Genomic DNA, 144,179 nt, shown 5'->3' on the forward strand with positions numbered 1-144,179 from the left:
CTTTTTTTAGCATTCCTGGGTAGATGTTGCAACATCTCCCATTTGTGTGTGTGTTTTTCCCCATAATTTTTGAGTGCTGCTCCCCAGGTGATCAGCACAAGGCGGGAAAACTGCAATGCATGTCTCTCCCCCCCACCCCACCTCCGTTTCAATGACTTGTAATGGGTGATTTTACCTTGGAAACGGCACCAATTGTTCTTTGCTTGCATTCTTAGGAATCTTGTTTATTCCTTCTATTTGAAAACTACACAGTGATAAATGTGCGGTCACACTACCTCTTTACAGCATAGATGGAGAACAAGAAATCGATTTTTTTTTTCAAAAACACAAAGAGGAAAATATGAGGTCCTCTTGAAAGGCCTAACTACTGAGTGCTGGTGAGCATTAAAGAGACAGTACCAAGGCACAAACTTTTATTTACAAAACCAAGGGCTCTTGCCTCTAGGGAGTGCAATTGTAGAAGACTCAATATTTTGACTAGCATGACTACCATACAGGATGGTTTATACCAACATATTATCTGTCCCACGGTCTTTTGTAGTCTGCAGTTGATGGACCAGTTTGCTGGAACTCTTCAGTTGCTATTTTTAAATTTTCATTTTGAAGTTTAAATCTCTAGACTGGATGTGATCTTTCTATATGATTTTGGATTGGATAGCCACACTATCTCACGCTGCTGACACTAACCGATCCTGTTACCAATTAAAGTCAAAACACATCTATCCTGCAGATGAACTATGCTGGGAAGTGGGCATATTAGAATAGGCTGCTAGTATAGATCAGAGAACTAATGTGAATGCTTTCTGAACTTTAAAGTGATGAGTAACATGTGTGCTTGAGGTCTGGAGAATATAGATTGTGTTAAGAAATAACTTCCAGTTTTGATGGAACCTTTCAAATTTCTCAAACGCAAGGGCTTGGGTGCATCTTATTTTGAAAAGCTGGGACGTTAAAGAAATGGTTCTAATATCCAAACTTGCTATGGGAATTTTTTTGTTCTTCTCAATGAGGCTATACTGGGGGAGGGGGGAGATTGGTTCATATGATAGTGTCGGCTGACTGCTGCTCTAGGGGTTTCATTGATATGCTGAAATAACTGTCATTTTGGTGAAGAATATTTGCATTTTATCTTGTGTCCCCCTCTAAAATTAGAGAATATTTAATAAAAGTATAATATATTATAAGAGAACTGTTTTGTAGCCTAACACCTAATGAGTGACTTTGTAGTAAGTGGCTGTGTGAAAAGTAAACATATGCAATACATATACATATGCAAGATCTTAGCTATAAACACCTGTATAATGTTGCCAGGAAGTCTGCTTATTAATCTGGGCACAATAAACTTCCAAGAGGAAGTAAATGTTCAAAGGGTTACATCAGTTGGAAACCTGCCCATGGATGTCCCATCACGTCATGACTTGGGTACTATTTGGGTATCTTAAGTTAGAAACTAGCTTTGTTCTAAGTAAATTAGAAACCAAGTAAGAAACTAACTTAGTTCCGGTATGTATCCAACTGATTTCTACATCCTTTTTTGGCCCACTGTTTCCACATTTTATACCTGATGAAATCTGCCTAGGCAGTCGCAACTGAGTCTATTTTAAAATGTCTATGGTAGCAACATTTCATAGAAGACTTGGGATAAAAATATTTAAATAATGGTGTCAGCAAGCCATCACATGTCGATTTTGAAAATATACGGGGGAGGAAGGGAAAGAACCGGTGTTGCTTGCTTCTCTCAGAAGTCCGCTATGTCATTCAAGTGTATTAAGGAGGCAATAAACACTATACCTTCACGACCTCCACAGTAGGAGTTAAAGTGTGAGTGTGTGAGAGAGGGAGGGAGGAAGAGAGGGAGGCTGGGCAAAGACCGGATATTTGGCTGTTGGGAGAGGCAGGATCAAACTTTGGAAACAAAACCTCATATGGATGGGGGGTTATCCTACAGCAGTTGCCTACATTAAGCTTTTGGTATTTTCCTTTTAGAGATGAAACAAAAAGGAGTTTAGGGATGCTTTAAAGACTTAACAGAGAGCCAATGTGGTAAAGGGCATGGACCCTCAACCTTACTAAACTTGGGGTTGAACCTGTTAGCTGGTGCCAAGCCCAGCAGCCACCTATAAGGGAAGCAGTTGTTTCTATTGGGTGCTCCCTGTATACCCAGAGGTGATGCCCCTGGGCTCCTCTGAAGTACCTCCTATTTCAGGGAAGCAAAGGAAAGCCCCAAGATATTGAGATACCTGGGGGAAGAAGAAAGTGGGCAATAGGAAATACCATGGCACCCATGGGCACCACACTGGGAGATTAAAAGGTTAGAGTGTTAGATAAGGATGTAGAAAATATGGCCTAAATCCCCACTCTGCTATAAAGCCTGTTGGGTGACTTTAGGCTAGACGCTCTCTGAGCCAAACCTACCTCACAGGGTTGCTGTGAGGGGAGAACCCTGTACAGTGAGTTCCTTGGAAGAAGGGTGATGATGTACCATTAGATTTTGTGAAGCTCACTTTATGCTGATGACATAATTTGTTGGTCTTTAAGATACCCCCAAACTCCCCTTTACTGTAATAACTAACAAAAGCTTCCACAGGGGTTGAGCAAAATACGAACAGCTGCACAGTTTTCCCTAAACAAGATATAGCAGTCACAAGTCTAGATCCCTTCGTTGCACTGTGTTGCAGGGGTTTTGAGCGTCGAATTAGAACTGGGGTCTCCAGGTTCGAATAACCCACTCTGCTATGGAAGCCTGCTGGGTAACCTTGGGCCAGTCACACTCCCAGCCTAATCTCGCAGGGTTGTTGTCAGGATAAAATGGAGGAGAGGAGAACCATGGAAGCCTCTTCGGGTCACCACTCCCGAGCAAAACAGGCTACTACATGTGAAGCAAAGAAGACAAGAGTCACTGGAAAAAGAGAGTCATGCTAGGAAAAGCTGAGGGCAGCAGAAGAGGAAGACCCAACAAGAGATGGATGGACTCAATAAAGGAAGCCACGGCCCTCAAGTTTCTCTCACTCACACACTCACGACGACACAGCTCTACAAGAGGGGGGGCTCAATCAAACTCTTGAGATTCTTGTAGGTTATCCGGGCTGTGTGACCGTGGTCTTGGTATTTTCTTTCCTGACGTTTCGCCCGCAGCTGTGGCAGGCATCTTCAGAGGAGTAACACTGAAGGACAGCTTTAGGGGCTGGGAAAACTGTAGTGGGTTCCTAGCTCATTATTAATTCAAAGGTGCAGATGCTGCCCAAATAAGGCACCTGGATTTGGACAGAAGTGTACCCCAAATAAGCTTTGCCCCTCCAATTATATGTTCATGCCCCTGAGATACTGTTTCTTATACCTTACTAGTGTGGCCTTACCAAAGTATCATTTAGAGACAAAGAGCTGTCACACAATGAAGGCCCCAGAGATTGCACTGATTCACCTTATATAAGATGCCCAGGTAGGGTACACTCCAAAACTTTGTGTTGATATAAAGTACTTCCAAACAGAACTCTAAGAGACACTGTCCTTCAGTGTTACTCCGCTGAAGATGCCTGCCACAGCTGCTGGTGAAACGTCAGGAAAGAAAATACCAAGACCACGGTTACACAGCCCTGTTAACCTACAAGAACCAATGAACTCTGACCATGAAAGCCTTCGACAAACTCTTGAGAGTTACCGCATTATGTGTTCCCAGCGATGTAGTAAGAGTTTGAAAATGTTATACAAAATACTGTTCGCACTTTGTTTGGCCCCTTTAGCTGTGAAGATGTCTTCCAACCATTTTTTTAACCATTTTTGGATACCACGACTAATAAATGGTCGGAAGACGTCTTCACAGCAAAAGGGGCCAATTGTGCAAACAGTATTTTTTATAACGTTTTCAAACTCTTAATACATCGCTGGGAATACATAGAAAGTGCGGACAGTATTTTTTATAACGTTTTTCAAATTATACATCGCTGGGAATACAAAACCCTTTCAAAGCGATTTTTTTATAACTCTTAATACATCTCTGGGGAGACGTAATGCGGTAACCCCCTCTATCTCGCCGTTCTCCAAAGTGCGTTCCAGAATAAAACGTAGTAGAAAAGGGCAAGAGTCCAGTAGCACCTTAAAGACTAACAAAAATATTTTCTGGCAGGGTAGGAGCTTTCATGAGCCTCAGCTCACTTCTTCAGATAGTAGAAAAGAGCAAGAGTCCAGTTGCACCTTCAAGACTAACAAAAATATTTTCTGATAGGGTACGAGCTTTCGTGAGCCACAGCTCACTTCTTCAGATACAGCTAGAATGTGAATCCATCTGTCTTGTAGAGGAGAGTGAATTCAGACAAGCATTAGTGTGGGGTACGTGGCCTATAGGTCGGCTGGCACACCACCACCTAGCCACATGGCTTTGCTCCTAACGAGCTGGCAGACCACCGTCTGGGCATTGCCATAGCATACCCCAGAGCTCACTCCCGACGGGTTGGCATAGCACCGTACCACACAAGGCCTTGGGCTAGTCAGGCGTACTGCGTCAGTTAGGCTGCCCCTCAGCAGAGGGGTTTAGAACAATAGACAAAGGCTTCTAGTTCCTGCTATCTCTGCCGCTGCCATGGTTACTTACAACAGTTGCAAGTTACAAGCAGATTATTTACTTCTTCCTATAAATAAAACGCAGCTCTGTGACCAGAGGTCTGTTTTCCTTGACACCGAGTCTTTGTCTTCATTCTCCCAATTCCCACATCTGGTGACCTCCGACGTGATTCACTGGATCCCGCCCGCTTACCACGACTGGAAAAGGTTTACGAGTACTCTCAGCTCTTTGGCTCCCTCAGCTCATTGGCTCCCACAGCTTCGGCTCCCATTGGTAAGTATGGGTGAAACATTATCTTCAGAGCAGGTAAAGCATGCTGAAGAACTTTATCAATTGGTGAGACATAGCGGGGACTCAGTGTCGACAGCAGACCTTAAGGATCTCCTTCGGGAGATTGATTGTCAGTGTCCCTGGTATCCCCAGGAAGGCACTTTCAAATCAGGAGACTGGGAAAAGATAGGAAGGGAATTGAAGGGTGAGCCCCGTGCACCAGTGCAATATATTCTTGCCTGGCAAAAGGTTTCTGGAGCTGTCTGCACTGGGACGCCAGCGGACAACATGCTCTTGAAACCTGCTATGGAGGTGACACCGCCCCCCTATCCAGCTCTCCTCCCTGCAGCCTCGTCTTTGGCTCCCTTATCTCCTTCTCCCGCTTGTCCACCGCCTCGATCAAAAGTGGCGTTGGCAGTCCAGGCAGCCCGCTGTAATGGGGACCTGGATCTTTCCGAAGAGTGGGAGGGAGATCCACCTGCGTAAATCTTTCTCTGCCTTGAAACAAAGTCCCAATGAGTCATATGCAAGTTTTGTAAATCGGCTTAAAAATGCCATCTCACTGTTTTCACTGCCAAAAGCCCAATCACTTTAGGAGTAAGTGCCGAGCCCCCGGTGGGGGAGCCTACCGAGGGAGTGGTGCTAACACTCCTAACTCTATGTTGCACAAGCACTTCAACAAACCCTCCCTGGTGAGGTTGCCCTTGTTTCCATGCGTGCTGAGGCTCCTCCTGGCACATACCTGGCCTTACCTACCTGTGCAGCCCAGCAACAGGGGATCAATGTGCAACCGGACAAGGTTGTGGTCCAGGACAATTGTATTTGTTGTTTTGCAGTGTTGGAGCGCTCTTCCTTTGAATTTAAAGGAAGGTGCTTCCTGTGCACACCTTGTGCCGCTCCCGCCCTCGGGAGTGGACAAAGGGGATTTTTCTTCTGATTCCTTACAGATTGCCTTGGTCACCGAGAACATCTGGCACCAGAAGCCAATTCGTGAGTATAAGGTACAAGGTAAAAAATTAAGAGGTCTTCTCGATACTGGTGCTAATGTTTCTGTGATCACCCCTCAGGATTGGGACCCCTCCTGGCCTCTAGAACGGTCAGCTGCTGTCTGGGGGGTGGGGGGTTCCACGCCGGCACAGCAAAGTGCTCGGCCTCTCCTTGTCACTACCACAACTGACCAGCAGGTGGGGTACGTGACTCCAATTGTCGTCCCACTTAAAGTCAATCTTTGGGGGCGAGACCTTTTCTCTCAATAGGAGGCTACTTTAGTCACTAATGACTAAGCCTCGTGCCCTTGCCTTATCATGGCTTTCTACAGACTATGTGTGGATCGACCAATGGCTACTGCCTGGTGAAAAATTGGAAGCTTTGCAACGCCTAGTTGCAGGGTCATTTGGTTCCTTCCACTAGTCCCTATAATACTCCAGTGTTTGTCATCAACAAAAAAATCTGGCAAATGGCGTTCAAAGCATGATTTGCGCGCCATCAATAAAATTATCAAACCTATGGGTGCCTTACAGTGTGGCTTACCCAACCCGAACATGATCCCTCGTAATATGGCTATCATTGACCTTACAGCCTCAGGATCAAAAATATTTTGCCTTTAAACTCAACAGTCACATGTCTATAAGTCCATTTTTGTGCATAAATTAGGTCACCTCACACTCCCAAAATATCCATAAGTGTCTGCAACGGCAATAGCATGCACCAGATGCTCAAAAATCACATCTCCAGGCCATTCCGGGAGAATCTCCAGGCCATTCCGGGAGATTCTCCAGGCCATTCCGGGAGACACCCCCATGTCCATATTCTGGTGGAAGTTATGAAGGTTATAATATGTACAAATAGTGTAGAGAAAATAATGAATTTACAATGTAGTTCTTCAAAGGAAGGTGGGAACATGAGACTGCAGCTCATGGTACACGTGGTAAGATGGAATCTTAATAACAAAGTCAGTGAAAGAAATGGATTGTATAAATAATGTGAATGATTCTACAGTGGTAACTATGTTTAATTAGACTACATCTGCATCGAAGCAAATAACTGCAGAAGTTTCCCACCAGCCATTAAAATGTATATATTTGAATGTTTATGCTGTCTTTGTGGGTGTGACACCCAGGGCACTTTGGCCTCTGGATCTGCATGCCATAAACCTTTCCCCCTCTTTTTCTCTCCTGCTCTCTGTTTCTCTGCTACACACTTCACTCAGTGTGCCTAAACAGCACACAAACACGTTCACATTCTTAAAGTTGCAACAATTCTATGCCAGCCAGCTCGCTGTACTCCCCTCCCGTTGCTACGGCAAAGACCTTCAGTAGCATCTCCTGACCAAAGAATTAGTTGTTTAAAAGGTTCTATTGTTCCTTGGAAATAACTTTCTGTGCTCAAGTCAACTGCAGTTCTAACACTTTTTGTCCTTTTAGGGTCCCTTTGTATGGGCCCATTTTATTTTTGCGTTTTGCAGTTCTATACTAAAATTAATGGAAATTATAAAAAATCTCCACATTTTTTTCTTTTGCTTAGTCCTTTTTTTTTACTTTTTCAAATACTTCTGAAAATTAGTTTCATGTTTGTCACATTGGTCTTTTTCCTCATGATGCAGTCAATCTCATCTCCGATAGTTTGTATGTGTGTAATGTCATTTCTCAGGTGGAAGGAAGCTACGTGTCTCCTTCCTGTGATGACAATCTCCTGAGTCTGTTCATTGCTTTGCGCAATCAATTGGCAAAGTGCACTGGATTGCTGTTTGTTGCTCATATTCGCAGTCGTCAGCCCTTTCCTGGCATCATCTCTGAAGGAAATGCCCGGGCTGACTCCGTTGTTTCCTATGCAGCTCTCTCCCCCATTGAGAGTCATGCCATGCATCACCAAAACGCCAAGGCCTTGGCGAAACAATTTCACTTGCCCCTTGCAGAAGCCTCTGCCATCATTCAGCAATGTCCTCAGTGTGCTGGACAGGCTTCCTTTCCTTCCACTGGTGTCAACCCTCGAGGTTTTGGAGCCAATCAATTGTGGCAAATGGATGTTACTCAGTTTTCTTCATTTGCTCCCTGGAAATGTCTCCATGTGGTTGTGGACACCTACTCTGGTTACCTGTTTGCTACTCCCCAAAAGGGTGAGAAAGTTAAGCACGTTTGCACCCATTTAATTCGTGCCTTTTCAGTTATGGGTGTTCCCTCTGCTCTGAAAACAGGACAATGGCCCTGCCTATTGTTCCTCCGCCTTTGCTGCCTTTTGTGATCGGTGGCAAGTGCGCCATACCTTTGGCATCCCATATAATTCCACGGGCCAAGCCATCGTGGAACGTGCCAATGGCACTCTCAAAAGAATGCTTGAAAAATTGAAAAAACAAGGGGGAGTTGGCCTCTCCCTCTTGGACAGAGAGGGCCTACTAGCTCAGGCTCTCTTTACCCTCAACCATCTTAACCTTCTCTCTTTTAATTCACAATTTGTTACTAGGACTCAGCGGCACTTCCAAATTGACGTGCCGCTGCCACAGCCCCTGGTGCGCTACCGCCGCCTCCCCGACCCCCGCTGGCACGGGCCGGTGCCTCTCATCACGTGGGGCCGGGGCTACGCTGCAGTCCAAACATCTACTGGACCGTTGTGGGTGCCTGCACGGTGTGTTCGCCCTGATCTCCATGGCGTGGCATCAGAGTCTCCCCAACCCGAGTCCTCAAGCCAACCCGATTCCTCACTTCCGCCTTCAGTTGGCGGACCCTGAGCCTATGGCTGAGAGGCGTCGTGGTCGTCGCAGATCGAGCCCTCCAGTAACTTGGGGGGCCCTCAAAGGCTTGTCTGAGCAAGCCCAACAGGAGTTGGCTAAGCAGCACCTGCCTATGACCCCAGAGAACTTTCTGGCTGCTGTTTTTGCTCAGCTGACTGTGAACTCAGTTATGATCGTCTTGTGTTTTTGCCTCCTGAGCTCTGGGGTGCAGGGGGTTAAGCATGAGTCCTCTGCTCCGAACTTATGGGTTCGTCATGCTTCTTACATGTTTGCTTTTCATGGCAAGAACGTTTCTCTGATTTATGAGCCTCCTCTCTCTGCCTCTGCTATGTCCTTTTTGCCTACTCCCTTTAACTCTCCTGAACTGGTTCTGTCTGAACTACAACATTTGAACCACTCCATGCTGTTTGCCTCCACCACTGACCCTCACTGGAACAGTACTCCTTTCCAAAGGTTTCGCTTTCATCGCTACCTACCTGGGTTGTGCTTCTGTTGTTATGCTAGCAATCCTCTGTTTTCCCACTGGACTTATAAGACTGCTGCTGATCAGATGTGGGAAATAATGCAGCCAATTATACTGCTTGTTCTGACCGCTTTTACCTATGGGGTACCTTTAACTCTTCTTTCCAACCCAATCTCCATCTCATGAACACTACCACACAACAGTTGTATCACCGTTTACCGATGTTTTCCCCAAATGCTTCCCTGCTCACATCCGGAAGCATTTGTGGCAATTGGCTCATCCGAGACCCCAACCTTTGGTTCTTTTGGGGGTCAGGGTGGGCTACCAACTATCATCCTGGAAAATATCAGTGTGCAGCTCTTGGGTATCTTACCTTGCCAGTCCAAGTCCTGGATGCTTCTGGGACACCTTTAGCCAATCACAAAGTGAGGCGTGCCGCAGCGGCCCCCCTTGGCCCCGGGTGTTCCGATGAGGTTATTGTGGACACCCAACTCAGTGGGGGAAGCGACTGGGGTCGCGCCATAGGGGCTGGTCTTACTGGGATTTTGACTCTGGAGAGCTACCCAGGGATCATTGCCCAGGAGAACCGCCGTTCCATCTTAGGCCTCACTTGTAGGTTAGAAATGACTGTTAATGCTACAAGCCGCTTAATTCAAGATTTACAGCAAGAGATTTCTGAATTGCATCAAATCACCTTACAGCATCGCTTTGCCTTAGATTTTCTCCTGGCTCGACAAGGTGGGTTTTGTAAAATTGTTGGTCAGGCAGGTTGCAAGGTCACATTCCATGACCTCAACAAAACCATTGAGGACGAGCTGGAGAAATTGCGTCATATGCTCACTAACAATGTTATTACTTCCGGAGCTCCTGGTCTTTTTGATTGGTTGACCAGCTGGCTACCTGACTTTGGGTGGCTGCGAGCAACTTTTTTGGCTTTACATGGAATCATTGCTGGTTTTATTGCATTGGGGTGCTTTGTCCAATGTCTTCCTGGTCTTTACAATATGTGTGCTTTCTCTAAGGAGCATGTTCAACGCCGTGTTATGTACTACGCATATCATCAGCTTAAAACGAAAAAGGGGGAGCTGTGGGGTACGTGGCCTATAGGTCGGCTGGCACACCACCACCTAGCCACATGGCTTTGCTCCTAACGAGCTGGCAGACCACCGTCTGGGCATTGCCATAGCATACCCCAGAGCTCACTCCCGACGGGTTGGCATAGCACCGTACCACACAAGGCCTTGGGCTAGTCAGGCGTACTGCGTCAGTTAGGCTGCCCCTCAGCAGAGGGGTTTAGAACAATAGACAAAGGCTTCTAGTTCCTGCTATCTCTGCCGCTGCCATGGTTACTTACAACAGTTGCAAGTTACAAGCAGATTATTTACTTCTTCCTATAAATAAAACGCAGCTCTGTGACCAGAGGTCTGTTTTCCTTGACACCGAGTCTTTGTCTTCATTCTCCCAATTCCCACACATTAGTATGTAAATGTTATCAGTATGTCAATGTGAATAGCAGGCGTGATGGGATTAGGTGTGGCATGCAGAAGAGGCTGTGATGTCCAGGGGAGAGATGGGTGTGGAGAAATCAGCATTGGTAATGGGCCATGAATGAGGAATGAGGTTGACAATGAGGAAATTGAAATTGTTCAAGACTTTCTATTCCTTGGCTCCACCATCAACCAAAAGGGAGACTGCAGCCAAGAAATCAGAAGGAGACTGAGACTGGGAAGGGCAGCCATGAAGGAGCTAGAACAGATTCTGAAGTGTAAGGATGTGTCACTGGCCACCAAGACTAGATTAATTCATGCCATCATATTCCCTATTATTATGGATGGGTGTGAAAGCTGGACAATGAAGAAAGCTGATAGGAAGAAAATAGATTCCTTTGAAATGTGGTGTTGGAGGAGAGTGTTATGGATTCTGTGGACTGCCAAAAAAACAAACTAACCAGTGGGTTATAGATCAAATCAGGCCTGAACTGACCCTAGAAGCTAAAATGACTAAACTGAGGCTGTCGTATTTTGGTCACGTCATGAGAAGACAAGAGTCACTGGAAAAGACGGTCATGCTAGGAAAAGTTGAGGGCAACAGGAAAAGAGGAAGACCCAGCAAGAGGTGGATGGACTCAATCAAGGAAGCCACAGCCTTCAGTTTGCAAGATCTGAGCAAGGCTGTCAAAGATAGGACATTTTGGAGGACTTTCATACACAGGGTCGCCATGAGTCGGAAGCGACTTGACGGCACTTAACACACACACACACACATGAATGCAAGGTCTTTATTCAGCCCAGGGAAATGCATTGACTTTCGTTTGAATATCAACTGTAATTCAGCCGTTTCTCTTTCCAACCTCCCTTTGAAATTCCTTTGTAAGAGAACGTGTTGCCAAGGGACAGCCTGAAGCGCCGCCCACTCGTTGCTACAGCCGGCTTGGCCGAAGGAAACATTCTATCCGCGCGCACAGCGCTTTAAAACGACAACAACCCGTGGCGCCTGACGCCATGACGCTCGCCGAGACGTCACCTCCGCCCCAAGCGCTGTTTTTCGCCCCGCTCGATTCACGTCCCCCTTCGCTCCGGAATCGGAGGCGCTGTAGACGCATGCGCAACAGGCGGGGCGTCGCGTTGCTAGGGAGGGAAAGGCCCTTGGTTACGGCCTCTGCTGCTCGGCTGGCGGGGCCGCGGGAAGATGGTCGCGACTCCTCAGGTAAAGCGATTTCTTCAGGACCTTCCCTGGGTGGCTTTTGCCTCCAAGGGGAAGGACGTTTGTTCTTGAGGGGCTCCCTGAGCCAGCTTCCAGCCAGTAGCCGCTTTCCCCACTTCACGTTAGAGTCCTTTCATCGCCCTAGTTACAATTGTTATCCCCCCCCCCGTCAACGCCTTTAACGGTTGTGACAGGCAGAAATCCGACAGGGGCAAGACTTTTAATTGCTAAAACCCGGAAGCAAGTAAATAAATCTTCAGTCAGAGACTGGAGAGAGAAATTATGGATGTATATGCGAATGGCTAAATTAACAGATTCTTTACACGGTAGATGTGGAAGGTTTTAAAAGATCTTGGTCAAAAGCCGTCGTATATTGGGACAAACTGGCGAAAATGAATTTTATTAAAATAGTTAGTGATAGAGATATTGTTATTTCTTTTTTTATATAGTCTATTATTAACAATCAATAATTTTAATACTGTTCAAACACTTCTCCGGAAGTCAAATACTGGTGGTGGGTATTAAGAGTACTTGAAATTACTGTAATTTTATTGTAACAAATATTCAAAATATTTAAAATAATGGTATGTACTCTTGCATTTTGGATTTTTGTTATTTTTATTTTTGTATTTTTTTCTATTGTTGTTTCTTTTGTTTTATATTATAAAAATTAATAAAAATTAAAAAAAAGAAAGAAATCTGACAGGGGAAGCTCCAACCTGCCTATGCATTCCTCTGTACTTCGCCTAGGTTCCTTTCCCAAATGCCCAGTCCCAAACGGACTGGTAACATGCTTAGGGTTTCCTCCTCTCTCCTCAACGTTTATGAAAGATCTACATGGAAAGATCTGTATTTTTGGCCCACTCTTTCAGGGTGGTGCTGTTGCCCTCTGGGTTGCCCTCACAGCAACCTTGCGAGGGAGGCAATGACTGTCCCAGGGTCACCCAGTGAGTTTCATGGTGAGTGGGGAATTTGGACCTGTGCCTCCCCAGGTCTAATGCGACACTACAAACCACAACACCATGCTTACTTTCTTTATATAAGTTTAATTTTAATGGGTTTCCCTTAAGTATAAGGGTACTGTAAAGATCTTTCTCAGTACTATAATTTCCAGGGTTCTCTGGGAAGAGGAAATCACTGTTAAACCAGTTTTAAGTCTGTAGTGTCAATAGACGCTCTGCTGCAACATGGTTTATCTCTGCCAGGGCAGATGAAGAATTTCAGAACTGTAACGTCTCTTGCCTTGAAAACCCAACGGTGTTGCCTTAAGCTGGCTGCAACTTGATGGCCCTTTCCACCACCACCAGTTTTACCAAATCAATTCTACAAAGTTCCATGCCATTCTGGGACTTTAATTGGGATTTTAAGTTTTTAATTATAGGGTTTACTGATAAATGTTACTGTTTTAATGTTATTGATGTTGTGATTGGTCAGTTGACCGTGTTAATAAATTTGATTTGATTTGAATGTTATTGATATATAATTTTAAATGATGTTACCCGCCCTGAGCCCAGGGAGGGCGGCCTAGAAATCACAAAATAAATAAATAAACAAATGGGTGCTATGATTCTGTTCTGCCTGCTCTGTGAAGATGAGTTTTCCAAGGAAAGATTTCCATTATGTTCTGCTAAAAGTTATACTTCCTGGTTTGCGGCCAATTATTTTTGTGACCTTTGAGTGTCTGTCACTGAGAAAATGATTAAATCATATAGTGATAGGGTTCTCCCCTTGCTCTAGTCAAAAAGTCCTACAGTACAATCATTTGACAATAGAAGTGCCTCTCTAATAGAAACCCCAGTACAAGAATTTTGATTGTCTGAACTCACAACATGCCCCAGATAATCCTAGTTCAAATGTACCATTGTGTCTCATTGGTAGCACTTTGGCCCCCCAAATTATAAAGATTAAATGCCATTGATATCAGTGGAAGTTTTAGCTCATACAACTGGGGACTGTATTTCAGTATGTATTTATTTTAAAACATTGCATTCCACAGTCTGCTTCATACAAAGTGACGGTCAACACTAGAATAGAATATGAGCATAAAATCAAAATTAAAAGCCATCCACGATGAAATACATCAGTCACACACCATTCAAAAAAACTACCCTCATCTAAAACAAAAAACAAAACAAAAATGGATTGAGGGGGCAATCCTAAGCAGATCAGCAACGGATGCGTCAATGCAGCTTACTCCAAGCAAAGTGTTCTGTAACAGTGCCATCCTAAGCAGATAATTCACAGTGGGTAGCCGTGTTAGTCTGTTTGCAGTAGTCAAAAAGGGCAAGAGTCCAGTAGCACCTTAAAGACTAACAAAAATATTTTCTGGTAGGGTATGAGCTTTCGTGAGCCACAGCTCACTTCTTCAGATACAGCTAGAATGTGAATCCATCGGTCTTTAAGTAGAGGAACAGTATGTAAATGTGAATAGCAGGCTCGATGGGATTAGGTGTGATATGCAGAAGACTCTGTGATGTCCAGGGGAGAGATGGGTGTGGAGAAATCAGCATTGGTAATGGGCCATGAATGCAAGGTCTTTATTCAGCCCAGGTAAATGCATTGACTTTAGTTTGAATATCAACTGTAATTCAGAAACGGAATTTTTAAGGGGACTATATATAATTTATTATTGTCTAAACATATAGTTATTCTAAATAGTCACTTCAAATTGGCAGCAAAACTCTCAACCAGAAAAAGAACTTAAGCTGAGCTTGCTATTTTGGTGTCATGACCTGTTAGCTAGAATAAATTTTTATCTGATTTTATTAGTACAGATATAAAGTGTTTTCCTGGTGTATTTCATAGTGAGTATAGATACCATTTTCTTAAAAAAGAAAAATATAGAATTAAAATTTTGTTTTGAATTCCTTTGATATCCCGTTTGGTTGTTTCCTTGTCTATACGATTCTGTTCTTCCTCAAGGTAACTATGGAGGGAGATCTTCGGAATATATTCGTCTTCAACGCTTCCAAAAAAGAGATTTTTACTATCAATAATGGCTATAGGATTCTACAGAAAAGGCTTCGTAGTAACTGGAAAATGCAGAGGTGAGTTGAGTTGTGTTTATCTTTTCTTATTTCTGTCTGTTATATAGGATTGTGCACTGTTACATGGAGTGTGAATATGAGGCATGACCATGAGCAAGTCATCTCCTGTTTCTAAATCAGGTTTGAAGTTCAAGGAAGGTATTAAACATGTATGGGAGTATTGAAGACCCTCTGTAGCCTCTTGCCTCACTCATGTCATGAACGAACAAAATTATCTACATCTTTTTGACAGCCAGTGTGATGTTGTGGTTGGAGTGTTGGACTAAGACCTGGGCAACCCAGGTTTGAATCCCCATTCTGCCTTGGAAGCTGGCTGGCTGACCTTAGGCCAGTTGAACACTCTGAGCATAATGTCTCTCACAAGGTTGTTGTAAGGATAAAGTGGAAGATGTTGAAAGCCACTTTAGGTCCCCATTAGGGAGAAAAGCGGAGTACAAATGAAGTCAGTAAATAAAGCATTAAACAAGCCAAAGATGGAGCTGCTTATTTCAGGGTTTTTCTCCTACTAATGAAGTGACTAAACTTGGGTAGTCATGTATATAACTCAGCTCAATAATTAATTCATTAGTTGGAAAGTCACTATTTTCTCAGCATCAATCCCTTAACTACAATATGGGGATAACTGGTCAAGTGAAGTGAGACTTACGTGTCCTACACAGGGGCAGGCAATGGCAAACCACCTCAGAATGACTCTTGCCTTGAAAACCCTATGGGGTTGCACAAATCGGCTGCGACTTGACAGCACTTTATACACACTCCGATTTCAGCATTAGTTTTTTTAAATGATTTGTCATATAACTTCCTTGAACATTACATTTGTCATGAGAGTTTAGGACACAGACCTGCATTTCAAGGTCAAATACCAGCTTGACTACTGCAGCCATTTCCAAAGTGAAAAAGAAAAAGCAAACTATTGTAAAGAGATATCTGCTTTAAGTATTGAAATATTTAATGGAAGGTGATGTGCTTATTCAGGACCACAATTCTGTAATTCGGGTTCTTCCCTGCATTCCCTGCATTCATTTTCAAATGGGTGTGGTACAAAAGATGCAAAATGTATTGAAGTGTGACATCTGCCTTGAAGAGTGAAAAATTGGAAAGAAAGTTGGTGTGCATGTTCAGGTCGCAATTCTGCATTTCAGGTTTGAACCCCATCTCGACCCCAGTACCTATTTTCAAGGGGGCCAGAAAAGATGTTAAAAAACACTGTAATGCGATATATTTCTTGAGCACTGAGAATTCACAGTGAAACTTGGTATGTACGTTTACAACATATTCAACATCCATCCCTTATATAGGGGGAAACAAACAACATAAAAGACAAAATATAGTATTTCTATTGAATATTGGAAATAAAGTTTGTGTGAAAGTTCAGAGTGGAGTTTTATGATACCAACAATTGTTGATAAAATGTGGGAAGCTGCAAAACACCTCATAATTCAATCTCTGAAACAAGGTATTGCAAATGCTGTGATATTGTTCAACCTTACATGCCCATTGTAAGAATTAATGGAATAATATGTCAAGCCATTTGAACACTTGAAATATGTTATATAAATGCCCAGCATTATTATTAATACTATAATGTGGAAATTGGTGAGAAAGAGACTAGATTGCAAAACATACTGTCTTACTCCTGCCCTCTTTCCAAGTTGGAAAGGCCATGGCTCTCTCTGCTACCTCTTTAAAAACAGAAGACCAAGCAGAGATGTTGCTTTTTCCAGTCACGGGGGTTGGGGGAGGGGGCAGGTTGCTTTTTGTCCACCTAGGGTTTCCAGCATTTCAAATGATTCCTGTACCTATCAGAAATTTGATAAATAGACATTAGCAGGAGAGAGCACATATCTCCGTGTTATAAATGTTTTACTTGCTAGACTGTTCTGTGCATGTAGTGCTGTCCCCACCACTGTTCAATCTTAGCCGTCACTTGTGTAGTGAGGAGAAGGGCGTGTTGGAAAGGACAGACTTTCCTCCCTGGTACATGGCTTGCATCTTACAGAGGATCGCAGCCTAGCTGTCCCCCAGTCCTTCAGGCTTCAGCTGTTTCAAGGTGCGAACTGCGTGGCATCCACAAGCCTTACTGGGTAATTGGCTGTGTCCACTTTCCTGGAATTTTGGTTGAGCCACATTGGGGAGCAGTGCTTAAAAAGCCACACGTGGTTCCCCAGCCACTGAGGGAGTATACAGTGTGTTATAGCAATAGCTGTAATCTAATAGAGTTTGGGAGACGCTGTATTGATTGCGGGAAGAATTTGGTACTGGATGCAGTGTTTTATAAAACATGCATTTGTTTTATAAACATACTAAGATTTGCCCATCATATTGCTTCAGTTCTTTTTCCTATACAGTGCCTGTTTAAACAGACTGTGAACACACAGCCTATGGATTACTCAGTAAAAATGGGTGGTAATTCTAGACATCCCTATTTCAGTAATTAGGATGGAAAGTAAGAACACTTTCTAAGATGTTTGGTTTTGTAATGATAATTGCAGTAGCACAACCCAATGCTGAAAACTGAATTCCTCAAATAACTATGACAAAATTGATTCATGTTGATTCAGTGCTTTTAATTTTTTTTAAATCACTTGTACAACTTGAAGTTTAAGATATCTAGATGACTTGCCTTTGTGAATGTAGGGTAACATGTTCTCATTTATTTGTCCCTAGTCAGAAAGATGAAATCACTTCAGAAAAGTTGGCTGGGGTAAAACTATGGATTACAGCAGGACCCAGAGAAAAGTTTACAGCTGCCGAAGTACGTTGCAATCATAAGTATCTAAAAAAAATTGCTTAAAGATTTACTTATCTTCTTGGTTTATTTATTTAAAATATTTATATACTTGCCTTTCTCTCAGCCATCCTGGGACCCAAGGCATTTTTGTAGTGGTTTGATTCCATTAATCTTTTTACTCATGTAACAGCTGCTTGGATTCAAGTATTGCTTTGTATTTTTGCCTCTTGTATTCATAGGAGAAGAGCAGGCTAGTAGTGCAAATGTCTGTTGGGCATTCCAAGCACAACAGTAGCATTGTTGACTGGTAAATGCCTCAAAGTCATGTTATATGCCAGGTGTAGGTAAAAAGTAGATAGTAATTTTCAAGCAGACTCCAACAAATTATTGGTGGGCTACCTGCTGGTTGCCAGGATATTTTGGGGGTGGGGGGAACAGATTTTTTTCCCCTGATCCTGCAAGGCTCAATTTACATTGTTAAGCAAGAATACATACTCAAACTCATTTAACCCAGATAAACATTGCTGTTTACATCGGCTTAGTATGCATTGTAGCATCCTCAGTTTAAAATGCATGAGGATTTATTCTGGTGGGAAAAAAGGCTGTGCAAGATGGAAGTCAGCCCATTTTTTTTGTACTCCAGACAGATCATATGTTAAATGCAACAGCATAAGTCCTTGTTTGTGCTGCTAAAGATAAAGACAGTCTTCAAGATTAATTTGCCAGTCATCTTTTGAGAAAAATAGACTGGGGTTTCTTAATCAAAGAGATGTTGGGACTTGTATACTGCGTAGATGCTTGCAAACCTGAGTATCTTAATTTTGAAGGGTAAATCTTTCTTTTTGGGGCTGCTGGATTAGCTCTTCTGATTATGAGCTTTTCCCCTTCTCAGTTTGAGGTTCTGAAGAAGTATTTAGAAAGTGGTGGAGATATCTTGGTGATGCTGGGAGAAGGTGGCGAATCCCGATATGACACTAACATCAACTTCTTATTGGAAGAATATGGGATCATGGTCAATAATGGTAATACTTTACTTGAGACTTTCTTATTGCCAGTCTTGAGAACGTTTGTAGATCGAAACTAGAGCAAGTGACCAATTGATTTAAGCATGCTTTGTTATTTTACTATCCAGGACTAATAGACCAAAGGAGTACTAGTTTGATTGTGGCTTTGCCAGGTGTCTCTCTTTTTCATGTCTGCTAACTTTGAAGGCAAAGTTAATACTAGTTTGAATTGCATCCTTCGGTATGCAGTATTTTAGTCTGGCTGCACTCCATACAAGTGGAGAGGAATGCAGAAAATGAGCTGTCTTTCAGGCACTGGCTAATCATCCATTAGCACACCACCTCCATGCTGGTCGGGCCTTGCCAGTTGCACTGCAATCTTCCAGGCCTTTTGCTTTAAACTAAAGTCCTTCCATCCAATAGTCCACTCCTCCCTTAGGCTGCTCTTGGCAGGAACAGAACAGTGTGTGAGGTCCTGAGCGAGAGCAGTTTGCTGGGTGTCCTTAGTCAGTTTAGCACTTTCCAGACCCGCCTGGACCTTTAAACTCCGGGATTTACAGAGCTGCAGGCCTGTGACGGGACATTGGTCCCTCAGTAGTCTGCACTGGCTTGTGGTGAAGAGCCCCCGTTTCTGCAAAAGCTCTGACCTGCTTTTTCTTTCTCTCGCTGCTTGGTCTAGCCATCGCATACCCCTTGTCCAGTGTTTCTTACCTGCATGTGTGGCATTGAACTGTCTCCCTCCCACACAAAAGAGGAGCTTACTCAGGGAGAGCAAGTTCCATGCAGCAAACGTTGAAGGTCTAACTGGTGGTGGTGGGCAGTGTTTGTGGTAGTCAGGAGCGGAGAGAAGACAAGGAAGAGTTTTCTTGGGGTGAGGGGGCTCTGGGCTGTAAAGCGTATGCATGGAGAATTGGAGAACCAATGGGTGAGGGTCACGAGGTTGCAATCACTCAGGTTGGTTCAGAAGAGAAGGCAAAGGGGAATTGTTGCAGGGAATGGTGTTAGTCTCTGAACTTACTTGTGCTGCAGAGGAATCATCTCCATCAGTGAATTACCTTGCCTTGTCATCCTGCTGCTCTTCTCAGCATGTATACGAAGAGGGGCAGGAAACATGGCATTCTTGTACTCCACTCATGCATATTAGCAACAGGTTCTTCCAAAAAGCAGCAAAAAAAGAAAAAAGAAAAAAGGAGGCCTCTAGAACATCAATACTCAGCTGGTGGGGTTCTGCAGTCCACTTGAGAGTCCTGATCCTTGGCTTGCTGTTTTGATTGAGGTACAGAAGAGCTTTAGTTTAAAGAGGACAACCTGCCAAGTCGCAGCTGTTTTGGGTAAACAGGGGCACAGCTACTTTTCACTCTGCTCTCTCTCTCTGCAAGATTGCATCCTGTATTTTTATTTCACAGTGCGTAGCCGTGTTAGTCTGTTTGCAGTAGTCAAAAAGGGCAAGAGTCCAGTAGCACCTTAAAGACTAACAAAAATATTTTCTGGTAGGGTATGAGCTTTCGTGAGCCACAGCTCACTTCTTCAGTGATAGTTTTACTTGTACCTTCGTTATGGGTTATATGCACGCTTCTTATTCTTGATATGTAGCAAATAAAATCGCTTCACCTAATGCATTTGATTCATATCTTACAATTTTCAGCATGATGCTTTAGTAGAATTTCCCCCCCCTTTTTATTCCCTTTATTTAGATGCTGTGGTGAGGAATGTGTATTATAAATACTTCCATCCTAAAGAAGCCTTGGTCTCCAATGGAGTTCTAAATCGGTAGGTCTTTGATGGTGAAGAATATGTGATTGCTCTATGTATAAGTGCAAATTTTAATTTGTATAACAGTTATAGAATAGCTTCAAAAATCTTACTTTCTGTGTTTCCACCAAAAAAGTGAAATCAGCAGAGCTGCAGGAAAAACTGTGTCTGGAATAATAGATGAAGATAACAGTGGAAATGATTCTCAGTAAGTATCTGATTTTGCCCCAACTTCTTTACAATTGCCATGAATCCTTAATATTTTCTGAAGAAGTCAATATGTGGAAGGAAATGTTCTTAATGTTTTTAGAGTTCTATAGAGTGTTTCAGAGCTTATTGCATGAAAATCCAGAGAATTTAACAGCTTTGTATGCATTTGTAGAATATTTGCTTTCTATTTATTGTAATAGAGATGCACATTTTTTGTGTGTGCACTCTCCACATAAAGAGTTGGATACAGCCAGCACTGTGCAGAAAGGAAGCAAAACAGGATTTTAATACATTGTAAAGTATGATTCTGTAATTATTCTAGAGTGCCTACAGAGATTAAATGACAAGGAGATAAGCAGGATGAGTTCAGACTGCTGGTTCTTACCTCTAAAACCCTGTATGGCTTGGGGACATGGTACTTCAAAGGCCTGTCTCCTCCCATATGATATATATAAAGAGACTGGAAAACTTTGGGTGTAACACATTGATAAATCTAAAATCCATTCTAGCAACACAGTATTACAGGGATGTGTTTAAGAAATAGGCCCTTTTAATGAAATGTTCACAATGTTTATGACAGCCATGTATATTTTTGCAGGGCTCTTACTTTTGTATACCCATTTGGTGCCACGCTGAACGTGATGAAACCAGCAGTTGCTGTTCTGTCCACGGGATCTGTCTGTTTTCCTCTTAATAGACCTATCTTGGCTTTTTATCACTATAAGGTACATTATTGCATGAACAACCAAAAAGTGCTTCATTGCATTGCATAACTTCATATATAATTCTGGTTTTTTGTATTTCTGTGCAACTTTATCAGAAAAGCATCACATGTTAGCTACTTGTGGACAAAGACTGAGTATGTGACCTTTGAACAGAGTTAAGGCCTATGATATTTTTAGCAAATGATTTACATTGGGCAGTTACTCCAGTTTTCTAGATTTTTGTGTGCCAATCATAATTATAATATATATGATTTTTAAATTCCTTTCAAGACTAAACATGGTGTAATAAATTGATAGACCCTACCCTAAGCTTACAATCTAACTCTTTACTTTCTTTTAAGGATGTTTCTTTTAGGCATATGAAATGAATGGACTTAGATTTGGATTCTGTAATGATAATTTTATTTTTTTAAGAGTAGGGTAATTTTGGTATCTTGAGGCCAGGCATTTGATGTTAGTTAAAATTTTAGCATATCCCAAAAATTTGGAAAGAGCAACAATGTGGTAATGTAGAAAAATTCAATTCAAATGTGCTTTAATAAGCATAACTTGACAAATGCACATATATTGGTTCTTGTAGGTTATCCGGGCTGTGTAACCGTGGTCTTGGAATTTTCTTTCCTGACGTTTCGCCAGCAACTGTGGCAGGCATCTTCAGAGTAGTAACACTGAAGGACAGTGTCTCTCAGTGTCAAGGGTGTAGGAAGAGTAATATATAGTCAGAAAGGGGTTGGGTTTGAGCTGAGTATTGTCCTGCAAAAGTATTGTCCTGTAAGTATCAAGATAATGTGCTAATGAGGGTATGGTATGTTAATATGGAACCATTGTATTCTGAAGTGATCTGTTAATGTGTGTAATCCAAAACTAATCTGTATGGCTATTGTTGAATGTTGTCTTTGTCTGGAGGTTTTTCAGGGCAGGAAGCCAAGCCTTATTCATTCTTAAACTCTCCTCTTTTCTGTTAAAGTTGTGCTGATGTTTATGAATTTCAATGGCTTCTCTGTGCAATCTGACAAAATAGTTGGTAGAATTGTCCAGTCTTTCAGTGTCTTGGAATAAGACCCTGTGTCCTGTTTGTGTCAGTCCATGTTCAGCCACTGCTGATTTCTCAGGTTGGCCAAGTCTGCAGTATCTTTCATGTTCTTTTATCCTTGTTTGTATGCTGCGTTTTGTGGTCCCGATGTAAACTTCTCCACAGCTGCAAGGTATACGATATACTCCTGCAGAGGTGAGGGGGTCTCTTTTGTCTTTTGCTGATCGTAGCATTTGTTGTATTTTCTTGGTGGGTTTAAACACTGTTTGTAGGTTATGTTTTTTCAAAAGTTTCTCCATCCTATCAGTGACTCCTTTAATAAATGGCAAGAATACCTTTCCTATGGGAGGCTGTTTTTTTTGAGTTTTCTGATTTTTGTTTGGTTCAATGGCCCTTCTGATTTCATTCTTGGAGTAGCCGTTTGCTAGCAGTGCGTGATTTAGATGGTTAGTTTCTTCCTTGAGAAACTGTGGTTCACAGATCCGTCTTGCACGGTCCATTAATGTTTTGATTATTCCTCTTTTCTGTCGGGGGTGGTGGTTGGAGTTTTTGTGTAAGTAGCGATCTGTGTGAGTTGGTTTCCGGTAGACCTTGTGACCTAACTGAAGGTTTGATTTACGGATGACAAGGGTATCAAGAAATGGGAGTTTACCCTCAATTTCCTTTTCCATGGTAAACTGAATGTTTGGATGGATATTATTAAGATGGTTTAGAAAGTCCATTAATTTTTCTTCACCATGGCTCCAAATGGTAAATGTATCATCTACGAACCTGAACCAGACTGTAGGTTTGTAAGGTGCTGATTCTAATGCTGTCTTTTCAAAATATTCCATGTAAAAGTTTGCTATTACTGGACTGAGTGGACTTCCCATAGCTACTCCATCAATCTGTTCATAAAATTCTTGATCCCATAGGAAATAACTTGTTGTCAAACAATGGTGAAATAAGGCTGTTATATCTTCTGGAAAAATCTGGTTAATCAATGAGATTGTGTCTTTAACTGGAACCTTGGTAAAGAGGGATACAACATCAAAACTGATTAATATATCCTTTGGATTGAGTCTTAACGGACTGATTTTGTTGATGAAGTGAGTTGAATCTTTGATGTAAGAAGTGGTTTTTCCAATGTGGTCCTGTAGGAGGGTGGTCAAATATTTAGCTAATTCATATGTTGGGGAACCAATGGCACTCACGATGGGTCGGAGTGGAACGGAATCCTTATGAATTTTAGGTAGTCCATATAATCGTGGTGGTTGTGCTTCAGTCTTGCATAGTTTTCTGTGTGTGTCGGGATGAAGAGTGGAATTCTTGATCAGAATGCTAGTTTTCCTGGTAATTTTGCAAGTTGGATCTCGTTTTAGTTTTTTGTATGTGGCAGGGTCCAGAAGTTCCTCTATCTTCTTTTTGTATTCTTCTGTTTTCATGATCACTGTGGCATTGCCTTTGTCAGCTGGTAGAATAATGATTTCTGGATCTGCATTGAGGGTCTTGATGGCGTTTCTCTCCTTGCGTGTTATATTGCTAGCAGGGGGCTTTGCTTTTCGTAGAATTCTTGCTGTCTCTCCTCTTATTTCCTCAGCATCTTCTTCAGGTAGATTACGAATGGCAGATTCTACATTTGCAATGATGTCTTCCACTGGAATTTGGGTGGGAGTGACTGCAAAGTTTCCTCCCTTAGCTAAGATGGACGTTTCTTCAGGTGATTTCTTGATACCCTTGTCATCCGTAAATCAAACCTTCAGTTAGGTCACAAGGTCTACCGGAAACCAACTCACACAGATCGCTACTTACACAAAAACTCCAACCACCACCCCCGACAGAAAAGAGGAATAATCAAAACATTAATGGACCGTGCAAAACGGATCTGTGAACCACAGTTTCTCAAGGAAGAAACTAACCATCTAAATCACGCACTGCTAGCAAACGGCTACTCCAAGAATGAAATCAGAAGGGCCATTGAACCAAACAAAAATCAGAAAACTCAAGAAAAACAGCCTCCCATAGGAAAGGTATTCTTGCCATTTATTAAAGGAGTCACTGATAGGATGGAGAAACTTTTGAAAAAACATAACCTACAAACAGTGTTTAAACCCACCAAGAAAATACAACAAATGCTACGATCAGCAAAAGACAAAAGAGACCCCCTCACCTCTGCAGGAGTATATCGTATACCTTGCAGCTGTGGAGAAGTTTACATCGGGACCACAAAACGCAGCATACAAACAAGGATAAAAGAACATGAAAGATACTGCAGACTTGGCCAACCTGAGAAATCAGCAGTGGCTGAACATGGACTGACACAAACAGGACACAGGGTCTTATTCCAAGACACTGAAAGACTGGACAATTCTACCAACTATTTTGTCAGATTGCACAGAGAAGCCATTGAAATTCATAAACATCAGCACAACTTTAACAGAAAAGAGGAGAGTTTAAGAATGAATAAGGCTTGGCTTCCTGCCCTGAAAAACCTCCAGACAAAGACAACATTCAACAATAGCCATACAGATTAGTTTTGGATTACACACATTAACAGATCACTTCAGAATACAATGGTTCCATATTAACATACCATACCCTCATTAGCACATTATCTTGATACTTACAGGACAATACTTTTGCAGGACAATACTCAGCTCAAACCCAACCCCTTTCTGACTATATATTACTCTTCCTACACCCTTGACACTGAGAGACACTGTCCTTCAGTGTTACTACTCTGAAGATGCCTGCCACAGTTGCTGGCGAAACGTCAGGAAAGAAAATTCCAAGACCACGGTTACACAGCCCGGATAACCTACAAGAACCAATGAACTCTGACCGTGAAAGCCTTCGACAAATGCACATATAGCTTATCCCCAAAGCCATTCCAGGGGAAAATGCCATGCAGCGTTTTCTTTCCTCCCACAAGTAATTCTGCATGTATCCTTGGGAACCACCCTTTCCTAGCAGCCTTTCCTAGCAATAGTAATGGAAGAATATCCAGAGCAAGAGCTCAGATCTCTAGGCAGAACAACATTTTTTTGTGATGGCACCACTAATGTCATGTACAGATTTAATGTAGTATTTATTTTTTAAAATATACCTGGTAATAGAACACACTGATTCATGCTAGGAGCAATATTGCAGATTTCCCCCAGAATGTTACCCATGAAAAATTTCCTATTAATTTTTTTGTTTGACAGAATCAAGGTGGAAAGTTAGCTGTTCTAGGATCTTGCCATATGTTCAGTGACCAATATTTGGAAAAAGAAGAGAACAGCAAAATAATGGTGAGTCTTCGTTGCAAATACGTTTTAACTTATTTTTAGTCTTCTTAATATCATGTGCTCTCATGTTCACTTAATCAACTTTTTTCAAATCTTAGAAACCAGAATTGTCATAAAACTGATTTGTGTAAGCTTTGTTTAAATTAATGTTATTTGCAAGGCTTCGGAAAACATTTGCTCAGACTATATTATATGTAGAGGTTTTTTGTTTTGTTTTTTAAATAAGCTGGCCCTTTGGAACATAAGTATTAGGCCAACCAAATGTCATGCTGGAGTCTGTTGCTGTAACTGTCACAAGCCCACCTCTTTTTGGTTGAGATTTCTAGGAGCTCACATTTTAGGAGTAAATTTTATTTTCTTATTTTTCTCTGGAAGTTTTCACCATGTTGCTTGCTTATTCTCTATATTCTGCCAAGTAATGTGGGATTCATGCAAATGGCAAGGCTTTCTAAGTTGACGAAAGCACCGAACAACTAAAAAACCCCCGTTGAATAAATGATTTACTAAAGAAAACAGCAGATTCAGACATACTAAGAGAAACATACTCTGGCTTAGCAATAGAAGGTAAACACTAGGGGTGTGCTCTGAAAAAAAGTTCATTATAATTTTAGATCCAGGATTCAAGGGGGGAGGGTTACTGTGAAAGCTGATTTTCAGGTAAGACACTACCAGCTCATGATTCATGTCCTTCAGGTTTTTCAGGTTCTGGAGTTTCAAGACAATTAGTTTAGTGAAGAACCAATTTGAGGGTCTGGGGCAGCTTCCCCCCCCCCCAAGATAATGGCACCAAATTTGCACAGAACATAGTCCTTCTTCTATTCTAAATCCTCCCTAAATTTCAAGCAGGTTGAACAAAGGGGTTCAGTGTTACAGACCCCCAAAGTAGGTGCCTCTTGGTGCAGGTGATCTTCTCTCCACTGATTCCTATCAGGGAAAATGGCATCAGCCACCAGCATTTAAAGAAAATGCTGTCTGTATTCTTTTCATTTTCCTACTCTTACAGTTACTGACTGACAATAATTTCTTTGTGTCAGGCCTTTGCTGGTAGCAGGAGTAAAGGCTCTTGACATGAGTAGGCCAGTTTCTGGCTACACTTCAAGTCCTTGGTTCTCATGCCTGTAAACTCTGTGTACAGTTTCGCTCATCCTGATTTCCACAGCTGTGCTCTGATGTTTAGTCTTCCTTCCTGGAAATTGCTTATCTCGGGGTTGCTTAGCCATGTTTACCTTCACAGCCTGTAGTGCTTTTAAACATGTAACCTGCCTATGTTTCGCCATTACCAGCCTCACCTGCCTGTAGGCAGTCAGTCCTTTAATCTGTCTTTTTGCTCCTAATAAAGTATTACTGCTTCAGAGTTACCTGCCTGGATGAGTTTGCTTAAGGGATGCTAGGGACTGTCAGGCTGCTATCTCGGTTTCGTTATTGCCTCTGTCTCTGTGCTGTATTGTCTGCCCCCCAAGGTCGCATGCCTAAGCCTAAGCCTGGGAACTCAGCTCCTGGGAAACTGTATTCCTGCGTGTAATCTCCCGCCTTTCCTGCCTTATAATATCTCCCAGCTAGTGAGCCTTTCATAGCTGTCATTTTATTCGTTTGCACTGTATGCCTATTTGATCAGTAAAATCCACCTGTTTGGACTCTATACGACTTTGTGGTGATTTCTGGTTCTGTGGGCCAAGGGCTGACATTATGACAGCTATCTCACATCTTCACCGTTCTCCTAGCCAGGCTGGAGCCCAGGGGGGTTCGCCTGCCACTTGGATGGGAGCTGTGCAGCTCTCCAGGTGATCTACTACCCTGGAGCCCTTCTCAGAGGACCCTACTCTGTTACAGGACTTAATTGCTGAACTTTTCCGGACGAACCGAGAGGTTTGCCGCTTGAGGGGACTGGTACACGCGCAGTGGCAATCTCTTACAGGACGTCTCTGGATGTTAACATCGGAGGATACTGATGCTCGTTTAGATCTTCAGGACTTGGATCAATTACTGGACGATGCCCGATTGGCGACTGAGGATTTACAAATATTAACTGGACTTCTGGATAATCTTATTTCTCGACAAACTCTTTCTACCATGGCGGGAGCCCCACCGGAGGGTTTTTCCCTGATCCCGGATGCGGCCAGCTGCCAGGCTGAGGCCAAGCGAGTCGCTATTAGCACCGCTCTTCTCCTTGTGGAATGTACAAAGGACACCCCGGTAGCCACCTTGGCTCAAGTTTTGACCCCGACGTTTGGAGCCGAGGCATCCGCACTGGCGGTTCGAGTACAACCTCTGCTGGGCGGGGAACCTGACCCCATACTCTTGCTCCTCGAGACAGAACTTTTGCCGCGCATTACGGCAGAGGCTGCCCTAAGACTTGAGAACGCCAAAGTTCTTGCGGATCAGCAAGCCGCCGAAGCGGCTAGGGTCGCAAGAGAGAGAGAGGCGGCGGAAGCAGCCAGGGCGGCTGCAGCAAGGAATCAGGCGAACGTGGACACGCGCCCCAAGGACTATGTACTGGGACTATCAGGTCTCACCTTTTCCCCGGCGTTTGTCCCGTCGCGTACGACCCAACGCGCACGCCGTTTGGCTGACCGACGTCGAGACTCAGATGAGTCTGAAGACGAGGATTTATATGGGGATAGCTCTCAATGGGCCACGAGCTTCCGAACCAGTAAGCCTCATCTTACTGGGGGCCCAAGTGAGGAGGTTCATCTTTTACGAGCCCAGAATCGGGAGCTCTCCGACCGTGTGGATCAACTCCAAGAAGTAATGGAACTTATGCTTCACGAGAACAGGCAATTACAACAAACCCTGATAGCTCAGAGACAGCCCGTTCCGATACCGGGTCAGGCGGTACCCGTACAACCACCCGCTAATGTGCCTGCTCCACCCTTACCTCCTGGAGCTCCTGTTGCTCCTCCGCTCCGACCACCCGTGCAACCACCTGCTAATGTGCCTGCTCCACCCTTGCCTCCTGGAGCTCCTGTTGCTCCTCCGCCCGGACCACCCGTGCAACCGGGTCAGCCCGCGCCCGGCCCTTGGAAGCAACTCAAATTGAGGACTACGTATGACGGATCTCTTGAGACTTTGCCTTGTTTCTTGCATCAAGTGGACAGTTATATGCGAGAACAAGGTCAACCCCCACGGAAGATAGCCGGGTGCGGTACGTAGCTTCCCTCCTGACAGGCAAAGCGGCTGACTGGATGGTCCTCCAGTTTGACACCCGCTCTCGTGCGATTCGTTCCCTCAACAACTTCATGACTGCCCTGAGAAGGAGGTTTGAGGACCCCTTCCTGGGAGAAAGAGCCAAAACGGAACTTTTACAATTAAAACAAGGCTCTGCTACAGTTCGGGAATTTGCCGATGAATTTCAGCGACTGGCAAGTAAAATTGTAGGTTGGCCCGAGACCACCCTAATCCATCATTTCAGGGAAGCCTTGCATCCTGACATTCTGAACTGGTCTTACATGCGGGGCGATCCCGATACCCTCGAAGGCTGGATCCTATTAGCCGAGGAAGTGGAAAGCCGCCGCCGCTTTATTTCTCTCGTCCGTCAAAAGCACAAGGAGAAGGGCACCCAAAAGCCTCAACCCAAGGCACCACTGCTCGTCCCACGAAATCCCCCACGTCCGCTCCAGGAACGTGAAGTCCGATTTCAGAGGGGTGCCTGTCTTACATGCGGAGAAATGGGCCACTTTGCAGCCGTTTGCCCACGCCGCCAGGAATTATTTCGTCCCAGCACGACAACCCGCGCCCGAGGTCGTCCACCACGCAGAGGCACCGCGGCCACCCGCAGCGCAGCTCCGGGAAGGCCCACACCCTCTGCACTCCATGCCGGGGACCCAGCCTCCCTGCCTGCTTCCAACGACCCCGCCGGGTCTCGGATTACAAGTGCCCCATTGGGGGACAGCTTTCCCTCTTCGGATGAGGAAAACCCTTGGATTTCTCCAGCCTTAAACCTGGAATCTCCCCTCGACTTGTCAAAAAACGGCTCCGGTCTGTGGTGAATGGAGCATCTCCACAGACCTCTCAGGATCTTCCTATCAAACCGAATGCTCCTACCAAAATCAAAGAAGTGGACTCCACCGTCTACGTAGATGCAGTTTTACAACAACTTAACGGAGGTCCACAAATCCCCGTCAAAGCACTAATTGACTCCGGTTGCTGTCGCACTCTCATAAGCGAAGCCACGTTTGCTGCCCTCAGAGCCGACTCAGAGGCTTTACCCGCCCCCGTCCAATTTGCTCAAATGGACGGGAGCCAATTCCAGGGGGGTCCAGTTGATCATCGCACCATAGGGGTAGCAATGGGAATTGGTTCCCACTGGGAACAAATAGACTTCACTATAGCCCCTATCCGATTTGAAGTGGTCTTGGGAATTAACTGGATTAAAGGACATAGTCCCAGTATTGATTGGGAAACAGACACTATTTCTTTCGCTAGTCCCACCTGCGACCAGCATCGGCAAAACTTTGCTCTGCCATTTCCGCCCGTTCCAGCGTTAACCTCTACTGCCCCAGTACCACCGGCTCTACCCGCTGTATACCGGGACTTTGAAGATGTCTTCGACCTTAAGGAATGTGATGCCTTACCCCCCCACCGGGCCTCAGACTGTGCGATTGAAGTAGTAAAGGACTGCACATTAACCAAAAGTAAGATTTACCCTATGAGCGCTTCCGAGCGCACTGTCCTCCGGGACTTTTTGGACAAAAACCTCGCCAGAGGGTTCATTCGCCCTTCGAATGCCCCAAACTCGGCCCCCGCGTTTTTCGTCCGGAAAAAAGAGGGCGACCTTCGCCTGTGCATTGACTTCAGAAAGCTCAATGCGGTTACCCAGACCAACGCCTATCCTATCCCATTAATATCGGATATTTTGGGACAATTACAGGAAGGCCGTGTGTTCTCTAAATTAGACTTGGTGGAAGCCTACTACCGAGTCCGTATCCGCGAAGGAGATGAACACCTCACTGCCTTCTCTAGCTGTTTCGGAATGTATGAATTCCTTGTAATGCCGTTCGGATTAAAAGGGGCCCCGGGGGTCTTCATGCAACTCATCAATGAAATCCTACATGACCTTCTATATCGTGGGGTGGTGGTCTACTTAGATGACATTCTCATTTATTCGAAAACTATGGACGAGCATGTGACTCTGGTCAGAGAAGTTCTACAACGCCTGCGTAACCATCAACTGTTCGCTAAACTAGCTAAGTGTGAATTTCACCAAAGCAAACTCACGTTTTTGGGATACATCATCTCCCACCAAGGTCTTCGCATGGACCCCGCCAAAGTCCAAGCCGTCCTCGATTGGACTCCCCCCACCAACCGTAAGCAAGTACAGCAATTTCTGGGATTTGCAAACTTCTATCGGGGATTCATCCCTAACTTCGCCCAAGTGGCTCTACCCATTACGGACCTGCTGAAAACTAAAGGAAAAGTGAGCTCGGCTGCCTTGCCCTCCGCAAAGATCCTATGGACTGAGCAGTGCCAAGCCGCCTTTCTGGCCCTCAAACGCCTCTTCACTTCGGAGCCGGTGCTACGGCACCCAGACCCAAATCAAATGTTCATTGTGCAAGTCGATGCTTCCGATGTAGCCATGGGAGGGGCTCTCCTCCAGCAAGGACCGGACGGTCTTCTTCACCCTTGCGCTTACTTTTCAAAAAAATTTGCGCACGCTCAATTAAACTGGCCCATCTGGGAGAAAGAGGCCTCTGCAGTTCATCATGCACTGACTTTATGGCGGCAATTCTTGGAAGGGTCTAAAATACCCTTTGAAGTTTGGACCGATCACAAAAATCTAGCTGCCCTCACGGGGTCCCATAAGCTATCGGCGAAACAACAACGGTGGGCGGAGTTCTTTGCTCAGTTCCGTTTCACCCTGAAGCACGTCCCTGGGAAGCAGAACGTTCTCGCGGATGCCCTCTCCCGTTTACCACAATATCCGGTAAAACTCGAAAGACCCACCAACTCTCTGTTCACCCCTATGCAACGTGGGGCCCTACCTATGCTGGCTGTGCAAACCCGATCCCAGCATCAACACACCTCGCAAGCTCCGCCAGCCCAACCGGCTGCCCAGCCGCCACCGCAACAGACCGGAGTTCCCGCCCCTCCTACCCCTCCGACCGCTCAGCCGCCTGCAGTCTGCGCGCCGCCACACGTAAGCACTAGCCCTATAACTATTTCTCAGATCTCCAGAACCGACGGGGGGGCTCCCTCCAAACTCCCCATCTCCGAATCCTTTTTAACTGTCCTTCGGGACCAGTGCCTTTTCGAACGTTCCGCTCATACCCTACCTCCTGGTGTTTTGGAACAAGGGGGGTCCTGGTACAAAGACTCAAAATTGTATGTACCCAAAGCTCTCCGGAAGGACGTTTTACATTTAGCTCATGGAGCCAAAACAGCTGGGCACTTTGGGTTTCTGAAGACCCTTCACTTATTGCGCAGACAGTTCTGGTGGGGGGGAATGCGTTCCGACATTGACTCCTTCATCCGCAGCTGTCCCGTTTGTGCCGCTGCGAAACGATCGCAGGGCAAACCCCCGGGACTGCTACAACCTCTTGAAACGCCCAGCAAACCTTGGGAAGTGATCGCTATGGACTTCATGACTGATCTCCCTCTCAGTGGGGGTAAAACTGTGTTGTGGGTTGTTACTGATTTGTTTTCTAAGCAAATACATTTGATTCCATGTGCAGGGATCCCCTCTGCTCAGAAACTGGCCCGCCTCTTCGTGACGCATATATTTCGTTTACATTCGTTTCCGCGTAAAATAATTTGTGACCGCGGAAGTGGTTTCGTTTCTAAGTTTTGGAAAGCTTTCCTCAAGTTGGTGGGGGTGGAACAGGGATTGTCTAGTGCATACCATCCTCAAACTGATGGTCAAACTGAACGTGTCAATGCTGTACTCGAATGTTATTTGCGTTGTTATGTTAACTACCACCAGGATAACTGGGTGGAACTGCTACCTTTAGCAGAATATGCCTACAATAATGCCATGCATCAATCCACAGGTTTTAGCCCGTTTTTTGCTGTGTATGGACAAGATTTCAGTCCCATCGTTCCTACAGATGATGTAGAGGGGGAGGGGAACCCCGACATTGCCTCCTGGGCACACGCCCTCCGTACCACGTGGCCCTGGCTCGTTAGCAACCTCGACCGGGCCAAACGTAAATACAAAGCGCAAGCTGACAAACATCGCTCCCCCGGGGGTGATCTGCAAGTGGGTGCTTTGGTTTACCTTTCCACCAAAAACCTCCGATCCACCCAACCGTGCCATAAACTCAGCGCCAAATTCATTGGCCCTTTCCCCATTACTCGGGTCATAAACCCTGTCACAGTGGAACTGGCTCTCCCCAAATCTTTGAGGCGTGTGCATCCTGTTTTCCACATAAGCCTCCTCAAACCCCATGTTGCTTCTCCACGGTGGCATCCGGACCCACCGCCTGCGCAACCCATCATGGTGGGGGGGGAAGAACACTTCGAAGTCTCCAAGATCCTTGACTCCCGTATTCACCATGGTACTCTCCAGTATCTAGTTCGTTGGAAACATTTCCCCCCTGCCTATGACGAATGGGTGCGCGCACGGGATGTCTCCGCCCCCGACCTCATTGACACCTTTCACATTGCTTACCCGAACAGGCCAGCCCCCTTGCGAACTGGGAGGGGGCCTTGAGGGGAGCAGAATGTCAGGCTGCTATCTCGGTTTCGTTATTGCCTCTGTCTCTGTGCTGTATTGTCTGCCCCCCAAGGTCGCATGCCTAAGCCTAAGCCTGGGAACTCAGCTCCTGGGAAACTGTATTCCTGCGTGTAATCTCCCGCCTTTCCTGCCTTATAATATCTCCCAGCTAGTGAGCCTTTCATAGCTGTCATTTTATTCGTTTGCACTGTATGCCTATTTGATCAGTAAAATCCACCTGTTTGGACTCTATACGACTTTGTGGTGATTTCTGGTTCTGTGGGCCAAGGGCTGACAGGGACGGACACCTGATTCTGACACTTTGTACCTTTCTGCTGAACCCTCTGCTTTTGCCATCCTTGTTGTGGTCTGTTATGTGTTTCTTTTTCACAAAGTGAAGAATGAGGAAGGGAAGGACAATGGCAGTTCTGCTATTATTGTCTACAGAAGACTTCTCAACGGAGCTGGAATGGCTGTTTTTCAAACAAATGACACCAAAATTGCAGGGGAGCTAGTGCTGCCCGTCCACTAAAGCCCACCCAAGTTTCAAGCAAATTGAAACAAAGTGTCCAATTCAACATGCCTGATTCTTTAGCTGGAGTTGCTAGGGATTGAACCTGGGACCTTTTACTTGCCAGTGGAGAGCCACTGCGATTCTGAATAGACAGTACCGACTGTGATGGACCAGTGGTCTTATTCAAAATAAGGCAGCTTCATGTCTGTTCCAGAGGAAAAGCAATAACTGATAATTTCAAAGGTCCCTATAGAGATTTTGTCCCTATAGAAATTTGAGAACCAATATTATTTTTTTGAAACATTTCTACCCTGCCTTTCTACAGAAAGTGCAGTCAATAAGCAATTTAATTAACAATCAAGATACAAAAGAATGTGCACAATTCCTCTTCCCTGCACTGAAGACACTACATCAATAGAATAAAATTATAATGGAGAATATAGGTGCAGACATGCTGTATATATTAGTACAGGCATTTTTTTTATCATACCAGTTTATTTTAATTGATTAGTGAAACTCCTGTCCTTTGCTCAGCATGATCAGTACTCCTAGTCATGCATCATTTAACTTTTAAATTGATGCCCAGCCAGGAATCGTTTACTGTAAATATCTTTTGCTCTGGTGTCCATTTACATACATGCCTTCCTTCACACTAAGTTACATTAGCTGTGTATTTTGAGGAACTTGAACTATTCTCTTGAAGTTTTAATGTAAATCATCCTGATAATACCACAAACTTAGCAGAACTCTGTGGTTTTTTAGGAGGTACTTTTCCAGTGGCTTACAACAAGTGACATCCATTTAAATCAGATTGATGCAGAAGATCCAGAGGTAAGAGAATCTAGTCTAATTTTTTAAACTTTTCTCTTGTCTCTAGTATGCTTACTGAATGTTTTGTTTATTTCTTATATCCCTACCTACCAAGGAAACTTTGGTAATCTTGAATAAAAGAAATTTCACTGCTAATTCTGGTGTTTGCAAAATTTCCTCAGCTCTGTGTCTATTAAATTTCTTCTCCACTTTACAATGTGGAGAATCTACAACAGGTGAAACAAGTGTTGCCCATGGAGTTTAACTGAGTGATCAGTTTTGCCATGACAAACAAAACACTATCAAAATAAATGTAAATCTTGAAGAATATAATGAAGTTGGATTAGATCCAATCAGCATTTTTGCTCAATCTCACCCCATTCCCTTGTCCCACATGGCTTTTATCCATACAGGTCACATTCCCAGCATTTTTACCAGCAACCCTTTAAGTATATTTTAACTAAATAAGTACAAAATCTTGTTTTCTGAATCAAGCAATATACATGTTTGCAAAAAATGCTGATGGAATTAATGGCTTTCTATGAGAACAGTCAAGCTGCAAAGTATTACTTCTTTGAGGAATGGTCTATTTATTTTGTCAGGTGGTTCCCTATCTTACTGGGAACACTGTGTTATTAGTTCCAGCAAACTCTGCATGCTCTGTGGTTTTTTTTTCTTTCAGATATCTGATTATACAATGCTTCCAGATATAGCCAAGCTATCAGAGCGGCTGCGAGTCTGCCTGCAGGAGGGAGATGAGAGCCCACGAGACTTCACAACACTTTTTGATATGTCCACTTACCAGCTGGATACTACAGCACTTCCCAAAATAATCAAGTTGGTTTCATCATCTAATATCATCATCTGCATTAGTTTTTCAATTAAAACTGTTTGTTTGCTTGCAGAAGTTGTATATTGCCCTTCTGCCATTCCAGGGGCCACCAAGGTGGCTAAATAATGGCATCATTCTCACATAACAACAAACTAGGATTTGTTATGGAATGAACCTTGGAAATCCCGTCCCCTTCACACACAGCTTGGAAATTATTCATTTTCACTTTCTTGGAAAACTAGTTTTATGTGGACAAGCCAGAACAAACTATGGTTTGTTTTCTTCTTTCCAAACTGTGGTTTAATCCTGGTTTGGAGGATAGAAAACAGACCACAGTTGTATGTGTGTGGATCTTTGTACAGGCCTCCTGGTAGTTCTGTTCCAGAAATATTAATTATGTAGTTCATTAGAAAATTGTGAGTTTGTATTAAGTGCCATCAAGTCACTTCCAACTTATGGTGACTCTGTGAATTTATGACGTCCGAAACATCCTATCATTTAACAGTCTTGCTCAGGTCCTGCTAACTGAGGGCCATGGCTTCCTTTACTGAATAATCCAATTATTGGGTCTTCTTTTCCTGCTGCCTTCAACTTTTTCTAGCATTATTGTCTTTTCCAGTGATTCTCGTCTTCTCATAATGTGACCAAAGTATAATAGTCTCAGTTTGGTCATTTTAGCATCTAGGGAAAGTTCAGGCTTGATTTGATCTAGAACTCACTTATTTGTCTTTTTGGCGGTCCACGGTATCCATAAAATTCTCCTCCAACACTGTGTTTCAAAGGAATCTGATTTCTTCCTGACAGTTTTCTTCATTGTCCAGCTTTCACACCTATACATAGTAAGGGAGAATACCACAGTATAAATTGTACAATAATTGAGAATCAGCGTGGTGTAGTAGTTAAGAGTAGCACACTCTTATCTGGAGAACCGGTTTTGATTCCCCACTCCTCTGCATGAAGCCTGCTGGGTGACCTTGGGCCAGTCACAGTTCTCTCAGAACTCTCTCAGCCCACTCAGAGGCAGTTAATGGCAAACCACCTCTGATCTCTGTAATCACCTCTGACTCCTACAGGGTAACCCTAAGTCATCTGCAACTTGACGGCACTTTCCACCACCACCACAATAATAGAAATAATCATTTTACTATATTGGGGAGTGGATTGCTTCAGTAACAAGTTAGCTTATTGTGAACAGTTTTTATGTTGGATAAAACCGTATACACATTTATTAATGGCATGGGTCTACAGGATGATATTGTGTGAAATGCCTGTAGTTAGACATAAGCATGTTATCAACCATCTTTTTTTCTTTTGCTAATGTGATTTAATTGTAGGTCTTATGAACAGTTGAATGTGAAATATGAACCGCTTCAGCTAATTCAGCCTCGTTTCGAAACTCCACTACCTGCACTACAGCCAGCAGTGAGTAATATTGCTATTTGTTGCTGTTTCCCCACTCAGAGAGTATGTGAAGAGAGCAAATGTATTTATACTTTAGGCTTTGGACAAGACAGGAACAAATAAAGTTTTTGAAGCCTTAAGTCTGCAAGGTGAACTTGGTATAGTATCAAGCTGGCAGTGTGTGAAGGGGCATTAAAATGATTTTTAACAAGAGGACAAGCAACAGGATATAAGTGTTTGGGAAGAAAACTGAAAGCTTATTGGATAAAAAAGGGAGGGTGTAAGCAGGACATTTGGGTAGTTGGGATACAAGTTTAGGTTTTAGGCACAGGGCAAGAAGAAATAAGAGCTGAGATGTAAGACAAAGCAGAGCTATGAAGGGCCTTGTAGTTAACAACTTTCGTTTTTCAGGGGAACTAAAAATGAGGAACAGTCGACATAGACAATGACTTTTTATGCACTGATTGTTTCCGTTGCCATCAAGGCCTGAGTACTTCAGGGCTTTGGTTTCATTATTCATGTATTTTCCGACCTTTAGAAGTCGCCTCACTCTCCCCTTGCGTTTTCCCTGCATTTTGTGGATGCTGTTTTACCCCAAGTTTAATGTCTACCTTGATCCCAAATCAAAAGCTGGTCCTGTGCATACTTGTCAATTCGGGGTTTTCTCCCCATGCCCATTCTCGCTTCTCCCTTCCACTTGTCTGTCCCCCTCATCCAACCCCTCCCCTCAAAGCTGGAATATTATGAGGCTGCTTATTGGTTAGTTTCACAGCAAATGAGGGTCAGTTTCAGACCTCAGCCTGATTGAAAAGTTTTTTTTATTTGTGACTAACAAGAACGCTGAACCTATGCAGCTGCCTATTTGGTCAGTTTCTCAGTGAGCGTTGGTCAGTTTCAGACCCCTGTGCAGAGTGATTTGAGAATTCGACTGCAAATACTGTGCATCAAGAGAGCAGTATATCCATTGGAAATAACCCATGCATAAAATGCCATTGTGTTCTGTCCTCATTCCTCAAGTCACAAGTGTGTTCACTGGGGCCTTTGCTCAGGGGTAGAGCAAAGGTCCCAGGTTCAGAAGGTCCCAGGTTCAACTCATGGCATCTCTAGTTAAATGGAACAGGTAGTAGGTATTATGAAAGACCTTTGTCTGAAACCCTGGAGAGCTTCTACTAGTCAGCGTAGATAACACTGACCAAGGTAGAACAAGGCAGCTTCATCTGTTTCTGTGTGTTCAGTACTGCCAGCCTAAATCTGTTCTATATGTCAAATCCCCACAATTAAATTGGGTCATTGATTAAGCATTCCCTTCCTAGGCATGCCAGTGATTGAAATCCTATAATTAGGAAACAAAGAAAATAATTCAAAAACCATTTCTTCCTTCCACCCTAACACATTATTTCATTGCTTTTCTAGGAATTGGTGGGCTTTGGCAGATAGTATTGGTACAGGCTGCACTTCAACTGTTTGCTTTGTACAAGCAAGGACATTATTAGACTTGACAGTTCATACTCTTCTTTTACTAGGTTTTCCCACCTACCTTCAGAGAACTACCTCCTCCCAGTCTGGACCTCTTTGATTTGGATGAAACTTTCTCTTCTGAGAAAGCTCGTCTTGCCCAAATAACAAACAAATGTAAGTAGGACAAACATTTGAGTATGTTAAGCTAATACTAATTTGCAACAAAATGAAATAAACTCCTTCCAGTGTAATATGGTGAAAAATCTATAAAGTGGGTTTTTTCAGAATTAATTAAAAATGTTTGCCCTCTAGGTACGCCACAGTTCTGCTTAGCTGAGCTGTAGTTTCAAACTAGAGTGGGTAAAAATTAATCCCATAACCTTCTACATTGCTTCGATATACATAATTGATAGACATTTTCTATCCTATTCATTTTTACACAGAAATAAGTCGCACTGTATTCAATGGAGGAAGATGTGCATAAGGATTGCAGTGCTATATTCTAAGGCTGTGTCTCAATGCTAGCTTTCTTGTTGGCTGAGCTCATTGAAATCAATAGGGTTAGACTGGAATAAGTTTACAAAGTATTCCCCTATGCATGCTGTAAACTGCTTTTTCATAAAATTATAGATTTTATTAAACAACCTTTCATTACCGGAAGAATGAAGTACTACCTAGAGGCAGTGGGGAAGAGGGAGGGGTTGTGTAGCCATTTCAATGACCCTTATCTAGTATTTATATAATAAAAAACAGGGGACTCACAAAGACTTGCAGGGGGCATCTTATTTTCCTCTCTCCCTTTGCCTTTCTTGAAAGCCCCATAGCCTCTTTCCTTTTCTTGCTTCTTTCTCTCCTTCCCACCCACCAGCCTGTGTCTTCAGATTTCCCTCCTTCCCTTTCACTGGCAGTCTCTACCTGTGCAGTACTGACTGCTGGTCCAGGCCCAGTTGCACAGTGGAGAACCCATAAGGATTTGTGGGGGGCACCTCATTTCCCCCTCGCCACATGATTCCTCTTTCCCTCATCCCGGCAACCCCATAATCTCACCTTTCCTTGCTTGCTTCTCTTCTTCCCACTTATCTGCCCTTTTATCTGTCCTAAATCTTCAGCTATAATTATCATTCATTCATTCATTTATACCCCGCCTTTCTGTCCAGTGAGTACCCAGAGCAGCCTACGTCATGCTCCTCTCTTCCATTTTATCCTCACAACAACCCTGTGAGTAGGTTAGCAGCACTCCAAACCTCTTGCCCTGAAATAGAATCAGGCTGCAGCCAAGCCTGCTTTTTATCCTCCTTGCCTATTGTCAGAAAGCTGTGGAATTTGAGAGAATAGTTGTGATTGGACTGATAGAACTTTCCGTTATGTGTGATCCCATTTGTCTGGGAGAGCTACCTCTTGTTCCCCCCTCCCTTCTGTTGCCCAGGAGACCTGTAAAATGGGGGCAGAAAGCAGGCCTGGAATCTTCAAAATGCCAGCCCTGGATATTCCCAAATATTTCTAGAAATATTCAGGACCCAGATACCACTATTGCCAAGAATCCTGAATATTATGTGGATACCCCAAAAATAGCAATAAGGTATTTTTGGGTATATATTCAGAACGGATATGTCCAAGCCCATACCCATACTTGAGAGGCTTAATTCTTACGGAAACTGCATTGTAACTTCAAACCGTTATTTCATTTGTGTGGTGGTGTTAGGCACTGAAGATGACCTGGAATTCTATGTCAGAAAATGTGGTGATATTCTAGGAGTAACAAATAAACTCCCAAAGGAGCAGCAAGATGCCAAACATATACTGGAGCACATTTTCTTCCAAGTAGTGGAGTTCAAGAAGCTAAATCAGGTAAGCTGTTATCAATTTTCTTGTATACATATATATGTGATGATTCAAGGAAAGACATATGGTCAGGTTTCTGGGAAAGCCCATTCTTTGACTTCAGTGAGCTTCTATGAAGGCACAGCATGAATATTAAATGGAAACTAGGATTTAACAATGTGTTTAATTTGCTGTTAAAACCAGTTGACTACTCTGGTTCTTGTAGGTTATTCGGGCTGTGTAACCGTGGTCTTGGAATTTTCTTTCCTGACGTTTCGCCAGCAACTGTGGCAGGCATCTTCAGAGTAGTAACACTGAAGGACAGTGTCTCTCAGTGTCAAGGGTGTAGAAAGAGTAATATATAGTCAGAAAGGGGTTGGGTTTGAGCTGAGTATTGTCCTGCAAAAGTATTGTCCTGTAAGTATCAAGATAATGTGCTAATGAGGGTATGGTATGTTAATATGGAACCATTGTATCCTGAAGTGATCTGTTAATGTGTGTAATCCAAAACTAATCTGTATGGCTATTGTTGAATGTTGTCTTTGTCTGGAGGTGTTTCAGGGCAGGAAGCCAAGCCTTATTCATTCTTAAACTCTCCTCTTTTCTGTTAAAGTTGTGCTGATGTTTGTGAATTTCAATGGCTTCTCTGTGCAATCTGACAAAATAGTTGGTAGAATTGTCCAGTCTTTCAGTGTCTTGGAATAAGACCCTGTGTCCTGTTTGTGTCAGTCCATGTTCAGCCACTGCTGATTTCTCAGGTTGGCCAAGTCTGCAGTATCTTTCATGTTCTTTTATCCTTGTTTGTATGCTGCGTTTTGTGGTCCCGATGTAAACTTCTCCACAGCTGCAAGGTATACGATATACTCCTGCAGAGGTGAGGGGGTCTCTTTTGTCTTTTGCTGATCGTAGCAAAAGAGACCCCCTCACCTCTGCAGGAGTATATCGTATACCTTGCAGCTGTGGAGAAGTTTACATCGGGACCACAAAACGCAGCATACAAACAAGGATAAAAGAACATGAAAGATACTGCAGACTTGGCCAACCTGAGAAATCAGCAGTGGCTGAACATGGACTGACACAAACAGGACACAGGGTCTTATTCCAAGACACTGAAAGACTGGACAATTCTACCAACTATTTTGTCAGATTGCACAGAGAAGCCATTGAAATTCACAAACATCAGCACAACTTTAACAGAAAAGAGGAGAGTTTAAGAATGAATAAGGCTTGGCTTCCTGCCCTGAAACACCTCCAGACAAAGACAACATTCAACAATAGCCATACAGATTAGTTTTGGATTACACACATTAACAGATCACTTCAGGATACAATGGTTCCATATTAACATACCATACCCTCATTAGCACATTATCTTGATACTTACAGGACAATACTTTTGCAGGACAATACTCAGCTCAAACCCAACCCCTTTCTGACTATATATTACTCTTTCTACACCCTTGACACTGAGAGACACTGTCCTTCAGTGTTACTACTCTGAAGATGCCTGCCACAGTTGCTGGCGAAACGTCAGGAAAGAAAATTCCAAGACCACGGTTACACAGCCCGAATAACCTACAAGAACCAATGAACTCTGACCGTGAAAGCCTTCGACAGTTGACTACTCTGTTTCAACAAGCTCTACGCTTTCTCCAATTCAGAATTCTCACAACTTCTTTGATTCTGCAGTGCCTCTTATGCAAATCAGTAATTACAAATATTTTGCGGTCATATTCATTAATAGTTGTGGTGTACCCATAATGTTTCCAATCTTCTAACCATGGTTAAGAGAAGGGGAGCACCCTGCAGGAATGGATGCTTTTTCCTCCTTCTCTCTCATTCATTTACTTCATTTATGCAGCTTATATTGTTTTCCTCTCCTCCATTTTATTCTCACAGCAACCTTGTGAGGTAAGGTGGACTGGTTGTGTGTAACTGGCCCAACATTATCCAGCAAGCTTCTTTGGCAGAGTGGAGATTTGAACCTGGATCTCTCAGATCCTAGTCGTATACTCTAACCACTGCACCACTCTGGCTGTCACATCTAAATCCTCCTGTACCCCCAATCCTTCCCTTTTGGAAATTACTCTGATGCAGTATTATGTCTGCCCCAGTGGTAATTCTAATATTGGCTCTGTTAAACCAGAACCATGTATATTTCTTGTAATTAGCTGTGAAACCAGGATTCCACTCACAGTCACTCAAATCCTGGTCTGCGACAATAAATGCTGTCTTAATTTCCTTCACTCTGTAGGCCTAGGAGAGCATTGTCAATGAACAAGCCAAGATGTATGAATTCCAGAGTCCCACCAAACCATAGTAAAGATTTAATAGTGCTTTCCTAAGCAGAATTATACTCTTCCAAGCCCAATGACTACAGAATGGTGTAACTCTGCTTAGGATGGCAATGTGTCATTCATAAACCAAATTTGGATCATTCCTTGATGGACCCTAACCAACCACAATGAGTAGAGTGGTCTGCATCAGTCTGACTGTAGTTTAATGAAACCATGGTTTCTTGTGACGTCCAAACTGAGCTTGAAGTTAGCTGAAAACAGTTTTTGAAACCCACTCTAACCATGGTTGCAAACTCTAGTTTGAAGCTGGTAATAGTTTAGTATTAATGTTAGTCGAGAAAGGGAAAGGGAAAAGAATAAAAAGCCCTCTGGCAGCTCCTGGTTTCCTAACAGCGGTATTAGGAGTTTGGGAGTTGAAATGATACACAAATTAGGCACTTGAAGAATTTCAGAGGTGATCTAATTTGGCTTCTTAAGAGTTACACACATTAAGAACTGTTTCCAATCCTTTGAGGCATGTATTTCCTTGAGTCCTTCAGGCAACATTCTGTTGGTCTTCTCCCATGAGAAAATTATGTTGATACCTCCTCCTCCTCCTTTATAGGATGCCTGTAAGCAGCACATGCTCCCCTTTGGAGGTGTGGAAAAAATGTCTTGTGTTTAATATGCAACATTTTCAACTAAAAGAAACACACACAATGAAGTGTAACAGGAGTATAAGGGGACCCATCCAAAGTTAAACAGTGATTGAATGAGCTGCATTCAGCTGTGGTAGGGCCCTAAAAATTCTTTATTTTGCAAAGAACGCTAAAGGTTTGATCATTAATGTATCATTAAATACTGAACTGTAAAAAGGTCTACACTATTTAAAATATCTTTGCATTTAAAATGTGCAAATGCATAGAAGTAAAGGTAGCTTCTCATGTGACTTGACTTTGATATCTTTCTGTCTTCTTAAAGGAACATGATGTTGATACAAGTGAAGTCGCATTCCAGAGTGGTTTCTGAACCCTATCATTTTCTTGACTGAAGTGTAAGACTCTGGTGAGGGGTGTCATAGCCCACTTTCTTCCATTGTATGTTTGCTCAAAAGACTGGTGGACTATTTCCTGCCATTTTTTGTGCCCAGTAATATCTTGTATGTATGTAGTAGTCTAAACATGCAATGCCAAATGAGTGATTGCTATTTAGGGAGCAATAATTTTGATAAGTTTTTATGTATGAAGCATTCCATATTTGACCAGTTTCTATTTTTTTTAAGTAAAGATATCATTTTGTACATCTTGAAGTCCGTTCCTCTGGCTGTTTTTGTCTAAGTTTTTTTTTCTTACAACGTTTCTGGATGCGATTGTCATGTATGATGCTACTCTGCTGGTCATATAACAAAGGAAATTATTGCAAACCTGCATACCTGAAGGAGTTTGACCACCCTCCTCTTATACCAGATCTCATAAGTTCTAACTAAAACATCCTTCTCTAGGGTTTACTAGAATTTACTGCCACCAAATCCTTTCGTCTATTTTTCATCTTAAGCTATTACATGAGAGTAGTGTATGTTTTAAGGGCAGATCTGTGGCTTGCCCCCTACTCTGTGCAGGTCTTCCCAATCACACCTAGTAATGACATTCAGGTATTTTCTATTGAGCCATTGCCTGTCTCTGCATAGTGACTTGGACTTCCTTGGTGGCTCCCATCCAACCAGGGCTGATCCCCACTTAAGAAGAAGAAGAAGAAAAGTTGGTTTTTATATGCCGACTTTCTCTACCACTTAAGGAAGAATCAAACTGGCTTACAATCACCTTCCCCTCCCCTCTCCACAATAGACATCTTGTGATGTAGGTGGGGCTGAGAGTTCAGAGAACTGTGACTAGCCCAAGGTCACCCAGCTGGCTTCATGTGTAGGAGGGGGGAAACTAACCTGGTTCACCCAATTAGAGTCCGCTGCTTGTGTGGAGGAGTGGGGAATCAAACCCGGTTCTCCAGATTAGAGTCCACCGCTCTTAACCACTATACCTTCTTCCTCTTCATCCTCACTTAGCTTCTGAGTCAGACAGGACTCTCATTTTCAAAAGAATACTTTGGAGATAGAACTTGGCTTTAGGATTCTTGGCTAGTCAGACATTTTATTTCTGGTTATGGAGGTAAGGCTGAGGATATATCCCAGAAAACCCTAGAAAGGAAACACAAATGTTTTTAACTGCCCATGTCTGCAACTATAGTCTTAAACACATTTTAGAATATGTGTTATTAAAATCAAGATCTTCTTAACGGAACAGGGAGAATAACAAGCTGAAGAGAATTTAACTAGAGGCCATAACCTCAGTCACCAGGAGGACTTGGGAAACCAATTAGGAAACAAAGTACATTTTCTTCGTCCAGTTGGAAATGCTCACTGAAGATCCTTTCACTGTCCTTGGGGCTATACTAAGTAAGGGTTTAGATTCAACACAGTGTTTCTGTGGACAGAAGGACCTCTGCCTCTGGAGCCTGACTTCCTCACCTTCCCACTCCCACTGCAACTCAGAATGCTGTACTACTTCAGACAGCACTTCAGGCTGCAGGTCAAAAGAAAGTTGCATTCAACAGGTGGAAATTCTTCCAAGCCAATATATTTAGAGATTGTATTTTTTGCATAAGGCTTTCATAGTCCTTAGCTCAACTCTTCTTAACCTGCTCCAGCCGACACTTAAGAACAGAAGAGTCCTGATAGATCATAGAGGGCTGCCTAGTCCACAGTCCTGTTTCACATAGCCAACCAGTTGCAGTAGAAAACCAGCAAACGCAGCACAGAGGACAAGGGCTTCCCCCTGACATTTCTTCCTAGGCACTGTTATTCAGAGGCTTACTGCCTCTGAACAAGGTGGTTGATTTTGGCCACAATAGCTGGTAGCCATAGATGGAGCTGTCCCCCAGGAATCTGTCTAATCCCCTTTTAAAGGCATCTGTTCTTGAGTCCATCATTACAACTGCTGGCAGTGAACTCCATGATTTAATTAATCATCCATTAATTTGTTTCATGTATTGTTACAAATATAATAGGAGCATCCTTGCTTTAATGCATGGCTCCAACAGGCTGCTTCAGTGTAACTCATGCAGACCTAGGGGAAACTCACAAAAATATGTTCTAAGCTTCCCTCCCCACAACAGCTTTCCCCCCCCCACCCCCTGGGCTGTTTAGCCAACAGCTTCGTTTATGCTGCTGTTCCTAATCCATGTTCTGTTTCTAGGATAAACTAAAGCTTGGTAATATGGGGGGGTAAGTAATTCAAAATATGTTTCATTACTCAGAGAAGTAACTCATTAAGTAAAAGTTTGGCAACCTTTGCCATAAGACAACAAAGGCCAGTTTCTGCAGTAGCTGGCATAATCTCAGAAGATTAAACAGAGCCTTGAGGAACCCATTATGTATTATTTCTAAGTGATTACAATCAAAACCTAGCAGTTCTACCCTGTATAGCGTGTAAGTGATGATCTTACCCCTATAATGTTACCTGTGGGAACCACTAGGTAATTCATTTATTTGCTGCCTGTACCTACTAAAAAATAGAATGGTAAGGCATACATGCTCTATAACAGTTCTGGAATGGCCCTGAAATGCTGTTCCTGGGGACCCCCAAACATCCCCCAGAACAGCATTTGTAGGGAGCATTTTGGATTGTAGCAAGGGTAGAGACAAGAAAGTCACTCCACAGGCAGAAGTCCTTCCACCCATGGAAAAATTCCAGTGAATCCAAGTCAGACAGTCCATTCCTGAAGGGGGGCGCACAGAGCCACATAGGAACTGGCACCGTTTGCACAGTTTGCACCGTGCAAACTGGCACAGATGCTGGCATAGGGCGACTTGTGCCAGATGTGTGGACACCAGTGGCAGTGTGGCACTTGGGCACCGGTGTTTTCCCAGCGTTATCTCCCCGCACTGGCATCCACTGGGGCATTCCCAGGGGTGGAGCTACCTTTAGGCAGCTTCCTAAGCCCTCCTGGGCCAGGAACATGTCATTTTGCAGGCATTCAGTTATGCCTGCAAAATCATGGCAAAGCCCTGTGGCACTCTATGGGGAGTTCCACGGGTTGTTTTTAAATAGCACTTTTTTCTTTTTTTGGCTTGCTGCTCCACCTCCGGGAGCCACCTAACCACCACCACCCCTTCAGGAATGGGCTGTACGTGTCTTGTCAGGTCTTGTCTTGTGGAACAGTGGGCTTTCAGAATGAGTATTTGGTGCAACAGGCACACACACCAAGATCTCATTTAAAGGATCATTTCGAAAATGGAATTTCACATGGGTCAGAGTGCTCTATGCAGAGTGGTAAGCTGCAGTACTGCAGTCCAAGCTCTGCTCACAACCTGAGTTTGATCCCAACGGAAGTTGATTTCAGGTAGCCAGCTCAAGGTTGACTCAGCCTTCCATTCGAGGTCGGTAAAATGAGTACCCAGCTTGCTGGGGGTAAAGGGAAGATGACTGGGGAAGGCACTGGCAAACCACCCTGTAAACATAGTCTGCCTAGTAAACGTCGAGATGTGACATCACCCCATAGGTCAGGAATGACTCGGTGCTTGCACCTTTACCTTTTACAGAGTGCTCTGCCATGTTCCAAAATTCATTATTTGGAAAAGAGCTCTAGCGCATGAAGAGGACCTTCACAGAAAAATAATGTGTTTTCAGCCATGTGTATTATTAAACGTATGACCCATTTGAAATATGCCTAAGGCAAAGTTGACTTACTTGGATGTTGTGTTGCCAAGACCGATAACACCTCCATTTTGTTGGCATCACTCCCTACCATTTCGGTTAGCACCTCGCCAGACTGCCTTTGCCAGATCTTGAATGATCTGCCAGATTTTACGGAATCTCTATGCAAAAACAGGTGGGCTGGTAGAAGAGCATGCATTTGGAATAAACTACTCAGCATGAAGCCACCTTAGCCAGTTGCTGATCCTACACCTTGGTATCCCCCCCAGCAGTTATTTGAAGCTGATCTTTCTACTCTAGAGTTGGCAGTAGTGTAAACAAGAGAACTGACTGGTACCCAACACCCAAGCCCTTTTGTGAGCAGGCTAATGATAACTCCATTCAAGAGAGTTACTTTATTTTCATTATTAGAGAATCAAGGTATAAATTGAGCCTAACAATCAATCACATTAGCCAGCCATTAAAAAAAGCTACTTTCCTGTACCCTCATTACACATACATATTGCTGCCTATTGACTGGAGTTTCAATTGAGTCTTTTTACATGGCTTGTATTATAAGATCTGAGCACACAAAAAAGTAGTAAAGAGCATCCACAACTTGAACCTGGCAACAAACAAAAGGTGCTCCAAGCAACATTATCTTTTAAAAAACCAGGATTTAACAGAATATTTTTCAACGTCGAGGTAGAGGGTACAATTAGAACTACAGCAAGCCACCCGTGGGCCTCTGGGGTCACTCTCAACGAAAAGGATGGTTATGTTCGTTGGACAGTTCTGCAGTGCCCATCGTTTCAGACAAGTTGAAAGCCAACCCCACCAACATAATTCAGTGCTTTGCCCCCAGTTCCTTATTAGTACTTTCGGTTCACGCCAGCAGGCGAGGCTACTGCAAGAAAAAAAAAGTCAAGCACCTTGATGGTCCACACCCATCTTGAGATTCTTTGGATCACAGAGGAAGAACTGGGGGCTTTGCAGTACCTACACCGCTATTAGCTAGAGGCATAGCTGCACAGGACACCCCCAGAGATGGTGTATCAGGTTTCACAGCAGCCAGGGATCCAAGTTCTTCCAAGCTTGCTTCTGAATAAACAGTTTTGTCCAGAGTGGTTTGTATTCCAGAGATCTCCCAGAACTGTGGTGACGGTGGCTTCTTGAAGACAGAGAGATCGTTCATTTCGGAACTCTTTAACACATTCTCAGCTAGTTTAGAGAGTTTCTCTTCTTTGCATGGAGTAGAAGACTTGGTGTCACAGAATGCATCCACCATAGAATTCGCTGTACTGCTATTTGCAGAGCTCATGTTAAACAAGTCAAAGGTACATGGTTGGACAGGAGCTTTGCTGCAAGATGCAACACCATCACACGAAACCTGCAAGACACACTTCCCGTGGTTCAAAGAAGATTCCATAGTCTTTAGAACCACCAAACTGCTATTCACATTCTGCACAGTGCTTGAACTGTCGGATTTAGCGATGCTGTTCATTTCCAGGAAACAGCTGTTACTTGGAGAGTAGCTGCAAGAACTCATCAGAAACCCATTTTCCATGATGTCATCTACTGACAGAAGGATGGAATAGCTTTTCTGAGCGGAAGACATCTTCTGGTTTCCAAGCACAGAGATCAGTTTTTGGAATCCTGGTAAGGGAGAGAGAAAGTTTAATCTCCTGCTCCTCCCCCCCCTCCAACAAAACTTTGATAAAGAGTTTTTCAAACCAAGCCCATCTTCTATTATTTACTTCATTTATACCCCGTCGTTCTCTCTAATGGAGATCCAAAGCAGTTTCAATCATTCTTCCCTCCTCCATTTTATCCTCACAAGAACCCTGCGAGGTAGGTTAGACCAAAAAACTGCCCCAAGGTCACCCAGCAAACTTCCATGGCAGAGTGGAGATTTGAACCAGAGTCTTCTTGCTCCAGCCAACCTGAATCACCACTCTTCAGATAACCAAGGGCAGGAATAAGGTGTGTGCTGGTCCAGGAATCACTCACCCACCTATGCTTTCTGGGTGCTAGCCGCATACCAATTTCCTGCTTTCATTTCAAAACTATGCAACTCAATTCTAGACACGTTTACTCTCGAGCAGGGATGGGCAGGTGGTCACCCTGGAGCCTCACCTCTAGTGCTTGCTTTTCCTTTTCTTTAAAGCTATCACAACAGCTTCCCTCCTAATTTGTGAGGAACATACATAGGCACAATTCAGCTGTGGGGGGGAAAGAGACATTTTTCAGTCAGAAAGATGGCACAGGGTGGGGGAGGAGGAAAATTTATCTTCCTTCCTTCCTTGGCCCTGATCCGTTTTAATTTCCCATGCAGCTTTAAGACCCAGTTACACACTCAGAGAGAGACAGCGTAGTGTAGTGGTTAAGAGCAGCGGACTCTAATCCGGAGAACCAGGTTTGATTCCCCACTCCTCCACATGAAGCCTGCTGGGTGACAGTTCTTTCAGAACTCCCTCAGCCCATGCAGAGGCAGTCAATGGCAAACCACCTTTGAATGTCTCTTGCCCTGAAAACCCTACAGGGTCGTCAACACGCACACATACAGAGTTCCCAGCAGAAACTTCAGCATCGTATGTTATTCACACAGGTTATTTGCCCGAAGTTTGATGCTGTGGGGAAGCTGATGATGAAGTTGGGATGCTGCTTCCCCATTACATCATGGTGTACTTGTGTACCTCCTGGGTTTTTTTTTTATGGCTTGTCACCAATATTTTCCAAACCTAATCTACCACAAAGTTTTGGGAACTACTGCGGCAAAGCTGGAATGGCTGCTGTGGAACAACTGAATATTATAAAAATCGTTTTATCAGGTTTTCTAAATCCCCAGCTTTTGTTTTTAAAAGGTCTCCAGGGCCTTTCATTGTGAATTCAGTGATCCCAATACCCAGGTTGTTATAACAACAGTAAAGTGCCTATTTAAAAAATCAGCTGAAAAAGGTCCAGTAGCAAGGGGGAGGAAAATATGCAGGGAAACCTGCCACATGGAAGCCCCATGGCCACTGTACTGTATCGAAAGCCACAAACAGGAAATCCAAAGAAGCTTGTCCCTGATGTAGGGAAAACATGATAGTTAGGATATGTCTCTGCAATTCACCTCAATTTCCAGTCAATTCTAAGCTTTGCAGAGTAGGCAGTAATACAGAATCCCTAATTATTTTAGGCAAGAAAATGTTCATTCCAATACTCAGAACTGCTACATTAATTCTTTTCTTCCTTTATCTACTTTTCGAACATGTACTCCCACTAGGGTTGCCAGGTCCCTCTTCACCACGGGCGGGAGGTTTTTGGGGCGGAGCCTGAGGAGGGTGGGGTTTGGGGAGGGACTTCAATGCCATAGAGTCCAACGGCCAAAGCGGCCATTTTCTCCAGGTGAACAGATCTCTACCGGCTGGAGATCAGTTGTAATAGCAGGAGATCTCCAGCCACCACCTGGAAGTTGGCAACCCTAACTCCCACAGCTAGTTGCAATTCCAAATTGGGTATGGGGAAAGCAGCTCATCTCTAGGTCTTGATATTTTGCGTTGTTTTTCGTTTCTCTCTCCTAGAGGCTAAAGTAGCGTTCAGGAGATGTAAGCTGGCTGAAGTCGTACCTTAGCTATATGAATGTACCAGAGAGAGGAAAGGAAAGTAGGAGAACAGTCCAGGCTCCCAAGAAAACAGGACCTGCCTGCTTATACCTTCAGGGGAACAACCTATTTCTTTGGTGGTTGCCATCATCCTCTGCCACAGTTCATTTTGATTAGGAAGGAAAGTAATTACTGTCCATATATACAGCAGCAATTCCTACAAAATGCTCTCTACCAGTTTATTAAATTTAAAATACAGATTACCACGTTGGGGTGGGATGGGGGGTTGAAGAGAAAGAAAAGAGGTAAGAACTCCAGCTCTTTAAGATGACAGTAGAAGTGGGAAGATTTTAATGATATCCCAATAGCTTTCTCTCTTTAGAGTGAAACAGCCCTTTCCATGATTTGCACAATCAGCATACAGTCTCCAAAGCTGTTCTCACATGCAAGCGCCTCATTGCCAATTATACAATAAAGTGTCAGATGTTTAGGCCTAGAATAATGTTACTTTCTAACACCCTCAAGATTATAAGCAAACACACAGAAAGGAAAAGGCAGGCTTTGTCAGAAAAAAAGCTTCCTCAAACCTCTCACAAAACCAGCTATTACTCACCTTTTGTTACTTGGTTCTCTATTAACAGCAATAAAAACCCATCTTACCGTTCTCTTATAAATCTCTGTCATAGACTTTGAAGCGCTTTCCTAATTGCCCAATTAATCTTGTTTGGAAGGACAGCAGGATTCTGAAGAGACACCACCTGAACCCGATTATCAGGAAATCTGCTCTAAAAACACTGCGAAAGGATTTGCAGCTGGTATCATTAAACTTGCCAGGCCAAAAACGATGAACGTGAAGTTTCTGCTGTATCAGTGTTTCTGATCTCATGCACCTTCAAAATATTCCCGCTTCCTTTTATTTATTTAATGCTATGTTCACCTGGATAGCCCAGGCTAGCCTGATCTCGTCAGATCTCAGGAGCTAAGCAAGGTCTGCCAGCCCTGGTTAGTACTTGGATGGGAAACCACGAGGGGAATGCAGATGAAGGCAATGGCAAACCACCTCTGATAGTCTCTTGCCTTGAAAACCCTAAGTTGCCATAAGTTGGCTGTGACTTGATGGCACTTAACACACACTTTAACCTATGTATTGTGTCAATAAGAATTTTTTTTTTGCCAACAAGTCACAGTTGACTTATGGCGACCCCATAGGGTTTTCAAGGCAAGAGACGTTCAGAGGTGCTTTTGCCACTGCCTGCCTCTGCGTCACAACCCTGGTATTCCTTGGAGGTCCCCCATCCGAACACTAGCCAGGGTCAGGGCTGAAAGTGTGTGACTGGCCCATGGTCACCCAGCAAGTTTCCATGGCACGAGCGGAGATTTGAACCTGGGTTTCTCAGGTCCCAGTCTGACACCTTAACCACTACACCGTGCTGGCTATCACCAATAAGAATAGCACTGATTAATTAAATAGCATTGACTGATTAATTAAATAGCATCTTTAAACTTAAGAAAGAACAGCCCCAATCAAGGAGTAACTTTAAGGTTTTGCTGCATATAGCTTTACTTCCATTGCATCAGTGAAATCAATAGGTTTATACAAAAATGTGTTTTAGGGATCATTTCCCCCACCCCCATTTTTGGGAACCACCTTTAACTATATATCTTCACATGGAGGGAAAAATCCATCAGTTGCAAGGCTACTTAGTATGTTTTCACTGTTTACTTAGTTTTCATTTGTCAGAGATGTAGCGAACGGGATATTCATGTTGTAGTCCTTGCCACTAGCAAAGTCCTGGAGACTAATAACTTATGGAAGCCAGAAGTGTAACCTGATTATTTATTTATTTAGTACATTTTGAGCCCAGCCTTCCTCCAAGGAGCTCAAGGCACTGTAAATCCTCCCTCCCTCCAGCATGGTGTAGTGGTTAAGAGTGGTGGTTTGGAATGGTGGACTCTGATCTGGAGAACCGGGTTTGATTCCCCATTCCTCCACATGAGCGGTGGACGCTAATCTGGTGAACTGGGTTGGTTTCCCTGCTCCTACACACGAAGCCAGCTGGGTGACCTTGGGCTAGTCACAGCTCTCTTCGAGCTCTCTCGGCCCCACTTACCTCACAGGCTGTCTGTTGTGTGTGGGGGGTGGGGGAAGGGAAGGTGATGGTAAGCCGGTTTGATTCTCCCTTAACTGGTAGAGAAAGTCAGCATATAAAAACCAACTTTTCTTCTTTAATCATCACCACAGCCCTGTGAGGTAGATTGGACTATGAGTGTGTGACTGGCTCAAGGTCACCCAGCAAGCTTCCATGGCAGAGCGTGGATTCAGATCTTGGTCTGCCAGATCCTAGTCTGACACCCTAACTGCTATGTCACTCTGGCCCTCTGTTTATAGCCTACTTGAATCAGCACTCTTCTGAGGACCAAGGAGTGGAATAAAGTATGTGCTAAAGTCCATAAATCACTCACATGAACACATGAAGCTGCCTTATACTGAATCAGACCCTTGGTCCATCAAAGTCAGTATTGTCTACTCAGACAGGCAGCAGCTCTCCAGGGTCTCAGACAGAGGTCTTTCACATCACCTACTTGCCTGGTTCCTTTAACTGGAGATGCCGGGGATTGAACCTGGGACCTTCTGCATGCCAAGCAGATGCTCTACCACAGAGACACAGCCCCTCTCATGTAACTATGCTTTCTGGGAACTGCCTGCATGCCTATTCCTTGCTCTCATTTCAAAGCTGTGCAACCAGGAGCCGTGGGAAGTGAAAACAGTCCTGCAGTATGTCAAGCTACGTGACCCCTGTGGTTCGGGTTGCCAGCTCTGGGTCGGGAAACACCTGGAGAATTTGGGGGTCGGGCCTGGGGAGGGGAGGGACCTCAGCAATGTATAACGCCATAGAGTCCACCCTCCAGCGCAAACATTTTCTCTAGAACTGATCTTGGTCATCTGGCAATCAACTGCATTAGCTGGAGATCTCCAGGCACCACCTGGAGGGTGGCAACCCTACCTGTGGTGCTACGAGCCAGCCCTACAATGGGCATTAGCTCACTCATCATCCCCAAATGATGCAGGGCAGAAAAAGGCAATTGTACAGCTACCACCAGCTGCCATTGCTGAGGAGGGACCTGAGCCAAGCAGTCCCCTGAGGGTGAGGCAGAGTTGCTGGGGGTTAGCTCTGTTTTCCCCTGGCCCCCAGCAGCCCTCTAAGGCAGTGGCCCACTTGGAGATTTCCCTGTAAGTTAAATGGCCAGTCGGCCCTTGTAAGCAACCCAATTCTAGACATGTTTATTCAAAATAAGTCCCACTGAGTCTACTGCTTTAGGTTGCAATCTCCAGTGTCCCATGAAATTCCTTGAGGCTGGTCTGAATTATGAGAAATATCCCAGGAAAAGACAAGCAATTCTTATTCTGACACTTAATCAGCCGCATGCATTGCCCAGTCTATACTGGTTTATGCTGCATTTTCTGTGCATTCTGGAGTGGGGGGAGTCCTCTAAAGTTAACTGTTTCTATGACTGGTCCCTTTCTAAGCTGCTAGGAAAATATTCTTCAATTCCACATTAAATGAAACAGATTTCTGCCGATCAGAAAATGCGAGTTTCTGAAGAGCAACAGTGCCATCTATTGGCATTGACACACGAACACATGAAGCAGCCTTATACTGAACCAGACCATCAAGGTCCGTCCAAATCAGTATGGTCCACTCAGACTGGCAGCGGCTCTGCCTAGTCCCTTAAACTGGAGATGCCTGGGATTGAACCCTGGGACCTTCTGCATACCAAGCAGAGGCTCTACAACTGAGCCACAGCCCCTCCCCAAGCTGTTTTCCCCATACCGGGAGTCAAACCCGGGCCAATCTAATCTCGGAAATATGAACTAATCTTGGAACTAATCAGACTAATCTCGGAAATATGAATTTATAACATAGATAAATGGTTACTCTCCTAACTTTGCCCATGTCGTGCTGTGAGGAAGTCCAGTCACAGATGTGGGGGCAGGGTGTGTGTGTTAAGTGCCGTCAAGTCGCTTCCGACTCATGGCGACCCTATGAATCAATGTCCTCAAAATGTCCTATCTTTAGCAGCCTTGTTCAGGTCTTGCAAATTGAGGGCAGTGGTTTCCTTTATAGAGTCAATCCATCTCTTGTTGGGTCTTCCTCTTTTCCTGCTGCCTTCAACTTTTCCCAGCATGATTGTCTTTTCTAGTGACTCTTGTCTTCTCATAACGTGACCAAAGTACAACAGCCTCAGTTTAGTCATTTTAGCTTCTAGGTCAGTTCAGGCATGATTTGATCTATAACCCACTGGTTTGTTTTTTGGGCAGTCCACGGTAACCGTAACACTCTCCTCCAACACCACATTTCAAAGGAATCCGCATTCTTCTTATCAGCTTTCCTATCAGAGGGGGCAGGGAGGGCAGTTTTATTGATGAAAGCACAAGAGAAATATGTTAAACCCCACTCTCTGCCCCAACACTGTAGCCCCAAATTTTCTTGGGGGAAAAAACAAACAAAAACAAATGCTTGGAAGATCCTTTTCCTGGATTTCCTAGAGTCGTGTTGGGTTTGGAGCAAGACCTGGTTCACAGGTACAGACCCCCCCCCCCCCAAGTGTTTGGTGGCTGGAATGGATCCAGCTACAAACCAGAACATATTCTCCAAGCACAACCTATGGCACAGAGGAACCTTCCTGATTGGCTAGTGCTCTAATAGCTTTATGACGGTATTAATGAATTAAGACGGCAACCCCAATATCTCAGTAATATCCAGGGGGCTATTAATGGGCGGACAAGGCTTAAATCCTCCAGTCTCCATTGGTTGGAAAGCAAACAGGGCGAAAACGCAGGGGAGGTTCTGCCTTGGATTTGCCGCTCATCTTGGGGAATTATGTAACCTATTAGCATTTTTAATTTTTTTAATTATAATTGATAATATTGGTAATTAGGTTATATAAGACAATGGGTATATAATGGACATTAGGAATAAATAGAAAATTATAAATAATTATATACTAGTTTAGTAAGAATAGATAATATTCAATATAAAGGAGGGACTAGATTATGAATAGGTTAGAGCAGGGGTGGGGAACGTCAGGCCCGGGGGCCGTTTAAGGCCCGTGGCGTCATTTGGTCTGGCCTTTCGTGGGTCCTGGCAGATCTCTAGCTCAGAAGGATCTAAGGCGTGATCCACCCCCTCCCACGGACAAGAATAGCCTGTATTCAAGGCAGATGTGAGTTTGTTTTGCCAAGAAAAGGAACCCTTTCCCCCCCTTGCAGAAGAGTCATTAGCTATGGAGCTTCTAGGACCACCCAAGAAACTGTGCTTACCCTTTCCCACCTCGGCCGTGGGGAAACGTATTGGTCGGCTAACTTTTAAGTTGATAATGATAATTTTGTATGACCCACAAATGATTTATAAGTATCCAAATGGCCCTTGGCAGAAAAAATGGTTCCCCACCCCTGGGTTAGAGGAAGCTGTGTGTGTGTGTGGGGGGGGGGGGGGAGTCCAAATTGTTAGATGTATTTAACATTGCAGGTATACATTAAGCTATATATTGCTACTTACTAACATATGGAATGATAAGCTTTATGAAATACCGAATAAGATGGATTATGTTATTATGGGAAAATTAATAATAATAATAAAAAAAAGATTTGCCGCTCATTGGATGCACATTTCTTCCATCTGAATGGTCAAAACTCTGAACGGGGGCTTATTTTTTGAGTTTTGAGAATTTGGCTGGGGGGGGGGAAATGTGCATTTGGAGAGCGGCAAAGCCCAGGCAAGACCTCCCGGGCGTTTCCGCCCTTGCGTTTCAGCAGCCCCGAGCGACATCTGGGCGATCCGCAGCTCATAAAACCAAGGATTTTATGAAATAAAATTAAGCTCCTTTTTGGGGGGGGGGCGGATGCTCCGATCCCTCGCCACCGGTGGAGGATCCGCCGCCCGCCCCACCGCCCCTAGCCCGCGCGCGCCTCTTTCCCTCCTCCCTTCCTCCTTGGCCGCCCCCCTCCTGGTAGTGTGCTGCGCGCGCGCGCCGCCGGAAAAGGTCGCTGGTTGGGGCGGAGTTGGCGCGAGATAGGAAAGTGCTTTTGGTGTCTCCGGCGGGCTGGTCGGCGCGCCGGGGCAGCTGCGCGCGCGATTGGCGGGGGTCCCTTCCCAGCGGTTGCAAGATCCAGCCGCGTCGCAGCCTCCCCCCCCCCCCTACCCCCCGAAAGTATATTGCATTGCTTTGCATGCGGGGAAAAGGGCAAAGATGTCTCGCGGGTGAGTCGGGTCGCGTGCACTTGGGGGCGTCTGCTCTGGAGGGAGCACGTCGTTAGGATGGTCTGGGATGGCGACCCCCCCCCCTTAATTTTTGGCTGCAGCCTCTCTCTTCCCATAGAAGCAACGCTGGCTCTAATTTTTGACCGTGTCTTATTTCCCCCGTGCACGATCCACCATAATGGGGGATCCACTATGGTGGATCGTGCATGGGAAAAGAAGACATTCAATGATTTCATGCCTCGGTGGGGAGTGGAAGCAGCTATCAATCCTATGCAGCGTGCTTGGGGGGGGGGCTCTCTTTAAGGTGCCTAAAATGGCCCGCGTGGAACAGAAGGGCGGGGAACAGCTGCAGGTCCCCCCCCCTTTCCCCATGCTCAGTTTAATGTTGCATGAATTGGATGCTGCTTTTACAAGGAATGGTAGCTTCGCTATGGGACTGTGGCCACAGTTGAAATGGGATCAGCTTCTTACCCCCCCCCCCCACCCCTGTGGCTAAGGGCCTCTTGGTGTCAATGAACTGCAGGATATGGGTTCAGGGCCACTGGCAAAGATGGCAATGGTTCATATGTTATACATAATATTGTTCCAATACAAATCTTATTCTTCTTAATTAACTGTTTTCATGACAAAATTCATAAAAAGGGAGTCATTGCACGCTAAAAGGGGAGCCTAAGGTTTGTTACCTGAGTTACAACATGCTCCATAAAAATCTGTTGCTGCAGGCTCCAAATGCGGCAGGGGGAGGGAAGGGTATTTTTTTTTTAATGGCTATTTCTTAAGGTCTTATATGGAACTGGCATCAAAGAATGTCCAGGTTCCCTGAGCTTAGAACTGGCTAAATTCTGGAAAGGGGTCTGTTTGAGTCCATTTAGTACTAGAACATGCTTGGTCTTCAGTGAGCTTCCCTGGGGAAAGAATTCCAAAGATATGGGGCAGCCACTGTAATCTCCATGCCCTTGGGGTTCTGGTGTGGTGAACAGAATTAGTAGGTCTACCACAATTTGTATCATCCCCCTTCCCTGCCTCCCCATTTGCTTGTTTTGTTTCTTATGCTGACTTTCCATCTAAGACTGCCATCGTGAGAGAGTAAGTCCCATTGAACTCTTTACTTATGAGTAAACACACATAAGATCACACATCAGCATGAGAGCCAGTGTGGTGTAGTGGTTAAGAGCAGTGGACTCTGATCTGGAGAACCGGGTTGGTTTCCCCACTCTTCCACATGAAGCCTGCTTCCGCCTTGGGCTAGTCACAGCTCAGAGCTCTCTCAGCCCCCCCTACCTCACAGGGTGTCTGTTGTGGGGAGGGGACGGAAAGGTGATTGTAAGCCGGTTTGATTCTTAAGTGGTAGAGAAAGTCGGCATTTAAAAATCAACTCTTCTTCTTCATCATCATCACTGTGCATATTCAGGATGAGGTCCCCTGGAGGTGTGTTCACACTCCTGGACTCACATTCAAGTTGGTTAAAGGATTCTTTATCTCCACCCTTTCAATGCATGCTGTTGAAAGGTGATTTCTCTAATCCGTACTGGTAATTAACGAATGGGGTGATTGATGAACATTATTTTCTCTAATGGAGTAAACTGGAATTCTGAGTTGCCCCATCAGTAAAGTGATGGAGAGACTTGAAAATCCAGGGTAACGCTTTCACACACACACTGTCTTTGTAGAAGTGAAGAGCAAGATGAACTGCTTTATCAAGACTCAGATGTAGCAGAACGGCGGGATAACCGGTGCAAAGTCAAGTGGACACGTGAAGAGGTATGGAGAATGGCCATGGGGTGCTAAAGTAGGAGTGGGCCTAGCTGGAAGCCAGGTATGGGAAGGCTCCTTGGAACATGGATCTGTTCACATACTCTGTCTGCCACTCCTTCCTTAGAGGAAGGGTTGGAATAGCTTTGCCTAGTCTGGCCATGAAGGAGCTAGAAGGAGTCACGAAGGAGCTAGAAAAGTTTCTTAAGTGTAAGGATGTGTCACTGGCAACCAAAATCAGGTTTATTCATGCCATCCTATTCTCTATTACTATGTATGGGTGTGAGAGCTGGACAACGAAGAAAGCTGATTGGAAGAAAGTAGATTCCTTTGAAATGGGGTGTTGGAGGAAAGTGTTACGGATACCCTGGACCATCAAAAAAACAAATCAATGGGCTTTAGATCAAATCAATCCTGAACTGACCCTAGAAGCTATAATGACTAAACTGAGGCTGTTATACTTTGGACATATTATGAGATGACAAGAGTCATTGGAAAAGACAATCATGCTAGGAAAAGTTGAAGGCAGCAGGAAAAGAGGAAGACCCAACAAGAGATGGATTGACTCTATAAAGGAAGCCACGGTCCTCAATTTGCAAGATCTGAGCAAGGCTGTTAAGGATAGGACACTTTGGAGGACATTGATTCCTAGGGTCGCCATGAGTTGGAAACGACTTGATGGCACTTAACACAACACACACAGGCACAGAGTCTGGCCCGTTCTCTCCATTCTTAAGCATTATTCTCCTCTACTCTGAGGGCTAGGAATTTTGCTTTTAAATGCAAACAAGCCCTGATAGTCTCAGCATGTGAGATTCTGCACAAGGGATACATTCCAGACATTTGAAATCTATTCAAACAGCCTTTGTCGGCCAGAGTTCGTCAAATGATAATAAAGAAATGTACCCGTGCACTTGTGAATGGGTCGTTCTGAGGTAAAAACCTTGTCATCTGTGACTCACCTCTGAGCTTATGCTGTCATCCTGGCCGCAGCTTGAGCAGAAGAGTAACATCGAAAAGGGCATCCTGTCCTTGATGGATGAGGCAGAGCAGTCAAGGTCTTGCCAGTAAGCACAGATCATCACTGGGTCAGACATTCCCCTCAGTTCTTTACTTGGCCTTCGCAGACATGGCTACCCTACGGCTCATTCACATTTCAACTTTTTTTTCCATTCCAAGAAGCTCCTGATACTCACGGTCATCATTTTGTGCGAATAGGTAAATGCATCGGTTTTTCCAGGAGCATTGTGAATAGCGCACACTTAGGTTGGCGGGCTCCCAGTACACATAACGGTAACTCGTTTAAAGGACAAATATCCTTTTATGAAACAGGATGTTTGGACAGATGCCTATGTGAATGGCTGACCACATCATTGCTCTTACAGGATGAATTATTGAATTCCCTGGTGACAAAGTATGGACATGACTGGAAGTTCCTGGCAAGTCACTTTCCTGTAAGTGGAGTTCTTTAGCAGAGTGGCAAGTTTTCGTTGTGCTATTTTGTTGGGAGCTCTTTTCCAAGGGCGGGGTGGGGGGAGAGCACAGTTACCAGAACCAAAGGGCTAGTTGACTATCAGAGAATTCTCCCTTTGATGTTTTTGACTTCTCTTCTTGCCTTCCCAACACTCTTTCCTCTAAATTGTACCTATTGGAATTGACTTTTGCAGAACCGCACCGAACAGCAGTGTCAATACCGCTGGCTAAGGGTGTTAAACCCAGTCTTGGTTAAAGGGCCTTGGACTAAACAAGAAGACCAGAAGGTAAATCAGTGCTTACTTTCTTTGTTCTAATGCTCCCCTATCTTTGCAAGTCAAAGGTCTTTGTACACTGGAGTGGCAGGAGAATTTCTGCATATTATTCCACCAAGACAGCGGCAAGAGCAAAAGAAAGATGGCAACTCTAACCTTTAAAAACGCACAGAACCTTGTGCTGTCCTGTCTTGCCAATCGGTGCAAGGATGGGGGATAAAAGAGAAGATGAATGTGTTTCTTTTTTTAATGAGATAGGAAAATAAAAGATCTTCACAGTATGGCAAACATATCTGTACAAAATCTCCGCAGCCTCTGTTCTGATTGCTTTAGGGAGGCTCATTCTTTTGCTTATCTGGGGTTCTTTGTTAGAGCTGCAGGTTTGCGAAGGGCAACACCCTACAGGCAAGCTTACCCCCTAAAACCCTTCCTTTTGTTTATCCCAAATAAGGTGATAGAGTTGGTGAAAAAATATGGCACAAAGCAGTGGACGCTCATAGCCAAGCACTTGAAAGGCAGGCTGGGGAAACAGTGTCGAGAACGCTGGCACAACCACCTGAACCCTGAAGTGAAGAAGTCATCCTGGACAGAGGAAGAAGACCACATCATTTGCGAGGCTCACAAGGTTCTGGGGAACCGATGGGCTGAGATTGCGAAGCTACTCCCAGGGAGGTAGGTTCTGCGCACAAAGGCCTATTGGGTCGTTCTAATTTGGAAAGGGATGGCTTAATTGACCAGGAAAATGCTAGGCTGCTTCTCTTTATGGCGCTTCCACTTACTGCCCATGGTGTCTCTTTTTGCAGGACGGACAATGCTGTGAAGAACCACTGGAATTCCACTATCAAAAGGAAGGTGGACACAGGTCGTTTTCTTAATGAAACTAAAGAATCCAGTTCCCTCTATCTGCTGGTGGAGGCAGAAGGCAAGGAAAGCCAAAGTGTACAGGAAACTGCAAGCCAGGTGTGGCAAACTTTGGTCTCTCTCTTCTCCCCCCCCCCCCGGAAATTAGCATTTGTATTACCTTAGTGTGGCAGACATCCAGTCTGGGAATTGTCACAATATTCAGTGCATCTCCCTTTCTGCAGGTACGGATAAGGATGCAAACGTCAGTTTCGTTTGTGTGGCATTTTGCAAGACCACGTTTAGTCCAGTAGGCAAATCTGATTATGGTTGAAATAAGGCAGAGATCTGTAATCGCTGAACTATTCCTTATTTTGAGGCGTGACTTTGGCTTTGGGGAGAGGCTGTGGCTCAGTGGAAGAGCCAGTGATTTGCAAGCAGAGGTCCCAGGTACGATCCCTGGCATCTCCAGTTAAATAGACAAGGCAGCAGGTGATGTGAAAAATTTCTACCTAAGACCCTGGAGAGCCACTGCCAGTCTGAGCAGACAAATATTGACTTTAATGGACCTATGGTCTGATTCACTCTAAGGCAGCTTCATCTGTCTTGTAATTTAACAGCATCCAACTCTTGTAGCTGACCAGGGGGGAAGTGAGAGTTATAAATAAGACTAAATTGATGGGAACAAAACAGAAACAAAGCCATGCATGTCTACTTTTTAAAATTTCTTGTTATTTTGGTGATATCAGCCAAACAAAAAATAAAACCTAAGACCAAAACAAAAGAACCTGAATATTACTATTAAATCAATAATAATAAAAGTCAGAATGGGGAATGAAGTTTCCATTGAAATATAATGATGACCAGTGTAATGCACACAACACATAATTAGGTCTAGCTGAAAGGAATTGAGTTGAGCTGAGAATCTGGTGGGTTGTGAAACGACAAGCGCCCCAGAAGCATCATGTCGCTTTATGCATCTCCTGGCCGGAGCACCAATGAACCTTGACCTGGCTCTGTCAAGTGCCGTTTTGGCCTCTGCCTCAAGAATTTACTGTCCAAACTGGCAACCTCGATGTTCTTTGACTGCAGCCGATTACTTGTATTACCACATGCAACAACGGAAAATTCTCTTTTGGTGTTCCACAGCCCACCTTTTTAGCCAACTGGCCCGCAAATGACTTGGAAATCAAAGAGGAGGAAGCCAGTACTGAAGAGCCAGTCGGCTTCCACCAGCTGCCTTGCGAGCAACCACCTGTGGGCCTGGAGCCGGACGGTGCCGAGGAAGCCTCGGAAAACACAGCGCCGCATGATGCCTTGGGGGAAGAGTCTCCATACACGTGGGTGGTAGAAGCTGGCAGCTACCTGTGTACTGCTGCCGTTCCATCCATTACAGAAGCTCTGAATATGATCGAATCTGTAAGAAGTGGAATATTATTTATTTCCATAAGACAGTGCACTGGGGTGGGGGCTGCATTTGGAGCTATGCTAATCCTCAGAGACCCTTCTGTAAACTTTTCTGCAGCCGATCATCCTGATCTTTGGAATTCTTCTTTCCCTCCCACCCTCCAGATTTGGGATTTTACTTTTCATTATTGAAAAGCTATTAAGAAGTATAACACTAGTAAGAGTAGGAGCCCTGTGGCACAGAATGGTATGCTGCAGTACTGCAGACAAAAGCTCTGCTCACAACCTGAGTTTGATCCTGATGGAAGTCGGTTTCAGGTAGCCGGCTCAAGGTTGACTCAGCCTTCCATCCTTCCGAAGTCAGTAAAACGAGTACCCAGCTTGCTGGGGGTAAAGCGTAGATGACTGGGGAAGGCACTGGCAAACCACTCCGTAAACATAGCCTGCCTAGTAAATGTTGGGATGTGACGTCATCCCATGGGTCAGTAATGACCTGGTGCTTGCACAGGGACTACCTTTACCTTTTAAGTATAGAAAGTGATCTGTTCTCTCTAGTCGAGCATGCCTATTATTTTGGGTGTGGTGGAACACAAGCAGGATGGTGCTGCTGCACTCGTCTTGTTTGTGGGCTTCCTAGAGGCACCTGGTTGGCCACTGTGTGAACAGACTGCTGGACTTGATGGGCCTTTGTCTGATCCAGCAGGGCCTTTCTTATGTTATTATGATTAAAACTAAGCAAAAAAACACTCCAGTGCTGCAGCATGTGTTCTAATCGGGCAGGCTGTAAGTTGAAGTGCAGTCCTAAGCAGAGTCGTATCCTTCTAAGCCCGTTGACTTCAGCGGACTTAGAAGGGTGTAACTCTGCTTAGGATCGTGCTGTGGATCTTGCATTGAAGAGACTGCTCAATGCTACATATCCATGAAAGTTTTGGTATGGTTGCTGGCACTGGCAAGCTTCATGCAGCGTGTGTTCACTTGATTTGGTTGCGGATTTTTTTTTAAAAAAATTATGATGCATTTTTGTTGTGATATTTAGTCCTAAGGAAACTACTGTATAGGAGAGGAAAATGAAACCTTGTACCAAATACTGTGTTCTAATTGGAAAGGAGTCTCTTGAGAATGGGGTGTAATAATATAACTGGGGGTCTCCATGGGTGTGTGAAGATTCCAGGACTAAGTTTGACCATTCGATATATAACAACCCAATTTCAATACTGGTGGCAGTGGTTTTTTCTATCCCTTCCCTCCTCTTTCTTTTTGTCGCATCATACTTTGGTTTGGGAGGGGCTGTGGCTCAGTAGATCATCTGCTTGGCATGCAGAAGGTTCCAGGTTCAATCTCTGGCATCTCCGGGTATCAAGTTGTAGGTGATATAAAAGACTTTCACCTGAGACCCTGCAGAGCTGCTGCCAGTCTGAGTAGACAGTTCTGACCTTGATGGATCAAGGTTCTGATTCAATTTAAGGCAGCTTCATGTAAGCCTGGGGTAAATCTCTACCGATGGAAAGGATTTCTGTAACCCAAATGGGACTTCCTCACCTTTCATCTCCTCTTGCTTCTTGGGAACAGGGGACCTCCAAGACCAGCTCAAGGAGGTTGTTAGAGGTCTGCAGTGGGAAGGGGGTATTAACTTTGCCCCCCCCAATTGATGGAAACTTGCTGCAGTTTTACCCTTTGTTTCTGAAAGCTTTTCTTTTTTGGGTCAGGACCCCGACGGCTGGTGTGATCTTACTCAGTTTGACCTGCCGGAGGATCCCTCCGCAAGCAGTAGCCCCGATAACCACACCTCCATCAAGCCCTACTCTTCCTCGCCAAACGTGACCGAGTACCGTTTGGATGGCCACACCATTTCGGACCTGAGCAAAGGCAGCAAGGGTGAGCTCATTCCCATCTCCCCGCGCACCGACATGATCTTCGGCACGCCACCCTCCGTGCTCAAGCGGCAGAAGAAGAGAAGAATCAGCCTCTCGCCGGTCACAGAGGGAAGCACCGCCACCAGCCTCTCCTTCCTGGATTCCTGTAGCAGCATGACCCCCAAGAGCACCCCCGTCAAGAGCACCCCTGTCAAGACACTGCCATTCTCCCCCTCTCAGGTGTGTGGGGGTGAAGCAGCTGGCCAGCAGGCACCAGGGATGAGACAGCGGCTCTTACTTCTGGATGTAGCATTTTATCACCTAGCTGGGTACCCAAGGATGGGTGGAAGAGAGAATATAGTCGAGAAATATATATCAGAATTAAAAACATTAAAAATGATAAAACATGGCACAATGGCATCTCGTAAGGTTGATAGACTTGAAGCACACGCCATACCAGGTTGATATTTGCACACACATTCTGAATGGGAGACTAGTACAGCCCAGTGTAGAACAAATTGCAGGCATTCCAACTAGAGGGCTTTGTAATTTGAAATTTATTATACACCCTACACTCATGCCTGGGCTAGTATATAGTTGTCTGGCTATGTTGATGTATTTGTAAATACTTGTGTGTGCATTATATGGGTTTTAACTGACCACTGAAGAAGGCCTGTGGGCCGAAACGCATATGGCGTGTGGTTCAAGTCTGTCAACCTTACGCGATGCCATTGTGCCATTGTTTATTATTTTTTAATGGTTTTCATTCTGATTTAGCGCCTTAAAATTAAAAAATATATTTCTCAACTGTATTATTTTATCTCTTCCACCCAACCCTTGGGTACCCAGCTTTTGGTTTTTAGGTTGGGTTTCTTTCTCCTTTCCCCCCGTTTTTTGCATTTTGTCATGTAGCCAGATTGCCATTTATATTCTAGAGGTGTCTGGATCTGGACACGGTGACTAAATGCTTAGAGCAGGGATGTCCAATCTTTTGGGGGACTTCTGGAATTCTGAGGGCAGGGAAGGGGTGCCATCACAAAAGTGCTGCCATGGTTGCTGAACCCAGTCACGAAATGCTGGGCAGTTGCAGCTCTTTGTGAATGGGTGTACCATGTAGACACAAAGGTAATGCCTCCTGGGTTCTTCTGTAGGATCTCCTACTCTATTGGGGTGGAAGAAAGCCAGGACTGGATTTTTGCTTTTGGAGAAGAGATGCTTTATCCAAGAAGCAAATGGGTGCCAGGATTGGCCAGTGTTGTGGCACTGAGCTGGGGTCTCTGGCTTAGAGCATACTTCTGAAGACTTTTCTGTTTTCCTGTCCTGCCTGCAATCTACCAATTTATGCAGGCGGAGCTGCTCAGTTGTGAGAATTGAAGAGAAATTCACAAATCTAGAAACTGCCTTAGATCCTGCTTTTTCAATTACATTTTAAGTCATGGTAGTTAATCTTCAGTCGTTTTAATATTTTATGCATAAATTGGCCTCTTCCGGGAAAGATCAGATTAGGCTGTGAGCCCCATGAATGTCAGTGAAATAAAGGTTTCCCGTTTAAGGTTTCTGGATGTGGGAGCCTTTCTGGGTCTTAAATGTAACATGTGAAGTTGCCCTTGGTTGCATTATTTTGATAAATGATCATCTGGCCTTAGGTAGGTCTTTGTTTTTGACTGGATCTGGTGTTTTTTCTTTAATTGGGTAGTAACTTAATGATGAAAAATTTCTAAGAGGTGGATTCCGTGTTGTCTCTAGCAAAGGCTGCAGGTGTTAGTAGATCCACATAATTTGGGATTTTCTGTCATTCTAACCACCACCACCACCACCCGGAAATGTTCTTGGCTTTATGTTTTTCTAGGCATCCCGTGAAATGGGATCTACTGATCTACGTATTATAGGTTTCTTTGGCACTAGCATAAATCATAATTCAAATGTAAAGCGAGACCAGGTATCTTGTTTTTACACCCCTAACCAAATGTAGGGGAAAGGTATTGGATTATCCCTGGATGCTTTCTGCTGTAAACCTGTATTCGCAGTTTTCTGGAAGCCCATGAGAAGCTTGCTGGAGACAGCAGAAACCAGCATGCCATTGAGGCAGGATTTGGGAATGAATCCTGGACACGTGTTAATACCAAAACTTCACATTAAAGTCTTATTTCAAACTTCCTGTTGACAACTGTATACTTCATAATGTCAGGTTAGGACCGGATAGGTTTTTGCCCCTCAAAATGTAATGTTATTTGACGTAGAACCATCAACTTTGTTACTTGGAAGGGATTATGCAAGCGTATTTTGTATCTGCAAAGAATTTAGGATTCAGAATGGTTTGGCAAGGAAGGAGGGAAGGTGTGGAAGGCAGGTTATTGGGAGCTACAAAGAGGGGTAGAGGGTTCTGTAAGAGACAATTCCATGAATACATGGCTGTGTCTGACCTTGAATAAAATTACAATTGCCTTTTTGTTGAGTGGTGTCAGTTGGAAAGTCACTTTATCCGTTATTGTCACGCTGGCTCAAAAATAGTAGTTTAATCCATGTTTTTAATTCAGCATCAGGCTTTCTTTCTGCAACCATCTTATCTGTGGTGAATCTTTTTTGTTTGGCAGTTTCTAAATTTCTGGACCAAACAGGATACGCTGGACCTTGAGAGCCCTTCATTAACCTCCATACCTGTGTGCAGCCAGAAAGTAATAGTGACCACTCCATTACACCGAGACAAGACACCATTGCTCCAGAAAAATTCTGCGTAAGTCATCGTCCCATTATTCTCTCCCAGCTTGTACCCTGCAGGCAGGAACATCTAAGTCTGACCAACTGTGGTGTCTCTGGGCCCAGTGTTTCCCACCTCATTTTATGGCAGTAGCTGGTATGGTTCTAGTGAGTCCCTCATAAGACCTACTGAGCTGCTACAGAATGAGTTACAGCGTTGTGGTATCAACAGCTCCAAGATTCATCTTGGGTGGGATCCACCGTTAACTGCTTTCTGGCTTGTCCCATGTTTCAGAGGCATTCCAGGAAGCGGACCACCTTTCTGTGACACCTAAATATTCTCATGCAGATGGTTCCCGCACAAAGCTGAATCACCTAGTTGTGGCTTCACATCCTCACTTGTTACCTCTGTCTGAATCCTCTCTTGGACTGAAAATCCAGAACTCTAAACACCCCCCTTCCTTTTGCGTTTTCAGGTTTGTGACACCTGATCAGAAATATGCAGCAGACAACACGCCTCGTACACCGACGCCTTTCAAGAATGCTCTGGAGAAGTATGGTCCCCTGAGGCCTTTGGTATGTATGTGGCTGGTCCCATGAATCCTTCCTGCAGAGTGTTACGTTGTACTTCTGATGTTGTGACCCTCCCTAGGAATCCTTCAAGCAGTGGCCTCAAAAAGCCAGTATTTAGAGATATTCTCATGTTCAACAGAAATAAAGCTTGGTAGGGAAAAACCAGAAGGCTTTAGGGTAGACTGATATTGTTGCTCTCTGCTGGACTACTAATATTGGTTCAGGTTTGCTCAGTCTAATGGTGCTCTGGCTGCCTAAAGAGATTTATTTAATAACAAAACGGGTGGCTAAGATACCTTGCAGCTTTCAGTACCTTTGTGACCCCCTCAACAAACAAAGTAAATAAAATAAAGTATTTGCTTTTCCTGGGGATAATCTGGTTTCTCAATTCAGGCATTTTCTTCCCTGAAAGCTGCTGACACTGTTAGAAAATGAAATAAATGTATGTGGACTTTATTTTTCTGCCTTTTGTCCTCGATAATGTGACTTTTCTGAGGTGGCTGATAATCCCATAGCTTCCGGGGTCTTGCTAGTTTTGTTTTAAGTTACATTTTCATTGAAGCTTGAGGGGGTATCCGTTTGGAAAGGGATTTGGAAGCCGACTAACGTCAGCTCCACCCCTTGGAATACCCCAGGAATGCTCCCCCCACGCCGGCTTGGGTTTTCCCTTCCAGGAATTCCGTGATGGCACAGCTGTGTTGGCACCAGGGGCCGGTGCAGCTCCACAGCTCCCAGACGTTGGCGTGTTTGTTCCCTTGCTGGCGTAAGTGCCACCTCCTTCCGTGATAGGGTGGCACCTATGCCAGTGTGGGGTCACACCGACTGCTGAGGTGCTTCGCCCCCCCTTTCAGGATTGCAGCCTTAAAAAGGTCGGAGTCCCCTCTGCTGTGGTGGTTATCCACCCAGCTTTGTGATGATCTTGCCCTCTACACAGATTTATGTGCATGCAGTGCTCATGAGCCTTCACAACTGCTGCTTGAACTGTAATCTATTATGGCACATGGGGTAAGATCCTCTTAGATGCCAGGGCATGGAAGACCTTCTGCCTAAATTGGCCTTCACGTTCTACCTCCAGGACCCCCAAAGTTTCGGAGAGGCTTTTCTCTCCCCCCCCCCCATTCTTTTGCCAAAGCAAATGAAGGAAGGAGCTAGCAGTGAGGAAGCATGAAATAATGTATTTGCTTTCTTTATGATCTCTCTCACTGAGACACAAGGCGGATGCCAAAATACAATGCAAATAAAGACAAAAGTGTACAAGTAACAAATGATGAAACTGTGTTGCAAGCTTGAGAAAAAAACAGAATTTACTACCTAAAAATTAACAGAATAAATCTGATGCATACATATAGATTGGGATAGTGCTTTGCAAATGGAGGCTGGAAGTGTGCTGCTGTGTAGGCTGTGACTGTACGTGCACTCAAAAATTGAACCGGATGCTGCTCTGCCACTTACCACGCATCCTCTGGTTTCTCCTCTTTCACATTGTTAATCTCAGCCGCCAACACCTAGCCTAGAAGAAGATTTGAAGGAGGTACTACGGAGTGAAGCTGGTATTGAGCTGATCATAGAAGATGATGTGAAGGCAGAGAGGCAGAAGAGGAAGCAAGGCGTAAGCATCTATATTCTGTGCCATCTTGTGCTTTTCATCAGCCTTGGGACTCCTGATGTGTATACAATAGGCTTGGGTCACTACCTTGGGCTAGTCACACTCTCTCAGCCCCACCTACATCACAAGGTTTCTGTTGTGAAGAGGGGAAGGGAAGGTGATTGTAAGCTGGTTTGATTCTTCCTTAAGTGGTAGAGAAAGTTGGCATATAAAAGCAAACTCTTCTTCCTCCTCTTCTTTCTATTCTTCTTTTTCTTCTTCCTCTTCTTCCTCCTCCTCCCTGTCTTGCTGTAGAAGATGCCTCTTGCTGTGAAGGCTTTTCAGTAACAATATAAATGCTCTGGTGTTCCAGAGGGTAAGAATAGATCTAATGAACTTGCATTACAGGAGAGCAGATTTCAGCTGAACGTTAGGAGAAATTTCGCAACGGGCAGAACAGTTCAACAGTGGAACCCATTCCCTAGGAGGGTGATGGTCTCTCCATCACTGGAGGTCTTCAAGCAGAGGTTGCCAGGCACATACACCTTAACTGTGGGAAGAGTACCTGTTAATAGCTCTCTGTGGCTTTCTGTCTTTGGCACTGGTATGGCAGGAGCTTTGCTGCCAACTATCGCAAGTGAAGAAAGCAGACAGAAAGTTGATTCATTTGAGATGTGATGTTGGAGGAGAGTTTTATGGATACCGTGGACCACCAAAATGACAAATAAGTGGGTTCTAGATCAAATCAAGTCTGAACTCTTCCAAGAAGCTAAAATGACCAAACTGCATACTTTGGTCATATTATGAGAAGACAAGACTCTACTGCTAGTTGAAGGCAGCAGGGAAAGAGGAAGACCCGGCATAAGATGGACTGATTCAGACAAGGAAGTTTGCAAGACATGAGCAAGGCTGTTAATGATAGGATGTTTAGGAGGTCATCGCAAATGTGTCCAATAAATATGTTGTCTGTAACTTGATGCTCAGAGGATTAAGCCTAAATAGGCACTTCCTATTGATCTCCAAATTCTGTCCTCCTGGTTTTGCTGCTTGTTAGTTCTGCAACTCTTTATTATTTCTTTACATTTCTTGTCCTTTTTTTCTCTCCCCAGTTGCACAGGAGTCCAATGAAAAAGGTCCGGAAATCCCTTGCCTTAGACATTATGGCTGAAGACTTGAAGTTGACCGTTTCCACCATGGCCAAGCCTGTGTGCTTCAAAAGAGCTCAGGTAAGCCGTGATCGGTTGGGAGAGTAGAAAGAGCTGGACCCCAAACCTGTAAAATGTGCATACTGAAACAGCTGGGAAGGTGTGCACTGAACATATTCAGCTGCCGCTGCATAGTCCACCAACATGTTTCTCGTGCTGAGACTATTAGCAGATCTTTTTTGCACTGTTAATCTTTGCAGGGGGTCTGTGCGCTCTTTGAGCTCCCCCTCTGTGTTTTTCGGAATGCAATGGAGGGGGCAGCGAATCTGATCAGAGTGGTGGTGAAGGAGGTGCTGAACCAGTTTTTCTTACAAGTGGCCTATGGCCTGCTTCCCCACCCCCCACCCCGAGGAAAAATACAGGGCCCCTATACCCCCCCCCCAACTGGTGGGAAAGCTGCTGGATAAATGCTATGTTGATTGGGAAATGCTCTGTAGGAAACAGTGAAGCGGCCTCCCCCACTCCACCCCAGTGACATTTGCAGGAGCCACCCCACTCAGCTGCACTTCCATTTGTTTGTTTTGAAAGGTAGATTGCTTCCTGGTAGATTGCTTCCAGGCCTTCCTGGTAGATTGCTTCCTGGTAGATTGCTTCCAGGCCTTGAAAAGAAGGCTAGGAAGTCACATTCCAAAATAAAACTGCAATTGCGATGTCATAGGAGAAACATACTAAACTGTGCCAGCAGAGACCATCATACCTACTAGGAATAGCGCCCCCCCCCTTTTGTGACATTTTGCAATATTTATGTTCTTCACTTTCTGTTTCCAGTTCACAAGGGTTGATAAGTCATTTCTGTAGAGCCAGTGTGGCGTAGTGGTTAAGAGCTGTGGACTCTAATCTGGAGAACCGGATTCGATTCTCCAGCCCTCCACATGAAGCCTGCTGGGTGACCTTGGGCCAATCACAGTTCTCTCAGAACTCTCTCAGCCCCACCTACCTCACAAGGTGTCTGTTGTGGGGAGGGGAAGGGAAGGCGATTCTAAGCCACTTTGAGACTCCTTAAAGGTAAAGTAGGGTATAAAAACCAGCTCTTCTTCTTCTAGATACTTTTTAGTATATTGGTGAGTGCGCTTGGTTTTGCATTTATCCATTTTAATGCATTCTCCTGGACTTTCCAGAATCCTTCTAAATCCCATATGGCTTTTTAAAACAGTTGTTGTGTATTTGTGCCTCATTAATTCTGACGCAGTTATCAGTGAAGTTCTGTAGTAGTACAGATCCAAGCAGAGTGACCCCTTTCTAAGCCCACTGAAATCTTTCCTTGTGACTCTTCCTCTTCTCTCTGATTGGTCGCAGCCTGTGAACTTCCTTTCCCAGTCCCTAAACCTGTCCTTGTCGAGCAGCAAGAATGACAGCAGCCTGCTCAACCGAGGGTTCATTCAAATAAAGACCGAGAAAGCCCCGTCTTCCAAGAGAGTCCAAAGCAAGTACAGGCCACCAGCTCCGGTAAGTGTGGCCTTGGCGCTCTCCGGTCTGTTTTAGCCACTTTCCAGCTATCACATCTCAACAGTGTTGGAGCTAGACAGTTAGAGGATGCTACTGTATTCATGCTTCCTCCCCGCCAAGAGACCTGCTGCAGTTTGGAAGCCAAAGGGGAGGAAAACCACTGTGCTGCTATGCCACCTGGGTCTCCCAAGTCCTACTGTGACACTACACTATACTGTGATTTATATAGGCTCGCTAGAGCTCAAATTTTCTTAAGAGTGGATTTTAAAAAAATCTTTATCTGGTGTAGAATATATACATCCTTGCAGCAACCAAAAAAAAATTACCTTGATGTAAAACCAACTGAAGAAAAGTGTCCTAGAAAACTGCATCTTATTTAGTCAGGAAATGTATGTGCCACCTCTTCAGAGACCGACATAGTGGGTGGAGATGTTAATTTGAGTTGCACAATACTGGAATTGCTCATAGTAGCCAGATAATTTCTGTTCCTTAGAGCAGAATACAGTATGAACTACTTCTGAGTAAAGTAAACAAGTCCACAAGAGGAGCTAGTGCACAAAACATTTTACAAGCTTGCCTGGAAAAGAAGCCCATTCTCACCAGCTTGCAAAACCCTTCTCTCTGCAAGTCAGTGTGGTTTAATGCTTAGGTGTGTCCCCGACTAGTATCTAGGAGATCTGAGTTTGAATCCCTGATCATGCTATGGAAGCTCACTGGGTGGCCTCAGGCCTGTCAAACACATCAAGGCTTCCCTACATCACAGGGTTGTTGTGAGGATAAAGTGTAAGTCGCCATGAACACATGAAGCTGCCTCATACTGAATCAGACCCTTGGTCCATCAAAGTCAGTATTGTCTACTCAGACCGGCAGCGGCTCTCCAGGATCTCAGGCAGAGGCCTTTCACATCAACTACTTGCCTGGTCCCTTAAACTGGAGATGCCAGGGATTGAACCTGGGACCTTCTGCATGCCAAGCAGAGGCTCTACCACTGAGCCATGGCCCCTCCCTTGGGTCTTCACTGGGGAGAAATGTGGGGTACAAATGAATTAAATAAATAAATCCTCTCCCTGCTTTGTTTGGAGGCAATTCTGACTTGCTAAAGTTAAGTGGCTGAGTATTTAAGTGTAAGGCTTTTCTCAATCTTGCAGTCTTCTCAGTTTGTTTTATGGGGGCTGGGGGGCAGCGGCTGAGACTGGGAAAAACCATTGTCTGCATGGAGAATAACTGCCAATCAGAACAAGTCATACTGAGCTAGGTGACTCAGTGAAAGGCGTGTCCATATGTTCATATATGTTCTCTCCCTTAGATGTCCAGTGCCTGGAAAACGGTGGCATGCGGTGGCTCTAGAGATCAGCAGATCATGCAAGACAAAGCTCGACAGATCTTGGGCGTGTTGAAACAGAACCACACATCACGGACACTGATCTTATCTTGAAGGACTCTGTAACCATTTGTAGTTTATTATTTTTATATCAAATGGGGCAAGGCAACAGGAAAGCAAACTCCCCCTACCCGCCTTCCATTTCCCCCACACCCAGTATTCTGTGATGGAGACTTCGATTAATTGTTCTAAATTCTGGGTTCTAAATGGGGTGTAGTTTTGGAAATCTTTTGTAGAGGGATACATGCCAGGAGTTGGACCCCACAGCCCAACATTATTAAAGTTGAGGTGTGCCCACTTTCCTTGACAATCCCCCTCTTCCAATTTCCATAAATAGAGCTTGACAGCTGTCCTGTCCTTGCCTTCAACTGACCTGCAAGACAGTAGGGTGAGTGGTGGATCCGTGCTTGGTAGAGAACAAGCCTTGACACTGTGGATTGGGTTTTGACCTCCTTGAGTGGATCCTTGAAAGTGCAATTCTCTAACGTCCCTGCTGGTTTCATCAGTACAATCATGTATTTTGCTCTTCTTGGCTTTTTCTTGGTGGGGGATCAGCAGCGGATTGGGACAGAAGGAAGAATACCTGTTGCACAGTGGAATTATCTATTCTTCTGCTCGTTAGATTGAAGGATAATATGTAAGGGTAGGAATAATCGCTTCTCTGGAGCATTGCTGTCTATCTTCATAATAATTAAAGAATCCCATCTTCTGAAGTGACACTAGCACGCCTGAGTTCCCTTATTCAGATCTGATGTTATACATTAGAGCCATATATATTGCGATTTTATAGAAACTGCACAAGAAAGAACTGAGCAACCTTGTCCACCGCAAAACTTTTTATGTTTCGTATCCTGGATCATATCAGCAATATGTAAGGGTCTCTTCCTATATTGCAAGAATGCTCAAGAGACTTGTTTAGCATATTTCCATTAGGACTGTTCATTCATTAAATAATTTTTAATTGGGTTAGGCAACTGTCTTCTACCCATTTAATCTTCAGAATAGGTATATTTTTGAGATTAGTGGAAACATGAGACCACTTAAAGTTTAATAAAAAAAAAAGCTGCCAGTGAGTGTTGGAAATCAAAGATATCTTCAGCATTTTCTTTCTTTTTTACACCAGAATCGGAATAGTCCCCAAACAGAAAAAATATGGCCTTCACTCTAGCAAGCACCAATTTTAAAACTAGTACTCAATGACAAACCTATAAGTAACTGACAGAGCAATCCTAACCGGGGTGAGGGAGAGGACAGGAACTAGCGTGACCCCAGCATCGGCATTAGTACAACTTGTGCCGGCTAAACTGCCACTAATGCCGGTGCTGGGCAACTTACAGTAGTAGGGAGCTGTGTGGTAGCGCGAGCCACGGGTGCCAGCACAGCCTCAGCAGCAGCGTTTTCCTTGTGCAAGGGCTTGCGCCAGCATCAAAAGGGGCATTTATGGGGGTGGAATCAGCCCTTTTGGCCCAGGAACGTCCCTTTTTGCTAGCGCCAAGTTATGCCTGCAAAAAGGCAGGCGTAGCCCCATGGAACTCAATGGAGAGTTTCATGGGGGTTTCTCTAAACACATTTTGGGCTAGCTGCGCTCAGCAAGCTGCTCAAGAGGCAGCACAGCGGCACCATCCCCAAACGCGGCAGAACCCTCCCCGCCCTTAGGATTGTGCAGTTAGTGTGTCTTCTGGACAATTATCAGAGGTCAAAAGGTTCCTGGAACTTAGTGATAAACTTTAGTGAGGGGTAAGCCATGACAGGATAATCCTGAAAGGGATGCTAAGAGTGAGGAAATGGAGTCAGGAAGTACAAGGGTTAAAGTGACTTCACTGAGTACCAGTGAAACTATTGTAACTACAGAGGAAGCTGATGCTCCATGATTCACTCTTGATGGAGATCTGAGGTGGTAGCTCTAAACTGAGTCAGCATTGGAGAGTAGACAAGAGGTTTTTGATCAGACTGGTAAACTCCGAGACAGGGATGGAGATTTTTGTTGGCTGAAATACCGTCTTCAATGAAGAGGAAAGGGGGGGGGATATAAATGTTTTAATAAATAAAAAAGTACGATTCAGGAACCATATTTTCTTGTGTAAATGTTAAAGATCAAGGATGGGAAAAACTATTGTTTTGTATTTCAAAGTCCACCAGATGGTGCTGACGCCAACCGTTTCATTCCAGCTCGGTTCCATCAGTCCGATTAGATAGATCTGAGGAACGGGCAAGCAGCTACCTGAAGGCAGGGGGACTGTGCAGTGCTGGGAAAGTTACCTTCCATTATTGCGTCACATTTGCAATGCTAGAAGGCGATACTGTGAAGAAGTGTGTGAGTGAAGGCAGGGATGGCATGTACCCTAGTGCAAGACAATACACCCATGATAAGAGCAGCTTCACAAGTTAAAGTGAATGCATGTACATTGGTGGTTTGTATTTTTTACAGCTGCTCTGAATTTTGTATTGATGAGGGTGTGCGCTAAAAATTCTTGGTAAGACATCAGAAATGCCAGGCTTACCAAGCAGGTATCAAGTTAATGGAATTGGCAAAGGGGTTTTCATGTTAAACAACTGGCTGGAAAGAGCCTGAGGTCTCTACTGGGGTACAATTGGTGTACAGTTGATTCTTCTTTACGCACGTTAAGTATTTCTCATGCTACAGTCAACACGTTTACAGCTGAACGTGTGATTGAAACCCCACATTTAGCCAGGTACTGGTCCCCTGTTCGTAAAGTGAACACATGTACATACAGGATGTATGTGTGTCTGTTGTAACAGGTGAACAGGGCTTCTTTATTCTGTTGTGAAACTATGTTAAGGACAACTTTTTAAAAGTGCTTTGACACTTCAGCTAGTAGATTGGGTTACCTCCACAGGGTTACATCAACCTAAACAGATTTTCTCCACAGCTTTTTCATTTTAATGGCCTTTGCTGGCCAGGACTGACCTAAAATGGAAAGCAAAATAGTTATCTGACATGCAGTTCAGAATAAATGTGGTTTTATTTTCTAGGTACCTGATACCCTGGATATTGTGATGCTGATTCTGCAGAATGAGACTATAATATTAACTGGACCAATTCTGAACTGCATGTCAGACTAATTTTATCTCCTTTTTTGAGAAAGTTACTACCTTGCTGTCCTTGAGAAAGTTACTATCAGGGGAATGCTGTAGACATAGTTTATCTAGATTTCAGTAAGGCTTTTGATAAGGTTCCACATAGTATTCTAGTTGACAAATTGGGAAAATGTGGTTTAGATCCTATTATTGTTAGGTGGATCTGCAACTGGTTGACAGATCGTACCCAAAGAGTGCTAGTTAGTGGTTCCTCATCCACTTGGAGAGAAGTGACTAGTGGAGCTCCTCAGGGATCTGTGCTGGGCCCTGTGTTGTTCAACATCTTTATAAATGATTTGGATGAAGGAATAGAGGGGATGCTTATTAAATTTGCAGATGATACTAAATTGAGAGGGGTAGCAAATACGGTAGAAGACAGAGCCAAGATGCAGGATGATCTTGACAGGCTGGAGAAGTGGGCAAGAACTAATAAAATGTACTTCAACAAAGACAAATGTAAAGTTCTGCATTTAGGTAGGAAAAATCAAATGCATAATTATAGGATGGGGGAGACTTGTCTGAGCAGTTGTGTGTGTGAAAAGGATCTTGGGGTCTTAGTAGACCAAACACAGAACATGAGTCAGCAGTGTGATGCGGTAGCTAAAAAGGCAAATGCAGTCTTGGGCTGCATCAACAGAAGTATAGTGTCCAGATCACGCGAATTGATGGTATTGCTTTACTCCACTCTGGTTAGACCTCAGCTAGAGTACTGTGTTCAGTTTTGGGCACCACAATTTAAAAAAGATGTAGACAAGCTGGAACGTGTCCAGAGGAGGGCAACAAAGATGGTGAGGGGTCTGGAGACCAAGTCCTATGAGGAAAGGTTGAAGGAGCTGGGTATGTTTAGCCTGAAAAGGAGAAGACTGAGAGGGGATATGATAGCCATGTTCAAGTACTTGAGGGGCTGTCATATTGAGGATGGTGCTGAGTTGTTTTCTGTTGCTCGGGAAGGTCGGACCAGAACCAACGGGTTGAAATTAAATCAAAAGAGTTTCCGTCTAGACATTAGGAAGAATTTTCTAACAGTTAGAGCGGTTCCTCAGTGGAACAGGCTTCCTCGGGAGGTGGTAAGCGCTCCTTCCCTGGAGGTTTTTAAGAAGAGGTTAGATGGCCATCTGTCAGCAATGCTGATTCTGTGACCTTAGGCAGATGATGAGAGGGAGGGCATCTTGGCCATCTTCTGGTCACTAGGGGTGTGGAGGGGGGAGGTAGTTGTGAATTTCCTGCATTGTGCAGGGGGTTGGACTTGATGGCCCTGGTGGTCCCTTCCAACTCTATGATTCTATGATACATGCCTAACATGTATAGCAAACCACTATAATCACCTTTCCCCTGTATATGTATATATTTCTCATGTATGTAGATATACACCTAAAAATTTAAACATCTGCATCGCACAGATACTATAGTCAGGGAGCGCTTATGGGTTATATCTCTGCTAAGTCTTCACTGGGCGGCTTCTAATTCAGGCTTCTAATTAACATGTGAAATTGCCCTCTGAGCCAGTTTGGGTATGGGAAACCCAGAATCCATGCCCCACTCAGGAATGCTTTAGCGTTATGTATGTACCTGTATCCTGGATGCTCGAGATATAACGTGTGATGATTTGAGAAATGCTTGTTTTGATACAGGCACGTACGGTAGGGAACTTTAGTTGGGTAAGATTTCCTGCAGCACCTACTGATATGAGGAAATGTTCTCCCTCTCAGTTTCTTAAGGGACCTCAGTGCTATAACATTTAGTGGGGTGGCCTTAGGCAAACCATCTCTCAGCCTAGTGCACTTCAAAGGGTTGTCATGATCAAAAATGTAGTTCAGAGCTCCTTTGAAGAAGGTTGGGGTATAACTGTAGTAAGTGGGCAGCTTCATGTAGGAATGTAGCAGTTTGTTAGGTTATACATATCAGTTTGAAGGGGGAGTCAGTGAGGTTTTCTCAGTAAAGGATTATGTTGCTGCTGATTATTTCAAAACCATCACAGGGGTTTACAGAGTTTATCTCTAAATAAAATTATCATTCATGGTAGACTTTGGGGCTGATTTGATTTGGAGTTGGCTACAAATTAAAAGATTACAAGGAATGTATTAAAAGCTATTTCTAATCCTGTAAATCTGATTCTACCAGCGTGTCCTGCTATGTGTTTATTGCTTATTAAGGAAGATCTAGTGCTGAGCAAATTTCAGGGGAAATGAGCAGAGAGCCTGGCTAATGACAAAGACGATTAACTTTTAATTGGAAAGCTAAGGTAGTTCCTGTCTGGAGCACATGCCTGGCTCTGTTATCCCTGAGCTAACACCTGTAGAATAGGTTATAGCTTTGTAAACCTGGTTATTTGTAAATTATCATGGCTGCTGAGCAAGAGTTAAGAGGACACAATATGAATAGATACATCTATTAAATTATTCCCAAACCACCATTTCTCAAGTGCTAACGCTGTATGCTTGTCACCACTTGTTAAACTTATTATTATTATTAAAATTCTATCTCACTCTCCCCAACAGAGCTGGGCTCAGAGCAGCTGATAGCAAAAGTTAAGCATATTCCATTCAATAAATACATTAAAAACCAAATGTATAATAATAAAGCAGGGGTGGGGAATGAATGATTGGTGATCTGCCCCCTCCTGTGGACAGGAATAGCCTCTATTCAAGGCAGATGTGAGTTTGTTTTGCCAAGAAAAGGAACCCTTTCCCCCCCTTGCAGAAGAGTCATTAGCTATGGAGCTGTTAGGACCACCCAAGAAACTATTAACCCTTTCCCACCCGGGCCATGGAGAAACGTATTCCCTCTGTACTACAAGAGGGCTGGGGGCGGAAGTGGCAATGGAAGGGTTAAAGGGGGCAGGGCCAGAATGCACGGGGCGGGGGAGTTCTTAGCCAGTGTGTCCTCATTTCATCCCTGCAGGTGGAGGTAGCAGGAGCCAGCTGTAGAATCCTGCCCCAACCATGCGGAGCAGGAGCAACTCTGGCTTGCAGCTCGATGGCTACACCTGGCTGGTGCAACAGACCATCCTGTGCCACCAGGTGGGCGAGTGCGCCACTGGTTAGATGCCTGCGTGCTTGCACGTGGGGGGGGGGTGTCATCTGGGGCAAATGGCCCTTGGTGGAAAAAAGGTTCCCCACCCCCTGTAATAAAGCCATATATACCAGCGTGGTGTAGTGGTTAAGAGTGGTGGTTTGGAGCAGTGGACTCAGATCTGGAGAACCGGGTTTGATTCCCCACTCCTCCACATGAGCGACAGAGGCTAATCTGGTGATCTGGATTTGTTTCCCCACGCCTACATACGAAGCCAGCTGGGTGACCTTGGGCTAGTCACAGCTCTCTTAGAGCTCTCTCAGCCCCACCTACCTCACAGGGTGTCTTGTGGGGAGGAGAAGGGAAGGTGATTGTAAGCCAGTTTGAGTCTCCCTTAAGTGGTAGAGAAAGTTGGCATATAAAAACCAACTCTTAGAATCATAGAAACATAGAGTTGGAAGGGACCACCAGGGTCATCTAGTCCAACCCCCTGCACAATGCAGGAAACTAACAACTACCTCCCCCCACATCCCCAGTGACCCCAACCCTACCCCCGCCATGCAGGATCCCACAATCAAAGCACTCCCGACAGATGGCCATCTAGCCTCTGCTTAAAGACCTCCAAAGACGGGGACTCCACCACCCTCCGAGGCAGCGCATTCCACCGTTGAACAGCCCTCACCGTCAGAAAGTTCTTCCTAATGTTTAGGTGGAATCGCTTTTCTATTAGTTTAAATCCATTACTCCGTGTCCTAGTCTCTGGAGCAACAGAGAACCAGCTAGTTCCCTCATCAACATGACATCCCTTCAAATATTTAAACATGGCTATCATGTATCCCCTCAACCTTCTCTTCTCCAAACTAAACAAACCCAACTCCTTAAGTCTCTCCTCATAGGGCATGGATTCCAGACCTCTGATCATTTTGGTCACCGTCCTCTGGACACGCTCCAACTTGTCAACATCCTTCTTAAATTGTGGAGCCCAAAACTAAACACAGTATTCCAAGTGAGGTCTGACCAATGCAGAATACAGTGGTAGTATTACTTCCCTTGATCTAGACACAATACTCCTATTGATGCAGCCCAGAATTGCATTGGCCTTCTTAGCCGCCATATCATACTGTTGACTCATGTTCAGTTTGTGGTCCACTAAGACTCTCTTTCACATGTACTGTTTTCAAGCCAACTCTCTCCCATCCTGTACCTGTGCCTTATGTTGTTTCTGCCTAGGTGAAGTACTTTACACTTCTCCCTATTGAAATCCATTTTATTGCTTATGGCCCAGCTCTCCAGTCTATCGAGATCATTCTGAACTCTGATCCTACCCTCCGGGGTATTAACTACCCCTCCTAACTTGGTGTCATCTGCAAATTTGATTAGCATGCTCTCTATTCCATCATCCAAGTCATTTATAATCAAGTTAATGTTACACAACATGCTGGAAAGAACCGGAGGCCTCTACTGGGGTGGGCATGGTGGGCTAGCATGCGTCTGAAGGAGATGCATACTGTGAATCGCTGTGAAGTACAGTTTGTTATGGAGGAAGCTATGCTGGGATGTTTGATCCACCCCGTTGTCTGGATTTGTCTGCAGATTGCAAACAGTGCGAGCAAACTCTGAGAAACGATGATTGCTTTTTAATGTTCGAATTTGGATCTCAAATGCTTTGCAGCTGTGCATTTTCATAGTTGTGTTTTAAAAAATCAATATAAAAAGAGGTGTTTCAATCCCCACTGAATGTGAGGGCAGGGAGAGAACCCTCTGACTTTTCAGTATGCTTCTCTTGTCCATTCTGCTTGGCTAACTCAAGTTGAGACTGCCACTCTGTATAATTTGTGTTTGCACTTCTTTGCCACATCTCTCCCCTTCCCCTCTATTTGCCCAACACAAGACAGAAAAATGATTATAAGTAGGGTATTCCTTATCCGGACATTCCATATCAGGACTAATCTGAAAACCAGACCCTTTCAGCTGACATTCAGGCAGATCCATGCTGCCTGCTTTCAATTTTTCCTCTCACCTAAACAAAAAAAAAAATACAGTGGAGACTGAAAGCCTGCCAATGTTAGTTTGTTGTTTGTTGTTGCTCTTGTTTAACAGCTGATACATGTATTCTGGTGAGATAGTTACGCCTTTGCTTTCTGATGGTTCAGTGTACACAAAATTATTAAAAAATATTGTTTAAAATTACATTCAGGCTATGCGTATAAAGTGTACCGTATATACTCGGGTATAAGCCGACCCGAGTATAAGCCGACCCCCCAAATTAGAGGCCAGAAAAGGGAATTTCTTATTGACCCGCGTATAAGCCGAGGGGCAATAAGAAATTTCCTTTACCCGCAATGCTGCGCTCTAAAATGGCGGCCCCCATTTTAGAGCGCAGGGCCCCTGCCCCAGGTCGCCCTCCCGCCGCCTCCCAGGCCCTCCCGACCCACCCCGACCCCAGTGCCATCCAGGGGGGGGAGGGGGAAAAGCCCCTGAACCCACTACTTACCTGGAGAGGCGGCGCGTCCTTCCTGGGCCGGCAGGAGGCCCCTCCAGCCGGCAGCGAAAGGCGCCCAGGCGCGTGGGCGGTAGCGGCGCGACGGGCAGGGGCCTCCCAGGGCCCCTTTCGGCGGGGGCCGGGGAGGGCCGGGACAGCCTTCCTGCGACTGCAGAGAGGCTGCCCAGGGCCCCTCCCGGCGGGGGAAAATGGCGGCGGGGGCCGGGGGGGCCAGGGCAGTCTCTCTGCAACTGCAGAGAGGCTGCCCAGGGCCCCTCCCGGTGGGAGAAAATGGCGGCGGGGGCCTGGGGGGGCCAGGGCAGCTTCTCTGCGGCTGCAGAGAGGCTGCCCAAGACCCCTCCCGGCGGGAGTAAATGGCGGTGGCTCGGCAGCGGCGGTAAGTTCCCCCCTCCCTCTTCCCTCCTTCCCCCTTCTACCGTATTGACCCGCGTATAAGCCGAGGCCGGCTTTTTCAGCCCTTTTTTTGGGCTGAAAAACTCGGCTTATACACGAGTATATACGGTACGTAAAACATAAATGAATTTGGGTCCCAGCCCCAAGATATCTCATTATGTATATGCAAAAATTCTAAAATATTCCTATATACGGAAAGAGGAAGACCCAACAAGAGATGGATTGACTCAATAAAGGAAGCCAAAGCCCTCAATTTGTAAGATCTGAGCAAGGCTGTCAAAGATAGGACATTTTGGAGGACATTGATTCATAGGGTCGCCATGAGTCAGAAGTGACTTGACGGCACTTAACACACACATATGGAGAGATCCGAAATACGAACCACTTCTGATCCCAAGCAGTCTGGATAAGGGATACTCAACCTGTACGTCTAAGAAGAGACGCTTTCCTTGGTAATCCCTAGCCTACTGTGTGGCTTGTTTTTCAGATATTCTGAACTAGCCCGTTTTATTTCCCTGCTGGATCCCAAAACTGGGCATGTTCATGTTTATTTTATTCACACATTCCCACTCTGCTGCCTAGGAATTGCAGTATGATCCAGTTTGTTCTGATCAGGTGGTATGCCACTGACTGCATAAGTGCCAAAACAGTACATGCATTCTGGTGCAGTTGCTCTTAAATGATGCATGAACTGCCCAAGGTGAGCCTGGGGCATGCCCAGTCCCAGCAAAGTGTGAACGTGCACCAACAACAGGTGTGTGATCGTATGAGCTGTTCGACTGAGTTGTGGTCAAGGAAAGTTTGATTTTTGACGACTTGTTTTGCGAATGTTGGATCATCTCTGGTTCTCAGTCCAGATGAATATCTTGGGGCACTCTGCAATTGATAATCATACATTCTAGCTGCCGTGGACCAATAAGCCTTTCCAGATTGTCAGCTTTTCTGCGACAACAACAACAATAGTTGGTTTTTATACCCTGCTTTTCTATACCGAAAGTCTCAAAGCGGCTTACAATCACCTTCCCCCCAAACAGGCACCTTGTGAGGTAGGTGAGACTGAGAGAGTTCTGAGAGAACTGTGACTAGCCCAAGGTCACCCAGCAGGCTGCATATGGAGGTGTGGGGAATCTAATCTGGTTCTCCAAGCATATTATATATTTTTGCACCAAGCATAGTACATATTTTTAACAGGGAAGAGTGCATTCTTCATCCCTCTGGCGAATTGCTTGCTATTGTGATTGCAGTGTGGAATGTAATTGTTGTGGGCACCTATTGTCCGATGCCATTCATGATATGACACAACTTGCCACTCCTGCAGGAGATGTTCTGTAACCTTTTAAATGATAAAATTTTCATGTCTCCTGAGTTTGTTCCATCTGCCACCACGGTGCTAAATGCTCATCCAGCATCAGATTAAAAAAAAAAAAAATCTAAAATTAAAGCAACAAAGCACCAACATTCTTACATTTTTGCACGGCCTGCCATCCCGAAATGTACTTACAATGCCTTAAGTGAGGGGGGAATCATCTAATTTGATATTAACGACATGCTGCTTGATCACAGAAAAGAGGGAGCAGGTTGATTTCCTGAATATTTGGGGGAAATATTAGTAAGGCTTCTTTGAACCTCCAGGGTTTCCCCCATCACCTTTTGCCTTCACTAAGAGCTCAGGTTTGCACGATAACAGAAATATATTGAATTTCTCTCCTTAAATGCACTTCCTTAAGATTCTACCATAAATCTCCTGGTCACTATCTGCAGACCTGTGCTTATTAAGGTGCCTCATCGTAAGTTGGCTGCCCAGGCCTATTACAGCCCTGATCCTGGACTCAAACCAGATCCTAAAAAGGCACCTATCAGAACACAATCAATGGTCTACCAGGGGGCAGCCAGAATCCCATGTTTTGAGCCAATGGCACCTCCGCTTCTGGTGTTGCACCAAAATAACCCAATAGCAGACTTCTATGGGCACCCAGGTAAATTCAGGTGCTTAAGAAGGGCAACCCCATCTTTGTGGTTGGTTAATCTCCAAAACCAACCTCCGTCGCCACAAACACAAACTCACCGGACCCTTCCAATTGCAGGCAGAGTAAGCTTTATTTTCTCCCATGCAGCTTTCCTCAAGATTAGCCCACTGTTTCCTTTTCCCGGTTTACTCTCTCTTTGCTTCTCCATTTCCCTTTTAGGACTTCCTTGTCTTACTGCCTGTCAGCCCTTCCCCATCCCCCCTGGTTAGGGACTCCCTCCTTTCTACCCGAAGTTCCATTCCCCATCTATCCCATCGGCATAACGTGGTCCCAAGTCCCATCTATCTTGCTGCATTTTCTGATCAGGCATCTCCTCACTTGTCTTCTCTCTCTGGGTTGGTTTGTTGTGGACTAGCCAAGTGGGAGGAAAATGATTTGGAATAAAAAGTAACTTTAACTGGGTATTTAGCTAAAGGAATACACACATCAGGATTGTGCAAAGCAAATGGTTTTTATTGATTTCTGTCTTGCCTTTTTCATACTGATTTCTTGTTTTGTAGTTTGTATCTTGGTTAAATTAATAAAGCTCCTTGCTGGGTAAGTGCTTGTCTTCCCTCTGTCCTTTTTTTATCTGTGATTTATTGTGCTAAGCTGGGAGTTGTAGATACTACAGACTAAGGTGTTACATTTAAATTTATTGTTATGGCCATTGGCCAGCATAACTAAGGTGTTAGTGTTCGACTCGTGTTTTGGGTCTTTCATAGGTAGAGGACATTCTCATGTGACAGGCCTGACATGGGGACTAATTTGGTAACAAGGTACTTCCTCACAGTTTCTGGAAAAAGGTTATTGAGAAAACATTCTGCTCCCTTACTTTACTTTAAGGATATTGTTCACATGGCCAGTTCAGCACTGAACAATGTCACACTGAGATCAAAATAAGAAAAAAAAAAGTAAATATCTAACTAGCCCATAATGAAATTAATATTTTTTAGTCTTGTCTGGGGAAAAGTTTGGCAACTGCCAATGTAATATTAAAATAACCCCCAAATTAACCCTGCTAAAATAACTCCCAAATTATCCAATTTGGAGACAGATTCCCGGATAAAAGGCTTTATCCATCTGTCTCTAGCCTCGCTGAGCAAGTCACAGCTCTGCTCCCTTGCTAATTCAGACCTAATACAATAAACAGATATGCACATCTATCTCCTGATCTCCCTTGAAGGTGCAAGATTTCTCTTTCAGCAAGAGGCCGACATAGAGATGATATTGGAAAACAGCTATTTGGACTATTTGCCGCTGTTTTGGTCTGTCCTGAGAAAAGAGATCTGCTTCCTGCTCCATTTGAGAGAAAGTTGATTGGCAAAACACCTGCGTCTAGAAGCGCTTGCATGGTTTCTCCGACCCTGAGCTGTGTAGGAGAGGAGAAATGAATAGAGTCTGGCTGTTGAATTCCAGGCTGTTTGTTGTTGAATTCCAAGGTTACAGTCTGAAGAAGGATATAGAAATGGGAAACTAGCCAGCAGACCGGTCACCATTGTGGTTCTGTGTTATATTGTCAAATCAGATTTATTCATGTTGTGGTCACAGACCTTAACAATCCAGCTACACCCAAAATAAAATAAAATTCAACCCACAGCTCTATTGATCCGATATCACAATAACATCTACTGCTACACTTTGAAATAAAACAATAAAGACTTCCCCCCATCAATATCATTTACCAGGATATTGTGGACCATATCAAGCCATTATATTACCTGTATCAGGCCTATTAAAACTTTTCCTTAGTTTAAATGCTATAATGAAAAAAGAGGCCACTGTCTGTGTAATAGATAAATTTACATCAGCCAGCAAGAATCTTACTCGTGCTTCCAAGACCAACACTGGTGGTATGCACTGGATCAATCTAGGTTGTATCGTGGTATACAGGGCACAGTGGGAAAGAACCTGCGGCAGGTCTTCTACCTGGTCTTCTGAGGTTTCTCCCCCCCAGCCCCGTTTTTAAAGAGTCTGGCTGTGCCCGTCATCAAACGCCCTTTGGTAGTAATGGTATGAAGCTATCGCTAGTAATAACTCCTAAAGCTTGTTGGTAGTATTGTTTCTGAAATTCTTGTGTACAAACCAAATGTCAAATGAAGCCGAATACTTTGTAAGCATTACTGCAATCAAGCTTAGTCCACACTAAATTTTGGAAAGGGGGCTAGCTGTGTTTCCTCTTCCCAAACGCAGGTAGCTTGGGTTTCATGAACTGGAAAAGGACGCCTCTATGATAAACTACATGCGGCAAAGTTGTGTCAGTTTCGGTGCGACCCAACTTCAGCTGCTACTTCAGAGGTAGTTGCCTCTGGACAGCTTGTTGTAAACTTACAATACCGTCAGCACCGAAACCAAACGACGGTATTACAAAGAAGTAGAATATAACAATATGAAAGAGGATTTAATGGAATGCTTTTAATGAGGGATCTTACTGCAAGAGCTCCTCTTGAAAGCCACTTTGACCTCAACCTTCCCTCTTAGTCTGTATCCGTTCCATATACTTGGCTTAATTTTTAGCTGGATCACATGCAGTTTGTTTAAGCCACTTCTTCTTTGAGTGGGTTTAGACCACTGGAAGCCTCAGGGTGGATACATACTTGTCTCCCATGCCTTCAGCATTCCAAGGACTGGTTCTGCTTGTGTTTTGTGTGTGCGACTATTAGCAGGGGGTGGATTGAGAGTGGACAAACAAGAGTCATGTGCTGGCTTGTAAAATATTAACACATGATCTGAGTGCCGTGTGTGATGGTAGCGCTCGAGCCTCTGCCGCGGCTCATAAATACAGGGTAGTGGATAAACTGGGCTTTAGATGTTTTGGGTTGACAGATATCTGCTCTGTTGTGTGTTTCATTTGGCCAACTGCTGCACGATAACTCTTTCCCAACTCTGAGACCAGCCTCTATTTAACTTCATGAGTGTACACAAGGTCAGTCTGTGTTGCTGTGATGCCCTGGGACTTAATCCTGCCTGACTGCGCCACCAGATAGCCTATGTACATCCTCTGTGGTTATCCAACACAGCTTTTCCTTGTATTTGATTCCTCCAGAGAATGCAGAATGGCACTTTATCTTTGCGACGGCCCTGGCAGATGGGTGAGGCTGAAAAGCAGGGTCTTATCCATGGCTGCCACCTTGTGAGCTTCATAGCCAAATGGGAATTGGAAGCTGGGTTTCCCATTACAAGCCCTATGTTCCAGCTGCTCTTCCCTTTTCCATCAGCAATTCTCTCTTGCATATTTGCTAATTTTGGTAGAGGGGGTTGTTGTGTGTGTTGGGATAACAAGTATGGACATTTCTCCCACTCCTAGCCAATTCCTCCCATTAGGGCACCCAAATAATGGTTTCCTTTGAGACTCCATTAGTTTAAAAGGGTTTGAAAGGAAATAAGGTAACTTGCCCAGCTTCATGAAGATCAGAGTGGTCGTGGGCCCCCAGAATGTTGTCTCCATTGTCCACCACCCCTCGGAAGCCTGGCTTCTTCACCAAAATTAGTCAGAGCTGAGCTGACATCTGCCACTGCATCTTGGGGCAGAGTAGAATTATATTGGTCCTTGATGCCCAGCTCTTTTTCTTGTCATCTAGTCAGTGTTACCCATATGTGCCATGGCACCCACTCGTGTGTTTCCTAGCACTCACTAGCTTCTACTTTTCCAAATAATTGGAAGTGTTTCAGGGAGCATCCATGTGGAAACAGTTGGCTCTATCCTAGGATCATGCCTGGCTCAGAGCCTTCCAATATTTTGTGATTTGACTCATGCTGTCTTCATGTTAGCCATTTTGTGATCGATCATATGCTCTCTATGGCAGCCATTGTATAGTGGTGCCCACTTCCTGCTGTCAAAATTCCAAAAGCGCCCATAGGTTCAGAAAGGCTGGGAGACCTAGCTTGTCTCCTCCTCACTGGCGCAGTCCTGGCAAGCATATATTCAAAGGTAGGGGTACATTGAAGTGAGTGTGGCTTTTCCAAAACAGCAAACTTAGAACACAAATTGCTCTGAGCCCACAGACTCTATTTACCAAGCAGCCACTTGACAGGATCAACGGCCCACAGCTAGGGAAACTGTTAGGTGTCTCTTTTGTATGGACACAGTTTTGATTTTTGTTAGCTACCTCGATCGTTAATGGAAAGGCACGATTAAAAAAAAAACCCCGAATACATTAAAAAGAATGTCTTATTCTTGGAGGGTCAAGCTTTGTCCTGTGTAAAGTAGCTGATTATATTCTAGTCTTGAGTTTGAGCCTGTATAGTTTTTTTCTATACAGCTATTGCTGCTCAAGCAGATGTGTCATTTTAGTCATTTGGGAGGGCACGCTTGAGCAGTTTTTTTTTTTTTTAAACCTTTCAGCTTGTTGGTTTTAGTGGGTTCTCGCCATTCTTGTTCAGAAGATTGGTACCATTTGCCACTTTCCACTTAGGACCGGCTGTTCAGGTAAGGGGGATGTAAAGTCATAAATCTCTTTCCCAATTGTGCTGTCGCTTCTGCAGAGCCGAACAGAATCTTCTGTTTGCACGCACCAGTTAGGAATCTGTTTTGCGTAACCTCATTGTTTCCCCTGTCTTTCCCTGTCAGAGGCAGCTGCCAACTTCTTTGCTCGGGAAGCTGCATTTTCCTGAACTGTTTTTTTTTTTAAAAACAAACACAAACTAGTGAAATGTTCCAGCAGCACATGAGGGGTGGCAGATTGGTCTGTGAGTAGAGGCCTAACAAGTACATGGGATGTGTGGGATGTGGCCCCTTTCCCGATATTTCAGCTCAGCACGAGCCTCCTTCATCTGTACTCTCAGAGTATCCTATCTGTTGTGCACAACTATTCAGAAGAAGTATGACACAGTCGAAAGTCATATCCAAGTGTTGCTGCGACCCCTGAGCAGGCCAACAATCCCCACATAAGAAAAGCCATGCTGGATCAGATCAAGGCCCCATGAAGTCCAGCAATCTGTTCACACAGTGGCCAACCAGGTGCCTCTAGGAAGCCCACAAACAAGACGAATGCCGCAGTATTGTCCTGCCTGTGTTCCAAAGCACCTAATATAATAGGCATCCTCCTCTGATACTGTAGAAAATAGGTATGCATCATGACTAGTATTCATTTGGACTAGTAGCCATGGATAGCCCTCTCCTCCATGAGCATGTCTCCACTCCCCTCTTAAAGCCTTTCAGGTTTATGGGACAACCCATAATGGCACGTGTACAGACCTCGTACTTCTAACGGCCAAAGGAGAGTAGAATGACCAGCGGCAGCAGCAAGGGAGGAAAGTATTGTTTCCTATCTAAAGTCACAATTCTCTGTCAAAAGAACTTCAGAGGGAGAGTCCAGCCTAAAACTGCTAAATGGATACATGAGATACCATCTTTGGAAGACTTAAAAATTACTACGATTGAGAATTTTCTCTGTACCTTTCTTGTTCGCATTTGAATTTTACATAACTGCATCTCGCCCTGTATTCCATGGCCCCTTGAATCCTGATATTGTAGCTTTTGTTTCTTCATAACCAACTTTGTGCACTTCAGTGGTCTCCAGTTCGAAAACTTAAACTAGAATAAAAACCGGTTAGTCTTCAGGGTGTCACAAGACTCCTGATTATCTTGTTGCTTTAACAGATTTCATATAGTTACCCCTCTGGCATATTAGTCAGCACTGTCGCTAAAGCCTCCTTGCTCTTATCAGGAAGAGAGATCCAGAGTCGCCAACAATCATTATTTGAATTTGTATATTGTTGTTGATTTGCATTGTAACCTGCTTTGAAAAGTAATCTGGTTGAAAAGGATAAATTTAATCACTTTTTTAACTCACTCCAAATTATTTCTCCTGCACTTGGACAGAGTGGCTACTAAAAAGCCCTTTCTAGCACAAAGTGTGTTTTTGACATGAGTTTCCATCACTTACAATCAACATTTCTTGACACTGAAATGACAGGCGCTATTAAGGAGAAATTATCTCTGGCATCTGGTGCTTAGAGATTTTAAGTAAAGATTAATGCAACCCTGAATTAAGGGAACAGTGCTGCATTTTATTCTTCCGGAGTTGTAAATCAAGTCATGTCAATATTTTAAAGTCAATTTTATAGCAGCATCCATTTAGAGATGCTAGGGAATTTATAATAATGGTTACTGTTTTCTTTTCAATATGCTTTGCATAATGGTCTCTTTTACAACCAAATTCTTTAACCTGGTGTTTCATTCATTTCCATCAAATTACCTTCCAAGTAATGGACTGTCAGCCTAATCCCAAACAGATTTATTCAGAAGTAAATCCCAATGAGTTCACTCAGGATTATTCTCAGGTAAGTATGCATGAGATTGCAGCCTTAGAATAATAGACCATAATTCCAACCAATGTTTTCTAGAAGTGCATTTAGGAATCTAGCCATGCAGTGTGATTTTGTGGACTTACTCGGTAATAAGTACTGTTGAATAGTGTAGGATTTACTCCCACATAAATATGCAAAGGATTACAGCCTTCAGGACAGCAGTTTACTCTTAAAAGGTACTACACCTTGAACACCTAGTGCATATTAATATGAAAATCTGTTACTGTGAATTTGGTGTGAACCAGTTGGGTTTTGGAGTGGGACATTGACTACAATGCCCTGACTTGGCATCATGGCATAGTGGTTAATTGGTGGACTCTAATCTGGAGAACCGGGTTTGATTCCCCACTCCTCCACATAACCGGCACTTTAAACTAGTGAACCTGGTCCCCCTCCCCCCCACATGAAGCCTGCTGGGTGACCTTGGGCTAGTCACAGTTCTCTCATAATTCTTTCAGCCCCACCTACCTCACCAGGTATCTGTTGTGGGGAGGGGGAAGGGCAATTTTTTTTAAAAAAAGACTACAGCTAGGACTTAAGGAACAACAATATTGCCAAACTCGTGTCTGATATCCAGGTTGGCTGAATGTTATATTACAAGTCACTTAAGGACACAAAAAGTTCTTGGTTCTTAATTTATATAGTATTTATGGTTTATAAGCAAAGAGCAGGTTTCTGCCCCAAGGTACTTACAATTGTAAGGGTCTGTAAGCTTTCGATACGCTCAAGCGGCTTTTCTCGTCCGAACCCGTTCTCGCGCACCCTGACTCCCTCCCACCAGCTATGGCCTTGGTGTGTAGATAGCAGTAACGAGCTTCCTGAGATCTTTGATGTTCCTGTACCATGCACAATTATCTCGTAGATTCCCATAACATGTATTTGACATCTGCTTCCCTGTAGGGGTTATAATTCTGTCTTTGTGAAATTGCTAGCACTTGCAACTTTGCCATTGTAGGGCCTATACTAACCTGAAGCTTCCAATAAAGTTCCTTGTTTCTGCATGACCGTCTGAGCAAGTGATTTTATGGAGTTTGCACAGGGAGGTTGGGAACCCTCACAACAATCTATGATAATTCTTATCTTCTCCCAAACTGGTGAGAGATCGGCATATCTCTTCTGAGGTTTATTTCAGAAATATCTCAAGGACACAACTTGGTAAAGGTTGTTTAGCCAGGGCTAAACTTTCAATTTATTTTAGATACAATGTGGATATATATATTTTAGTTCAGGAAGATCTTGGCTCTCTCTGTGGCTCAAGATAAAACTTCTTCCATACAGATCCTTTTGATTACAAGGAACTCAAATGGATGAAGTGAAGAAAATAAACCATAGTTTGTTCTGAAAGGGAGCAAAGCATCTGATCTTTCCCAGATATAAAAGTGTTATTGCTAATAGGATTTACTTCCACTGGTTGGCATCAGAGTACCAATTTATCTATTTACACTTACTAAATGAAGCATCTTTGGTATCAGGGCACTACTGGTATGTTATGAAGGGTTGTTCTGAAGTCAGTTTTTATATGGCTCCAATCCTGGTATTGCATCAAAAGAAACAAAACATAAGCAAAATGGAGTAATAAAGATGGTGCTGGTTGGAACTGATGGTGCACAGAGTTACTAAAGATGGTCAAAAATCTTTGAAAAGCCTGGGTACATTGTTCAATTTAAAATCACAGAAACAGAGTTGGAAGGGATCTCCAGAGTCATCTAGTCCAGCCCCCTGCACAATGCAGATAAACGTAGCTGAGTGATACCTCCTAATATATCAATATCCAGCATTTCCCTGCTTTAATAAGGCTGCTAGACTCAATAGGTTGGTGAAGAGTCAGAAAGAATGTGTCATCCTGTGACAGCTCGCTGCTAAGACACTCCCAGCAGGAACGGTGAATTCTCCTGAACAGCAGCAGGGGAATACTGCAAAAGATGTCACCACCTTTGGTTTAGTTTTACGCCAGGTTTCAGTAAATATCCTATGCAAAGAAACAGTGGGAAACCCACAAGCAGATCTCTCAGCACCCAAGGGCTGCGGCTCCATTAAATCGAGCAAGATCCAGATGATCACGACATAATCTGAGCATTTTCAGTTCTTGCCTGGGTGAAACCACACTGAAAGGCAACAGTTTGGAAGAGTCAAATGAGAACATCTGCTATCTTTAGACGGTAGTCTTGTGCACATATCTTGGAAGAAAGTTCTATTGAGCTCACTAGGACCCCCTTGTGAGTAAGCATGCGCAGGCATAGCTCTCCCATCATTGTAGTGCAGTGGTAAGAGAAACTGTGTGTGTGTAAAGTGCTCAAGTCGCAGCCGACTTTAGGCGACCCCTTTTTTGGGGTTTTCATGGCAAGAGACTAACAGAGGTGGTTTGCCAGTGCCTTCCTCTGCACAGCAACCCTGGTATTCCTTGGTGGTCTCCCATCCAAATACTAACCAGGGCTGACCCTGCTAAGCTTCTGAGATCTGACGAGATCAGGCTAGCCTGGGCCATCCAGGTCAGGGCAAGAGAAGCTGTACTTACCATAATTCCCCCTTCAGTAAAGGCACCCTATCCCATATTGAAACCTGGCATAAGACTAGAGCATTTTGCGTGGGGTAGGGAAAAAAAGGCAAAACAAGCAAGAGGCTGTAGTGTGAAATTGGACCCAGGTATGGATGAAAATTGCCTTTTCTGAATGATGTTTAAGGGCTGCATTTCAAGGAGCCTGGAATAGATGCCTTGTCATTCAATCCATATCATCATTATACCCCGTTAATAGAGACAAAATTGATTCACTTTCCCAACTGACAGCGAAGAAATGCCGTTTTAACTCTTATTAGGAATGTGTCAATTCACATCCTTTTAATGTAGATTGTTAGTGGATTATTATTTGCAAGTAATCACATTGCAGTCATTGGAATTACGTGTATCTAAATCACATCTGTGCAGCGAACACAGACTAGTTTAAATGCCATTACTTTCTCCCAGGAACGGTAATTTTTGTGAGGTTTAATAGCGATCCCTGGGCCATTTTCACAAATGACACTTAAACTGGCCCTGCCTTTCTTCCATCTGTAAATCAAATGAGAAAGCTCCATTGACTAAGCTGTAATTCAATTTCAAAATAGTTTTCTCCAGCCTCTGCTTCCCCTCTCTCTGCACTAAGCATCACTAGAGACCAGAAAGCAGCCATGTGGTATGATTGTAAAACTATTTATTCAAAAGTAACTCACGCTGAGTTAAATGGACTTGTTTTTGCAAATGATCTAAGCAGTAACTTTTGCATAGGCTGTGCACACGCGCCCCTATTAACAAACCAGCGTCCAGCTTTACTGATAGTCATGTGGATGTGGTCAGAACTTTTAACAGAACAGTGATCTCTCTCTCTCTCAATTCTCTGATGCAGTAGTCCTCGACGAACCTCAAAATCTATTTTTGCAGCCAACGTCATTTAAGCCACTTAAGTATGCAACACATTTTGTGTTCCATTCTAACACTACACAAACTGCAGTTGAGGAACTTCAACATGTCCTGAAACACCTTTTTTTCTTTCTCCCCTTTCAATTCCCCCCCCCCAAACTGAATATCTAAGCTCGATGCAGAGTTCTGGAAAACCCAAAAGATTGCGTGATATCTCATAATAGACCAAATGGTCCTAATAAAACAGGTCACATGATTAAAAGACTGTGGATTTGGATGTTTTCTGTAACTGAGGTGACTACCTCCAAGTCTTTAAATGGAAGTACTGCCCCGTGGCGCAGAGTGGTAAGCTGCAGTAATGCAGCCCAAGCTCTGCTCACAACCTGAGTTTGATCCCGCCGGAAGTTGGTTTCAGGTAGCCGGCTCAAGGTTGACTCAGCCTTCCATCCTTCCGAGGTCAGTAAAATGAGTACCCAGCTTGCTGGGGGGAAAGGGAAGATGACTGGGAAAGGCACTGGCAAACCACCCCGTAAAACAAGTCTGCCTAGTAAACATTGGGATGTGATGTCACCTCATGGGTCAGGAATGACCTGGTGCTTGCACAGGGATTTTTACATTTTTACTGTTTATGTGGAATACATAAACCTGATCATCTATGCAGGGCAAAGTTTCAGTTGGGTACTTGGGAAGCAGGCGTCCCATGAATACTACACATAACACATAAGCAATTTCTTTCTTTTCACATCCTCCTTACATCTACAGTATTGGCTCCGGGTTGGCTCCAGGGCAAAACGTTCCTCTTGCACAAGCGGAAATGCAGTAAAAGGACAGCATACTGCTAAGTCAAACCTATTATAGCCACACTTGTGTTTCCGCTTGTGCAAGATCCGGCACAACCAGTTTCTGGGCACTGTAATATAGAGAAAAGCACCAGGTATTGCATAAGCCCATACGCAGGCGGAACTGTGCCAAGGTTGTTTATGTTTCTGCTCATGCATTGCTGGATCCAAGCCATTGTTTCCTATGTCCCCCTATCTCTTCCACTGTCATCTGGTGGTTTTAGAGATAATGTTTCTCTAACCAAGATTTTTTGTGGGGGCTACCTGAAAGGCTAACGATTTTATTAAGCTATCAGCCCCAAGTACAGCCTTGCCTCCTCTTTAAGGGTTCTGCAAGTCCCCTCTGCAATAAACATAGCTGCTCTGTCGGTATTTTAACAATCTAATGAATTTTTGGAAATGAAGCGATGATTAAGACTCTGCCTGGCTTTTCCTCCAACGCTTGCACTGCAATCTTTATCATGTATACTCAGAAGTAAGTCCCACTGAATTCAATGAAAGTTACTCCCTAGTAAGTGGTCTTATGATTACAGCCTTAATTAACTTACAAGATAAGAGTGTTGGCCACTAGGTTAGATGGCTTGAGAAGGAATCAAACTCTTGGCAGATGGATCCATCGCTGGCTGTTCGTGCTAGCTAACTGGCACATCTGTTGTCAGAGATGCTGAGTCCCAATTAACCGTGGGAGAAAACCATCACTTTGGGAACTGCCCAGGCACAACATCTGAGCTGTTACTGGAAATAAAATGCTGACCTAAATGGATCCTGGTTCAAGTAAGGCTACTATTTCTTGAGCGGCACTGAACATCTGTGCCTAAGGAAGAGTGCTTTGAAACTCAGAAGTTTGCGGTGCTTCTCACACGAACCCAATTAGTCAGTTACAAATTGACAGAATATTACATTGGACAGTATTGCTTGTCCCTTTCAGGCCTGTAAGTTGGGAGAAAAAAATGAAAAGTTCATACTTTACCCTTGCAAAAGCAGCTGCTCTTTTGTATTCTCTCTTTTCTTTCTTTTTTTATTTTTGGTTTGGAGACTATCTTGTTTTGACAATCAGATAGGGGCTCATCTGGCACACCGTTTCAAGGAAACAAGCAAGGAAAATAACCCATTGCTAGCGGTGCATTTCATTGATTTAATAACAGGATTTTATATAGCGACAGAGAAAGGAGTTCTCCACTCTTATCTCCCGTAGCATTTTTTTTTTTTAGTGTGCCCAGTGATTCGCAATCCTGAAATTGTTCATCTTCAAAATCACCTAGTGATGCATGTCCTTTAGTATTACTGTTTTGGAGATAAAGGAACCGTGGCTCAGAGTGACTTCATCCAGCCACCCAGTGAGTTCATGGCTGAGTAGAGATTTGACTCCACAATCTCCATGTCCCAGGACAACATCCGGATCGCTATCGAATCTCATAACTGAGCAGTGAAATATGAAACAAACAAGAAAAAAGTGGAATGACAGTGAACTTATACGCTTGGATTGTCCTGGGTTGGGGGGACCTCGCCCTCCCCTCCCCTGTACAAACCTACCCACAAACTTAAAATCTGACTACAAATCTAAAAAGACAAAAACAAAAAAACAAAGCCCTAACAGAGCTTAACTTCACCCTCCACCTTCATGACTTCCCCATTAAAGAAAAGAAAAACATTCATCCAGTGAGAGCAAACAAGATGGTCTGAAGGACTGCAGCGTGATCACAATATTCTAGTCGTCTTCTGTTTTTATTTTCTTTGTCTCTGGCTCAAATTCCTCCGCCTCGGAGAGCGCTGGTGGTCTTGGTGCTCCCAGATCGCCAGTATGGTGCGCCCTTAAAGTGTTCAGGGTGTTGGGTAACCCTGTCGCTGGAGAAGGGAGTGGCGCAGAGAGGTTTGAGGAGGGAAGCACAGGCTGCCCTTGAGACCCCGGGAGCACCAACGAAGCTGGCATCCTCGTGGCGAACAAGCGGGCCATGTTTTCCAAGGCAGCAGTCTGTCGGTCCATGGCGTCTGCGATCCGTCTGGTGGAGGTCTCCATGAGCGTGATGAGTTTGTCCATGTTCTTTGTGGCTTGGTCCACGTGGCTCGCAAGGATGGCAAATTCCTCCTTGCGCGCGCTGCTTTCCCTGCTTTGGGCACGTTCCGAGGCCTCTCTGTGTTTCGAGTGCAAATCGGACAGAGCACTCACTAGCCTGTCGCCCACTTGCGAAATGGCATCCGCAAGGTCCGAGGCAGCATCCATCGGTTTCCTCTGCTTCTGATTCCAGTGGTTGCTCGCTCTATCGGCATCGATCAGGGATGCCCTGGGGAAGGAGCTTGATGGGCCTGTTATGGGGAAAAAAAGCCCCCAAGAATTAATGGCAACATTCTCCAATGCATTAAATAGTATTAAACTGCTAAATTGTGGAACTCCCTGACCCAGGATGTGGTGATGGCTGCCAACTTGGAAGGCTTTAAGAGGGGAGTGGACATGTTCATGGAGGAGTATTCATGGCTACTAGTCAAAATGGCTACTAGTCATGATGCATACCTATTCTCTCTAGGATCAGAAGAGCATGCCTATTATATTAGGTGCTTTGGAACGCAGGCAGGACGGTGCTGCTGCAGTCGCCTTGTTTGTGGGCTTCCTAGAGGCACCCGGTTGACCACTGTGTGAACAGACTGCTGGACTTGATGGACCTTGGTCTGATCCAGCATGGCCATTATGTTCTTGTTGCATTGTTTTCTAATTGTGTGATCCAGCTGTGCTGCATTGTTGTATGTATTATTGTGTCATTGTTGTATGTATTATTGTGATTTTATTGTGTCATTCTCCAATTTCCCAAACCAGTCCTATTATATTGTTTATGTATTACACTGTCATTTTTGCATTACTCTCTAATTTTGTCATCCAGCTTTGTATGTATTATACTGTTTTTATTGCATAGTTTTTTAAAATGGGCACAACCCACCTTGAGTCTCAGTGAAGACTCTAAATGAGGTAAATAAATGTACAAGGTTTATTTTCAGCCAGAGCGCTCTAGAGTGAGCTCTGGAACATATCAAACAATGAGAATGCCTCTGAGCATATCCAGCGCTCTTTTCCCTTACTACTGAGTAAGTACAACCTTCCCAATATGAGCTTCCAGGGCTGACGATTAACTTTCACACAGGACTGTGTGCCAAGTCTTTTACCTTTTGGGGGGAAATTAAGCACATCCTGATTTTACCCAGGCCTCCATGCTGCCAGAAAACATTTCAAACACTAAGTCTGAAATTTTAGTTTTCTAAATTCACCTGAATTTGCAGAATGGCCCTCTCCTCTAGCACTGGGGAAATCGGGTGAAACATCATCATCTGCCAGAATACCATCTTCTACATGCTGTTCCCACTCATCGCCTGGAGATTGTGCATTCACAGGATCCGAATCCAACCGAGTGTCCTGAAAGTAGCCGTTGGAGTCATCGGTAGGCTCCGGAATGGACGCCTCATCATCATCAGAAACAAGAACCACGCTGAGTTTTTCGTTCTTGTCCTGCTCCAGCCCCAGGTTTTGTGCCTCTCGATTCCTCCGATCTATAGAGAGGGAAACTTTGGAAACCACAAGGCCCTTGTGCATGCACAGAAAGCTGTTCAAGGAATCAAAGAACGGCAGGGCACGTTGCCCGCTCACAGAGGAGTTATTGCCACAGACGATGGCCTTGTATCCTCGCCGTAGCTCCTTGGCACGTAGGCGGCACTGCTTCATATCCCGGTCATAGCCGTATTCCCGCATGCGATCGGAGATCCACTCGTACTGGGCCTCGTTGCGGAAGTTGGTGGCCAACGAGGCTTGGACTTGGTCGTCACCCCAGATCTCAATAAAGGTCCGTATTTCCTCATCAGGCCAGTAGGGGTTACGGTGGCGTATGCTCTTTCGAGGAGCAAACTGCTGGATGTTCATATTCTCTCTTGAGAGTTGATGTTGGTCACGAAGCAGAGTTTTGGTACTTGTTCCTGTGGATGCCAAGGGGCGTTTTGTGGTCACAAAATATGCAGACCGGAGATTGTCTAGTTCTTGCAAGTTACTATGCAGATTCTTTAAGAGCTCATCATTACCAGCCATTATTTTATTTCTGCATTTGCTGTCAAACAAAGAAAGCCAGAATGGTTAAAATTCCACTGGCCAAGCCAGGAAGGTTGTTTCATCCTTTAAGCAATTTTCTGACCTCCGTGGAGCTATTTGCCAAGTAGTACTGGTCAAATAGACCGTTACTTCAGTTTAGCAATTCAGTTTACTAATTCATGGGTTGAGAGGAATTACAGTGAACAAGCATGAAGATCCCTTTTAAAAGGACATCTCCCTATTACTGAACTGTTAGTAAGGGAACACACACGGTTCCCTTACTAACAGCTCTTCCCAAGGTTCATTCTATCACTATAGAGATTAATTACTCTCTCTTTCTCTAGAAAACTATGGGATACTGTATCCCCCAAAATTCTAAGCATAGTTTACATAAATGGATCTCCATTTTCAAGGACTGCAATGTTTGTCTCACCCTCGATGGGCAACTCCAGAACACTGTAATAAACTGATCTTTTGCTACGGCCGCCTGACTGCCTTGACTCAGTCTCTTCCTTGTATATGTTAAGCTCTAGGAACTGGTGCAGCTTATGAATTTAGATATTCATTCTATACAGATTTACTTCCTAGTGAGTTCAGTGGGACTTACTTGGAATAAACATGCACAGTCCTTGTGGAACCCACTGAACATGAAACATAAATATGCCTCTTACGGTGAGGAAGCAAGTTTTGGAGTTGCACAGAAGTCTTGGTTGGGCTGCCAAGTACATGTGAATGTTCCAATGAAATCCCTCTCATTTACTTCTCAGCCTGCTGGGTGACACTGGGCCAGTCACAGTTCAGTCAGAGCTTTCTCAGCCCACCCAGAGGCAGGCAGGCAGGCAGGCAACAGCAAACCTCCTCCAAAGGTCTCTTGCCTTGAAAACCCCACAGGGCAGACATAAGTCAGTGGTGACTTGAGGGCTCTTTCGACCACCACTTATATTTAGGGTGTCAGAAATTCAGAGCAAAAAAAATGAGAACACTTATACACTGCCCGATCACCCAGCCATATTTTCTGCTATTGAAAACACCTCCCCTGCCCAGATGTTAGTTAATGCAGGCAATTAGATGGCAAACCTGTGCTGGTCATTGACCGTAATAAAGATTATCTATCTATGTATCTATCTATCTAGATGACAAACAGATTTAACGAGTAATGATCCTAGTTAGAAAGAATCTCCTCCAGGGATAACATAATAAATTAAAAAGTTGTGCTCCCTCTGGATATGCAACAAACATGTACAAGGCATGTCTCTGGCCTCGTTTTCACTTAAGTGGTAAATCTGCATCTCGATTGTACCACTTTAGGCTGCAAGTGGGAGTTCATGTGAATGACTGCACCTCTGGACTGTTATGGAGGTATGGAGAAACCACGCATGCCAGGAAGAAAGTTGGAATCTTTATTCTTGCCCTCCTGTTTTTTAGGCGCAGGGAGGTTTTTTTGCAATCACATGAGCTCCCACCCGCAACCTGAAGTGGTACACTAAGACACATATTTGCTACCTCTGTGAGAATAGGCTTATAGTCTCCAGTATCATTTAGGCCCTGATGTGGATGGCCCAGGCTAGCCTGATCTCGTCAGATCTCAGAGGCTAAGCAGGGTTGGCCCCGGTTAGTAATTGGATGGGAGACCACCAAGGAATACCAGGGTTGCTGTGCAGAGGAAGGCACTGGCAAACCACCTCTGTTAGTCTCTTGCCATGAAAACCCCCAAAAAAGGGTTGCCATAAGTCGGCTGCGACTTGACGGCACTTTACACACACACACACCATTTAGGATCTAAAAATGCATAAAAAAACCAATACTAGCAGCAGAGGTGAATACAGACATTTGATGGCAAAGGGAAATGTATGCATACACACAATCAGTGAGCTCTGCTTCTCTAAGCAAAAATGAAAGTGAAGCTGGGTTTTTTTGGTACACTTTTTAAAGATTTCTCACTAAGTGTGTGTACAGCCCTCTAACAAGAGGCAGCACAGACCCTGACTTTCACGCAAGAGGTTATTCTGCGCAGGGGGTCTGATCTGTATACCCACTCCAGCTGCCTAGCCATTGCTGCTTTCCACCCATAAGCAACAGGTTGTTAAAGATCTTAAACATTGGGAGAAAATACCATTATCGTTATGGGGTCGGATTTCGGTAATTAAAACGATGGTATTACCTAAGATGGTTTTTCTATTTCAGAATTTGCCAATTATAAAAGGGGTAAAGATTTTTAAAGTTTGGAAGGGGAGACCTTGACTTTCACGCAAGAGGTTATTCTGCACAGGGGGTCTGACCTCTATACCCACTCCAGCTGCCTAGCCATTGCCGCTTCCCACCCAGAATCTCCAGTTAGGGGTTCCCCCGAGTACTTCCTAGTCCTGGCTTCACAGAGACACGAAGTGCTGGCTTTTATAAGCCAACATGTGGGTTTGCAAAACAGATATGGAAAAAAAAAAGGGACAAAAAGCAAACGCACCACCCCCACCCAAAACAGGAACTCTCCCCTCCAAGCAGCGACCTGCTTAGAGTCAAGGGGCAGAGGAAGAGCAGATCCAAAACATGGCAGTCCATGCCACTAAATGGCATTTTTAAAATCCCAGATCTTTGCATAGCCCGACTGGAGCGAGGGTAACGGCCCCAATCACTTTAAACCTGAGATTTTTTTTTTTTTGGGGGGGGGAGAATGCATGCAAAACAATTTGGGGGGGAATGCATGCAAAACAGTAACTCTGGGACATTTCCCATCTCTTCCTGGTCCCTCCTGCTACCCCCAAGGAAGTCCCCCCAGCAGTGGGATCCCCCCGCCCAGCTCCAGAGCCATCTCTAGCTGCTTCGCAACGTTAGGGGCACAATGCACGGTTTGCACCGGTCTCCGGGTCCTCCCTTATCCGGCTTCCCCAAAAGCTCCGCGGCTCCCCCACCACCAGCCGCTCACTTACTTGCAAGTTCCCGGCTCGCTCGTGGGCACGCAGGCCGCCCCCGATTGGGTCAGCGGCGTGACGAGCGCGCCCCCGGGCCAATCCGCGGCCGGGTCCGGGAGGCGGGCCGAGGCAGAGGAAGAAGGCGGGGAGCGAACGCTCCATCAGGAAGGCGGGGAGGGGCGAGAGCCGAGCGCGTGATTGACAGGCGGGGCCTCGAATCGGAGGGCGGCGCGTTGGAAAGGGCTGGCGAGGGGAGTTTGCAAAAAAAAACAAAACATAAAAAGGGATTCGCGAAGTGGGGCTGCGTAAAACTGCGCGGGCGGCTGAGGAAGGGGGTCCATGCAACCGACCGGAGCAAGGGGAGAGTTTAGGCATAAAATAGCGCATATATTTACCTTGCAAATCAATGCATTTCCCGGGAGCCGAGGGCAATCCTGCAATTGTGTGCAACTCGAGCGCTCCCCGGGCGGGCGGCGCTTAGCGATTCGAATAACTTTTCTCCTTAGTTCCCACCGTGCCGCGAGAGCCACGTGACCCGCCGGCCCCGGCTGCCGGCCGCGGCGGGGTGGGGCTCCCAGGGTCGCTTCGGGCTTCATCCTCTCGGGCGGCCTTTGTTCGCAGCCGTGGCTCTGGCGCGGGAGGCCGGCGCTCTGCTGGGCTGGAAGCTCTCGGGCCGCCGAGGCCTCGGATTTGCCTCTCTCGCAACGCACCTTTCCCCCGTCCCAATGCCCAAAGCTGCAAAACGAGCCCCCGTGCAGAGTTCTGGGAATCCAGATGGGGGAAACGGGCCTTTCGAGAGCGGCAAAACTCCCCATGCACAAATGGCCTTGGCTAGATTTCCATTTCAAACCCCCCCCCCCAAAAAAAAGATTCCTAGTTCATTTATGCAGGGGTGGTTTTGCCTTGGATTTGCAACTCTCTAGATCAGTGGTTCCCAACCTTTTTTTGACCAGGGACCACTAGGACTTTTTTGTTCGGTGCAGGGACCCCAAGGTTCAAAATAAAAATTCTGAGAATTTGAAAATAAACTTTAATCATAACTGTTAGTTAAACATTAAACTTAGAATAATATTTGAGAATATATATATATATATATATATATATATATATATATATATATATATATATATATATATATATATATAATAATAGATAACTTTTAATTGAAAATACTAATTTATTATGGGTTTATCCAAATTCAAGATATGGCAACCCATCAACATTCAGGGTAGAGCTGATAGCACTCCAGACATAGAGGTGGCAGTATAGTAACAGTTTCACCCAGTTCTTGTTATGGTTTACTGTAACCCTCCGCGACTCTTGCCCCAATTCCTTAGCACACAGACATACACACACAGAGATATCCTGCCCAGCAACAAGCTATTCCCTTGCTGTCCTAATACATTTCAATACATTTACAGAAAGGAAAAGAGATTATTACCAATTGCTAAATCAGTGGATCTTCCATAGTCAGGGGAAGTCTACCTTGCTGTCTCAAGAACTCCGATGGGGGAAATGTGCCTTTCGAGAGCGGCAAAACTCCCCATGCACAAATGGCCTTGGCTAGATTTCGATTTCAACCCCCCCCCCCAAAAAAAGATTCTTAGTTCATTTATGCATGGGTGGTTTTGCCTTGGATTTGCAACTCTCTAGATGCATATTTCTCCCATCGGAGTTCTCAAAACTCTGCATGGGGGGCTTATTGTTGAGTTTTGAGAATTTGGATGGGGGAAATGTGCAGCTTTTCCCCGTCCGAATGCCCAAAGCTGCAAAACAAGCCCCCATGCAGAGTTCTGAGAATTCAGATGGGGAAAACTTGCCTTTAGAGAGCGGCAAAACTCCCCATGCATAAATGGCCTTAGCTAGACTTCGATTTCAACCCCCCCCCCAAAAAAAAGATTCTTGGTTCATTTATGCATGGAATGTTTTGCCTTGGATTTGCGGCTCTCCAGCTGCACGTTTCCCCCATCCAAATTCTCAAAACTCAACAATAAGCCCCCCATGCAGAGTTTTGAGAATTCAGATGGGAGAAATATGCATCTAGAGAGTTGCAGATCCAAGGCAAAACCACCCGTGCATAAACAGCCTTATTACTCTGCTTACTCCGACTGGTTTTTAGCAGCTCCGTTCCCAAAAATGCAACATAGGCACAAAAAAAGGCCTGTGCGGCTCTTGCAAAAAGGTCAACAACGGAGAATACTGGAAATTCAAGGTGGTTGGCACCCCGGCATAATGTCCGAGCATGAAAGACAGCTTGCATAACGTTTTCTGACGAGATAATAACTTTTTGCTAAAAAATAAAAAAAATGGAATCACCAAGTTTACAGGTAAATGCTGTACATTTATTTAGTGCCCCTGGAGTCTTAGGCCATTTATGCATGGGAGGTTTTGCCTTGGATTTGCCTCTCTCTAGATGCACATTTTCCCCATCCAAGTTCTCAAAACTTGGATGCATGGGGGCTTATTGTTGAGTTTTGAGAACTTGAATGGGGAAAATGTGCATCTACAGAGTGGCAAATCCAAGGCAAAACCTCCCATGCGTACATGGCCTTACTCAAAGCACTAACAAACTACAGGAAAACAGTTGTGTGTGTGTGTGTGTTAAGTGCCGTCAAGTCGCTTCCGACTCATGGCGACCCCATGAATGAAAACAGTTGTATAAAGCATAATTGTCAGGGTGCCGAAATTTACAACTCGGAAAGAACTCCATGGATGTCGTTTTGATATTTACCACATTTTTATCCCACCCTTTCTCCATAGAGCTCAGGGCAATGTTCAGTACACTGGTTTCCCTTCTTTTGTTTTATCCTCATATCCTCCTCACTACAACCCTGTGAACTAGGCTAGGCTGAGAAGGAATGACCGGCCCAAGGTCATCCAGTGAGTTTCGAGGCTGAGTGGTGATTTGAAATTGGATCTTCCACATCCTAGCCTGACACTTGAACCACTACACCAAGGTAGCTGAAAGTCATATTGCTCTACCAGAGGGTTTTGCTAAGGCTCTTTGGGAGTAAACAGGAGAATCCAGTGGGACTTGGTCTCGAATAAACACATGTGCCACCAAGCTGCATACGTTCAGGAAATGTGGAGGAATTATTTGATTTGGAGCCTAGGCCACTCCAAAGGTTCTTCAGCTCATTGTAGCAAACTGGCAGAAACTGAAAGCAGTGAGTTTCTGTTGACTTGCAGTTACTGCGAAGTGGCCTCCAAGCCTCTGCTGAAGCTGCAGCAAGTAATGTGAAATGAGATCATATGCAAGCCTGTGCTCTGATGTTTCCTGAGTAAGGATGGATCTTGCTAGCACACTGCCTTCTCTTATTCTTTTTTGATTTACAGCAGGCTTGTCCAAACTGTGGCCCCTGGGACCAGATGCGGCCCAGGATGGCTATGAATGCGGTCCAAGACAAAATTGTAAACTGACTTAAAACATTATGAATCAGTTATCGTTAGCGTTAGTGTACTTTATGTGCGGCCCAAGACCATTCTTCCAATGTGTCCCAGGGAAGCCAAAAGATTGGACACCCCTGATTTACAGGATCGAACAAAACTGGATCATATATTTATCACCGCAAGTGTGGGGACTTGAAATGTATTTTAATTATACGACGAGTTGTTGGTGTGGCAGAGAGTACAACCTAAATACTCTATAGGTTGGTCCCCCCTCCCCGAATAATAAAACAAACATTTTCCCCCTGTTTTTGCAGGCGTCTCATTTGTACAACTAGATTTTTTAAAAACCTACTTAATTTGGTAACCTATGGTTTTAAGGGAATCACGGATATTTCATACTCGATGACTCTTCCATTGTTTTGTATGGATACTTTAAGGTTAATGCTTTGAGATCAGATATAGAGCCTATTAAATTATGCAAGTACTGAAGCACTCTAAAGTTGCATTTTATTATGGAATTTTAAAACTGCCATATAAGCCTACAGAGCACTTGAGGTGGTATACGTTAAAATAATGCAAGAATGTATGTGTGTGTAAAGTGCCTTCAAGTCGCAGCCGATTTATGGCGACCCTTTATGGGGTTTTCAAGGCAAGAGACCGAGGGTTTGCCAGTGCCTTCCTCTGTATAGCTACCCTGGACTTCCTTGGTGTTCTCCCATCCAAATAATAACCAGGGCTGACCCTGCTTAGCTTCTGAGATCTGACGAGATCAGGCTAGCCTGGGCCATCCAGTTCAGGGCAATGCAAGAATACAATTCATTATAAAAGAAGAAAACTTAGATCAAATAATCTAAAACTACATAAATAGGAAGAATGTATACAGCAGCAGCCTTTCTGAAAGATCAAGGATGGACAGTTAGCTTTGGGAAACTCTGGAACATTAATTTATGTGATGGGAGTGAAAAATCAATTTTTTAAAAATTCAGTGGTCTTTTACCAATTTCTAGAGTAATATCTTTGAAAGTGTGGCAAATAAGGCTATTCAGATATGATAATTTTCCAATCTTTTGTTGGATCTTGCCTTTTGAATTAAGTCCAGCAATCCTTTTCCAAAATTTAAACTAAAACCAATTTGTATTTCTTTTATTAAAATACCTCCCTCCCAGACAGTAGGGACTCAAACAATTATATCATAAAATGCAAGAAAAAACACACGTATTTTGCAAAAAAAAGAAGAAAAAAAACACTACGCAAGTAAATATTTCATTGTTATCACAGAGCATTTGAGAATAGATAAGTTCTAACACCAAACAACCTACACAAACGGTAACACAACTGAACTGGCCTTTTGAAAATAAGCAGCTAAGCAAAGAAAAATAGCAAAACAGCATTGTGGGAATGAAATAAAAAGCCACCAGCCACAGAATGCTAAAGAAGCAAAGATGCCAGTCCTGCCCTTGAGGCAAATCAGCGCTCTTCATATTTTTTTCACCATATTGTTCATCCTGGAGGACTTGCTGACCACAGGCCACAGGTTGCGGAGAGGGTGAGAACTGCCGTGGCATTTCCTCCAAACTCTCCATTAGGCTGATCTGCATTTCTAAGAGGCTTATTAGCTGCTCTTGAGATGCCCTCAGGTTATGACAGAGGGTATCTTCCTGTGTCAGAGACAGTCTTCTCTCTCCTTCCTGTAACTTTTCTGTAACTTGCAGCTCATTATCCTCACTTTTCTGTGTTATTGTGGCAACCTTTGGACTGATTCAGGAGACTGATGACTTCATTTTCCCTAGCTCTCAGATATGAAAGCCATTCTTCTGCACTGAGTTCATGTTGTGGTCCAGTGGAAAGCATGAAAGAGTTATTGCAAGTCGAAGGTGGGGAAGAGATGTGTTTATGTTTGGCAGATAGAAGACATTGCTACTTTATGCCTTCCTAAACCTCCACTTTGTCTAGGAATATTTCCAGCCAGTTTACAGCTTAACAAACATGCAGTTGGTAGTTATTTGCAAGACATTCAGATATCTTTCCAAAAGGTTGTACTTCTGCATGGGTTATAGCACATTTCAGATGTTATGTTTGACAGGATCCAACCATGCGTGCCAGGAGCACATAACATGGACATGATGCTCCTGGTATGTATGGTCACTGTTTATTTGAATAGGGCACTGCACATATTTTTCAGGCTGAAGACATGTCCTGAGCTTTATTTAGAAGAAATGGCAACCATGTGTATTGGAAGGATAATAAGTAGAGCACATTCCAGGTATCAGTGACTGGATATTCCCAAAGATAACATCTTCAGTGATCTCCGCCTTCTTCCCCCACCCAGCTTACTGCTTGCTGTGCTGAATGTGGGTGCCCAATGAGTTGCAGAATCATAGAGTTGGAAGGGACCATCTAGTCCAACCACCTGCACAATGGAACTGGGTAGTTCCTATGACACCACACAACCCTCCAGACCCATGCCATTTCATGTATATTTTAATGTTTCATTGGGCAGTATTGTTTTGAGTTACAGGTTAATTTCATTTATATAAAATATGTGTAAAGGTCCCCTGTGCAAGCACCGGGTCATTCCTTACCGGTGGGGTGACGTCCCATCCCACGTTTACTAGGCAGACTATGTTTACGGGGTGGTTTGCCAGTGCCTTCCCCAGTCATCTTCCTTTTACCCCCAGCAAGCTGGGTACTCATTTTACCGACCTCGGAAGGATGGAAGGCTGAGTCAACCTTGAGCCGGCTACCTGAAACCAACTTCCGTTGGGATCAAACTCAGGTTGTGAGCAGAACTTGGACTGCAGTACTGCAGCTTACCACTCTGCGCCACCGGGCTCTTCAAAATATGTGTACCCAACTATTTATACTCACCTTTGCAAACACAAGGCAGCTAACGAAACAACGAATGCTGCGAGGACAAAATGTTGTAAGCGTTCAGCAAGTTCAAACCAATGCACACACAATTTAACAACAACAACCCAGATGCAGTTATAAACCATACTGTATGGGGGTTCCAGCCTCTGCAGACAAAACAGAGGGGCCTGGACTCAGGCTTTACTACTCTAGCCTTGAGGTTCGTTTCTGGGAGGGTAAGAGCCATGCGCCCTGACCTGGATGGCCCAGGCTAGCCTGATCTCGTCAGATCTCAGAAGCTAAGCAGGGTCAGCCCTGGTTAGTATTTGGATGGGAGACCACCAAGGAAGTCCAGGGTTGCTGTGCAGAGGAAGGCACTGGCAAACCACCTCTGTTAGTCTCTTGCCTTGAAAACCCCAAAAGGGGTTGCCATACGTCGGCTGTGACTTTGCACTTTACACACACACAAGAGCCACGCACAAACTCGCCTCACACCTTTGCTCAAATCAATCAACAGAATTTATTGAATACAGAGAGAATTAAAAAAAAAGGCAAACTCTCATTGCAACTCCGGCAATAATAAAGAAACTTAAAACAAATAACTAGCCGTGCTAACTACTCACAAACAAAACTGATCGCATATGGTCTCACTGCCAGTTCCCATAGCCCCAAGACGATAACCCGAAAGGAGCCTATCTTTGTGGGAAAACCCTCCCTCTTTCACATCGTGGGCCTCATTAGTTTCAGGTGTTCCCAATACCCTCCCAGCTGTAGTTCCCTAGGGCGTGAACCTCTCAAGGCCAGAATGCCCTTTGAGCCAGCCCAGCTGTTACGATAGCTTCTTTCTTACAGGAACACAGTTAAAACACAGCCGAAAGGCGACATATCTTGCCCCAACAGCCCTCTGCAACAGGACACTCTCACAACCTAGCTGCCTGAACTGTGACAAGCGAAGGCTTGGGCCACAGCCCACTCCGAAAGGCCTTTCCACAGGTTAAGCAAACAGGAACAAAGTGACTTTTTGCATTTTGTGTTTTTAGCTCTTAGAAAATGATGCACTCTCCCATTCCAGCACTGATGTGCATCGCCACTGTTCTTTTCTAAAAAGGGAGGAATATGATTCCCCCTGCAGCAAGGACATCTCCTGGTAGCAAAAGTGCCCCCTCTTCCATTATGTGTGGAATGGATATCATGTTCTTTTCTTTGGGTTATGAATTGTGGGGTCGCTGTAACCCTTGTCTCGGAACATCGTTATTCTGAAGGGTTTCATATAACTGCTATCCTACAGCATTGCATTAGACCAGCCCCCCAGTACGATTGTACAAAGGCTAAAATGTACTTGGGCATGCAGTCGCTTGCATTCATTGATCATCTAGATAAGGCCATGGCGGCTGTGGCGTGCTGGATTTGTTCTGACTGCTGTATCTCTTCCGAATCCAGCTATTGGACTTGAAGAGGGAGGTAAAAACACTCAGCTTTCTCAATTTGGTACGAAGCGAAGAGCTCTGCTAGTATATGCTGAGCAATGCGATTGCAGTATCTGGGAGCTGCGTTTTCAGGACAAGCTGGAAAATATACAGAATTGTAGTGACAAAGGCCTCACCATTTTTCCAGTAGTGCGTGGCAGCTCATATAAATCAAATATACCTTTCGGGGACCGTGATCGGAAGCAGAAAGTCAAAATGATACACAGACTTACGAATAGGTTTTTTTAAAAAATATGATACATTGAGATGGAAATTGGGGATAGCAAAATCACACACTCTTTGGGGATCTGCCACTCAAAGCAACTGCTTCAATTTGCTTTATGGTAAGGCTAGATAAATGGTAGGAGGTAGTGAGCCAAAGTGGTGAAGAAGAAGAAGAGTTGGTTTTATATGCTGACTTTCTCTACCACTTAAGGAAGAATCAAACCGGCTTACAATCCCCTTCCCCTCCCCACAGCAGACACCCTGTGAGGTAGGTGAGGTGGAGAGAGTGTGACTAGCCCAAGGACACCCAGCTGGCCTCATGTGTAGGAGTGGAGAAACCAAACTGGTTCACCAGATTAGCCTCTGCCGCTCATGTGGAGGAGTGGGGAATCCAACCCGGTTCTCCAAATCAGAGTCCACCATGTACAAGTTAGAATACTGGACTAGGATTTGGGAGCTCTGGGTTCAAATCCCTGCTCAGCTATAAAACCAACTCTTCTTCACTTTGGGCCAGCCACACGCACTCAGCCTAACCTACCTTACTGGATTGCTATTGTGAGGATAAATGGAGGATAAAGAGAGTGATGCAAACCACTTTGTGTCCCCATTGGGGAGAAAGATGGAGTATAAATTAAATTATAATAAATCCATGAAGGCGTTGCTTACAGTGAAGGAGCCTTTGACCTCTATATTATGATTCTAACAATGGACAACAAAATATACTGTATATCATGGCACATCTGCATACATCATCCTCTCTCTCTCTCTCTCTCTCTCTCTGTGTGTGTGTGTGTGTGTGTGTGTGTGTGCATGCACATACACACATGTGAGGGAGAGGGAATTAATGTCCTAGAGAGCCAGCGTGGTGTAGTGGTTAAGAGCAGTGGACTCTAATCTGGAGAACCGGGTTTGATTCCTCACTCCTCCACATGAGCAGTGGACTCTAATCTGGTGAACATATGAAGCCTGCTGGGCAACCTTGGGCTAGCCACAGTTCTCTCTGAACTCTCTCAGCCCCACCTACCTCACAAGGTGTCTGTTGTGGGGAGAGGAAGAGAGGAATTGTAGGCTGGTTTGATTCTCCTTAAAAGGTAGAGAAAGTCAGCTTATAAAAACCAACTCTTCTTCTTCTGAGATGTAGCCTTTCAGTTGGTGGTAGTTCACAATGGGAAACCCATGATTAGATATATCTCTTGAAGTCTCCTGTTTAAACTTTAAAGCAGCTGGCAGGGCTTTGATTTTAACTGCAGCAGCAATGCTAGGGAAGGTTTTTTTTTTTTTTTAACCCTCTTCTTCTATACCATTTATCCAGTACAGATCCCACCCCCAACCTGCTATTATCCCTGCAGCAGGGGGAAAAAGATAGGCACTTGTATTGTACCTGTCTTTTCCTGGGGAGAGGGGCTGATAGCTCTTTGTGTGGGGAGATTTAGATCAGGGAAACGGCACAAGAGGAAAGGATTGAAGTTGCTGCCCCAAGAAGCGGTGAAAATTGGAGCCATAGCGGTTCGCTTTGAAGTCCTTTTTAAAAACAAACAAACAAAAAGTATTAGGATTCCCCATCACGTCTATTTTTGCTCCTAGGTACAAAAAGGGCAAGGCAGAAGGTGAACATACTTATTTTCATGCCTAGATCACCCCCTGGTGCTGAAGAGTGAATAGCAATGAAAACATTCCATTACTTCCCCACCATGACTTTTATGCTACATCTAAATGAAACATCCCTTCTACGCAGTTTGTTGCATTAAGGCAGGGGTGGGGGACCTTTTTTCCGCCAAGGGCCATTTGGATATTTATAACATCATTCGCCGGCCATACAAAATTATCAGCTTAAAAATTAGCCTACCAAGCCCCAAGCAGGCAGCTGCCCCAGATGACACCCCCCCACACAAAGGCAAGCAGGCAAGTATCCAACCAGTGGCGCACTCGCCCACCTGGTGGAACAGGATGGTCTGTTGCACCAGCCAGGCGTAGCCATCCAACCGCACGCCGGAATTGCTTTTGCTTCGCGTGGTCGGGGCCAGATTCTACAGGCGGCTCCTGCTACCTCCGCCTGCAGAGATGAAATGAGGACACACTGGCTAAGAACTCACCCCCCCCATGCATTCTGGCCTCCTTTAACCCCTCCATTGTCGCCACTTCCACCCCCAGCCCTCTTGTAGTACAGAGGGAATACGTTTCTCCGTGGCCCGGGTGGAAAAGGGTTAACACAGTTTCTTGGGCGGTCCTAGCAGCTCCATAGCTAAGGATTCTTCTGCAAGGGGGCGGGGAGGTTCCTTTTCTTGGCAAAACAAACTCACATCTGCCTTGAATAGAGGCTATTTCTCTCCGCGGGAGGGGGCTGATCACCAGACTTAGATCCTTCTGAGCTAGAGACCTGCCAGGACCCACAAAGGGCCAGACCAAATGATTTCGCGGGCCTTAAACGGCCCCCAGGCCTGACCTTCCCCACCCCTGCATTAAGGCTTGTATGATGCTCTCAAATGGAGGCAGGGAAGTTCAGCCAATAGAAAACCAATGTACCTTCTTCAAAGGCCCCATTCTTAGCTGTTTCTTCTTCCATCTGAGTATTATTCTGCAGACCCTCTTTAGACATTGGTCTTTTTGAACCTGAAGGATACAGTGATCTTTGATTACTCCGGCATGTCCTCAAACTTTTTTTTTTGAATAATCACTCTTTTTAAAACTTACTTTACACTGTCCCTCCCAGCCATTTGTTTCACAGGTGAGAATACAGAGATGTCTGTTACGCATGAAGGTCTGGGGTAGTAATTCAGCATTGGAATTTGGAAGAGGATGGAGCAGACAGTTTTGCCTCTCTTCTAAAAACCATATACTGGGATAATGGAGAAGTATGGCGGCAATTCATGCCAGTCCACCCCCTCAACCCGTGTGCATAAGTGAGGGCCCTATCCTCAGTATGGCCTGGTCTTATGATTCATTTATCCCTTGGATAGTTTTGATTTGGTGCTCTAAAAGGGTGACTACTCTGGCAGTTACTAACAGAAACAGCAGAAAGAATATGGTCAGGTGGTTCGAATATTGGACTAAGAGGTGGGAAGCCCAGGTTCAAATCCTTACTCAAGAGGCTCTGGGTGATCTTGGGCCAGTCATGTTCAGGTTAACCTACCTCATATGGTTGTTGTGAACATAACATGTGTGCCACCCTGAGCTCTTTGAAGGAAGGGTAGGATAGAAATGCGGTCAAAAGGGAAAGGAAGGGCTGGACAAAGAGAGTACAGTTGGAAAAGTAAAATCAGAAGATGGAAGAAGAGAAAAATCAAGACAGAGGAAAATCAGGAGTAAAACAAGTTCTAAAACTGACAGGGAAGCAAATAATAGAATTGGGTTTGTGTTGCACAGAACTGGGGGCGTCTGAATGTTGAAATGTGAATAATAAGCAGTAAAGACATGGACATTTGGAATGTAAGGAATCTAGAATTCTTTTGAGCAAGTTTGCACATGCACGTTTGCAACTGGCTTACTGTGGCACAAAGAGCTCATTTTAATCTTTAAATTAAGTATGTCCCTTTCCCATGCACTCAAGACAGTGTACCAAAGATGACGTCAACACAGTATAACATGACAAGCCACAATAAAGATAGGCTGTTTGCTGCTAATCAAAAATTTGAAACAGTAAGGGGGGTTGACAGCCAGAATAGTGAGAATAACAGACTAAGCTCAGGAAAACTTGATTTTGAATCTCCCCTCTGCTTTGGAAGCTCACTTGGTGACCTTGGGCCTGCTACTTTTTATCAGCCTAACATAAGGTTGCCAAACTCCAGGTACTAGCTGGAGGTCTCCTGCTATTACAACTGATTTCCAGCCAATAGAGATCAGTTCACCTGGAGAAAATGGCCGCTTTGGCAATTGGACTCTATGGCATTGAAGTCTCTCCCCTCCTCAAACCCCGCCCACCTCAGGCTCCGCCCCCAAAATCTCCAGGTATTTCCCAACTTGGAGCTGGCAATCCTAGCCTAACATTATGGCTCACAGGGTTGTTGTGAGAGTAAGATGGAGGAGGGAAGAATAATGTTTTAAACGGCTTTGGGTCTCCATAGGGGGGGAAAGTGAGGTATAAATAAATAAATATGCACAAGCAAAAAAAAACACCACTTTGTGAAATGGTGAGAAATTCTTGTTTTTCTAAAACTCACACGAGTGCTCCTGCACTAGAGTAGAACAGCAAGGGAATGCATAGCTTTGAAGAATTTACAACAACCGAATGAATTTGCAAGCTGCAGGTAAAATCACAGTTCCTATTAGCATTTTTTTTTGCAATTTCTGTAATTGAAAACGTGTTATCCATGCAACATATTTTTGTTTTCAAGCTTACTTATTTGTTTAGATATTTATTTGTTTAGATACCCGACTTTTCTCCCAATGGAGATCTACAGTAGTTTACAACATCCACTCCCCGCCTCCATTTTATCATCACAACAACAACCCTGTGAGGTAGGTTAGGCCAAGAAATAAGGAACTGGTTCAAGGTCACCCAGTGACCTTCTATGGCTGTGTGAGGATGCAAACCCAGGTCTCCCTGATCCTAGTGTGGCACTCCAACACTATACCACACTGGCTGAAACTGGAATCTTTTCATTTTTATGTGCAACAATCAGGGTTCTTGTGGCTGTAGTATTAGCAAAAATTACTCAATTTACACTGAGGGAACTTCATCCAGTTTTGAGCAAATATGAACATTCCAGGAAATGGAAGAGTTTATCATTTCTGACTTATGAAAACCAGAATTTTTACTTTCCTAAACAATCAATATATTTCTCAGATATGTTAACCCTAAGGTCATTTGCTAAGGCTGCAGTGCTGTTACCCCGGAGTAACTCCCATTGAACAGAGCTGAGCTTGTTTCTGATGTGTGAGATTAGGATGTTGGAGTAACTTTGGTTTCAGCACATAACTCACTGGTGTGTGTGTGTGTAAAGTGCCATCAAGTCGCAGCCGGCTTATGGCGACCCCTTTTTGGGGTTTTCATGGCAAGAGACTAACAGAGGTGGTTTGCCAGTGCCTTCCTCTGCACAGCAACCCTGGTACTCCTTGGTGGTCTCCCATCCAAATACTAACCAGGGCTGACCGTGCTTAGCTTCTGAGATCTGACGAGATCAGGCGAGCCTGGGCCATACAGGTCAGGGCCTAACTCGCTGGAAACAGCATGAATGTATTTAAACTGACTAGCTGTATGAGCTGAGGAGACAGAAAGGCTGGGATGGGTACTAGAATAGCAGTTAGGCCTTTGACCAACTAAAACATTAGAGGATCTTGAACTGGTGAAGAACGTGATGCAGGGATTCAGCCTAATGAATTTAGCCTATTTAGTGGACTTTAACTCTTGTGATTCAGAGCTCACTTCATCAGGGGCACTGGAGCTGATGCTCTTATATCTACAACAATAAGCCAAGGGTGTGGGGAAGTTCATCACCACTCAGTTCTGCCCAAAGGAGGGAGATGCAAGGGGATCAGTCACACAAGTGTAGTGTAGTGGTTAAGAGCAGTGGTTTGGAGTGGTGGTGTAGTGGTTAAGAGCGGTGGTTTGGAACGGTGGACTCTAATCTGGAGAACCGGGTTTGATTCCCCACTCTTCCATGTGAGCGGCAGATGCTAATCTGGTGAACCGGGCTGGTTTTCTCACTCTTCCACATGAAGCCAGCTGGGTGACCTTGGGCTAGTCACAGTTCTCTTAGAGCTCTCTGCCCCACCTACCTCACAGGGAGTCTGTTGTGGGGAGGGGAAGGGAAGGTGATTGTAAGATGGTTTGATTCTTCCTTAAGTGGGAGAGAAAGTCGGCATATGAAAACAAACTCTTCTTCTACAAGTAGGTAGACATCTTTAGACCAAGAGGCTGGAACAGATCAGGTGATATTCTATGAGCCTTATGAAGCCTCTCCAGGATCAGAGGAGCATGCCTATTATTTTGGGTGCGGTGGAACACACGCAGGATGGTGCTGCTGCAGTTGTCTTGTTTGGGGGCTTCCTAGAGGCACCTGGTTGGCCACGGTGTGAACAGACTGCTGGACTTGATGGGCCTTGGTCTGATCCAGCAGGGTTTTTCTTATGTTCTTATGTTCTTAAGACTGCTAGGTCAGTAGTTGCTGGTCTGGGCAACTAAGAGTTTTTTTCTTTTCTATTTATGTTTGTGGTGGCTTAGCTAGGAGGTGCTCGGTAAGTTAAAATGATACACCACCATTTTCACACGCCACCATTTCCATGTACTTCAGTACAGGAGCGACTAAAATGGGCTCCTCTCCACCTCGTTTTCCTCCTATATTTTTTGGGCTTTCTAGAGTTCAGCCATTTCACTTTGAGAAACTCTACCATTTTGCATATTTAGAGAATCAGTTCAATATTTCAAAACTGAAGGGACAGAAAGAGGGATGGTACATGATCATAAATGCTGTGAAGTTAATGATAGCCCTTAAAATTCAGAATATCTAACATCACTGCAGACACTTTCCCAAGTCCAACGCTGTGTGAAAAGTATTTAGCTGCTACCAATGCTTCCGAGGAAGTGAGTTCTGACTCATTAAAGCTTATGCTGGAGTAAACGTTACGGGCGAGAACTCACGGTCGCTTTAGCCTCCTTTATTCCCTGTTTCAGCCAGGATTCAGCCAGGATCGTTCGATCCTGGCTGAATCCTGCTGAAACAGGGAACAAAGGAGGCTAAAGCGACCGTGCGTTTTCACCCATTGTCGCTCTTGAAGGTGTCCCTGGACTCTACAGACTTGACACAACTGCCTATCTGGAAATATCTTCCGTGTGATGCATATTCATTTGTAATAAATGGAATAGTGTGTTGTTATAGATGACAGAACAGCTGTGCAGACACTTGGTGGTGCTGTTTGATATCATTGGCTTGTGAGGGAAACTCTCAGGTTCTTCAGTGGCGAAATTATACACTATCTAGAGAGAAATGTCCAATACTGAAACTGCAAAGATCATACATATAAGCCTCTTTATCTGTAATTTGATAATGCAGCAGGTACTGGATGCTCAAATTCATATCAGATCTTCCCAAACAGGACTAGATAACTTTTTTTAAAAAAATATTTTAAATTCAGTTCCTCTGATGCACTTGTCTGTTTCCCACTCTCTGTGTAAATTGGATTTTGAACTAATCCAAAACAACAGCAGTTTTCTAAGTCAGCCATCTTTCAGTCCTCATGGTTTGTGACGGAATCGATGCGTGTTCTTGTTGCTGAGTTCCCCCACTTATGAAATAAATTCTGCCTAATAATCCCCACAACAAGAGACTTCCCAAGACCTCATGGCGCTAGGAAGTAAATCCCCACTCGCTCAGGGCCTAAACAGTGTTTTCTCAAACAACACAGACACGCATTAAATAAACAGAAGAGCATTTTTATTTCTGAGACCACATGGATAGGGTTTTGTCAAATAATGGTCAAATTAATGGTTTGGTCAAATAATGACTTGTTGAGGATGTGGAACGATGTGGCATAGCCTGATCTCGTCAGATCTTGGAAGCCAAGCAGAGCCAAAACTTGAATGGGAGACTGCCGAGGGAGGCTCTGCAGAGGAAGGCAATGGCACACCACCTCTGCTTCTCACTTGCATGAAAAGCCCTTGCTGGGGTCACCAGACTTTGCTTGCAACTTGTATGTATGTAATGGCTTGTTATCATTAAAGACCCCTCCCCTTGTATTGTTTTCTTGAGAGGCAGGAAACAGGTGAAAGGGTGACTTGACAAAGTGGGCTTTGGTTTTTGAAAGCTGATACTACACAGTAAAGTTGTTAGTCTTCATGGTGCCCCAAGACTCGGATATTTTGATTGCAGCTGACTAACATGGCAGACCAACCCTTCAAATTCAGAAAGCAGTGGCAGAATGTCAGTCTACCAGGACATCCTATTGCTGATCATTCTTCAATAAAGAAAAGTCAAAGGGAGACTCCGGCTGAATTAAAACAAATTTATCAATAGATTTAATGGTGTCAGGCAGTGCGGAAATAGAGACGACACCTTTTCTATCCACCTTTCCATAAACAGAGATGATACCTTTCCTAGTTATCTACGAAGTGTCCTTCGACTCATGAAAGCACAAAGTCTGCGTATTTTTACTGGTGCTACTGGACTTGAATTTTGTTTTTCCCAGCCGCTGTAGGTGATAAATTGCTTTGCGTAACTAGGTAGTTTTGTAACTACTAATTACAGCTGATTAAAAAATTTTTTTTTTACTTTAGTTTGCCTTTCTCATTGAGACTCAAGGCAGATTAAAAAAAAATTAGCAATGCAGTAGAAAACAGTAGACAACCAGACATAAGAAATGCAAAAACTGGATTATAGAATTTAGAACACAATGCAGTAAAAACAAGAAATACATACAATAAAGAGTGCTGTAGGCTATGGCCCTTATTCCTGTATTAAAGCATCCTCTGGAATGATTCCAGTTTTACTACAGCCCTACAGTCCTCTTTATAAAAATGCCCTCCTGAACAATTCCGTTTTACGCATTCTGTGGAATGATAGATGTGTGGGGTCCTTCCTGACCTCCTCAGGCTGGCCATTTCACAATGTGGGAGCCATCACAGAGAATGCTCTGATTTGGCAGCTGCTGATCTTACCTATTTTCAGGTGGGGCCCTTAAGCAAACTATGCTCAGATGAGCACAGCGGGGCATATTGGGAGAGGTGGCTCCTTAGATATGTGGGTCTTAGGCCTGATAATAATTGAGCTGGAGTGTCAAATGAACACATGAAGCTGCCTTATACTGAGTCAGACCCTTGGTCCATCAAAGTCAGTATTGTCTACTCAGACTGGCAGCTGCTCTCCAGGGTCTCGGGCGAAGGTCTTTCACATCACCTACTTGCCTAGTCCCTTTAACTGGAGATGCCGGGGATTGAGCCTGAGATATTCTGCATGTCAAGCAGATGCTCTGCCACTGAGCCACAGCCCCTCCCCTGTATCAGCTGAAGTTTTGGGATTGTCTTTGAGGGCAGACCCATGTAGAGTGCATTACAATAGTTTGGCCTTGAGGTTACTTTGGCATAGATCCACATGGCGTAGGTTACTTTGGCGTAGATCCACATGGCCAAATCACCCTAATCAAGGAAAGGGAGCCATCTTCCAAGCTAAATGAAAGCTGTAGAACACATTTTCTTGCTGCTGAATTAAATGGCTTCTCATATGTCGCGGTCTAACTCAGATATGTTGGTGAAGGGTTAAAACACTTCACCTACATCACTTTTTCTTATCTCCCATCACCTTTTAAATCACACCTTGTAAGAACCTGAAAGTGAATACAACATAAAAGCTGGATCAGACCAATTGTCCATCTGATCCAGCATCCTCTTTCAAACAGTGGCCAGCTAGGTGCCATGGAGAGCCAACAAACAGGGCAAAGAGGCCAAGACCTTCCCCTAATGTTGCCTCCTGGCACCGGTATTCAGAGGTTTACTGCCTCTGGATGTGGAGGTACCTTTTAGTCACCATGGCCAGTAGCCACTGACGGACTTATCTTCCATGAATCCTTAAAGCAGGCCATTACATTAGTGGCCAGGACATAAAGAACCATGAGTCGGATTCTAATTATTGAGAGTGGGGTGAAGCTTGTGTCAAGAATTTACTTTCTCTCCCTGCCTTTGTAGCCTACTGAGGCCCAGCTTCAGGGGTCCTCATGGACAACATGGAGGTGAAATTGTGGCCTGCTTTGGGAGGGGAGAATTGGCAAAATGGCCCTGCCCCTTTATCAACAGAAGTGCCATTCCACAACCACAAATGCTGTGATGCTGGCAGAAAGACATTTTAGGATACAACACTGTGAAACGTTAGGGTGGACAGCACCCTGTGAGTTCCACAAATGGAGCTTGTGGTGTTATTTTCTTTAAATAGCCCATGTGTGGGGTCCCAGTTCAGAGTATCAGATTTTCCTGATCCAAAATGGTACAGCCCCATGATCCCACAGGCTTTTAGACCTTTTGGTACTGTATGCCAAACCACATTTGCAAGTGAGGGAAATTTTTTAAAAACCTGGAAGTCTGCTATTCAAAGTCAAAAAGGTCAAATGTGATGTATTTCTTGAGAGCTAATGCAATGTAGAAGCTTAAAAATAAAAGCCATTAAGTTCTTTATTTCCAGCTCACCTCAGCCTTGAACTGACTAGGTAGCCTTTATACAAGCCACTGTTCTCTCAATCTCCCATTCACAGTGTTAGGGTATTAATACTGATCTCCCTTTCACGGTTCCCACAAGAACAACTGGATGTTAGCAAAGCACTTTGAACACTATATTAATGCTAAATATTCTTGCTTGTAAGACCTTCTTTACCTCACTCACCTCTAAGCAATGAGTCCTTTGAAATGAGATATGGCATCATATGTGAAGCTTTGAGGCATCTGCGAGGGAACATGTTTATTTCTGTTTAGGTTCGGCAGAGCAGGAGGGTTGTGCCAAACACTTCAGGGATAAGGTGGGTTTTTGAGGGAAGAGAGAGAAAGGGTGTTTTAAAAGGGTGCGGGTGTTTTAAAAGATGGTCCTGTGCATAAAGAACAGCAAGGGAGAAAGGTGTGCATCCTTAAAGAGAGCAGGAGATCTCTGGGTGCCTGAGGGAGTTGAAGGAGCGAAAGTTACCTTCAGAGATGTTGCATGATAAGATAACGGAGTGGTACTGGGGGGGGGGGCATTTTCTTTTCAGCTGATATTGCATAAACCTCCATGGTAAACTCAGTTTATTAGCTCTAATGGAATGGCGCACAAGTGATAAATCCATTCAATAATTTCAGTGTAGCAATTTTGGTACTTGAAGAAAACAAGAAGTTAACTATCTCCATAGTGTTTGCACAGCCTTCAGGGGGGAAAAACCCACTAGTGATTTCCCCTTCTGACTAGATATAAGCAGTCTTCTGTGTGAACCCTTAGTGGCACATCTTTATTACATATAGACCAGGGCAGTCTCTCTGTGACAGGATGATTAAAATGTAAGCATTCCACATTTAGGAGAGGTGCAAGCAATTGACCTTGAACATCTTTGTTTATATAGCTTATGGGACACAGTTACAGCTATGTGAATACTTTATGCAATCGCTCCCGCACTTTAAGCCTTTTAAAATTGCCTTTCTATAATTCAGGATCTGAAGAATTAGGTACCTTGATAACTATGTCTAGGAGGTCAGAAAGAATGTTGTTCCAGGAATTTCCACACGTTCCAATTTGTGTTATGGATGTATGAACGGTGCTAGTATGGTGACCTTTCTTCACGCTGCTTTAATTTTTCATTTCTAGAATATTTAATGGTCAAGGTGCCCTGTCTTTAAAACTTGAAGGGTTTTTTTTAAATGTAATTTTTTAACTAATGGGGACATATAAAACAGAGTGTTGCATACTGGGAGATCCTGGTCACATGAACTGTAATGTTACCTAAGGTAAAATTAGTTCTGTCATAGCTATAGGATGCAGGGATGTGTAGGTGACATGGGCCTTGAAGATCTTCTGACAGGCTAAAACACCGAGTCCATTTTGGATTTCAAAGAGGGAGGTCAATATTCATAACAAGGTGTAAAGGCTTGCCTTTGAATATATTGAATATATGTCAGGAGCAGGCCATAAGGATGGTATGCGGTAGTGCGATTGTGCTGCTTCCAGGTGCTGTTGTGCTGTTCTGTCCAAGGCCAGTCTATGCCCCGTGTTTAGTCTTCATAGATGTGGGAATCGCCAAGTACTCCTTTCTGCCTCTGGGAGGGGGGTTGCCTGGATTACCAGTTATCTCCTTTTGCTCTTCCATATATGCTATGTACCTTGCCTTTTCCCCTTACTAGTGTCCTTTTGAATATGGCTTCTGAAACCTGTCGATTCTAACCAATAAAACTGCTTTAGTGGATTTGTCGTCTGCTGAAATCTGCTTATGGGTTTGCCGCAGGGCTAGAGCTTACAATATATTTTAAATGAGAGAGGGGGGTTATATGTCAAGAACAATTCTTTTGATTACTTTGTATACCTCAGAATAATTATAATGGGATTGTTCATACAAAACCACCCACCTCTATCCCCTTTTAAGCAATGGGCTTTGTGCCTTGTAGCAAATTTGAGGATAGGCCAATATGGAAACTCTTGACAATAATCACATGTAGTCTGAAACACAAGCGTTGGGAACAAGAGTTCCTCCACCCCATATCCTTCCTAGATGGTTCATCTGGCAAAATATCAATTTTGAGATGTGTTTCAATAATTTAAAATGGTCTGTAAAATATGAGGGCTCAGGAGCTAGACTCACAACCTCTGCGTTGGAGGATGAATCCTGGGACACTAAGACTGATGGAGATGCTTTCCCTGAATGATCTCAGGAAGTGGCCACCAAGGAACTCTCTCCTGCAGATACCTCCACAGAGAAGGAAACCCTGAAGGGACCAGGTTTTCTCCATCATCTACCACAGGGAACATATTCCTGTTGACATCACTGGATACCAACAACTCCTGCCATCCCTGCTTCACCACCATGTCAGTCCTAGAAGATATGGTCATTAGCAGATCCACAAAGGGAGAGGTGCACGCATCAGAATGAAAGTGCTTAATGGAAGAATGGAAGTACACCTTAACTAGCAACTGATATTCTCCAGGAGGCGGGACTGAAACCTCAAACTTCTCTGCAGCAGTATTAAGCCATTTGCAGGTTTCTGATGGGTGATGGAGCAACATTCTGGACTACTTATTTACTTGCCATGGCGTTATTGTGCCTCTTACTCCGCTGTGCTCTGTCCATGGTACTGACACCTTTGCCTGCCATTTTAGCACTGTCTGCTCACCATGGCTGCCTGCTGACTCCTCTAACACTTTCCTGTTGGCTTGAACTAAAGTAGACACAACATGGGAGATCTATGACCGTCACCTTCCATTTTTTAAAAAGATCACAGCAGCTGGTGTGGGAGGAGGGGAGGGACTGAATTTTGCTAGGGTAGTGACCTGCACGGTTTCCCCACTTTAAATTGTCCCTCTTAAGCTGCAATTTGTCCCACATTGCAAGAACATACAGATAGGCTGTGGATAATGTTTAGCTTGGGAATAGGAGGAGGAAGAGGAGGAGGAAGAAGAAGAAGAGTTGGTTTTTATATGCTAACTTTCTCTACCATTTAAGGAAGACTCAAACTGGCTTACAATTACCTTCCCTTCCCCTCCCCACAACAGACACCCTGTGAGGTTGGTGAAGCTGAGAGAATGTGACTTGCCCAAGGTCACCAGGCTGGCTTTGTGTGTAGGAATGGGGAAACAAATCCAGTTCTCTTGTAAATGATAACCAGGCATATATGATGCTTAGGAGCCAGGAATGAAGGAAGCTGATAGGAATTAGTATTACAGCTCTTGTGAAGGGATGCTTTAACTCTTCTCAAGCCCTGTTTCCCCATTCAGATACCTGGTTGGACTGCTAATAACACAGGTATCTATTTTTCTTCACTATTAGGGCTAATGGTGCCTCCTTTGTTTCCCTGGTAGGGGAGAGGAATGGTCCATTCTCAGCACTAGGGCTCAAATTATATACCATATGGCTGCCTTTTGCTGCTAATTTACACATCTGGGGAATCTAATCATGAATCTCCAGTGTCACATGCAGATTGGCCCTGAGCCCAGGAATGGAAGAGAAGGGGAATGGATTTGTGCTGTCCCAAGTTCATTTAATGATGTGATATAGCCTGGGTGAAAGGTGCAGCATGGAAGTGTGATGCTTTTTTAAATTGTGTTTAAGAGCAGTATTATATTGGTTCAATACACTCTATCTCTTGTAAGGTCTGGCTGGAGCTGATTTAACATTTACTCCATTGGCAAATCTAAACATGGTCAATACACCTTGTTAAATATACTTGCACAACAAATTAAGTCCGAACTTCACGAGGTTATTTGCTGTCTTAATGAATGCAGGAAATTAAATAGAATGGGAATGAATTGGCTCACTCTATTTATTTATTTTTTGCCCTCCCAGGGTCTATTACTAAAATAGTATCTCCCCCCCCCCTCCCAGCAGAGAAAGAGATGGATGTGCAAACTGTGGCTGCCGTTTTGACACCAGGCTGGTTTTCAGCTACATGTGGACCGAGGCTCTGGAAGCTGCAATGAATGTAGCAACACAGGGGAGAGATAAGCCAAGAGCCATCTTGTGTATCCTTAGCAATTATCGAAGCAGTAATAGGGGAGATAAAGGTCACTGCCACCCAGTTTCACTTCACCTGTTTTGATCCTACAGCGAAGCCATATCATAACAACCACAGTGTTATTGCCTGCAGCCCCGGAAATGACTGCATTCAGGATGATAGGAACAATTAGGGAAGGGATAGAAAGAGATGCAGAAAATATCGCAGTCCCCAGATAACAGCACCTCTGTACTTTTGATTATCATGTGCAGCATGGATTATCACCACCCTGTCTCAAAAACAATGCTGCACAGTAGGAAAAAGATGCAGAGATGAGCTGAAAAATACTGTTGGTGGGTGTACAGAAGACTTTCTGCGTTAGAAGAGATTAATTATGAAAGTTTTGTACTGTGCAGCAATTGTGTTTACTGTAGCAGTGCTGGTGTTTTACTGGGGCATCGCAGTTAAACTCTTGGGAATATGCACCAGGGACCCTTGGTTGACTGCAGCTCCTTGGCACACCAACTACATGTGCCAGATTTTGTGTGGGGACTATAGAGAACACAGCAAGAAGACGGCAGAGTAAAGCATGGGTCAATTTGTATGTTCAGTGGCATCACAATATAAAGGTTTCTCTAGATTCTACCTGTCAAAGATAGGACATTTTGGAGGACTTTCATTCATAGGGTCGCCATGAGTCGGAAGCGACTTGACGGCACTTAACACACACACACAGATTCTACCTTGTCAAGATGCAAAGGAGGGAATAACATGTTTTGAATGCTTTCCCATGGAAAAAAAACTCCTTACGCTTATAAAGACAAAAATGTTAGGGGAAGGTTAAGCTAGGCATCTAACTTGACTAAAAAGGCATTCAAACAGGCCTTCCTCCCTTAGTGTTGGCTGAAGTGGCACAGGACAGGATAAGCTTTAACATTTGATTATGTCAAATGTAGAAACTGGCCCTGAAGCAACTTGGAAATTCATATTGAAGGAAATTGCAGCTCAAATTCTCCAAGATGTGCCCTGACTTTGTAGTTGAGGAAGGCTGAAAATGAATACTTTAAAAATGTTAGAAAGGTGAGGTCAGGTGTGAGTGCAAGATGCATGAACTCTGTAGAAAATCCCAGGAGCCTCTCATGATGTTTGCCTCCTAGTTAGCGCTTACAAAGGCCTTTTGACCATTTTCTCAGCTCAGGGCTGTTCGTGTTTTTAAAAATCTTCAGTAAGTGATTAGGAAATATCAGGTAGGAAGCAACGTTGACTGTGTTGATAGAGAAGTTGATGTATTATTCTCTGCCTAACCATACCCCAGACTTTGTGGGTATTATTCCCTTTAGGTAGTTCACAAATAAAGATTTTGCAGGTATGTTTCCTGATACTTTAATCATATGAGTTTTAGTTGATCAATCAAGTCAACAAATTAGCATAAATCTGCATATAAAAAGCTGTAAAGAAAACAGTGTTTATTTTTTCAAAAAATAATGCAATGTAGATGGATGCACCTTAGTCAAGGCATTCTGTCATCTTTATCTCACAGGAGTGAATACCTCCTCCACCCATCCTTCCTTCCATCCATCCATCCATCCATCCATCCATCCATCCATCCATCCAGTGCATTTTTTCTTTCCCTTCCTCCAAGAAATTTGGCATGGTTCTCCTTGCCCCATTCTGTGGTGATGCATGCAATCAGCTGTTGTACCTGTATTAAAATACAAATTCTGTCTGTTTATCCATCCATCCATCCATCCATCCATCCATCTATCCATCCATCCATCCGTCCATCTTTCCCAGTTAATCAGGGGTGCCTTTTAAGTCAAGTTAGATGCTTCAAAGTGATTAATTCCAGCAGCTAATGGATTCAGTGGTACATCCTTGGTTTTTGCTGCTCTGCCAAACATTTTGCATGGTTCTTTTGTTCCATTTTGAAAACCTTGTGGAGAAAGGGGCAAATGAATTTGGAGCGGGAGAATTCCATTAAGACAGGTGCAGTTGTGTGTTGCTGCTGTACTAAAACACCAACACTTCCACATTTATTTCTATAAGTTTTAAAATATTGATAGACTCCCTTTCCCTGCAGAGGTGGCCTGGGGCGGTTTACAAAGAATGATTCCCAGCATATCAGAAGTAAGAACAATAAAACCACATTCTCTCATCATGAATAAAACAAGGGCCTAAATCCATATTTTATTACAGTGGTAATAAAGAGCCCATGCTGCACAGCTGTGAAATTGTGTGTTGAAGTTCCACCTCCCAATGATAAGCCTTGAGAAAAGCTGGGGAAAAGGCGTCCTTTAGGTATATGAATCTTTTTTGTGCAACGAGAAAGGCAGTAGGAGGGAGAGCAAGAGCAAAAAAGCGCACTGCTCAATAGTAGAGGGTCTGCTTTGCATGCAGGAGATCTTGAATGCTATCCCCAGCATCTTCCGTTGAAAGGATCAGGTGGCAGGTGGCGCAAAAGATATCTGCTTGAGACTCTGAAGAGCTGCTGCCAGTCAGAGAAGACAGTGCCGACCCTGAGAGTCCAGTGGTACCGTCTGACTCAGCATGTCCATGAAGCCACAGCATCTCTCAGTGATGAGTGCCCCAGATTCATTTCTGACTTCCATCTCCAAATTTATTTTGGTATGGCATTGCATTTTAGTGTGAAGGACGTTTGCCTCACTTGGTGAATGCTGTGGTGGGTGGTGGGTGGGGGGATGGCAGTCAAGGAGGGCTGAGGCAAGGCAACCAAGGAGAAAACGTATGTTTGGAGAATGCACATTGAAAAGGCTCCTAAGTTTGCAGCAGCAGCGAGAGCTACTCCATCTGGAAACAGCCCTGGTGGCAACTGCACCAGTTCCTAGATGTGTTATTTGGAGATGTGCAAGCCATGTCTGTACACATTCAGAAGAGACTCCCAGCATTGTGAATGCACTTGGAACTCTCTTTTGAATGTATGTGTGACTAGCATGTGAGCAAATCTAATACTGATATGTGCTTCAGCCGATGGTTGTCATCATATTGCAGTTGTCTCCTCCTCCATTTCCTCTGCTCTCTGTTGGAGGATGAAGCATCCTATTGTTAGTTGCCTGAGACAGAAGAAGAAGAAGAAGAAGAAGAAGTTTTTATATGCCAACTTTCTCTACCACTTAAGGAAGAATCAAACCAGCTTACAATCACCTTCCCCTCCACACAACAGACACCCTGTGAGGTAGGTGGGGCTGAGAGAGCTGTGACTAGGCCAAGGTCACCCAGCTGGCTTCATGTGGCTTCATGTGGAGGAGTGGGGAAACCATCCTGGTTCACTAGATTCGCATCCGCCGCTCATGAGGAGGAGTGAGGAATCAAACCTGGATCTCCAGATTAGGATCCACTGCTCCTAACCACCTCTTTTAACCACTACACCACACTGGCTCTCAGGCTGCTTCCATCTCAGGAACTTATCTTGGGGATGCTTTCATTCTCAGCAGCAGGAGGAGGGAGCAGATTGCGACAGAGAGGGAGGCCCACGGCTGCAGGGGGCTCTCTTCCTCTGCTTGCTTGCCTCTTGCTAGAGATGAAAGCCTCAAGCAGCCAAGGGCCTGTGATGGAAGAGGGCCATCTCAGCCAATCAGCTGGAGGGTTCCTGATTCCCCAGTTGTTGTTTTTTTATTGGTGGAGAAGAGGGGATGGAGGTGGTGGCAGTAATGTGGCACTAGCCATAGGCTCTAGCCTAAGTCAGTGCTGGATTCATTCATATTCTACAGGGACACCCAAACGTTAGAAAGCAATGTCCAAGTGAACCCACAATGCTGTGAGCCCCTTTGCAATGCCCGTCTGTTATACAGCAGACGTCAGCTTCTGGCTGTGTTATCTTCAGCTCATGGTTGACCACTGTAAAGTCTTAGGGTGATAACAGAACTGGGAGTTTTAAGAACACGCAACAGATTCTTCAACTGCAGCGTGAAATGTTATCACAGCTTGAATTACTGACGTTAAGGGCCAGCAAGTTGAATTTGATAAGCCTTCAGTTTTAGCTCTTTAAAGAAAAGTGAAGCTCCACAGGTGTATCTATTTCTATATAGATTTATCAACCTACCCCCCCCCCAAATTACAAGACTTCTCCCTGAATTGGGGGTGAATAGGGAGAAAAGTGTGTTAGTGGTAACGTAGATACTAGTCAACTACCTGAATCTCTTAAAAACATACAAAACTATTTTTTTCTGAAACATTCCAAAAAGAAGTAAATGAATAGCTGTTTACAGAAGAGGAGTGGTGCTATCAAATTGCGCTGCTCCTCTTTAACACCCCATTCCTGAGCTGGTGGCAGTCGGGGACAGGGGGAGGAGGTGCCGTTGTGCCCCCTCCTAAGATGTTCCACGGCCTAATGGCAGCTCCTCCCCAGGGAACGCCTCCCAGGATGCCAGAATGCCCTCCGGGATGCCAGCACAGGCCTTTATGTCAGTGGGACGCCAGTGGAAGGCCCCACTGGCATCCCGGGGCGGTGCTGCTGCGGTACCTGGTGCCTGGCGCCGGGCCCTTCCCTCGGGCATTGGGGCCACGTACGGCGGCGTAAGTAGCTCGGACGCTGGCATGGAGGGCCCCAACACCGGCGCAGTGCCTTCCTGGCCTCCTAAGGACTTTCACCCTTAAAGGTCAAGAATGTGCTATTAATGTTACATTGGCTTATGTAGACTCTTAAGAGGCAAGAAAGCTATGTTGAAGTCCTGCTTCTGCCACTAAATTGCTAGGAGGCTTTAGGGCACATGATTTTTTCTTAAAAGGCTCAAGGTGTGCTGGATTACGTTGATGTATTTTGAATGCTTCCTAAATGTTACCAAACATGTCAGATCTGGGCAAGGTGGTCGCTCTTTGGGACTTTCTCCAATTACACTTGAATGGCTTGGCTGCATTAACAAAGCCCCCCGGTTCTCCTCTCCCTCAAGCACCACACATGATAAAGTGCATCAAGCAAGGATGCTTGGCTGCCCAGGAGTTGCTAAATTACGTTGGACTGCAGCAGTGCAATTTCATATTTGCTTCTGAGTGTCAAACTCTGGTAGCTTTGCTGCAGGGAAAACAGAGCTCAGTTTGCTGTGACAGAAGGATATGTTTTGTGGCTAGGCAGGCCTTGTTGGCACGTTGGGGTGGGGGGAAGTATTCAGCGCTGTGCTTATTTGCCTAATCTACCAGTCGGTGCATATTTGATGGTTTCCTGGAGTCATTCATTAACCTGACAAGTTGGTTAATAAGCCCAAGAGCAGCATGTATTCTTTCATCGCTTGTCTGGTGGAGAAGGGGGGAGCTTCTGCCTCAGTAAACTTTCCTGGTTCTTCAAAGCTCAGCTGATGAATTTGCCCTCGGGCTCAGGGAATTGTATATCCAAGATGGCCGGCTCACATCCAAGAATTTGTGTGTGGCCGGCCAATCAATTTCTGCAGGGGAGAGAGCGGTGGAAGGGCATTGGTCCTGAAAATACTGCCTTATCGATTAAACATTTGTGGTCTATAAAACATAGTAACAGCGGGAGGCAGGCTGGGGAGTGAAGCCTGCCAGCAAATTTCCTGTCTCTCTCTTCCCACCCTCTTTGCTCAGCTTTCAAGGACGAGAGGAAAAAAAGAAGTTGGAAGCTGAGTTGGAATTCATTTGTATAATAATGGTTTTTGATGACTAGCAAAGGTTACTTTATGATTACCCACCTAATTATAAAATGGCCTGCAAGTACCATCTTATCCGAATCTGTTATCAGCTAAATTATAAAATGTCCTTGTTTTATGCAAATCCTAGTAATATTGCGATTCTAACCTTCTAACCTGACTGTCTGTCAATAAGGCATGTGTGCAACATAAATCTTAAGGCAGCACCCGTGTTGGATTCTGCTGCACATAAAAAGAGAGCGGAGGATGAATTAATTTAGCAGGAGAACTCGGCTGACACGGAACACTGAAGGAGGTGGCTGCTGGGTTTGAGGCCGCTTTCATGCCTGCAGCGAAACGTTGCTGCAGATGGGGAGTCGTAGCGTCTCTTTGATAGCTTCCCGAATACCGAGAGTTCCATTCTCATTTTGTTTCAGTCGGCAGGCTTTTACAAAAGGGTTTACTACATGTCTGGATTCATAAGAGGGTTGGTAGGGATAGTTTTCAATGTCACGGGGGAGACAGAATATGCCCCAGGAGGGTGCCTTAATTAAATTCTCAGATCAGCTGTGGGCATCGAGGGCAGATTTATAGGGATCGGACGTACTTGAAGGTCAGCAAATCCGGGCTTTGCATCGAAACGGGAATCTCCATATTCAAAGACTGCAGTCCTAAGTGCACGACGTGGGAATATGTTAAACTGAAATCGATGGGGAAACATTGCTTAACCAATAATCCCTCCCTGAAAGAACCGAATTACATTATCTCGAAATACTCGGTGACTGTTTTCAGGTGGGTATGGGGTTGCCAGCTCCAGGTTGGGAAATACTTTGAGATTTTGGAGGTGGAGTCTGAGGAGGGCAAGGTTTGGGAGGGAAGAGACTTCAGTGAGGTAAGATGCCACAGAGTCCACCTTTCAATGTGGCCATTTTATCCTGGAGTTCAGTTATAATCCTGGAGATCAGTTATAATCCCAAGAGATCTCCAGCCATCACCTGGAAGCTGACAACCCTAGGTGGGTAATCATGTTGGTCTGCCATAGAAGAGCAAAATTTGAGCCCATTAGCACTTTAAAGGCCAATAAGATTTCCAGGATATAAGCCTTCAAAAGTCAAAGCTTTCTTTGTCAGATAAGGTGACTGTATCATTCATTTATTTTAAAATGCATATCCCTACTTGGTTCAAAATGACTTGTGTGTGTGTGTGTATAAAGTGTCATCAAGTTGCAGCCATCTGATAGTGACCCCTTGTTAAGGGAATTAGATGGGGTCTCCTGGTTTTAGTGGGGGAATTTAGGTATGGAGACAATTTGAGCACTGTGAGAGGTCTTTAAAGCTGAATGTAGCCCAATGTATACGAGAGATGAGCAAACCAGTGGAAAAAGCTTTCAATAAAGGAACTGGTATCTGAAGAAAGTGTTTTATTAAAGGGATTTAAAGGGGTACAAGCGCACACAAAAACACAATGTAAAAGCATTCACACGCACAAGTCTATAGGTAAAAGGGATAGAGGGGATTTATTCTCTTCTCCTACATTTGCATAACTTGACGAGGGGATTTATAGCTACCTGTCCGATGAGGAGGAGGACGTCCGGGAGAGCAGCTGATTGGAGCGATCAATGGCCAGCGTTTCTTGCTAGAAAGAGCCGCACAGCAAAGCATGGGGCACAACGTTTGGATCCAAAATGGGGTACAAGGAACCATGGCCAACGGTGGCTATATTTACATCAAATTTCTGCCCTGGAGCAGGGTGACTACACCAGCAATGGTGGTCACTGATTACTTCTTGATTAAATTAATAGTTTGGGTAAGAAAAGTTAGGAGAAGAGGGAAGGTGTGAGACAATACCCTAGTGGTTATGATTAAGTATAGTTAAGAGTCTGCCCTAGATTTTTAGATGGAGAAAGATATTCTGAGACCTGTGGGTGAGTCATGGGTGTGTTGATGTGATTACCTCTGGCCTTGAGGAGGGAAGTTTGCCCTCTGGCCTTGAGGAGGGAGGTTTCCAGAGTCTGAAGGGAGTTTGATTGTCTCCAAACTCCAGCATGATTAATATACCTATTGCAAGGAGAGCGTGAACACAAATGCAAAGGAGGTAATACCTTCCCTATCGTGTGAGGTTTGCACCTGGCATTGACCTGTGGGAAATCACAAAGGAAGCCTTATCTTGCCCTGTCAGCCTGTTCAGAGCTATCCCCAATATGGGTGCCAAGTGACTTCCATTTTGTCCCTGGCAGCACAGCAGTGCCTGCTCTTGTGCTTCATTCCGTTCCTGTGCCCCTCTCCAGTGGGTGCCAGGTTAGGCCTAGGGCAGGTAAGTGGCCCAATACCTAGTGGGGCTTTCAAGGCAAGTGATTAAGCAGAGGTGGTTTGCCCTTGCGTTCCTCTGCTGAGTCTTCCTTGGAGGTCTCCCTTCCAAGTACCGACCCTGCTTAGCTTCTGAGCTTGGGCGAGCTCGGGCTATACTATACCATTTCATGTCCCTCAAAAGGACTTACAATGCAATAATTAATGCACAACCATCATAACAAAACCAACAATCCAACAGTGGACTAATAAGACGGCCACAAAATTTAACTACATAATAATACCAAAGTCCATGGACCTCAGTTACATCATCCAGTAAATGCTCTTCAAAAATAAATAGTGTTATGAGTTTATGGAATGTTAGTAGGACAGAACCCTACTCTGGAAAGCTATTCCATAGTGTAAGACCCACCACTGAGAACAAGCAGCATCTCATTCTGGCGGACTGTACCGGTACTTGCCAAGTTGAGGGCACTGCTAAAAGTGAGTTATTGAGAGAACCTAAGCTGGTGCTTGGCATTATACAGGAGCAGCTGCTTCTTCAGGAATGTGGGTCCCAGTTTGTGAAGGGCTTTGTAGGTAAGAACTGGCATTTCAGGATGTAGATGGTGGATTGTAGGACCGCCCCGCCCCCCAAGCTGGTGTGGAACAATGCGGGGTCCTATGGCCTTCAGGCCCTGCTGGTAGGCCTTCTGAGGATATCTAGGGCTGAATAAGGACTGCCTTGGAGGTATAGCATTATACCTAGGATTACCAGATACCAGATAATGGCAGCGGGGAAGGCAGGGGGGCTACCCACCACCCCTCAGCTGGCTGGTTGGCGGAAGCAGGTCAGATGAAGGGGGGGCAGATTAACATCACTTCCGGGAAACCATAGAGTTTTTGGAGGAATGTGCTAGAGGGTATTGCTCCAATCACCCCCCCCCCAGCCCCACCACAACGATTCGAAGCTCCCACCAGTGGCGAGGGGGGACCTGGCAACCCTAATTATAGCCCACTGAGGTCTCTCCCTTCCCTTCCCCTCCCCAAACCCCATACTCCCATGGCTCTAGCCCTAGGGTTGCTAGGTCCCCCTTTGCCACTGGCAGGAGGTTTTTGGGGTGGAGTCTGAGGAGGGCGGGGTTTGGGGAGGGCAGGGACTTCAATGCCATAGAGTCCAATTGCCATAGTGGCCATTTTCTCGGTGGGAGATCCGTTTTAAGAGCATGAGATCTCCAGCAAGTATCTGGAGGCTGGCAACCCTATGTACCCCTCAGATCTCCTGGAATTTCCCAACTCATAGTTGGCAACCCAAAAACACTCATTTGAAAAACATAGTCAGCCTCGTGGCTGCACTGGCAGTCTGCAGGCAAAATGGAGTGCCTTTGAAACACAGAGCCTCAGACACATTCATTATGAAGATCAGGCCCTATTAAATATATTCAGTTTGAAGATTAAGTCCTATTAAACACGAGGCAGTTCAAAGTTGAAGCCCAATTAAGCACAGGCAGTTGGAGAACTGGTGCTCATGGGAAAAGAAGAGAACCCTCTGTGCGTATCTCTGGCTCTTTGCTGATTGAAATAAATTAAATAACTCGCCTTCATCAAGCCGTTCACCTAACACATGCTTGTACTCCTCCTTGATGGAATTGAATTAGCCAGGCCAAACTTTATCTGTTTGCCAGATTAATTCCTTTTGCAAACTAGGCTTCTTGTGGGGAGGAGAGCAGGAAGGGAGAGGAGAGACCAGGAAGCAGAGTGCCGCCATTTCTGCACGCTCTAATGTTCAGTGTGGCCTTCCTTATTTTCCAATACTTTGGAACCAGCCTGCACAACTAATGACCCGCCAAGCCAAATTTAGCCCATCAGAGGCTTGATAATCCTTCTGCCTTTTTTTCCTGCCTACCTAAAGCTGCAAAAATGGTAGTTTGCCAAGCACCTATTGGGTCACAGTTAGGGTTGCCAGGTCCCTCTTCGCCACCGGCAGGAGGTTTCTGGGGTGGAGCCTGAGGAAGGCTGGGTTTGGGGAGCGGCTTCAATGCCATAGAGTCCAATTGCTGAAGCGGCTATTTTCTCCAGGTGAACTGTTCCTCTATCAGCTGTAACTCAGTTGTAATAGCAGGAGATCTCCAGCTAGTACCTGGAGGTTGGCAATCCTAGACACAGTCCATAGCGGGTGGGTTGTTCTCAGCTCAGTGGATCTCATGTCCTGCAGGCCTCTTTTAGAGTGGGTCTATGGCTAAATCTTGGCTTTGGAAATAGATGACAGGCTTGAGTCTGGATAGTCCTGATGCTCATTAAACCTTGATCATGTTGGCTTTGGTTGACCTTCTTGCACTCCTGCAAGAACTTTACTAATGAGAGCAGGGACAACATGGCGGAGGAGAGCATCTCAACCACATTGCCTGTGTGCAGTTTGTGTTTGCTACTCCAGCTGTATTGGCCTTGCGACTAGCAAGAGACTGGCATAAGCTGAAAAAGTGTGCAATGTGACTTGCACAAATTTGATCCAATAGAAGCCTGGAAGAACATCTCATGCAGAGATGAATGCATCCGAGATGCATGCGCCAATGGGAAGTCACAGAGTATTGCACAAAGTGTATTTCTGCAGCACACCACTGAGCCACAGCCCCTTCCTGTGTTTGCTAACAATATAGGACAGTAAATTGGTCAGCTGTATCTGTGGCTGTATTTTATCCTGGGTACCAAAGAATTCACTCAAGGACAAATGTTGACTGTCAGGTTTCAAATCTGCCTTCTAATTCTAGTTCTGTTTCCCCCCCCCCTCATGGTCCAAGATTCTCTGCTTAGGGGTCCCACTGGATGGCAACGAAGACACTAGTTTAGGACCGGAGCAAGTTTTGGAGGGCAAGAGCCACGTTTTGTGGAAAACTTCACATAATGCAAAATGTGCTGCCCTTTTATATCACTCGTTTGTAGGTGGCTCAAAAGGGGGATAAACTTTGTCCAGCCTCTCAGAATTCCAGGTAGTTGGGCTTCCCCCAAACAGGAGTACTTCCCCACCTCAGTCCCTCCATTAACTATTTACTGTGTCACCAATGCCATATGCCCAAGCAGCAGTGTCTCCTTGAAGTCTCAGTTGCCTAACACATGGTGCCATCCCCCCCACACACATATCCACCCCTTTTTCTGTCTAGTCCTTTTCTGTCTCCAAGGCCCTCAGGGTGAGGTAGATGGTTCTCCCCATTTTATCCTCATGACATCCCTGTGAGATAGGTCAGAATAAATGGGCCAGGGTCACCCATCAAGCTTTAAGGCAGTGTGTGGATCTCAGGTCAGTTCTCTCAGGTCAGAGAGCCAGCATGGTGTAGTGGTTAAGAGCGATGGACTCTAATCTGATGAACCCGGTTGGTCTCCCCCACTCCTACACATGAAGCCAGCTGGGTGATCTTGGGCTAGTCACAGTCCTCTGAACTCTCTCAGCCTCACTTACCTCACAAGGTCTCCTCCTCCTCCTCCCCTCCTCCTCCTCCTCCCCCTCCTCCTTCTTCTTCATCAAACCAGCTTACAATCACCTTCCCTTCCCCTCCCCACAACAGGCACCTTGTGAGGTAGGTGGGGCCGAGAGAGCTGTGACTAGCACAAGGTCACCTAGATGGCTTCATGTGAAGAACGGGGAAACAAACCCAGTTCACCAAATTAGTTTCCACTGCTCATGTGGAGGAGTGGGGCATTGAACCCGGTCCCCCAGATCAGAGTCCACCGCTCTTAACCACTACACCATGCTGGAGAAGGTTCAAGGAACATTTCAGCTCCCCACAGTCTTTTCGTGGCAGACATGTTCATTGTCGAACGTTGAATTCAGCCCCACATCAATAATATCATATATCTATTCATTGATTCTAAATACATTTCACAGATTGAAAAGGTACTGGAACTGGGGCCTCAGAGAGAGAAGAGGAGAAAGTGTTTCATCTGCCCTTTAAGAAAGTCAGATTCAGTGGATATCTCCTTGCTACCCTTCTGGAGTACCTTTCATAACCTGCCCCAGTTCAGCCACTGGGAGGCGCACAAGACATTCTACAAAGGACCGGTCTTAACAAGTGACAAAGCGGAGGAGTGGAAGCGCGCCGTCTTTTCAGATGTACAGAGATGTAGACTTCATAAATGCCTCCTTTTACAAAATGTAAACACTTTTCTTTTTCTTTAATCCTTTTAAACTACGTTTTTGATGAGAGCGGATGAAAAGGCCCGCATCCCATCCAGCTCCTTCAGGAAATGCTGTTTTCTTCGCTGCTTGCTTTGAAGGAAAGGGGGGGGGGAAATGATTTAGAAAAGGCACACACAAAAGGCACTCGAACTGGTTTAGCACCATTTACAGTGTCAGAAACCCACTCAGCAATGTAATTAAGACGCAGGCATTTGCACGCCATTGACTGAAACTGAGTCATTCCGGCATGCTTTTATTAAGTATCCTTGAATCAGCCGCCCATTGAGACGGCAGAAAGAAATCCAATGAAAAATACGATTCAAGACTAACTGAATAGGGTTGGAAGATTTGGGCTTGTGTAGTGGGTAAGATGTATAAGTTTGCCCAGCCTGGATTCCCCCCCCCCCCCAGCACAGTCCTATACAGAGTTACTCTATTCTAAATTCACTGATTTCAATGGACTTAGACTAGAGTAATTCTGTATAGGATTACATTGTTCGTCTATTGGTGATTTTATGCCCAGCATCAACCAATGGATCATTTTAATAGTGCATATGTTGAAATGAGCGGATGTATATGATAAGCAACGACCATTTGCTTTCCTATGGGACAAGTAAACTTGATTAGGGGAGGGGCCGTGGCTCAGTGGCAGACATCTGCTTAGCTTGCAGAAGGTCCCAAGCTCAATCCTCGGCATCTCCAGTTAAAGGGACTAAGCAAGTAGGTGATGTGAAAGACCACTGCCAGTCTGAGTAGACAATACTGACCTTGATGGACCAAGAGTCTGACTCAGTATAAGGCAGCTTCATATGATTAGTCATGAGTTCGATTGTTATGGTTTATGAGTTTGGAGCTTGACTTGTATGTGTTGAGCTAACCATCTGTCTACCACGTTTTATCATGCCACTCCTCCAAGGAATTTATTTATTTATTTCATTTGTCCCCTGCCTTTCTCCCCAATGGGGACTCAAAGCATTTTACATCATTCTCTTCTCCTCCATTTTATCCTCACAACAATCCTGTGAGGTACATTAGGCTGAAAGTGTAACTGGCCACCCAGCAAGCTTCTGTGGGGATTCAAACCTGGGTGTCCCAGATCCTGATCTGGTACTCTAACTACTACACCGCGGAGCAACATATGAGTTTATTTGTTTGGGGTATTTATATACTCTGCTTTTCCTTCAACACATTGACATCAGAGATGCTGTGCATGAAGTCTATAGCCATAACAATACCAATCTTCCAATTTAAATGATGTTACCCACCCTGAGCCGGCTTTCTGGGGAGGCCGAGCTACAAATTCAAATAAATAAATAAATAAACCATGATATTTCACTCATGGGGATTTTTTTCTCGTTTCTTAGGGTTGCCAGGTCACTTAGATTGGTGGGTAATTGCCCACCAATCCATTGCCCAGCTTGGAAGTGGGGATTGTGTGTGCACGAGGTCACGCCAATGCGATCACATCACTTCCATGAAGCTGCCTTATATTGAATCAGACCCTTGGTCCATCAAAGTCAGTATTGTCTACTCAGACCAGCAGTGGCTCTCCAGGGTCTCAGGCAGGGGTCTTTCACATCACCTACCTGCCTAGTCCCTTTAACTGGAGATGCCAGGGATTGAACCTGGGACCTACTGCAGGCCAAGCAGATGCTCTACCACTGAGCCACAGCCCCTCCCCATGGGCCTTTTACCACTTAAACTCCCAGTTTGAGTGGTAAAAGCCCCGTTGTGATGTGGCTCTTCTGTAAAGCGGAAGTAATGCGATTGCATTGGCGTGGCCACGCGTATGCAATCTCTGCCTCAGCTCCGCCCCATAAACCTCCCACCGGAGGAGGGGGGGACTTGACAACCCTATAGTTTCCCCATTGCTGCTCTGTCAGCTGCTGATGTGCAGTGGCAATGAGATGTCTACATGGCAGGTTTCCTCACATTTTGCCCCAGTCCCTTTGATGGCTACCACCCTACACTATTTGGGGGGACTTTTAATTGGTAATTGATATATCTATGAGCAGTTATATCAATATATCAATTACCAATTAAAAACTCTAATAAAGCCCCATGATGGTGAGCTGATGAGACATCTGCTGCCGGGACTGGGGCAAGAAAAGTAGTGCAGATGTGGGTGGGATCCGGAAAAGGATTTTCCCACCCACTCAGCAGCCATCTAAGCTTTGCTGTGATCTTTTCTAAAACATTGCAGCAAAGCGGGCTTGGGAATGACAGTGGGAAAGATGGGTGCATGAAAACTTGGGCCCCAGATTTGCCTGGGCCCTGTTTGTGGGCACGGGAGGGAGGCATGAAGACCCACGCCTCACCACTGGTGGAGCAGCACAGGGCCTCCTGAGGACTTGTGTTGGTGTAGGCCATTGATGCTTCTCCTCCATGGCCAGGTTCAGCCTGGCCTGGTTGGGGTCAGGGCTCCAGTTAATGCAGCTGGAGGAGATGAATCTTCCCCCTGCTCCACCTGCCCGGCAGCCCGGGGTATAATGGGGCCCACTGTGCCATCAGAGCACATTTGACCTTTGGTGTTGAACACTGCTGAAAGGAACATTCCTCAGGCCAAGCTTTAGTATCTGAAATATGCGACACTGTGAACAAAAGTACTTGGGCACCATGAATCTATCTAGTAACCTGCATTTTGTACATTCATTTATACTTGTGCTTTGTTTCATTTCTTGTGTAAAAACTCAACTATTAATGTTGGATCATAAGATGGGTTTAATTAAGTCAGTGGTTGATTAATATATACAAAACAGTTAGCAGGAAATAATTTAGCTGTGTGCTTTCTCCCTGGGGCAAGGAACTCCTGTTGACTCAGTGGTAGAGCATCTGCTTGGCATGCAGGAGGACCCAGGTTCAATCCTTGATAGTAAATGATCTGGAAAACCCTACCTAAGATCCTAAAGAACTGCTGCAATTTCTAGGTAGACTAGAAGAAGAAGAAGAGTTGGTTTTTATATGCCAACTTTGTCTACCACTTAAGGCAGAATCAAACTGGCTTACAATCACCTTCTCTTCCCCTCTCCATGACAGACACATTGTGAGGTAGATGGGGCTGAGAGAGCTCTTAAGAGAGCTGTGACTAGCTCAAGGTCACCCAGCTGGCTTCATTTGCAGGAGTGGGGAAACCAACCGGTTCACCAGATTAGCGTCCGCCATTCCAAACCACTGCTCTTAACCACTACACCACACTGACTAAGGGTCTGACTCAGTATAAGGAGGCTTCATCTGTTCATGAGAAGCAAACTTAAAAAAAATGTTTTTTAAAAAGGAGGAGTAATTTCAATATCCTGGAAAATTTACATTATGAAATAAGGTGGTCAGATGTGTTGCATTGTTACGGGGAATGCTGGGGTCTGCAATGTTAAGATGGGGAAATTAGATATGGAGACACCTTGAGCACTGCGAGAGGCTTGGTTTAAAGCAAGGTCTTAACCTATGTATATGAGGGATGAGCAGATTGGGAGGAATAAACTGGCATGAAACAATATAAATAGTAAAACAGATTTCCTTTATTTGGGGGAATGAAAAAGGGGGTACACACACAGAAAGAGTACAGTAATCCAACACGCACAGAGAGATTCTTAATAGGGATAGGGTAATTAGCGTTATATCTACCTTCCGAGTTCTTGAGGGAAGTTAAGGAGAGTAACTGCAACTGGAGCGATCAGTGACCTGCGCTTCATGGAAAGAAACCGCATGAGCAGTACGGGGTAGACGTTTTGGATCCAGGAAAAATGCATACAAAGTTGCCACTGTGAGGGTGGCTATATTTATACTAAAATTCTGCCCTAAGGCAAGATGACTTCACCGGATTGGTGGTCAAGGTGCACAAAGGTATGAATGCTTCTCAAATATTGAAACATTATGGAGAGAAAAGACAGGAGCTAGTTAATGTAGAGGATAATAGATGCTTGATGACCAGTAAGTACCGGACATTTATCGGTATCAAGTGTCTGTCGGGTGCATGTGGGTGAGAGAAGAAGAAGAGGAATTAAGAGATGAGATTAGCCTGTTCCCAAGCTGTCCAAAGAAAGGAATTTCAGGGTGTGAAGGTGAGCGTCATTGTTTCTGGCTCCGGTCTTCAGGCAGATCTTGATAGAGCGGCCACATTGATGGTTATGCACTCGCAACAATGTCCTTTCTTTTGTTTGGAGAGACGCCACTCTTTCATGGCTCAGGGGTTTATGAGGCGGACGCTGGAAACATTTTTTCTCCCGGTGGTTTGGAATTTCGTCCAAGATGGAGTTCAGGTCACTTCCATTCCTGGGTGCATGGCACTGCGTGCCTTCTGCATGATTCTGCTCCAGGCCTGCACACTTGTCCATGTGTGCCAGGAATGTTGGGTATACGAGGATATCACCACAGCATCAGGCTTAGGAGTTGCTTCAAATTACTCCAGCAGTGCAATCCTAGCCACAGTTACTCCGTTCTAAGCCCATTGAAGCCAATGGGTTTAGACTGCATTAACGCTGCATAGGATTGCACTGCAGGAAAGCTTTGTCCATCCTTGTGTCCATGCACACCACAGTTTAGCTGTCTCATTGCATTGTGGGCTTTTCCTCACGTTCCTTTGAAGCATCAGTTATTGGCCATTGCTGGAGGCATTATACAGAGTTCATGAGCTAAGATATGATCCACTATGACAACTCCCTTTGCTTACATATAGTGTTGGTTGTTCTGTTTACATACTTTTCTCTTGAAATCTTTATTTTCACATAAATGTCTCATTTTCAGTGCAAAGTACCATATGTATAAATTTAAACCCATGGATCAAGGGGGTGAGCCGAAGACAGAGGGAATTTTAAAGTCTCCCACTGTGACAGTGCATAAATACGCCGTGACTTATTTTCCCTCTTCAACATATCTTTACCTTATAAGTACAATGGCAGTAAATGGAAATGTTGCATTCCATTGTAAGGCCGATGTTTTTATCACTGCCCAAACTCCCTGAGCTGTTGAAGCAAAAACATATCATGGGAGGCAGAAGGATGTCATTATGGTCAGAACACCACTTTGCAGCTGCTGGAAATAGGCAAACTGTGGCCTATATTTCACCTCTTTTGAAAAGAGAGGGATATAAAATTTGAAGTGATAGTAAGGATTTTACTTTTATGAGAGGAAAGGGAGTGCGTGCCTTTTATGCACAAAACACAAGGGGGAACGTAGCAAAAGTGAACACAAAAGTTTAATGTGAATTTGAAAAACTAGGAAGTCTCAGAGAAGGTTTTTGTAGATTGTGGGCCAGGCAAGTCCACAAGGCACGCTGAGATCCAGCATGGTATAATGGTCAGAGTGTTGGAGTAGGATCTGGGAGACCAGGCTTGAATCCCTACTCTGCCACAGAAGTGTGTTGGGTGACCTTGGGCCAGTCGCACACTCTCAGCCCCACCTACTTCACAGAGATTGTTGTGAGGATCAAATAGAGGAAGGAAGAACATTGGAAGGCACTTGGGAGCCCATTGGAGAGAAAAGTGGAGTATGCATGAAGGAAGTAAATAAATTTTAAAAATGGAAAAGGTTTTGTCAGTAGGAAATGTGGATCAGTTGATGCAGCTTTACAACAGACACTGTGCAGGGGCAGATTGACCTTTTGACTTTACAGGAAAATGCCCAGTGGGCGACTGCCCTGGAGGGGGGGCAGCTGGCAGTCAAGAAAGAAGGCAGTTAAGGGGAGACGTGATAGAGGTCTATAAAATTATGCATGCTATGGAGAGAGTGGACAGGGAGAAGCTTTTCTCCCTCTCTCATAATACTAGAACACAGGGTCATCTGCTGAAGCTGGAGGGTGAGAGATTCAAAACTGATAAAAGGAAGTATTTCTTCACACAAGGCATAGTTAAATTGTGGAACTCCCTGTCCCAGGATGTGGTGATGGCTGCCAACTTGGAAGGCTTTAAGAGAGGAGTGGACATGTTCATGGAGGAGAGGGGTATTCATGGCTACTAGTAAAAATGGCTACTAGTCATGATGCATACCTATTCTGTCCAGGATCAGAGGAGCATTAAGGTGCTTTTGAACACAGGTTGGATAATGCTGCTCCAGTGGTCTTGTTTGTGGGCAACCTAGAGGCACCTGGTTGGCCACTGTGTGAACAAACTGCTGGACTTGATGGGCTTTGGTCTGATCCAGCATGGCTTTTCTTATGTTCTTAAGAACAAGCCAAGCCTCAGCAGTGCTGGTGGTACCATGGGGTGGGGAGAGATCGAAGGTAGGGACATAGGGGGTTGCCATTGGTGATGTCATGATGTCACTTCCAGGGAAAATCCAGAAGTGATGTCACACCTCTCTAGGAATCACTGGAAATCCTATGATAAAACTGATGATTCGTATAGAGGACTGACTCAACTTCTGGTTTTTCCCAGAAGTGATGGCACTTTGTTGGGCTGTTGCTATTTTTTGTTTATTTTTCTCCCACTGCCACTCTGACTGGATGTGGGGATCCCCTGCCTCCAACGGGAGCTTGGCAGCCCTACATAAGGGCCACCTAATTTAACTTGTTCCTGGGCCCTTTTAACGTCCAAATCTACCCTGCAGCTATATTAAATTTTAGGGTAGGTTAACATGTCAATCAAGGATGACCTACTTTCTGTCTTCTCATGGACCACTATATTGTTTTGCAGACGGTAGTCTGGGGACCAGAAGTATATGTTGTTATACCATAAATATAGCAAGCTGCATAATAAACTTGAAGACTTCTAGCTATCAGGGCTTTACAGGAATGGAACATATCTGTTGGGGACAGCTGGAACATTAAATACAAAATCCAAAGGGAGAGTTAACATTTCAAGCTCTAAAATGATGCTCATGCTTCAACCCCCCCTTTCCTTATGAATCAAATTTTAGGCAAACTTTTAAACACACCGTGGTTAAAATTGGGTTGTGACACTAGGGGCCAGTAAAAATTGCTTCAGGGGCTCATGGCATGGTGCCCCTTAGCTAACATTTACATTTTTATCTTGCCTTTGGTTCTCCACTGCTTTGTTTACTCCTCACAAAAATCCTGTGACCAACCCCAACTTAGACGGTTGTGTGCTAACAGTGAAAAACAGTATCTGAATGACAAGGAAAAAATGCTGGTGAGTCAAGTAATTGCACAATTATATACAATGGTAATTTCTTACAGCACATTGTGGCAAACCATCCTAAATTTAAATATCCACTAATGGAGTCTGAACTGGTGGTGACTGACTAGGCAAGAGATCTTGGGATTGCGGTAGACGGCTTGATGAAAATGTCAACTTTGTGTGCAGCAGGAGTGAAAAAGTTAATTCTGCATTATTAGCAGAGAAACGGAAACTGAAACTGCCAGTAGTCTAATGCCCTTGTGCAGATCTATGGTGTAGTTTGAAATTCTGTCCACAATCCTGTTCATTATATCTCAAAAAAAGATAATGTCGCATTGGAAAAGGTTTAGAAAAGGGCAACCAAAATTATCAAGAGACTGGAGCACCTTTCCTAGGAGGAAAGGCTAAAGAGTTTGAGGCTTTTTAGTTTAGAGGAATGATGACGGAGGGGGAAATATGATATATGCCGTAAAGTTAAGCCCAAGGGAGGGGAGAAGACAAATAGAGAAAACTTTTTCTTCTTCTTGATAGTCGTATAACTCTCAGGGCACGCCATGATGCTGATGTGTGACCGACAAACAAAAGGGTATACTTATTCCGCTAAAGAACAGTTAAGTTGTGGAATTCCCCATCACTGGGTACAGCAATGGTCACCAGTTAAGTTGGTTTTAAAGGGGAAAGACACTTCCATGGAGGACAGGCCTGTCAACGGCTAACAGCCACAATGACTAAATGGAACTGTGGGAGGCAGCAAGGGGAGGTTTTGTTCTCCATGTTCTGCTTTTAGGTCTTCTGGGGGCATCTCATTGGCAATGAAGTAGTTGCCAGGTCCCTCTTCACCACCGTGGGAGGTTTTTGGGGTGGAGCCTGAGGAGGGTGGGGTTTTTGGAGGGGAGAGACTTCAATGCCATAGAGTCCAATTGCCAAAGCAGCCATTTTCTCCAGGTGAACTGACCTCTATCCGCTGGAGATTGGTTGTAATGCCAGGAGATCTCCAGCTATTACCAGAAGGTTAGGAATCAAAATAATGCACTTGTATAGCTAACAATAAAAGCTCAGACTCAAACTGAAATGCAATTAGGTCTATTCAAAGGAACAACCTTAATTATAAGAATAAATACGTGCTCAAAGAGCAAAAGACAAAAATCAAACAAAATTCACAGTTACAGTATCCCAAAGGTAAGTATAAGTATACAATTTCTCTAAAAGGTAAGTCGAGGTATAATAGGCCAAAAGTCCAA

General features: G+C 44.5%; 3 protein-coding genes across 3 annotated transcripts; 2 read left to right on the top strand and 1 right to left on the bottom strand.

Annotated features, from left to right (window-relative positions):
• The first annotated feature begins 14,643 nt into the window (after positions 1-14,643).
• Positions 14,644-43,561, top strand: IFT52 (intraflagellar transport 52). The gene is made up of 13 exons (XM_056844285.1): positions 14,644-14,768; positions 17,436-17,523; positions 18,392-18,521; positions 20,198-20,273; positions 20,392-20,463; positions 21,064-21,190; positions 25,409-25,495; positions 34,417-34,485; positions 35,147-35,301; positions 36,631-36,718; positions 38,221-38,329; positions 39,858-40,003; positions 43,234-43,561. Exons 1-13 carry the CDS (start codon positions 14,650-14,652, stop codon positions 43,279-43,281), a joined length of 1,314 nt encoding a protein of 437 aa, XP_056700263.1. The 5' UTR covers positions 14,644-14,649; the 3' UTR covers positions 43,282-43,561.
• Positions 43,562-54,481: 10,920 nt separating this feature from the next.
• MYBL2 (MYB proto-oncogene like 2) lies at positions 54,482-73,382 on the top strand. Its single transcript, XM_056844870.1, has 15 exons — positions 54,482-54,491; positions 56,742-56,790; positions 58,461-58,551; positions 59,928-59,996; positions 60,210-60,302; positions 60,742-60,962; positions 61,094-61,250; positions 62,280-62,549; positions 64,244-64,630; positions 66,985-67,124; positions 67,564-67,663; positions 69,156-69,269; positions 70,355-70,471; positions 71,747-71,896; positions 73,203-73,382. The coding sequence occupies exons 1-15, from the start codon at positions 54,482-54,484 to the stop codon at positions 73,329-73,331; spliced, it is 2,097 nt and encodes a 698-aa protein (XP_056700848.1). The 3' UTR covers positions 73,332-73,382.
• A 23,161-nt stretch (positions 73,383-96,543) lies between these two features.
• LOC130473350 (uncharacterized) lies at positions 96,544-101,844 on the bottom strand. Its single transcript, XM_056844871.1, has 3 exons — positions 101,823-101,844; positions 98,091-98,917; positions 96,544-97,139 (listed from the first exon to the last, which is right to left on the bottom strand). The coding sequence occupies exons 2-3, from the start codon at positions 98,896-98,898 to the stop codon at positions 96,544-96,546; spliced, it is 1,404 nt and encodes a 467-aa protein (XP_056700849.1). The 5' UTR covers positions 98,899-98,917; positions 101,823-101,844.
• Positions 101,845-144,179: the final 42,335 nt, after the last annotated feature.

This window comes from Euleptes europaea, chromosome 2 (assembly GCF_029931775.1).
Source record: "Euleptes europaea isolate rEulEur1 chromosome 2, rEulEur1.hap1, whole genome shotgun sequence".
NCBI lineage: Eukaryota > Metazoa > Chordata > Lepidosauria > Squamata > Sphaerodactylidae > Euleptes > Euleptes europaea.

Bases quoted from the DNA above. Each gene is read 5' to 3' on its own strand.
- IFT52 (XM_056844285.1), top strand. From the start codon at position 14,650: ATGGAGGGAGATCTTCGGAATATATTCGTCTTCAACGCTTCCAAAAAA. The intron at 25,496-34,416 runs GTGAGTCTTCGT...GTGGTTTTTTAG, and splicing joins AAGAGAACAGCAAAATAATG to GAGGTACTTTTCCAGTGGCT. The intron at 36,719-38,220 runs GTGAGTAATATT...TTCTTTTACTAG, and splicing joins TACCTGCACTACAGCCAGCA to GTTTTCCCACCTACCTTCAG.
- MYBL2 (XM_056844870.1), top strand. The intron at 61,251-62,279 runs GTGTGGCAAACT...GGTGTTCCACAG, and splicing joins TACAGGAAACTGCAAGCCAG to CCCACCTTTTTAGCCAACTG. The intron at 71,897-73,202 runs GTAAGTGTGGCC...TCTCTCCCTTAG, and splicing joins AGTACAGGCCACCAGCTCCG to ATGTCCAGTGCCTGGAAAAC.
- LOC130473350 (XM_056844871.1), bottom strand. From the start codon at position 98,898: ATGGCTGGTAATGATGAGCTCTTAAAGAATCTGCATAGTAACTTGCAA. The intron at 97,140-98,090 runs GTGAATTTAGAA...TCCCCATAACAG, and splicing joins GGGCCATTCTGCAAATTCAG to GCCCATCAAGCTCCTTCCCC.